This window comes from Elephas maximus, chromosome 10, assembly GCF_024166365.1.
Source record: "Elephas maximus indicus isolate mEleMax1 chromosome 10, mEleMax1 primary haplotype, whole genome shotgun sequence".
NCBI classification, from domain to species: domain Eukaryota; kingdom Metazoa; phylum Chordata; class Mammalia; order Proboscidea; family Elephantidae; genus Elephas; species Elephas maximus.
In genome coordinates, this window is record NC_064828.1 from 58326582 (window position 1) to 58470760 (window position 144179).

The following is a 144179-nucleotide window of genomic DNA, read 5'->3' on the forward strand; positions in this document are numbered from 1 at the left end:
TTGTCTCTCCTGAAATGATGGTATAATTCTTCATTTCCGATAATTTAAGAGTCATGCAATTTACTTTCCCCCTTTTACCTAAGCTTCTAGGATGCACAGGCAAAAACACAAATTTATTCAAAGTGACCATGTTCATCTTAACTATAGATTCCCTTACCATGATATTTGAATTTTTATGTTACTAAAGTATTTTACATCGTTGAAAGTCAGCTCAAAATATTTTTGAGAAAGGACACAAAAATCAATAATTCAGTATCTGTTCATAAGATGCCAATGGGATTTCTTAGGAAAAAAGACAGGAAAGAAAGGAAGGGCTAGAGAGAGGAAAGAAGAAAGGGAAGGAAAGAAGGGAGGAGGGAGAGAAGGAGGGAGGAAGAAAGGAAGGGAAGCAGTTTAATTTTCTTTTTTTCACAAACTTTAATCACTAAAACTTGATGAGGGAACTGTTAGGAATAATATCTGATGCTCATATTAGCTATGTTAGTTCCACCAATGAGTCTAACCAGTGAATTTATTATTTCTGCACCCATTACCAGAAAAGAGCCCTGGTAGAAACGCACACATCCTATTTAATGAAGAAAAACAGCTGACTTGCTCTTAACTGAAGGGAAAGCTATTATCATTTAGCCAGATGAATCAGCTGGTGTTACTTGCTACCTCCACCTCTGTCAGCAGCTAATGAAAATGTAATGCATGTTGAAGGCATCAGCAACAAATTTGTTTTTGAATTGCACATTGTACCACGCTCACTTTTAATAACATCTTCCTGTGAAATGACAGGCTAAAATAAGTATCCTGCAGAAAGATGTATATGAAGGATTAGGTCCCCAGTATAAAATTTCTCCTAAGCTTAAATTACTGCCAGTGTTGACGTAACAGTAGGGCAGGTAGTCACCCTGCTTAAAAAATAAGTAACCGAATGAGTCTAAAAAGAAATTTAAAGTATCTTGTATTTAAAATACTTGCATTCTTTTTTTCAGTTGTTGGAATGGCAATTAGAATGTATTTTCCCAAATGTTGTGTTTAAAATAAGAATAATGAGAAATCTCTCAGGTGATGGTTTTATAGCCAAGCGCTAAAACAAATATTCAATTCAAATGTGGTATTGCAATAAAACTGTTAGTGCTCAGTTAACCGGAAAATTCAATTAACCACAACATCTAATTTCTACAGCATCCTGCTTTTTTAGCTTTAATATCATATAGATTACATTATCTTCTTCTCTGTTAATTGCAGATAGCCATAATGGGCTTCTTTAAGTGTTTAGTAACTTTCTAAGGGTTTGATTACTCTGATTCATAGTAATGGCGATTCATGTGAAAATCAGGAGTTTTATATAATCATGGTTTTAAATTTTACAAACAAACTTATGAGGTTCTTATGCCCTCTGTCCATCTATGCTCTTCTATAAATCCTCATAGTAAATAAGATAACCCTGTCATATGTTGTCATATACTTCAATAAAACTTGTTACTAATCCTCATACTTCAACTTACTTATTCCATGTTGGCTACACTCCTTGCTTCTAAATTTCATAAGGGGAAGAACTGCATCTTCTAATTCATCCATCATATCTCTGAGCCTATTACAATACATGGTACAGAGTGGACCTTTAAGAAAGATTTATTGAATAAATCCGTTTAATGCATAGATTCATGAATGAATATTCACAAAAAGTGAATTTAAAACTTACAATAAAGATGTGTGTAATAGGAGTTGATTTCTGCTGGATGAACTCAGAAAATTAGAAAATACTTTCACTTGCCAGAGAAGACATCCAGCATCCAGATAAAACACCGCTTTGAAAATAAACCAAATCAAAGACATGCATAATGGAATACTGGAGTTTAAATAAATGAGATTTTTAATAATATAAGTTTTTTTTGTAGAAATTTACTTAAGTACTAACTATACTAATTACTAAATCCTAAAGGGACTATTTTGGGTTTTACAATATTCTCAGATATTACAAACATAAGACTACTGAAGTGGACAGCAGTGTTTTACCGTTTCAGGATTTTCTGTTCGCACTATTTCTAAATTCTTCACGTGTAGCTGTTTGAAAAACTTCAGAAGTATGTATTTGAATTGCAGATGTCTGAGATAAAAATCACTGAACAATTAAAATGAGATACATTTTCTGTTGTATACTCACCCTTGGTTCTCTCTCCATTGACCTAGTTTCTTCTTTTTGCCCTCCCTTTTAATGTGACTGTGAAACTTGTCTCCTGACTTAACATCCCCTTCTTCATTTATTCTTCATACTTTTGCAATCTAGTTCTGCCCCCATGACAGGGATATCTCTTTTATAAAGTTAAGCTATTGATTCCGTTTTTGTGAAACAGAAAAGACTACAATCCTTCATCATACTTGCTCTCCTAACATCATTTTCCACCAATAGCCTGGAGATAGATTCTTATTTTGAGGAGGCATATAGTCCTGGTGTTCTGCCTGCCTCTGGGGCCTCAAATTATCAGCCCATAATTGCATTCTTTATTCCTTTCTTTCCTAAAGTGTTGGCAACCATTAGGATTCTATCCCAGGGTTCTTTTCTCTCCTCATTGAACAGCCTCTTTGGGTTATCTTGCCTACTCCTAGGGCTTTGTCTTAGTCATCTGGTGCTGCTGTAACAGAAATACCACAAGTGGATGGCTTTAACAAAGACAAGTTTATTCTTTCACAGCCCAGTAGGCTAGAAGTCTGAATTCAGGGCACTGGCTCCAGAAGAAGGCTTTCTTTCTCTGTTGGCTCTGGAGGAAGATCCTTGTCATCAGTCTTCCCTTGGTCTGGGAGCATCTCAGCACAGGAACCTCAGGTCCAAAGGATGAGCTCTGCTCCCAGCACTGCTTTCTTGATGGTATGAGGTCCCCATGACTCTTTGCTTGGCTCTCTCTTTTATATCTCAAAGGAGATTGGTTTAAGACACTATCTAATCTTGTGGATCTCATCAGTATAACTGCCACTAATCCATCTCCTTACATCAGAGTGATAGAACTTTACATCACATAGGGAAATCACATCAGATGACAAAATGGTAGACAATCATACAATACTGGGAATCATGACCTAGCCAAGTTGATAAGATATTTTTTGGGGACACAATTCAATCCATGACAGGCTTCAAATATTACAGATATGAATATTTCTAGCCTAGATCTCTTATTATAACTTATACTCCATTCACTTATTTGATAGTTCCACTTGGATATTCATGTTGTTGTTGTTAGGTGCCGTGGAGTCTGTTCCAACTCATAGCAACCCTATGAGCAACAGAATGAAACGCTGCCCAGTCCTGTACCATCATGACAATCATTGTTATGTTTCAGCCCATTGTTGCTGCAGCCATTGTGTCATTCCATCTCATTGAGGGTCTTCCTAGTCAGCTTAAATTCACACGTCCCCCACCACAGTCATCCTCCACCTCCCCCAAACATGCTACTTCCTTGTGATCCCTATCCCGTTGTATCACACACCATATATTAAATTGTCTGAGTCCCAAACCTTCCTCCCCTTCGCCCCCCGCCCCATTATCCTGTAATCCAGGTTCTATAGGTTCTACCTCTGAAACACAGCTCCAATCTTTTTGGTACTTCTCCCTCTCACTACCACCGATTTTAATCCTATATCACATCTTTTAGTTGGATTATCCAACCTTTAGCTGGTATCCTTTCTTTAACTTTGTTCCTTTCATTGTAAACTCTACATTTTGGTGATCTTTTCCAAATATAGACTTCATCATGGTGTTTCCCTGCTTATACTGCTTCACTGATCTTCCATTGCGCTCAGGATAAAGTCCAAACACCCAGAAAAACCCAGTGCCGTCAAGTTGATTCTGACTCATAGCGACCCCATAGGACAGAGTAGAACTGCCCCATGGACACAAGTCCTACCATATTCTGGCTCTTACTAACTGCTAAATTCTTGACATTCCTTCCTTTCCATTCTAAACACCAAAGACTATATTAAAAAAACTATATTAAACTACCTAAAATCCTTATGTTCATATACTTGTTTCATTTTATTCATGTGCTGTTTTCTTTGCCTAGGATATTCACACACCCACCTGTCCTCTACCTGTTCCATAGTAGGGACTTACTAAATAAGTATTGAAAAACATTGGATAATATAATTCACATAAAATCTTTTTTCCACTGGGAAAATAAAGTTCAATAAAATAAGGCCTATTATTATTTCTTTAAAGAAAATTTGAAAAAGTCAAGAAATGGATGAATTCTAAGCAAAATATATAAGGTGAGACATATAAACTCAACTGAATGCATGGAGGCTTGGGTCCATGCCTTGAATGAATCAACATAAATTCTAGACCAATATGAAACTCAGTAATTCTACAAGATGTTGCAAAAATCATTCCTCTGGCATAAGATTAACTTTACTAACAGTCAGAATGTTCTTACCATTGTTCTGAAGGTATATAAAAAAAAGTTTGTCATTTGGGGTCACAATTTTTAGGAAGAAAGTTTGGAGCTATGAGGAAACATACATAGTGATGCTATGATTATAGCTACTGAAGTTTTCCTCCATGAGTGAAGGTGGGTTTAGGAGTTTTACAAAGCATTTGTTTGCATACATATGTGTAGTATGAATGTAACAGGGCATTTAGTTGGATCTGTGGCTAAGAAAGTTGAATGTTCATAGTAAGCCCTACCTTTCCCCAAATATATCCATGCAATTAAATTGGATCTTGAATTCCACTGATTGGTGGAATTGGGTGGTACCCCTTTTTCCATATTTCTGTTTACACCCATTAATTTTAAGAACTTTTTTTACTTTGACCCTGTTCAGTGCAAAAATGTAAAATGAAATCAAGTAACCTTTAACTCTCATCAGATTGCAGAAAGAAAACAAAAGGACCTGGAGAGGGAGATCACTAAGGAAGCATGATCTCGACAGGCAAACTGGACTCAAGAACTGGAGAGAAGTTCTGATTACCAGTACAGCAGTGGCTGTTTCTTTACCCACCTCAACGCAACCACTCTGGATTCATGTGTGCTTTGGAAATTTAATTGAGGAGGAAATTAAACAAAGCAGGCACAAGCCCACTTCTATACTGAGAAAAACTGTGTGTTTCCCTTTTAAATTGTCTCAAGGATGGAGGACATGGTAACCTTCACTCTGTGAAGCTTTTACAGAACTGTGAGTAGTGAGAGGCAATGGAAGTAGAATATCCGTGCATATCAAGATATGATAGTGATGCTAATGGCTAATTACTGAGGCTTCAGTCCTCCAGGTGTGTGTCTTTATCTTGCCCATCTGGAGATTACTGATGTCCTTAAAGGCCATCAATGCCAATTTCAGTGCAGTGGGTTTCTCTCATATATGGCTTTTCTGGCCTTAGGTTTATAATTCTGCCAAAAATAATTGGTTGGGCCACAGCCTTTCCTATGATTGGCCTATTTTATGTACCTTGCAGGGATTGGTCAATCTCTTATGCAAACAAGTTATGTAGAACCACCCAATAGGATTAAGGGAATTGATTGATTACTATGCAAATTAAGAGACTGTGGCTTATCAAGGGGATTGGTCGGTTATTGGTCCTGGGGGAAGGACCATGCCTTGAAATTTGACAGAGTTTCCTTATATAAGGGCCAATCCACAGAGGTTGAGGGGGACTTCACTACCATCAGGAAGAGCCTGGAGCTGAGCATGTCCTTTGGACCCAAGGTCCCTGTGCTGAGAACCTCCTAGACACAGGAGAGAAGGCCCATCAGTGGGCATGGCCAAGAGGAGGCCCATGGCTGAGAAAAGCACCACCCGCCTGCAGGCACAGAGGAGAAGAAGCTGAGAGCTGTCTTGATTGGAAGCTGCCCTGATTGATGAACCATATCCTGTCTCTTGAGTTGTATCCTGTTACTTTCAGTTGATCCTGATCCTGAGTTTATCAGCCTGTTAATTCCGTAATAAACTACATAATTTTGAGTATGGTCTGTGAGTTCTGTGTGGCTGTGATCGTTAAGGTTGTGTGTCGGTTTGGCTGGGACATGATTCTCAGTGGTTTGTCAGTTATGATGAAGTTTGACAGTGATATGATGATGTGATCACTTCCATAATGAGATTCGATATAATGTGATCACCTCCATGGTGGGATCTGCTGTGAGTAGCCAATCAGTTGAAATGGTGTTTTCTTGGGAGTGTGGCCTTCATTGAATATAAGCAGACTTCCTGGCAAGTCTCCTGGGCTTTTTCTTGCTCTGGACCCTGAAGCTGGCTCCTGTTCATCTGACCTCTGGTTCTTGGGACTTGAGCTAGCAGCTTACCTCCTGTCTTGCCTGCCAATCTTGGAATTTGTTGGTATTTGCGAGTTGTGTGCAAGAGCCCTGCTGTCTGACCTACTGATCTTGAGTTACCAGCCCCTGTGCCTATGCAAATGAGAAGCCTCCAGCCTGACCCACAATCTGGGGACATTCCAGCCTCTACAACTGCATGAGCCATTGCCTTGATATAAAATTTCTCTCTCTACATATTTATACGCTTTAGTAGTTTTGCTTCTCTAGAGAATACAGGCTAAGACAGTGGCCATGGTAACAAATTATTGTACCCCCCCCCAAAGAAGTAGAGAGCCATGAGAGGGACAGCTGGTGTCAGAAATGGTGAAAAAGCTGGAGAACCGTCACCTCACAGGAATCTGCCCTATGCTGATGTAGTTCTCTCTCCTCCTGCCAAATGTAGACAGGCTCTGATGCTACTAGATTACACCAGTTCATGTGTGTATGCAAATATGCATGGAAATTCTCTAAAATATTGAGGAGATGAATCAAGCAAAAAGACTGGATTACTATTAGGATAAGGGCATGTAGCATCTATATGCTTATTGATATATTTTAACTCATTTATACTTATAAGTTTGTTACATCTATGGTACAGCAGTTATATGATGTTGACAGAAATGGTATTAGCTAAACATGTTGCTACATAAGTATTTGCCACAAAGTTAAAGAAACACATGTTGTAGCTAGGTTCTGTCAAGTCCATTTCAACTCATAGCAAACCCATGCGACAAAGTAGAATTGGTCATACAGTTTTCTAGGTTGTAATCTTTATCGGAGAAGATCTCCTGGTCATTCTCCAGCGGAGCTGCTGGTTGGGTTTGAACCACTGACCTTTAGGTTAGCAGCAGAATGCTTAACTGAAGAAACTAGTAACCAAAACCAAAACCAAACCCAGTGCCGTCGAGTTGATTCCGACTCATAGCGACCCTATAGGACGGAGTAGAACTGCCCCATAGAGTTTCCAGGGAGTGCCTGGAGGATTCGAACTGCTGACCTTTGGTTAGCAGCCGTAGTGCTTAACCACTACGCCACCAGGGTTTCCAAAGAAACTAGTAGAAGATGAGAATTATAGAACACAACACATATTCCTTGCTCTTGAATAAAAACCTCTTCACAAACATTTGTGATCTACAAAAAAAATCTTCACTCATCTTACTGCTTTCGTTATACAGATTAAATATGTTAATGATTATTGCTATAGTAAATGATGCTGTGTAAAGTTCTCTGGAATTTATTTTGGTGGACTAATTTATTTTAATATTTTAATGTAAAACCTTTAGTGCTATATTTATGTAATCATTAAGAATATAAGTAGGTCACATATGTTTTTCAGTTATATTTTGCAGTATTTTTATGGAGAAAAATGGTGCTAGATCAAGACACACAAATTTAGGAATTAATACATATTTCAAGGAAGGAGCCTCCAGAAACCACAACTCTGAAAACCAAGGACCTATTTCTTGTTGTCCACTTTTCCTGAAAACTAATTTTTCCTCCCTGGATAATTTTTCTCTATGTTTTTGAACTATGAGGATAGATGGAAAAACCCACCAAGCCCTTTGTTTTCTAGGCTCCCGAAAGAAATAAACATGACACCGGATAAGACTCTGAAAATGTTTGCATTTCTCATAATACATAATTAGCCAACAGAAATTAGTCTTCAAGAAGCATGAGAAAGGTGATTTGTCCCAAGTGGTATATTAGGTTGTTATTTCCAATTCTTCATTCCCTTTTGGTAAAAAAAAATTACTCATGCACACCCTGTGTGATGTAACTTTGCCATTCTCTGAAGTCTTAATGGAATACCAAAACTGAAAACCAAACCCATCACTACTTAGTCAGTTCCAAACCATGGTAACACTATGGGTAGCAGAATAACACTGTGGTAAAAAATAAAACATACTGCATCAGGTGAATCTGCAGCAAAAGACCTGTTTAAAGTGTTAAAAAGCAAAAATGTCACTTTGAGGACTAAGGTGTTTCTGACCCAAGCCATGGTATTTTTTGTCACCTCATGTACACGCGAAAGCTGGATAATGAATAAGGAAGACCAAAGAGTTGTTGCCTTTGAATTATGATGATAGCAAATAATACTGAACTTACCATGGACTGCCAGAAGAATGAACAAATATGTCTTGGAAGAGGTACGGCCAGAATGCTCTTTAGAAATGAGGATGGTGAGACTTTGTTTTATGCACTTTGGAGATGTTATCAGGATAGACCAGTCTCTGGAGAAGGACATCATTCGTAGTAAATTAGAGGGTCAGTGAAAGAGGAGAAGACCCTCAATGAGATGGATTGACACCAGGACTGTAACAATGGGCTCAAGCACAGAAATGATTGTGAGGATGGCACAGGACTGGGCAGTATTTGAGACAGAACTGACTTGACAGCACCTAACATCTGCAGCAACACTTTGTTTATAAATTAATTATAAAGCAGTATTTTTACTGAAAGACTGAATAGTCAGTGTTGTACCAGCCAACCACCATGTCGACTAAAGAAGTCACTTTTGAAAGTTCAATTTACATCACAGTTCAATTGCTTGTAGGAAATCAATATTTTTTCAATTTTTAGTTATATTTTAATTGTTTTTCATATTACACAGTTTGATGTTTGAAACTAAATTTTAATTAAATTAATCTGGGACACTTCATTTTCAGTTTGATAGTAATAATTTAAAAAGTGTAATAACGTTAGGGTTATATCAGCTAGTTCTGTTGAAATCTCTCCTAAAAATAGACAAAATATTACAGAATCAAAGCAAACCAAAAGTCAAAAACAAAGTAGATGGATTAGGAATAGACGTTTTGGGCCGCTAACAGAACTTGGTGGCTGACAGTGACTGCTTTTGTACCTGCCTAATTTCATAGAAATGCTATACAAGTAAATGGCTTTTGAGGCGGGTCGTTTTTGAAATATTTGGAGACTTGTAGTTTAAGTTCATGCTCGAGACATAAGGAAATAGACTCTGCAGAAGAAACCTGTAGACATTTAACAAGCAAATAATACTGTGAATGGGCTCCCAGCTCCTAGGAGCAAAGGCACGATGTTAACCCAAACTACCATTATTAATAATTTGTATTAGCCACAGGGCCTGTCTCTAAGAATCTCTTGAACTATTTCGCAAAACTTTATAAATATCCTTTTTTCATAGGTAGTGGAAGCTGTATTCAAACCTATTAGTGTGTCATATTTAATTAATGGACAACTAGATTTGCACATCAGGAACCAGGACAAGAACTCTCTCCAGAGTGATGGTTTAATAGCAGTCATGACGCGCCTCAGAAGAAAGAGCAATTTGACATAATTTTCTAACAGCACCTCCAGACTTATTATACCTGCCTCACTTTTCTCATTCTGATTAGGGCAAATGTAGAACACTGTCAGGGTTAGATGATTTCCAGGGACTGGATACAGAACAATGTCCTTGGGACTGGAATTTACAGGGGTTATTTATCCCCGTTGCCTCCTTTGCTTCTCCCTCTGACAAACTCCCATCCTTGTTTTTTGTTGTCTATAAGTCTGAATTTCTGGTCACCCTTAGAAACTACACTCCTGGTTTGTATCTCAGTTATGTTTCCTTTGCTTTATAAAGATAATGTGGTTTGGAGAAAGTGTTATGAAGTAGGCGCCATAAACCAATGACCTAGTGCTGACTCTGATATAGAGGGAAGGGGACAAGATAGTATAACAGGATTAAAATTGTACCTACCCCATAGAATTATTGTGGGAATAAGTGAGTAAAAAACACTTAGAAGCTGTCTGGCATTCTGTAAACTCAAATCAAACCAGTTGCCATCGATTCGATTTGGACTCCTGATGATTCAGGTGAGTCAACATAGAACTATGCTCCATCTGTTTTTCAATGGCTGATATTTCAGAAATAGATCGCTAGGCCTTTTGCCAGGCCTTTTCTTCCCAGGTGCCTCGGGGTAGATTTGAACCACCAACCTTTTGGTTAGTAGTAAAGCACTTCACTTGATAAATAACCAGCTCTTATTAGGACTGATGTGGTCTTCTTAGCAAACCAGTTTACTTTGGAACACTATATACTGAGGACTGTACAGTTATTGTTCCAAGTATTTTTAAGGTTATCTTTGAAAGATACTTACTCATAGCTTGTCTTTAACAAACTTACTGTAATTCTCATCTTCTCTTTAATTATCTTGTTTTATAATACTCTTCATAGGGTTTCATAATGGGATTATGCTGCTTTCATAAAATGGGTTGATTGTTCCCACTTTTTTCTGGAAAAAATTGTGTAAGAAGGGCATTATCATTTTCATAACTGTTTAGAAGAATTCGCTTTGAGGCCATCTTGTCATGGGTTTATTTGTGGGAAGGTTTCTATTTCTGGATTCAATATCTGTAATCGTTTTAGTGCTTTTCATATTTTCTATTTCTTCTTGCCTCCATTTGGTTAGCTGCTTCTTTTTCTTTTACTACTTTCCATTTCACCTAAATTGTGAAATTTGTGGGCATAAAATAACCCATAATACCCTCTTAGTAGCTTTTTAAACTTTTTTTAAAATCCTAATATTGATTATTTATGCATTTTCATTCTGTATTCTAAATTACTTTTACAAGGCTTATCAATTTTTTATGTATTTTTAAAGAACCTTTTTTTAAAAAAACCAACATTATGCCTATTGTTTCTATTTTATGGTTGTTTCTAATTTATGGATTTCTGGTTTAATATTTTCTTTATTCTATTTATTATTTCAATTTGCTGTTAGTTTTCTGACTGGGATAGGTGCTTAGTACATTGAATTTCATTCTTTCTTCTTTCTATTGTACACATTTGTTGCTAAAATTTCCCTGTATCAATTTAACTGTATTGCATAATGCTTTGATATATATGGTTTTTGTGATTAATTTCAAAATATTTTCTACTTTCAATTCTACTTATTTCATTGAACCACGGATTCAACTGATTGTTTGGAGTTGGTTAATTTCAAAATGATTGGTGGTTTTTAAGATATCTTTTTGTTATTGATTTCTAGCTCAATTCCACTGTATAATTTAAATCCATGGATATTTATTGACACTTGCTATCTGACCCAAAATATGGTAAATATGCATAAATGCCATATATATCATTGAAAAAGAGTATAGTTTGCATTTGGAGTAAATATTCTATATATGTGAATGAAGTCAAATTTGTTAAGGAAGGTTCAAAAGAACCACAAATTTGTCTTGGAAGAAGTACAGCCAGAATGCTCCTTGGAAGCAAGGATGGCAAGATTTCATCTCATATACTTTGGACATGTCATCAGTAGGGATCAGTCCCTGGAGAAGGACATCATGCTTGGTAAAGTAGAGGGTCAACAAAAAAGAGGAAGACCCTCAACAAGACGGATTGACACAGTGGCTGCAACAATGGGCTCAAGCATGACAATGGTCATGAGGATGGCTCTGGACTGGGCAGGCAGTGTTTTGTTCTGTTGTGCATGGGGTCGCTATGAGTCGGACCCGACTCGACAGCACCTAACAACAACATTACTGATTTTTGATTGACTTGTTCTAATATTTACTGAGAGAGGCATATTAAACCCTCCTGCTATGATTGTGAATTTGTCTACTTCTCCTTGTAGATATACACATTTTTGGTTTATATAATTTGATGGTTTCTTATCGGAGGCATGACATTTTGGATTATTATATCGTCCTGGTAGACTGACTTCTATAGCATTATCAAATGGCCATTTTATCTTTAATAAGGCTTTTTGCATTACTCTCTGTTTTGTCTGATATTATAGTTATACCTACTTTCTCTGGATAGTGTTTTTTATAGTATATCTTTGTCTATTCTTTTAGATCTAACCTTTCTGACCCATCAATCGTTTTTTCTAAGAAGCATGCTTAGTCTATTTTTATTTAATTGTTAGTGTTGCATTTTGTTTTAAATTTATAATTTTACTATTAGTTTCCACTTTCCCACCTGTTTTATATTTTTAATATTTTATTTTGTCTTCTTATGGATTGCTTTTTTATTATTTAAATTTTGAAAACTTATTAGCTTAGAGCTTATTATGTACTCTTATCTATTCTTTTTATGATTGCTATAGATATTATAACATGTATTCTTGACTTATCAAAATCTAATATTAATGATTAAATTTAACTCCTTACAAGGAAATACAAGGACCTTGGTACGCTTTAAACTCTATTTACTCCCTCTACACTTATGAGAGTCATTCCAAAAAAAAAAAAAAACCTGTTGCCATCAAGTTGATTCTGAATAATAGCGACCCTGTAGGACAGAATAGAATTGCCCCATAGAGTTTCCAATCAGCCACTGGCGGATTCAAACTCCCGACCTTTTGGTTAGCAGCTGAACACTTAACTACTGTGTCACCAGGGCTCCATGGAAGTCGCTAATGTTGTAAAGTTTTAACTCTCTCTACATTTAAATTTCTTATGATATAATAATTATTGTTGTTTCATAAAGTTTTATAAAGTCAAAGCATTTACCCTACTGTTTTCTTTATTATCCTACATCTGGGATAATTTTTCTTCTGACTGAAAAACACCTTTTAGTATTTGCTTGGGTGCAAATCTGTGGTGAAAAGTTATTTTACGTTTCTTTAAATGAAAAGTATCTTGTTTCACCATCGTTCGCGAATATATTTTCTATGAGTATAGTATTTTAGCTTCAATTAGACTTCTTACCCAAAAAATACCATTCCACTGTATTCTGACTGAATTGTTTTTGTTGAGAACTCAGCTGTCAGTCTAATTGTTGCTCCTTTGAGAGTAAAATGTCTTCTTTTCTTCTGGATGTTTTTAAGATTTTCTGTTTAATCATTTTATTATAGCCCTACAAACATTTCAAAAGCATTGATAATCAACCTAGAACAAATTATTGACTAATAATACATTTATAATTGTGATATTATTGTGATATTATGGCTATATGTATTAAACCAGACAGTTTGTGGAAGCATAAGCCTTTAATATCTTTAACACTCAAGAATTATCTCTAAGACTCTTTTAGGATTTTAACAAATTACCTCATTCTCATTCTTTTTTCTGCAACTTACCTAAAGTCCAAGACATTTTGGGCCACCATGTAACTACAAAATTTTCTGCGTATTCAAAGTTCTGTTCACAAATACATTACACTGCTATAAAATACAGTCATATAATTGTATAAATAAGTGCTAAAATGTTTTAGCCTCTAAGGCTCTTTCTTCTGTTGTTGTTAGGTGCCATCCAGTTGTGTCCGACTTATAGAGACCCTATGAACAACAAAACAAAGCTCTTTCTTCTGAGTCAACTGAAATATTTACGGCACTCTTATAAATCAGATGTACAGAAAATATATTTTGAAAGAAAAGTATTAGTAATAAAAGTTATCTCTGATTTAGAAGAACAAAAAAAATAATGTAGTCTGATAGAAGGGGGAAGGTTGGTATACAGGCTTTAAAATCTTGGTCTCAAGGACTTAAAAGGATGTGAAAACACGTAAAAACAAATGTTTCCTTGAGAAAGATTACCTTCCTTATCTGTTGATTCCAAGCAAGAACACTGACCTTTAGACACTGGAAAGGTCCTGACTGGACATAGATCTGGGCAAGCCCAGTTTGACCACTTACATGCTTAGACGCAAAGTTCCACCTGTGAGATTTAATATAAACATTTTAGTTTGTGCAGAGATATGCAAGTATTTCGGATAATGTTTAAGGATGGTATGAAAAGTGACATCTCTTTATTTGCAGCATGAATAAAAGCACAGATGACCTGAAGACACTGCAGAAGATAGGATCACTGCTTAAGGCTATCTGGTAAACTGAGTGAAAAGATCAAATGTTTGTTGTCCTGGTTATCTAGTGCCACTATATCAGAAATACCATAAGTGGGTGGCTTTAACAAACAGAAATTTATTTTCTGTAATATTTAGGAGGCTAGATTTTCAAATTCAAGGCTAGGAGGCTAAAATTTTAAATTCAGGGTGCTGGCTGTAGGGGAACTTTGTCTGCTCTGGGGGAAGATCCTTGTCTCCTTCAGCTTCTCTCTATTCCTAGGTTGCTTGGTGAGTATGTGGCCTGTATCTTCCCTTCTGTTCGTGCTTGTTTAATCTGTTCTTTTATATCTTTCTTGAAAAAGATTGTCTTCAAATACACCCTACACTAATACTGTCTCATTAGCATGGAAAAAAAAAAAAAAAAACCTCATTCCCAAATGGGATTATATATATAACCACAGGTAGAACCCGTTGCCGTCTAGTCGATTCCAACTCATAGCAGCCCTATAGGACAGAGTAGAACTGTCCCATATGGTTTCCAAGGAGTGCCTGTTGGATTTGAACTGCCGACCTTTTGGTTAGCAGCCATAGCTCTTAACCACTACACCCCAGGGTTCCCACCACAGGTATAGGGGTTAGGATTTACAACAAACATTTTGGGGGACACAATTCAATTCATAACAGATGGAAAAAAGTAATCTCAATTTGTTTACCAGATTGTGTTTGGGAATAACAATAGGCTTTTAAGGATGTTTCCCTATGGTGACTCAAAACCAGTTAAACCCAAACATATATTGAGTAAACACTACTCTGTGAAATATCTGATCAATTGATAAGAATTTCAAATGAAAGCTATTTGTAGCCATTTGTTGTATGATGAACTACAGACTAATAGAGTATTTTAAGACACTGTATTAGAGAGCAAGTTTGAACACTGGGACTTGATACATGATTGTATAACAGCTGCTGTGAATATTAATAGTGCTGCTTAATGATTTTTGTTTTCCCATGGCACAGTCAGAAATTATTTTATATTAATTTTTAAAATGACTCTTCCTCGTTGCCTTTTAGCAGTTTTTGCACAGCATTAAGTCAGTTTACCCTGATGGGCTAAGGCTTTTATGAACGCCAATATACATTCACAGGGAAGACCTAATTAAACAGTGTAAATATTTTGGGGGTTGTGTTTTAACAATTAGAGCTGGGTTTCAGGAACCTAATAATGGGGAGATTGTTTACCTTTAAAATTGCAAGCCGCAGTGCCAAATTTTGGCTTCAGTATGAAACTATTTACTTTTCAAAAGGATTTTTACTGTGCTACTCTGTTTAGTCTCTAGTACTTTCAAAATGAATTAAACATTGGTGCTTTTGGCATTTTATAATCTTAGATCACAGAAAGCTGAAAATGAAAATGCTTCTGGGGAAAGTGACTTCGTTTCTGAGTCAATCAGCATTTTTCAAACTGATCTGTTTCAGATTTGATGGATCTAATTTTCCATGTATACAATTTGTTTTTAACATGCCCTTAGGGCTTTGTCGGCTACGTAAAGTTTAGATTATAATTTAGCTGGCTTTCTCTACTTCTTTACTGACTTCTTACATAATAAAATAATTCCTTCAGAAAATGACTAGCTACCTTAAAAAACATAATTTCGCGATTCTTTTCATAATATATGTAGAGTATAAAACCTCATTGATTATTTACTTTGGAGATATTATAAAGCATATTGTTGCTCACCATCAAAAGTGCAAAAATTAAGTTTCAAGGACCTTAACTAATAATGTGTCCAAATACAAATGGATAGAAACTAAAGGCTGATCATTATGTTTCAGTTTAATAAAGAGACCTGTCTTTTGTTGCAGAAAGTAAAATAATACTTGAAAATAGATTTGCCGTATGTGTTTTAAAATATAAACTTATTTTTAATGACATCTTATGTAATTATAGAGTCCCTGGGTGGTGCAAAACATTAATGCACCTAACTGCCAACTGAAAGTTTAGAGGCTTGAGTCGACCCAGAGGCACCTCAGAAGAAGGCCCTGGTGATCTATCTTCTTCTGAAAGATCAGCTATTGAAAACCCCAGAGGACACAGTGCTACTCTGACACACATGGGGTCACCATGAGTCAGAACTGATTTCAAGGTAACTGGTGTCGTGGTGATTAATTATAATAAGAAGTGTAATAGCGTCCATGTTGTAAACATCTGCTAGGTGCTAGAATCATCCCAGATTCATACGCAGACATTTTCCTATTTAGTTTCTGTAACTGCACTAGATGGTGGGCACTATCTACATTACACAAAAGAGCCAACAGTGTTAGGAGACAATTCTCCACGGCGTTTCTGCATTTGCAGTATCACCTCTTGTTCCAGGTTATATTGTAAAGGATGCTTGTATACCAAACGGTTTTGGAAGATAGAGATAGTGACTTTCACTGAAGTGGAGGGCAGATTATTACTATTTTTTCCTTATCAGTATAATATAGACAATACTTTCCTCCAAGGTAAAAGTTTGGCAGTTTCGCTGGCTACTTTCTTTAAAAGGTAGATGTTTCCCTAAGATCATAGCTCCTCAGCTGTCATGCAAACCCACTGTCTATCCAGCGCTTACCTGGACCTGCCTCCACATTACTGTCTCCCTTCCCCATGGAACTTGGGGGCCGAGGGAAACTGAAGCAAACATGAAGCTCATGTTGACTTCTGTGCCATGAGTAATAGAGTTCTTTGTCTCTAACACAAGAGTCTCATGTCTCTTGGCATAATTCCTGAAGCTGTAGCCCATGAACTTGACGGTTTGCAAGGAGGGTAAAAATCTTACACTCTCCATGGTTCTTGACAAAGCGAGGTTAACTATCTTTTCCAAGATAATGTATGCAGTGAGTGGCAAAGCATCCTGGTATTTGAGACCAGGTTGGTCTTCTAAAGTCAGTTTACATGATAGTTTGCCTATGTAATAGCATCAGGCCTCAACTTGGGCAATACATAATTCCACAAATTTTATTTGTTCGTTATAAATAGAATGTGTTTTGCTAGGCAGAAGTTTCTGATGTTTATATGATCAAATTTATCAGTCTTTTTTTCTTCATAGCTTCAGGATTTTGTGTCATCACTGGAAAGCCTTTGCCATACCTCTGTTATAAATCATTTACCTATGTTTTATCTCAGTATGTTCATGTTTCATATCTAAGCTATGAAAGCTTTTGGAATTTTTCCTACTATATGTTGTAGGATCTGAGTCAAACTTTATGTTTTTCCAAATACCTACTCAGCTTTCCTGAAAAGAAATTATAACGCTCACTTTTCCATCAGATGACAAAATGGTCGACAATAACACAATACCAGGAATCATGGACTAGCCACATTGACACATATTTCTGGGGTACACAATTCAATCCATAACAAGTGTTAAATTATGTAAATGCAGTACAACTTCTTTATCTTCTCTACTGTTCATATGGAAACCCTGGTGGCATAGTGGTTAAGTGCTACAGCTGCTAACCAGAAGGTCAGCACTATGAATCTGCCACGTGCGCTTTGGAAACTCTATGGGGCAGTTCTACTCTGTCCTGCAGGGTCGCTATGAGTAGGAATCGACTCGATGGCACTGGGTTTGGTTTTTGGTTGGTACTGTTCATATACCTTTTTTTTTTTTTTTTATGGTTTTGGCGGTTTTGAATAAAGCTGCTAACAACATTCCTGTCTATGTCTTTTGGTGCACACATGTACTTACATATACTGGGAATACATCTAAGAGGGTAATTACTGAATTACAGGCCATATGTATGTTAAACTTCATTAAATACTACCAGTTTTCCAAAATAGCTATGCCAATTTATACTCCCACCAGCTGTGTATGTGTTCCAGTTGCTCCATTTCACTGACATTTGCTATAATCTGTCTTTTTCTGTTTAGCCATTCCTCTTCCCTGATTATTAAAGATATTAGACACTATTTCATTTTTATAAATTGTTCATATAGCTATACCCTTTTGTGAAGTGTCTGAGAATGTTGCCCATTTTACAAATGTGTTGACAGTCATATGTAGAATTCCTTTATATTACTCTGGCTTCAAGCCCTTTATTGGAAATATCTATTGCAAATGTTTCTCCTACAATTGTAGCCCTGCTGGCGTAGTGGTTAAGAGCTCAGCTGCTGACCCAAAGGTTGGCAGTTTGAATCCACCAGCTGCTCATTGGAAACCCTATGGGACAGTTCTACTCTGTTCTATAGGATCACTATGAGTCAGAATCGACTTGATGGTGACAAGTTTGTTCGATTGTTTTTTTGGGGGGTACTCTGTGAATTGGCATTTGACTCTAATGGTATGTTGATAAAAAGTTTTAAATTTTAATATAGCTCAGTTTATCAATTATTTTTATATTTAGTGCTTTTGGTGTTGTGTTTAATAAATCTTTGCCTACTCCATGACTGTAAAGATGTTTCCTTGTAACAATTTTATTCTTTACTTTTCACAATTAGATCTATAACTCATCTGGAATGGATTTGTGTTATGGTAAGAGGTAAGAGTCAATATATTGATAGACATTTTTTCCATAGATATATAAGATTGGAGCCATGGTGACACAGTGGTTAAGTGCTCTAACTGAAAGGTCAGGCTGGCGGTACAAACCCACCAGCTGCTCTGTGGTAGAAAGATGTGCCAGTCTACTTCCCTAAAGATTACAGCTTAGGAAACCCTATGGGGAATTTCTACTCTGTTCTATAGGGTTGCTATGAGTTGGAATCTACTCCACAGCAATGGCTATATAAGATTGGCCCAAAAACATTAGTTGAAAAGATTATTCTTTTCTCATTGGGCTAAAGGGTTAACTTTATTATTCATTAAATGATCGTATGTGTATGGATCTGTTTCTGAAATCTCTATTTTGTTTTGTAAGTCAGTTTTTCTATCTCAGAGTAAATTTCACACTATATTGATAACTGTGTACTTTCTCCGCAGGAGAAAAGTGTGGCAGCCGGTTTCCATAAAGATTTACAGCCTTGGAAACTCTATGAGGCAGTTCTACTCTGTCCTATAGGGTCCCTATGAGTTGGAATTGACTCGATGACAATGGATTTTTTTTACGTAGGTAATTATATTACCTGTGGGGAAAAAATGTTTTGTCTTTTCCTTTCTAACCTCATGGCTTTATTTCTTTTTCTTGGCTTACTGCAACAGTGTAGGATTGAAGTGCTAATAATGAACATCCTTCTGTCATTTCTTATCTCAGGTACAGGCATTCAATATTTCACCACTGAGATCACTGTTTGATGTACATTTATCTTACAAACTCTTTATCAGTTCCCTTCTTTTAAATTTTTTGTCACAATAGGATTTCGATTTTTATCAAATAGTTTTTTTTTATGCTTCTTCAATTTTTGTGTTTTTGGGTGGTGAAAAATGTTAATGTGCTTGGCTGCTAATCAAAAGGTTGGAGGTTGGAATCCACCCAGGGACCCACCAGGAGAAAGGCTTGGCAATCTACTTCCCCAAAAATTAGCCGTTGAAAACCTTGCGGAGCACAGTTCTACTCTGACACACATGGAATTGCCTTGAGTCAAAATTGACTCAACAACAAATTGATTCATCAAACTGTGACACTTGACACCAAGTTGCAAACCTACCTCTGGTCATGAAGATATGAGAAATTTACTTTTTCTCTTTAGATAAATGCAATTAGCAATATTTACTATCTGCATTAACAGATTCATGAGATGGAAACCTAGGTCATTTAATTTCAGCCTTTATACTTCTCTAATTTTTTTTTAATATATTATATATTAATTTAGGTTATAAATTTCTTTCTAAACATAAATTTCCCTGAACCCACCTATTTTGATATATTATGATAATTATTTTCATGATATCCAGTAAAACCTTTGAAAGCTGTGACCTATGTAAGGCAGAGATATTTTCGACTAATAAGAGCAAAAGAAAAGTGGTAAGACTGCATCCTGTCAAAGGCAAAAAACTTTCAAGACTCAGAAAAACAAGGCAATCTCTTCGTGTTCCTGCTTTCACAGAGTTTACTATATCTTTAAACATCTTTCTTATTTTACCCTGACATTTTTACAGAACTTTTTTTTCTAGTCCAAAACTCATCTTTTAATTGGGAATTATTTTTCATTTACATAAATGTACATTGTTGTTGTTGCTAGGTGTTGTTTAGTCGGTTCCGACCCATAGGAAACCTACGAACGACAGAACAAAACACTGCCCAGCCCTGCCCCATCCTCGCAATCGTTGCCGCATTTGAGGTTGTTATTGCAGCCACTATGTCAACCCATCTTGTTGAGGGTGTCCCTTTATTCCTCTGACCCTCTACTTTACCAAGCATGATGTACATAAATGTACACCATGAATATAAATGTACAGTCGATCCTTACTTTTCATGGATTTTGAATTTGCAAATTCACCCACTCTCTAAAATTTATTTCTCATCCCCAAATCAACATATGTGGCACTTTCATGGTCATTTGTGGACATGCTGCAAGGACAAACACGAATTAGTAATAAGTAAGGGGGGAAAGTGGTTTAATTCTCCCGAACAAAAGGAAAGAGATTTTCCCTTCCCTTTTCTTAGAGCATTTACGTTACAAAACTTGTAAATACTTTTTCTACCTGTTTGAAATGTATATAAATCCTTGTAAAGGCTCAGTTAACCTCTTAGCAATTTTACCACCCCGGAATGTTTCCTCAAGGATTTGGAAGCCAACTCCTTGAAATGTAATCAGCCAAGGAGGATAGCTCCCCTATTTCTCAGTCTCCTGACAAGATAGGAAGGAAGCTTGAACTGGCACTTGACTCCAAGTTACAAACCTACCTCTGATCATAAAGATACAAGAAATTTATTTTTTCTCTTTAGATAAAAGCAATTAGCAAACACAGGTGAATTTAGGAGGAACAATGTACAACAAATGGTGCTGTCAAGTCCTCTCACTTGAGAAGTAGTTATCATTATATGAAATTGGTTAATTTGCTTGGCTATATAAAAGGATAAAATTCCTTTCTGTTTTTCAGTCTCTGTAGCAGATTGCTTTTGACGCACATCATATTCTGACTGAATGGCCACTTAACAGTAAAACTTTTCTTTCTCTGCTTTTGTGGAGAGTTTGTCTGGGGTGGCAAGAGATTTAGCTTTTAATTATGCTTCCCCAGCAATGTGCAGACTCGCAAAAAAATTGAGTCACTCAAACACACGTTACCAGCAAAGGTTGAGCAAGGGGATGGATGCTCTGCTTTCTTGTTTCAGCTCTCATACTGGCCTTTTCACTACACATTTGGTGCCACATTTTTGTACTTCCTGTTCGTGATTTTAGGTTTAAAATGGCCCACAAACAGTGCTGAAGTGCTGTCTAGTGTCTCTAAGTGCAGAATTGCTCTGATGTGCGTTATGGAAAAAAATACATGTGTTACATAAACTTCGTTTATACGTGAGTTAATGTATATATTATATATATATTAATGAACCAACAATATATATTGAATACCAAACCAAACCAAAGCCAGTGCCGTCGAGTCGATTCCGACTCATAGTGTCCCTATTTGGGGTATCTTTAAATAGAAACACACATAAAACAAGGTTATGCATTAATTGGTTGACAAAAATATTGTGACCACAGGCTTGTAGGAACCTAACCCTTTATTCCCCTAAGGAATTATTCAGTATTTGGTTATTTAGGCTTCATGGTAACTTTATTATGCATACTCAGTCCCAGTTGCTGAAGAGTCAATGCTGATTCCTGGCGACCCCATGTATGTCAGAGTAGAACTATGCTTCATAGTGTTTTCCATGGCTGATTTTTTGGAAGTAGATCTCCAGGCCTTTCTTCTGAGGTGCCCTGGCTGGACTCAAACCTCAAACCTTGATTAGCAGCTGAGTGTGTTAACCTTACTGTATAGAATATGACTACCATGAATGGTAAGAATCAGCTATAATTAGTGGCATATGAATATGTATCTTTTTTACTAATTTTTCTTACTTGATTCACCTTTTCTTTGTCCCTTTCCCGTCTTCCTTAGGATTAATCCAGTATTATTTATTTATTTTTGCATTTTACACACTGTCAGCTTGTGAGTATACATTTTTATTATGCTTTCAGTGGACTTCTTAGAATTACAACGTGTAACCCTACCCTGTTACATTTTATATAGTCCTTTTTATCACTTAGACTATAAAGACACTGTAACTCCATTTATCCCCCTCCTAACTTCTGTGAAATGTTGTCATGTATTTTCATTCAATATACATTTAAACTCCAAAATCTTTAAACTTTTTGTCCAAACAATTAATATTCTTTTCTCCTGACCAACATTTTACTAATTCTAGTGCTTTCGAATTTCTCTTTTTCTTCCGTCTGGAGTCATTTTCCTCCTGCCTGAAGAATTCTCTTTAGTGTCCTTTTACTGCAAATCTGCCCTCAATGAATATTCTTAATTTTTGTTTGAAAACACCTCTATGCTATTTATTGGTTTGTTAATATTTTATTTTTTTGCTGTCAGTTTTAGTAAATTACGTTTTCCAAGAAAATTACCCATTTCATCTAGATTTTCAAAATTGCTCCCATATACTTAAAATGAGTCACCTCTTATCATTTTATGAATTTCCTGTTTCCACTCATTAATTTGTACTTTTACTATATGTGCAGTTATATTCTGTAAACTTTTTTTTTAAGGAGCTATTTTTTTAGTTTTGACTATTGGTTACCCTGTTTGTTATTGCTCTTGGGACTGTTGTTTTCATGTACAGACTCAGAATTTTCTGCTTTTGTCTTTATTTATTTTTATTCCAATTTATTTCTTATCACACTTTTGTATCAGGTTATTTATTTATTTATTTTGTAACAAACTTAAAAGGCATCATAAAAAGTTATGGTTTATTATGTTTTTACCCAAATATTTACATTTTCAAATATCATTTGGTCAGTTGACATTTGTCCTCCAGTAATTTCCTTAAGAGAGGTCATAGGAATAATGTAACTCAAGTGGTTCTGTATTCAAAATAGTAACTTTTATAGTTAAGTAGTGTTTGACTACCTATGAAATCCTTGGTTCACGATTTCTTTCACTGGGAATCTTAAAGTTATTGCTCCATTCTCTTTGTTATTGAATATTTTCTATTGAGAAATCAGAAGCTTGCTCAGTTTTTCGTTTATATTATACTTGATCTTTTTATCAGGCTTCCAAAAGAATTATTTATTTTGAAGTCTAGTAACTTGACTAGGATGTATATTGGGATTAACTATCCTGAGGTTCCCCTCCCCCCCTTTATTTATTTATTTGGTTTGGTCATGAGCATTCTTAGATTCAAATCTTTCTTTATTTCAGGAAATTTTCTTCTAATTACATCTTTAACTTTTTTCTGTTCCATTATTTTGTGTTGCCTCTAGAAACCCCAGTTATGCATATGTCAAATTTCTTTACTTTATCATCTCTAATTTCTTTCTAATACTTTTAAAATCCATTTTATTTCTATTTTCTCTTGTGCTCTATTTTTATTTATATTCTTTAACACTTTGATAGTATTTCCCAGAATATGTTGTCTTATTTGTAATACTTACAGTTTTGTATTACTTCCTGTAATGGTTTTCTTTTATCTTCTAGTTCTTTCTTGGATTCTGCCTCCTTTTTTTTCCCTTACTGATTGCATACGTTCTCTGCGGTATTCTTTTACAGGGCCAATTTCTTTAATAAGTTTCTTTTTAATTTTTATGTAAGCATTTGCTAAAATTTTGTTTTCTTCTCCTAGTCAAAATTTTTTTGATAAGTCCCCTTTGTTAATAAATGTTCTGCTCTTTTCCTCCGTGATTCATCTGATATTTTGCATAAGTACTTTTCTCATTCATATGTCATTCATCCTTGAATTAATCTGTTAGAAGACAAAGATTCAAGGTTCCTGGGTTGAGTAGAGATGAGGCAGGATGAGGGAGGGGCAGGTAATATGCTTGGCTTAGATGATTTCTTCTCCAGTGCCGTAAAGATACATTTATACTGTAAATATGGCTTGTCTATTATTCTTTAAGTTGCCTGCTCTTTTACTTCTCTGAATGAAGCAAGCATCTGCAACTGGTCTTCACTGAGCCCTGATTCACAACACAAAGAGAGTCAGGTGAAGCCTTCACAGACTGTGGATTGCATTATAGAGAAGACCCCAAGCTTAGTGAACCCGAATCTTTTATAATGGGCAACAAGTCTACCTGATTTATGCCTCCTGAAGAAACATTATCTTTATTATACTGTTTATGAAGTTTGGCTGCTCTTTTCTCTGGAGGCATATTCTGTCTCTGTCTTCCAAAACTGTTTGATATACAAATGTCCTTGATAAGATTTTCTGGAACAAAGGTAGTCAGCACCTCTGCTCCCAAGATATACAGAAATGTGAGAGATCCATGAAGAATTGTCTCCCAACAGATACTTTTTTATAATTTTTGGATGAATGTATTCATTAATGAAGGAGTGAATGAGTAGAAAGAAACATTATTTCATAGTTGTCTTAGTTACTTAGAGCTGTTGTAACAACAACAAAAATACCATAAATGGGTGGCTTTAAAAAACAAATTTATTTTCTCACAGTTCAGAAGGCTGGAAGTCCAAATTCAGGGCGTGGCTGTACGGGAGGTGCTTCTTTGTCTATTTCAGGTTCTAGTAAGTGCCTGCACTCCTTGGAGCTCCTGGGCTTGTAGATGTATGTGGCATATGGCATATGGCATCCTAGGGCATCTTATCGCTGTATGTTTCTGTGTTTATTCTGCTCTTTTTATTGTTCAGAAGTGATTAGGTTTAAGACCCAACCTACTCTGCTATGACCTCATTAACATAACACAAGAAAAACCCTATTTCCGAGCAGGATCACATTCACAGGCACAGGTGCCAGGATTCGGTACATATTTTTGGTGGACACAATTCAGTCCCTAACAGTGATATTTGAAAATACTTCTATGATTCATCCAGGGCAGACTGGAGAAAAAAATTCAATTTTATGAAGTTTATTTCATTGGTTAAGAAATAATTTCTCCAAAAATTAAAATTTTCCTTCATCTCCTAATATCAATGCTCATAACGATGATATCTACCATTTATTGCATCCTTTGCTGTACAATTAATATCCTAAGAAGTAAGTTTCCTATCCTCTTCAGTAGATTTGTCTTGCCTCTTTCATGAGTTCTAAAACTTCTATCTATCACTTTGCTGTAATTTTTTATGCTCAGAGAAAGTCTCAGCATTTTCTATCCTTTTTAATTGCTTATTTACATAAGAAAGTGACTTAAATGTCTGTCTAAAATCAGTGTAACTGCTGATAATGAATATAGCTTTGAGGCACACACTAAAAGAGAAAATTTAATTTACATAGGACTCTGGCTAGAGAGCTCTTTTGGCAGTTAAAGTAACTTGAGGTTTTTATGAGAATTTTGTCACAATTCATATGGAAGAAGACTGCCAAAGTGTAAATTATCAGATCTAGAGTTTTGTGTTGCAAGTTAAGCTGCCAGAGAAGTATGATCTGCTAATTACATCTAATGACTCTGAAAACATAACGCCTCTTCCAAACAGAAAGAATTAGGAAGGGATCTTTTTTTTTTTTTTTTTGGCTACTCATGTCTTACTTGGTAACAAGCGCTGACTATTTTCCTGAAAGTTATTCTTTGTTTGCTTAACAAGCTGATACCTGCTGATAAGATGGCTTTTCTTCCAAGTGATCAATTATCTTAATTAACTTTAATTGTTCGTAGACAATTTTATACCAGTGAATACATTTAAGAAATAGAAGCATAAAGATTTAATAGAGATCACAATGCCTGAGGAGAAATAAAATTTTCCATTATTTTTATGATAACGTTGAATGTGACAACTAAACAAAGAGAACGAACTCATAATTTGCATGACTGGAGACTTGAACTTTGGGAAATGAGGGGAATAAAAGAAAAAAAAAGTAGCTTGTTCTGATATTTGTATTAGTGTGGTATTCTGAAACAGTATTCACTGAGATAAATGAATATTTTTCTTTAGATATGTTGTTTGGAGATTTTGTTTCCTTTAACTGTGGTGAAACCTAGTTTACACTAGAAATTGAAAGCTCATTAGAAGAGCTATCACAACACTATGCTGCATGTTATGTCCTTTGTTGTTGTCACTAGGTGCTGTAGAGTTGGTTCCCAGTTATAGAGTCGCTATGAGTCATAATCAACTCTATGGCAGTGGGTTTTGTTTTTTTAATAAACAGAGAACAAAACACTACCCATTTCTGTCCTATCCTCACAATTGTTGTTCCGCTTGAGCCTGTTGTTGCAGCCACTGTGTTAATCCATCTCATTAAGGTTCTTCCTCTTTTTCACTGACCCTTTACTGGAAATCCTGATGGCGTAGTGGTTAAGTGCTACAGCTGCTAACCGAAAGGTCAGTAGTTTGAATTCACCAGGCACTCTTTGGAAATTCTATGGGGCAATTCTACTTTGTCCTATAAGGTCGCTATGAGTTGGAATTGACTCAGTGGCATTGGGTTTGGTTTTTCTGTTTGTTTTACTTTGCAAAGCATGATGTCCTTCTCCAGGGACTGTTCCTTCCTGATAAAATGTCCAAAGTATGTGAGACAAAGTCTTGCCATCCTTACTTCTAAGCAGCATTCTTGGTGTACTTCTTCCAGATTTGTTCATTTTCCTGGCAGTCCATGGTATATTCAATATTTATGGCCAACATCCTAATTCAAATGCATCAATTCTTCTGTGGTCTTCTTTATTCAGTGTCCAGCTTTCAAACGCATACGAGGCGATTAAAAATACCGTGGCTTGAGTCAGGTGCGCCTTAGTCCTCAAAGTGACATCTTGGTTTTTCAAAACTTGAAAGAGGTCTTTTGAAGCATATTTTCCCAATGCAATACGTAGTTTGATTTCCTGGCTGCTACTTCCATGGGCATTGATTGTGGATCCAAGTAAAATGAAATCCTTGACAATTTCAATATTTTCTCCATTTATCATGATGTCGCTTATGGGTCCAGTTATGAGGATTTTCGTTTTCTTTATGTTGAGGTGCAATCCATACTGAAGGGTGTAGTCTTTACTCTTCATCAGTAAATGCTTCAAGTCCACTTCACATTCAGCAAGCAAGGTTGTGTTATCTGCATATTGAAGATTGTTAATGAGTCTTCCTCCACTCTTGATGCTGTGTTCCTCTGGTCTTCAGTAATTAGTGGCAATGTGTCAAATCTATTCTTGAGATGGTCTCTAAATACAGGTGAGATATACTCAAGATTGTAGTTAGCTTTTGTGGACTTGTTTTAATTTTCTGCAGCTTCAGTTTGAACTTGCATATGAGCAATTGATTGTCTGTGCTGTAGTAGGGCCCTGGCCTTGTCCTGCCTGATGATATTGAGTTTTTCCATCATCTCTGTCCACAGATGTAGTCGATCTGATTCCTGTGTATTTCATCTGGCAAGGTCCATGTGTATAGTTGCTATTTATGTTGTTGAAAAAAGGTGTTTCCAATGAATATGTCATTCGTCTTGCAAAATTCTATCAAGGGATCTCCTATGCCATTTCTAACACCAAGGCCATATTTTTCAACTACTGATCCTTCTTCTTTGTCTCTGATTTTCACATTCCAATCACCAGTAATTATCAATGCATCTCGATTGCGTATTTGATCAATTTCAAACTTCAGAAGTTGGTAAAAATCTTCAACTTCTTCACCTTTGGCATTAGTGATTGGTGAGTAAATTTGCCTAATAGTCGAATTAACTGGTCTTTATGGATATTATCCTATCACTGATAGTGTTGTACTTCAGGAGAGATTGTGAAACGTTCTTTTTGACAATGAAGGCAACTCCATTTCTCTTCAAGTTGTCATGTTCAGCATAGTAGACCATATGACTGTCAATTCAAAATGGCCTATATCAGTCCATTTCAGCTCACTAATACCCATGATATCTATATTCAAGCATTCATTTTTTTTTTGACAACTTTCAATTTTCCATGATTCATACTTCTTATGTTCCATGTTCTGATTATTAGTGAGTGTTTGCAGCTGTTCTTGTTTTGAGTTGTGCCACATCAGTAAATGAAGGTCCTAGAAGCTTTACTCCCTCCCTGTCATTAAGGTTGACTCTACCTTGAGTTCTTTAGGTTTTTTAGAGGTTTTTTTTTAGTCATCTCCTCAGATTATAGCATTTCTTTTCTATGTGTTTGAAATGTGCCATAGATCATGATTGATGATGTCACTGGAAAGTACCAGCATAGTTAAAAAAATTAATTTTTTGTTGTATTTTGTGTGAAAATTTTTGTCTCTTCATTTTTTTAAATTGATTTATTCTGTATTTGTGGTTTATATAACTAAAAGATTATGGTTGATAATAAGGGGCTCTTAAGGAGCCCTGGTGATGCAGTGGTTAAACACTGGGCTGCTAATAAAAAGGTCAGCAGTTTGAACCCACCAGCCAATCTGTGGGAGAAAGATGTGGCAATTGGCTTCCATGAAGATTACCAAAACCAAACCAAATTCATTGCCATTGAGTTGATTCTGACTCATAGTGGCCCTATAATAAGACCGGGGTAGAGCTGCTCCATAGGGTTTCTAAGGCTGTAAATCTTTACAGGAGCAGATTGCTGCATTTTTCTCCTGTGGAGTTGCTGGTAGTTTTGAACCCCAGCATTCTGGATAGCAGCTAAGTGCTTAAACACTGCACCACCAGGACTCCTTCCCTTAAAGGTTACAGCCTTGGATACCCTATCTGGCAGTTCTACTCTGTCCTATGTGATCGCTATGAATCGGAATCGATAGAAATGGGTTTGGTAAGGGGTTTTAAAAGAAAATAAATTAATATTTGATATTTATTAAGAGTCAGTATTTATTTACAATAATAATCATTGCAAAATAATTTATTTACAAGGTACTATATTAAGGTCCTCTGAAACATATAAACACAGATAAGTAAGCAATAAGTTTTAATGCAGTATTTATAAAGGATCTTGAAAGGTCTACAAACAAGAAATCTCTTTATGATCCATCCTAAATTATTTTCTTTAATTATCAAAAAGCGTATTTTCACCATATTGTGTCCCTGCATTGAACCTTAGATGTTTTATCTGCTTTCCTTCTTTGGCGGGATGACGCTTTTATTTAGTCATTTGGTTAAAATGGGAATCACTCTCTTAAGTCCCCACGTGCTTGTTCATAGCAACTAGCTTATGAGTGAGCATCTGAGGGCCACTCAGATCTCCTCATTATTATTATTATTATTTTCCATCAGGTGTTGGGAAAAAACTCCTTTCCTCTTATTAAAAAAGTTACGAGAGTGGCAGTTTAGAAGCCACTAGTGCGTATGTCCACATCAGGAAAGTCTGTCTACAGCAGAAGATATTGTCACCAAAAAACCAGGAGTGAGATTTTAAGAAAGACAAAATGTACTGACAATATATTTTAGTTTTAGTTTTCCTGAGGTCAGTACCATAATTAGCCCTTTAATTTGATTATATAAGTAAAAATATTTCTTTTTGTCTAATCTAGTTTGAGTTTCTGTAATCAAGTCTTGAACAAGAAAATCTCTCCCTTCCTTAATTCTTTATTCCTGTCCTTTCATTTAGCTCTTTCTCCTTTGAATACAGGTACGCTCAGATGTCCCTTGTCTTCCCTTAAATTCAAGAAACTTTCCTTAATTCTCTGTCATATTGGGACCCTAAGTCTTTTCTTCCTTGAATTAACAGACAGCTTCATAACTGGGTTATCTGGCTATACATTTTCATTGCTTCCTCACTCGTTATCCTTCTATATCTTTGTTATTTTTTCTATCTTTTTTTTTAAAGCTTCTTTCTCAAACTTCCTAGAGAACAAATTTAACGTACATTTTAAAAAGTATTTATTTAAAAGTACTGGGGACATAACAGTGAACAAGAAACAAAAATCTCTATTGTAATGTAATGGTTCTCACATTCTTGCATGGGGGACCAGTGGTAAATAAAAGAACAAATGAATTTTGTGAAAGAAAAAAAAAAACAAATTTTTTTAGCACAAAGTGGAGTTTTTACTTCAATAACAAAGCGTAATGCAATGAAGCCAGAACAGCCTTGCTCCCAGATTAAAAAGATAAGGTGGTATTTATAGTACAATTTATTGCGAGGCACTTGACAATTCTGAATGGATAGAGTTTAAATTTGACAGAAAAAAATAGCTTCTTTGGTTTGATATGAAAACAGTAACGTTATATCCTGGTTTATTGCAGGATATAAGGCTTTTAGTGTTGCTCTTTCATTCATGGCTCATCTCTTTAAATGTATGGATTTTAGAGATGTAATGCCCAGGCAGCAGTTTGTGACGCAAACTTGGGGTTCAGGTTTAGCAAAGATCCAGTTTTTGAGGTATAATATAAAATTGTTATTTTGAGATATTTGTACAATTATATGACACAAGGTCAGGAAATAATGACTTCTCTCAGGAAAACTCAGTCAGAGTCAGGGGAGAGACAATGCAGGAATGGGCTGGTTTCAGACTGTTGAGGATGAACTTCCTGAGGCAATGACATTTGCACGTTTACATGAATGGAGTAAGGTTAGTGTGAATGTCTGGGAAAAGCTGAAGGAACAACATGTGGAAAGGCCTTGAGGTGGGAATTCCTCTGTCCTGTTAAAGGAGTATCCAGAGTCTAGGACAGAGGGAATAAGCAACAGGGAGAGTGGTGGGAGCAGTAAAGACAGATTGTGCAGGGTCTTGGGAACTACTGTCAATCATTCTAAGCAGTGTGTTTAGAAGCCTCTCGAGAGCTTTGAGAGAGAGGTAACGTGATCTAAATTTTGTTTTTTAAAGATGACCAAGGCTGCTCTGTGAAGAATTGTTGGTAGACAGACAATTGCTTCCTTCCTGGGGCACCCATATTCTGGCTGATCAACACCAGAATATAAAGGCCCAGACCTGTCTTACTCCAGCATAGTCATTTCATCTTCATGATATTTGAAGCTCTTCAATGACTCACACAGGGCAGATGTAAGATAAAATTTCAAATCTATTAAGTTTTGGAACCATCAATATCATCAGCCAAAAAGTAATTTTTCCAAAAATGAAAATGTCTATCTCCTAACATCAATAGCACTGATAATTAATTACACAATGATGATCAATTAGACAAATTCTCTTATTTCACTCTGTTCTCTGCCCATCCAGCCTCCTGAGAGTAAGTGTGGAAGTGAGGGGGCCTTCATTATTTGTCATCTTTATCAACCCTCATTTATCATTTGATACTGGAACACCTGCCTACTTGAAATTTGTTTCCTCTTTTGGCCACTGTGGAGTCGTCGTGGTACAGTGGTTAAGAGCTCGGCAATTCGAATCTACCAGCCACTCATTGGAAACCCTGTGGGACAGTTCTCCTCTGTTCCATAAGGTTGTTATGAGTTTGAATTGACTCAAGGGCAGTGGGTTTTGGTTTGGCAATTATGACACTACACTCTTGATTTTCCCCTCTTCCCTAACTATATCTCCAGTCTCCTATCAATATGCAACTTCTTCCTCTAACCTGCTGAATATACGCATTCAGTGATGTCTCTCTCCTGACTTCTTATTCCTCAGTTTTCACCCTTCTTTTCAATGACCTCATGCATTTCTATGATCCTGTGTGTGAGTTTTGAACCCACATTGAACCCTATGTGCCACAGGTTGAACTCCTTGGGAGGAAGACTCTGAGGAAGACTCCGTGGGAGAGAGATTAGTATGCAGGAGATTTTTTTATAGAGTGTTTGTGGGACAAAACCTGTGGAAGGAAAGGTAGCAGAAGTTGATGCAGTTGTGATGTAGTGTCAAAGCATGTCACAGTTGAGCCTTGTAGGGAGTTCTAAGGATGGAATGGCCAAGATGAGCTGAGAAGTATGGGCATTTGTAACCCATGTTTGTCCAGTCATTGAGTGGGGGTACACCAGGAAGGGAGCAAGACCTTGGGAGATGTGAGAGCTTTCTACAGCTGAGCCCTTCTCCACGGAGGTTGTTAGTGGTACATCCAGCAGCTGGGGACATCGTTCTTTATTCCTCTAGGGAATCTGGGTGGCATATCACAGTGTTCATCACACTGTGTGTTAGTCTTTTTTTTTAAGATATTTTACTGGTAATGCAGACTCAACACATGCCATAAACTGACCGTGAAAAGAACCATTAGCTGTTTTGATGCCACTGCCATCCTTCCAATCTTGGAGGCTTTTTTCCCTCTTTATCACTTCCCAAATCCAGTCACTTTTCAAATCCTATTGCTTCTACACCCACAATGTCTATCAACTTTCTGCCCTTCTTTCCATCCTCCCATCACCATCTCCAACCTCACACTTAGATTATTTCAATACTTTTTTAAATGCTCACATTTCATAACTAAGCATAAGCTATGACAAGGACATAATAATTCTTTTTGTGAAAAGGCCATTAGTTAGTAGAGCAGAGAATTATGCAATAGATAGTACTTTGTATCTCTCCAAGTTTTCTTAAAGGTCATTTATGGCATTTCTATGAACAAAATAGAGAAATGAACCTGAGGCAAGCATAATTATAAGAATTTGTATTTGAATGCCTGTGTCTAAGGATGTCAAGCTGACATGCTTGAAGGCTGTTTCCTGTTCACTGACTTTCTCTAGGATTTGGATGGAAATATCAAAGGCATGCTTATGACATTTTCAGATGACACGAAACTGGGAGATTTAAAAAATACGCTGGGTGACAGAATCAGGCTCCATAAAGGTCTTGACAAATTGGAATAATGGCCCAAATCCAATAAGATAAAGTTTAATTGTAACACACGTTAGGTCCTGAACTTGGATCTTCGAATCAGCTAAAGCGTAGAGTAAGGGAGATTGGACTTTACAGCAGCACACGTGCGAGGGACTTAAGGCAGTAGACCTTGACTCTGGCTACACATGAGAATCACCTGGTGGAGTTTTAAACATTTCAGTGCACAAAATTCAGCCTCGAGAGATTTGTGTTTAATTGGCCTGCGGTAGGGTCCAAACGTGAGTAGTTCTCGAAAGCTTCCTAGGTGATTCATGCGTGCAACTAGTTTTCAGAGCCACTGATTTCAGTCATCTTTGAGCACAATATGAGGTAGCTGTGTGAGATCACTGCAACTCCCCACCATCCACCCTTCCCCCCCCACCCCAGGAAAAAGAAAGTTCGAGGTAATCTATATAGAAGGATTATTGAACATCATTTGTAGTAGAATAGGCTTTGGGGTGAGATATACATGGTCTAATCTCAGTACTTCTTTTTTTAAGATGTGTGACTTTAACCTCTCTCGATCTGTGTTTTCTCATCTTCTTAGGGGTGTTGAGTGCTGAATAAGATTTTTTGTGTAGAATGCTTGGCATAGTCAAGATTCAAAAAATGCTAGCAGGGTTCACTATGAGCTGTAGTAGTAGAATTATTAAATCTAGAATGTAGAGACTAGAGTTTCCTTTGCTCTGGACTATGCTAAGCATAAACCAAAAAAAAAAAAAAAAAAAGAGAGCGAGAAAGAAAGAAAATACCAAACCAGTTGTTTTTGAGTCAACTCCTACTCATAGTTACCCTATAGGATAGAGTAGAACTGCCTCGTAGGGTTTCCAAGGAGTGGCTGGTGGATTCAAACTGCCGACCTTTTGGTTAGCAGCCAAATTCTTAACCACGGCACCACCAGGGCTCCATGCAAAGCATAACAGTTTATTTTCTAAGCACCAGTTTTCAGGGAACTTGGGCAGACTGGTTTCCGTTCTGGTGACAGGTGAACCAATTAAAAATATTTAAGGAATAGTCAAAAACGCTGATGATGTTCTCCAGAGAAAAAAACATTGTTTTTAACAAAAACTGAAATCCTATCACAAGGATCAAAGATTATTCTGTAAAAATCAGAAGAGTACGATTAGAAGAGATGGAAGAGCTAGTAAGGGAAATTCCAATAGCCAGAGCCTCTTCCTCAAAAGGTAGTTATGACCTCATCAGAGATTAGACTCCACGTTGTGGATGGCACTTGGTGACCTTCAAGTTCAATGATCATCTCTGATTATACAATTATTTCACTCTTTGTTTTCTCTGTCACTCCAATGTATCCTTCACACTTCTGCGAAAAAAATCTTCACTAAGTGAAGCACTAATCATGGATCTCTTTAGGTCAAAATCTTTTAGTTATTTTCTCTACCCACTGAATTAATACTAATTTTTCTGTCTGGCATTTGAGATCTTCTAGTGCTTGCTACCAAGCTACTGCCTCTCCTCATTGTATCCTCTCTACACTCAAAAGACACACGTGTGTCTTCTCACGCATATCTGGGCTTTCATTACATTGTGCCTTTAGCTATGTTCTTCCCAACGCTAAACTAGAATACTGTCTCAGTTAAAAGCTCTAAGGTGTTCTGATCTGAATAAATCTTGCAGCCTACTTTTTTTTTTTCCCCCTGATGAAAATTTTTGGTATAGCAAGTCTAAATATGGACTTTAATACCTAGGTTAGGTTTCTCTTACATGGTAAATTACATATTGGTGTTCTAACCTTGTGATCACTAGTCAGCCGCCTCATACCCAATACAGTAGACAAGGGATGGAGATATGGGCACGTGCACCATCACTCCTCTTCTGCCTTTGGTAGATTTTTCCAATTAATCAGAGCATACTTTACTGCTTACCCCAGACTCAGCCTCACATTCCTCCTCAATGCAGTGCTTCAGGGTGGCCCTCTGAGAATGTATTATTGTTGTAACAAATATTGAATTTATTTTCCTATTTATACAGATGATCTTTAACATTCTTGAAGGATATTTAAGATCTTCATGAATCCAAAATTTCTGAAAGGCATCAAAGTATACATTTTCAGAATTTATATCATGGACATAATTCTACCCATCTAACAGTGTAATTGTTGAGAGGGATTGAATACTTCTTCCCTATTTCTAATGTTACCTCCCATGTGAAGGGAACCTTGTCAATGTAACAGTCCTAGCTTCTCTCTGCCCTTTTATTCAAAATGCCTCCCAAAAGATGAAATAACATAATTGGTGCATTGGGGAAATTATACTAGGCTTGTTCTGCCTAGCTTCTCTTGCAGTTTGGAATGGGATGCCTACAAGATTCATTCTTCTACACTATCCTTCCTGAGCAGACTCTTCTCATACAAGAAAGAGAAGTCCAATAGGTTAAGTGTTGTTATGTATCAGTAGCTAAATCTGCTTTTTCTGGAGTTAGGAGTCCATCGGCTTTCTACCTAACCTATGTTATTGAACCTAGATTTCATCAGAAATAAAAGGTGATATTATGAGCCATTTGTACTTTTCTCTTTGTCTTAAGTTTCACTTTATTTCAGAACTCAGGTGAAGAATAGGGTACTATTTAGGTATCAGGTCTCCCTCAGAGACCCCAGCGATTATGAAGTTATATCAGATGATGTGTAAAAAGAGAATAATGGGAAAGTATTAAGATATGAATGTTAGGTGGTGAATCTGTTTTTGTCCTATAAAGCAGTTTCTACTAAAATGCAGAGACCTTTTCCAGTTCCTGCTTCTCAAATATTAACATTTTACTAATTCTCTCATCTCAAAACTTTAAAGGTTTGTAGAACATAATCCCCACAGCCTATTATTTAACCAAAATAACAAAATGTTAAGGGAGTGTTTTTGTTTGTTTGTTTGTTTTTAAATAATTTTTATCGTGCTTTAAGTGAAAGTTTGCAGATCAAGTCAGTCTCTCACATATAAACTTATATACACCTTACTGCATACTGCCACTTACTCTCCCCCTAATGAGTCAGCCCACTCCCTCCTTCCAGTCTCTCCTTTCGTGACCTTTTTGCCAGTTTCTAAACCCCTCTACCCTCCCATCTACTCTCCAGACAGGAGATGCCAACATAGTCTCAAGTGTCCACCTGATGCAAGTAGCTCACTCCTCAACAGCATCTCTCTCCAACCCATTGTCCAGTCCAATACATGTCTGCTGAGTTGGCTTCAGAAGTGGTTCCTGTCCTGGGCCAACAGGAGTTTTGGGGACCATGACCCTCAGGATTCTTCTAGTCTTAGAGTATTAAGTCTGGTCTTTTTAGGAGAATTTGGGGTCTGCATTCCACTGTTCTCCTGCTCCCTCAGGTATTCTCTGTTGTGCTCCCTGTCAGGGCAGTCATCAGTTGTGGCTGGGCACCATCTAGTTCTTCTGGTCTCAGGATGATGTAGTCTCTAGTTCATGTGGCCCTTTCTGTCTCTTGGGCTCATAATTACCTTGTGACCTTGGTGTTCTTAATTCTCCTTTGATCCATGTGGGTCGAGACCAATTGATGCATCTTAGATGGCTGCTTGTTAGCCTTTAAGACCCCAGATGCCACACTTCAAAGTAGGATGCAGAATGTTTTTTTAATAGAATTTATTTTGCCAATTGACTTAGATGTCCCCTGAAGCCATAGTCCCCAAACCCCTGATCTTGAAAGGAGGAGTTTTTGATGCATCAACTGAATATAAGGTTCCAAGCACAGCCTTTTTTGGTTCTCATTTTTTCTTTGGAACATTCTCTTTTTTCTAGCCAAAATGTACAGTTGACTGGTTCCAACTACCCCAAACCTAGATTGCAGCCAAGAAAAGGACAAACAGTTGATGCTTTATTGCAATATGACAGGTCAATATATGACCCCAGTTATTTCAACCACATTATTTATTTGGGTCAGTTTTGTAGGTTGTATAAGGTTTGACATCTGCCACTCGCATTGGCTCCAAGCCTCTTATTCACTGTTTAATCAAATCCTGTAGCACACTTCTCCCTGCAATATCTGTCAAAAGATCACATATTGGTAACTTCAGCAACAGAGAAAATATAGACTTTTTGCTGCTACTATGACTTTGTTTGGCATTCAAAACAAGGGACATTCCAAGGAATTGAGGTTGTAAGTCTCGTTTAGAAAACAGGAAGATCCTGGGCAGTGTTTTTCTCTGGGTGATCAGTAGATTAAATGCATCACATCAGCTGAGGTAGCTGTCAAAGGGCAGACTCCTGAACCTTACCCAGGCATTGTAAAAATCAGAGCCTCTGGTCTTGGGAGTATGGGAGGTGATTCTGTCCCTTAATTTGTGCTTAGACGTCTTCTCAATATCTTCTGAACTAAGAACCAAGGAAGTCATCCTGGCTACGAAGTCTTAATTTTATCAGGGTGAGAAGTAAAATAGAAATGCCTTCCTTGACATTTAAAGGGCAAAATTTCAAGCTTATGTGTCTGAGTGAAAAAAAAAAATATATTGTAAGTATGGGCATGTGGGGGCGGGGGGTGAGGGGGCGGAGTGTATCTTTAAACGTCTTCTAAGCACATCACATCTAATTTGTCTAAAAGCTGTTTTTTTTTTTTTGCACCAAACATATGCTTGCTGTAGTTTATATCTTAGTGATTCACTTAAATACTGAGGTGCCCAAATGCAAAACCTGAGAGTGGCTCCAGTGTTCTTTATTCAATGGCAAGTCCAGCCATTTGAACTAAATATAGCTTACATTTTTTTCATTTCCCTCATTCAATTTTCTAATCCCTCTATTAGTCCTCCATTATTTTATGGTCTGGTTTACTGCCAGGATCTCTAAATTCCTTCCTTCTCAATCCACCTTTCACAATGATTGTTATCATAATGCACTTTAAATAATGCACATCCACTGGTGTCATTACTCTGATTGAAATCTTGCAATTTAAACTCATCAGCATAGCAGAAGTCTCTTCATGACCTCAGCCTTAACTGCCCTCTTCAGCTTTATCGTCAATTACTCGTCCAGACAGACATTGTGTTTCAGCCAGGGTTTTGAACTGTTTAGTTCCGGTTTGAAACCCCTGCCGAGAATTTGCATTTCCAGCCAAGATGTACTGAATCAGAACCTACATTTTAACAAGATCCCCAGGTGATTCTTATGTATAATAAATGTTAAAAAACCACTGCTCTACTAGTGGTTTTCAGAATTGTTCCCTAACCCGCAGCATTAGCTTTGCCTTGGAACTTGTTAAAAATGCAAATTTCAGCCACAATAACTGTCTTTGCTATCTAATGCTGCTATAACAGAAATACCATAAGTGCATGGCTCTAACAAACAGAAGTTTATTCTTTCACAGTTTAGGAGGCTATAAGTCTGAATTCAGGATGCCGGCTCCAGAGGAAGACTTTCTCAGCTCTGGAGGAAGGTCCTGGTCATCAATCTTCCCCTGGTCTAGGAGTTTCTCACCACAGGGACCCCAGATCCAAAGTACATGCTCTGCCCCTGGCACTACTTTCTTTGTAGTATGAGGTCCCCCTGTCTCTCTGCTCATTTCTCTCTCTTATATCTCCAAAGAGATTAACTCAAGGCACAACCTAATCTTGTAGGTTGAGTCCTGCCTCATTAACAAAACTGCCTCTAATCCTGCCTCTTTAACATCATATAGGTAGAATTTGTAACACATAGGAAAATCACATCAGATCACAAAATGGTGGGCAACCACATGATACTAACCAAGTTGACACATGTTTTTGGGGGACACAATGCAATCCATAACAATAACTATTGCATTTCTTTGAATACTTTCATTCATTTTGGACTGAAATGTTCATTTCTCTGACTTTTGTGTTTAAAATATCAGTCTGGCTGCCATGTTGACAATGGTCTGAAAGGGGCAAAGTAAAAGCAGAGAGACTAATTCAGAGTAGATCATAGTAATCCAGCTGAGAGATGATGGTGGCTTAGATCAGAGTGAATTCCTATTGCTAAGCAAAGCATCTGTGGTCAATAGATACATGTTGAATAAAGAAACAAATACATTCCTTACAAATACCCAATTTTTCAGGTCTAGACTAATATATGTCTGGTATATTATCTGGTCGCTTCAGAAAACTTTAATTGTGCATACAAAATAGATAATACATGTCTAAATCAGTCCATCAAAAGGATGGCATTAAGCACTAAAATATGAAGGATTAAACAGACGATAAACTGGAAAGATAAATGGAAGATAAGATCTCTGTTTTGAGGAGGTGTACAAACTTATTTTGAAGTTAAGATGTGACCACATAAAATGTATGCTAAGTAAGTCCATATTAATCTGGAAAATAGAATGATTATCTAATCTATGAATGTGTCCCTGAAAAATGTCTCTTGAATTTGGTGTACCGTGTCTCTCCGTTTTCTCAAAATATCCCTTCCAGGCCATTTAGCTTTATACCTAAGGAGTCAAAGGCACAGTAGAGGCACCTGTACATATTTGATGATTAAACAATTACATGCCACATGGACTTTGATTAAGTACACTCATACCCGTTATCTCATGTGGTGCTCATAAAAATCCTACAAAAAAGATCAAACAGACATTAATTTTATCCCTGATTTACAGAAGAGATGTTAGGACTCAGAGGAAAGTAATTTTCCAGAGTTTATGGTATTAGGAATGCATCCTGAAGTGGAACTTGAAGCACATTTCTGGACTTCAGAATGTGATTTCCTGCTTCTATTTCATAGCTCTAAATAGGCTTGTGCTGGACAGGCAGTGACAGTGTCCACCAAGTCCCTGCATGGCTGAGAATAAGAGCTGAGTATCAGACATAATCATGATCACAGAGTTTGTTTTCACATCATGATATTTGACTCTTCACCGGCCAACACCGCACATGCGAGCACACGCGCATGCGCGCGCGCGCGCGCGCGCGTGCGCACACACACACACACACACACACACACACACACACACTCTAAAGCCCTGTAAAGTAAGTGTGGTAGTGGCCAAAAGCAGATACATGGTCTAAATATACGGTCTTATTTTGTGCAATTTTGCTCTCTTTTTCAATGGTATTTATGTAGAACATCCATTGTCACACTGTAGTTGAGGGCAATTACATTTTGGGTTCTGCATCATTAAATATTATTGCCTACTGTTGGAGCCTTGCTTTAGATTCTGCACTCCCTACCTCAAACTATAAAAAATTCAGTGAAAATTCGTTTATGTTTGTTTGGGCATTATCAATCCTGGCTTCTCTTAATACATCAGTGTTTGTAAAGGCTAATCTGAATGCAGCACGTGAAATTTAATCATGAAATTCTACATTCCCTGTGAAGCTAAAATGTGAAAGGTGTGACCCAGTTTCTTTGTGGATCTGTTTATATACCAGCAAGTTGATTGGCTGTCTAGAATTAAAATGTAAATTTGTCTAGGTTTGGTTGAATTACACATCTCTTTAACTTGGGCTTGTCAGTATTTATTTTAGAAGGAAAGCCCAGGGAAAAGCCTTTCTTAAAAGTAAGTTATTATTGCAAATAAATTTTTTTCCCTTAACATCAGCTTGTTTTTCCTTATCAAAAGAAAATCAACAGGAGAATTAAAATTGCACTATGATGTGAAAAATATCAGACCTATACTTTATTTGCTCCAAAAGGCAAAATAATAGTCAGAATTATATATGCATATGCAGTGTTTATCTGACATTGACATTCGACTGTGTTTAAGACATTGCTATCTTATTTAAAATTACATTAAAATTAGAAATCTGATCTGGAAATTTGTGTTTATTTAGTAATCCATGGTGTTGTCACTTCCAAGCTCCCACTAACTGTCTATAATGGAAAAGAAAAGCAGGACAACTTTACCACACTGAAAACTTACAATGATTTTTTTTTTTTTTAATTTTTATTGTGCTCTAAGTGAAAGTTTACAAATCAAGTTGGACTCACACAAAAATTTATAAACACCTTGCTATATACTCCTAATTGTTCTCCCTGTAATGAGACAGCATACTCCTTCCCTCCACTCTATTTTCGTGTCCATTCAGCCAGCTTCTGACTCTCTGTACCTTCTCATCTCCCCTTCAGACAGGAGATGCCAACATAGTCTTATGTGTCTCCTTGAACCAAGAAGCTCATTCTTCACCAGTATCATCTTCTATCCCATAGTCAAGTCCAATCCCAGTCTGAAGAGTTAACTTTAGGAATAGTGCCTGTCTTGGGCTAACAGAAGGTCTGGGAAACATCACCTCCAGGGTCATTCTAGTCTCAGTCAGACCATTAAGTCTGGTCTTTTTACCAGAATTTGGGGTCTGCATCCCACTGCTCTCCTGCTCCCTCAGGGGTTCTCTGCTGTGTTCCCTGTCACGGCAGTCATCGGTTGTAGCCAGACACCATCTAGTTCTTCTGGTCTCAGGCTGATGTAGTCTCTGGTTTGTGTGGCCCTTTCTGTCTCTTGGGCTCATTATTACCCTGTATCTTTGGTGTTCTTCTTTCTCCCTTGCTCCAGGTGGAAAACTTACAATGATTTTAAAGAGCCCAGGTAAGTTAGTGCTTAACACTGTGCTTTGCACTCACAGGGCCTTTCCACACGCACTTTCCTCTCTTTGGACCTCTCCTCTATACTATTGACCCAGTTAATCTGTACTCTTTCTTCAAATTTCAGATCAAAAGAGACTTCCTCAGGATTATGTTTTCTGACGCTCACCTGCCATTGCATCTTCTATCTAGGTACTTTATGACATATTCACTCAAAGCACTTATCTTTTTGTGTAATGTCATATTTATTGGTGTGACATTTGGTGATGACTATTTGTATTATGGGGTCCTGGTGGCAAAGCAGTTAAGAGCTGAGCTGCTAATCAAAGATTTGAATACACCATCTGCTCTTTGGAAACCATATGGGACAGTTCTGCTCTGTCTTGTAAGGTCAATATGAGTTGGAATCGAACAATTTTTGGGGGGGATATTTTTACTATAAACTCAGTAAAATAAGCAACTGTATTTTTATCATTATTATATCCCCAGTACAAAAAGTAGCATCTGGTGTAAAATAGGTTCTCAATTAATGATTGACAAATGAATGACTGAATGAATGAATTTGCCAGAGTAAGCACTAAATAAATGGTGACTTTCAAAGTATTTTTATTCCTCCTTTATCTTAAAATAATCCTTATTTATGGTTTCCTAAATTTCACAAGGGCTTAGTTTTTATGTGATCCCTACATGCTTGTATATTCACCATACAAAGGCTATTCCCTAATGAATCTAGTAGAAACAATGAAAACCACATCTAGATGAACCTGAAGAAGCACAAATGTTTCTTAAATAAAGTTGGATAGACAAAATTACAAAAAAACAAATAACCGAACAAAGAAGATTCCTACAGGAACCCAGGCTTAGTTTCATAAAAGAACCCATTTTAATGAAAGTAAAGTGACTGTCTACCTTAAGCTACATCAAATACAAAACTAGGCGATCTTTCTTTCACTACGCTAGATTTACATTTTTATTTGGCCTGAGAGTTGCTTTCTTTTACCTTAATTTTATAGCCCTTCAGAGTCTAAAATTCAGAGTTTTATGTAGAAAAGTGCTGTCAAGGTTGGGCTTCATTATGAGAAGTTAAATTTGCCCAAACAAACCACTATTTTGGAACAGACAGAACCCTAGAAACAAGGTATTCTGGGAATTGTATGTTTTCATGCACTTCGTTCAAAATATCAGTGGAATAGGCAATGAAGGGAAACACTGGTGGTGTAGTGGTTATGAACTACGGCTGTTAACCAAAAGGTCAGCAATTCAGATCTGCCAGGCACTCCTTGGAAACTCTATGGGACAGTCCTACTCTATCCTACAGGGTTGCTATGATTTGGAATCGACTTGATGGCAATGGGTCTGGTTTTTTGGCTTGTTTAGGCAGTGCAGTAAGAGAAGTTGCTTCTCAGGTCACCAGAAGAGAACCAAATGAATACCAAAAAAGCATGAATTATTCTGAAAGCTGATCAGCAACAAGGCAAACTACATATCCTGCTTGAGGTTAAACTCAAAATTGAAGTCTCTTGAGAATGAGTTAAGAGGAGAAGAAGAACAACAAGAAGAAAAAGTAGGAGGAGAAAGAAGAGTAGGAGGATGCATACGTGTGTTACTATGTCCGTGTGTAGGTATGTATGCACACACACACAATGTATGGCTAAAATACAATACTGCTGAATTATAAAAAAAAAAAAAAAGAATATCATCTTTATGGCTAAAGAAGAACATAGTTTTCAAAATTTTTGATGCAGAAATTTGAAGGCTATCATCCACTGCCCCCACGTGTGTGTCAGTTTGTCATACTGTGGAGGCTTGTGTGTTGCTGTGATTCTGGAAGTTATGCCACCGGTATTCAAATACAAACTGGGTCACCCATGGTAAACAGATTTCAGCTGAGCTTCCAGACTAAGACAGACTAGGAAGAAGGGCCCAGCAGTCTACTTCTGAAAAGATTTAACCAGTGAAAGCCTCAAGACTAGCAGTGGAACATTGTTTGGTATAGTGCCATAGGATGATCCACTCAAGTTGGAAGGCACTCAAAAGATGACTTGGGAAGATCTGCCTCCTCAAAGTAGAGTCAACCTCAATGACATAGATGGAGTCAAGCTTTTGGAACTTTCATTTGCTGATGTGGCAAAACTCAAAATGAGAAGAAACACTTCCAAACATCCATTAATAATTGGAACATGGAATGTACAAACTATGAATCTACGAAAATTGAAAGTCATCAAAAATGAAATGGAACACATAAACGTTGATATCCTAGGCATTAGTGAGCTGAAATGGGCTGGTATTGGCCATTTTGAATTGGACAATCATATGGTCTACTATGGAAACCCTGCTGGCATAGTGGTTAAGTGCTACAGCTGCTAACCAAAGGGTCAGCAGTTCAAATCCACCAGGTGCTCCTTGGAAACTCTACGGGGAAGTTCTACTGTGTCCTATAGGGTCGCTATGAGTTGGAATCGACTCAATAGCACTGGGTTTGGTTTTGGTTTTTGGATGGCCTACTATGCCAGGAATGACAACTTGAAGAGGAATAGCATTGCATTCATCATCAGAATGAACATTTCAAAATCTATCCTGATGTACGATGCTGTCAGTGGTAAGATAATATCTATATGCCTACAAGGAAGACCAATTAATATGACTATTCAAATTTATGCACCAACCACTAAGGCCAAAGATGAAGAAACTGAAGATTTTTATCAACTTCTACAGTCTGAAATTGATCGAATGTGCAATCAGGACACATCGATAATTACTGGAGATTGGAATGCAAAAGTTGGAAACAAAAAAGAATGATCAGTAGTTGGAAAATATTGTCTTGATGATAGAAACAGTGTCAGAGATCACATGATAGCATTTTGCAAGACCAGTGACTTCTTCACTGCAAATACATTTTTTTATCGACTTAAACAGCAACTCTGCACGTGGACCTCACCAGATGGAATACACAGGAATCAAATCGACTAATTTGGGGAAAGAGACAATGGAAAAGCTCAATATCATCAGTCGGAATAAAGTCAGGGGACGACTGTGGAACAGACCTTTGATTGCTCATATGCAAGTTCAAGTTGAAATTGAAGAAACTTAGAACAAGTCAATGAGAGCCAGAGGACAGCCTTGAGTGTATCCCACCTGAATTTAGAGACCATCTCAAAAATAGATTTGACATGTTGAACACTAATGACAGAAAACCAGATGAGTTGTGGAATGGCATCAAGGACATCATACATAAAGAAAGCAAGAGGTTATTAGAAAGAAAAGAAAGGAAAGACCAAAATGGATGTCAGAAGAGACTCTGAAACTTTCTCTTGAATGTTGAGTAGCTAAAGTGAAAGGAAGAAATGATAAAGTAAAAGAACTGAAGAGAAGATTTCAAAGGATGGCTTGAGAAGACAAAGTATTGTGACCTGGAGTTAGAAAACCAAAAGGGAAGAACATGATCTGCATTTCTCAAACTGAAAGAACTGAAGAAAAAATTCAAGCATCGAGTTACAATATTGAAGGATTCTATGGGGAAAATATTAAACAACACAGGAAGCATCAAAAGAAGATGGAAAGAATACACAAAGTCACTATACCAAAAGAATTGGTCAATGTTCAACCATTTCAGGAGGTAGCATATGATCAGGAACTGATGGTACTGAAGAAAGAAGTCCAAGCTGTACTGAAGGCACTGGCGAATAATAAGGCACCAGGAATTGACAGAATACCAACTGAAATGTTTCAACAAACAGATGCAGTGCTGGAAGCACTTACTACTCATCAATGGCAAGAAATTTGAAAGACAGCTCCCTGGTCAACTGACTAGAAGAGGTCTATATTTATACCTACTCCCAAGAAAGGTGATCCAACTGAATGCAGAAATTATATTATTAATATGAAACACAAGTAAAATTTTGCTGACGATCATTCAAAATTGGCTGCAGCAGTATATCGGCAGGGAACTTCCAGAAATTCAAGCCAGATTGAGAAGAGGATGTAAAACCAGGGATATCATTGCTGATGTCTACGGATCCTAGCTGCATGCAGAGGATACCAGAAAGATGTTTACCTGTGTTTTATTATTGACTATACAAAGGCATTTGACTATGTGGATTGTAACAAATTATGGATAACATTGCGAAGAATGAAATTCCATAACAATTGTGCTCATGAAGAACCTGTACGTAGATCAAGAGGCAGTCGTTTGAACACAAGGGGATACAGTGTTGTTTAAAGCCAGGAAAGGTGTGTGTGAGGTTCGTATCCTTTCACCATACCTATTCAATCTGCATGCTGAGCAAGTAATCTGAAAAGTTGGACTATTTGGACATCAGGATTGGATGAGGACTCATTAACAGCCTGCGTTATGCAGGTGACACAACTTTGCTTGCTGAAAGTGAAGAGGACTTGAAGCACTTACTGATGCAGATCAAAGACAACAGCCTTCAGTATGCATTACACTTCAACACAAAGAAAACAAAAATCCTCACAACTTGACCAATAAGCAACATCATGATAAACTGGTAAAAGATTGAAGTTGTCAAGGATTTTTTTTTTTGATCTACAATCAACACCCATGGAAGCAGCAATCACAAAATCAAAAGATGCATTGCACTGGGCAAATCTGCTGCAAAAGACCTTTTTGAAGTGTTGAAAAGCAAATATGTCACCTTGAAGACTAAGATGGGCTGGACCCAAACCATGGTATTTTCAATCGCATCATATGCATGTGACAGCTGAATAATGAAGACCAAAGAATTGGTGCCTTGGAACTATGGTGTTAAAGAAGAATATTGAATATACCATAGACTGCCAAAAGAATGAACAAATTTGTCTTGGAAGAAGTACAACCAAAATGCTCCTTAGGAATAAGGATGGCGAGACTACATCTCACATACTGTATGTGTTGCAGAAGGGATCAGTCCGTGGAGAAGGACATCATGCTTGATAAAGTAGAGGGTCAATGAAAAAGAGGAAGACCCTTAGTGTGATGGATTGACACAGTGGCTCCAACAATGGTTTTAAGCATAACAATGATTGTGAGGATGGTACAGAACCAGGCAGTGTTTCATTCTGTTGTACGTAGGCTCACTATGAGTCAGAACTGATGGATGGCACCTAATAAACAACAATAACATCATCCACTGTGAGGATAAAGTCACAAGGAGAGAAAATACAGGAGTAAAAATACCACAAAATTAAAAGAAAGTGAGAAATGGATGATCTAAGGTTGGGGTAGTAACTAAATGTAGCGCAAAATGAAAATTCACATTGATGATGGTAAGGAAAGAATTATCACTATGAAAAAGCAGGGTTGCAGAGATCAGACTTGAGAGCCACTCTTAGATGCAGTGGAAAAGTTTAAAAGGGAAAACAATGACAAAGATCAATATGGAGGGAAAAGCTTCCTGACCTATTTTTAAAAATAACTGTGTACTTGAGAAGAACAATAAAATTCAACAGAGGAAATAATAATACCCAATATTGGAGGAAATGATCATAAGCTAAAACAAATATGGCCATTCAGATTGAAATGTTCACCTTCCTCTAGGCAAAAATTAATGAAAAGAGGGCCAAAAATTAGATATGTCTGACAAATACTTGGATTATAAAGGTAGAAAATACAGTCTATGGGAAGCATAGTGAAAACACATTGCGGAGGAAAATAGAATGGTCTAACACATTCTGTCTTCAAAACTACCAGAATATAATGAAGCATCTATATAGTTTTGTCATAATTATTTTACCCAGCTAATTTATCTTTCATGTGAATGCAGCAGACTTTGAAGAACACAGTAAATATGATAGCTATTTAAAAAATTAATTGAGGGTATATTCAAACTGAATAAGAGCTGAATCTTAATTAAATGTGGAAGAATGGGGACATTGAAGTAGAAGTTCTTTCTAAGTCTTCATTACATGGGGGGGGACTGAAAAGATGCTGTTTTTAATGCTGAGTGTGATACTCTGGACAATATTGGTTAATATTTTGAAAAAATTACTGATGCAGAAATTGTACACTATCCTTCTAAAACAGTAAACTTAATAAACACCATAAAAATAACAAAAATGAGCAAAAAGGAAATAAAGAAGATGAAGTTTGTGAGGTAGATGAAAATCTTGTCATTCATGACCTTATAGATGAGGGTAAAGAATTGGCGCACAGAGTAAGAGAGAAAATAATAATAAAGAAGACAATAATAATAACAAAATAAAAAACATTTAAGATACAAAGAACAGAAAATGAGTTGAGGAAAGACTAAAGATAAGAGTTATCAAACTATATACAAATTTTAAACATTTGTTAGTAGCTAAATACTCTTTGAGTTAAAATTATAAGTTTTATTCTCATAATACTTATGAGAGACCTGTCTAAAATAAATGATACACTAAGGTTAAAGTTTAAAAGGCAGGTAAAAACATATTAGATAATTATGAAAGTACTGGGATCAACAATCAATGCCCATGGAAGCAGAAACCAAGAAATCAAATAAGTGTATTGTATTGGACAAATCTGCTGCAAAAGACCCCTTTAAAATCTTAAAAGCAAAGATGTCACTTTAGTGACTAAGGTGTGCCTGACCCAAGCTGTGGTATTTTCAATTGCCTCATATGCATGCAAATGCTGGACAATGAAAAAGCAAGCCTGAAGAAGAAATAACACATCTGAATTGTGGTGTTGGTGAAGACTGTTGAATAGACTCTGGACTGCCAGAAGAACAAACAAATCAGTCTTGGAGGAAGTACAGCCAGAATGTTCAGTAGAAGGGAGAATGGGGGGACTTCATCTCATTTACTTTGGACATGTTATCAGGAGGAACCAATCACTGATCACTGGAGAAAGACATCATGCTTGGTAAAGTAGAAGTCAGTGAAAAAGAGCAAGACCCTTAATAAGATGGATTGACAGAGTGGCTGCAACAATGGGCCCAAACATAGCACCCATAGTGAGAATGGCACAGGACCGGCAGTGATTAGTTCTGTTTTACAGAAGTTTGCCATGAGTCAGAGCTGATCTAGTGGCAAATAACCACAACAATAATGAAGTGCAAAAATGCAATCAAATAAAAAAGAATTCAGGAATTTAATTATAAAAACAATATAATTCAAGGCAACAGAATTAAATATGACGAATAATTTATATTGGAAAAAATGTCACAAAAAAGAGAAAAGTCATGATCCTTTTTGTCCTGAATAATCATAACATCAAAAATATAAACCAAAATATCATAAGATTACTATACGGAAATAATATTCGTGGGAGATGTTAACATATATCTCCATTTATTTCTTAAAGCTGATAAAAAATGAGAATATAGTATTTGATTAATATATTTAATAAGATGGAAGAATTAGATTAATATAAAAATTTATAAGCGTATAATAGGGAGTACAGGGAATCTTCCAGTTTACCATTAACAAACTTAGTAAATACTAAGCTACTTATGTGAGTAGACAAAATGAGCAAGGAGGAGATGAGGGAGCTTATTTTAGACAGTAGGCAAGAATTGGGTAATTTGTGGCCTATAGGTTAGGATAAGAATTCTTGATTTAATTTTAAATGCAATAAAATACATAGAAAGGTTTTAAGCAGAGGTTTGAAACCACCTGATTTATTACTCTAGTTGCTGCATGATAATGAATTAAAAAAAAAAAGAGCAAGAGAATTCCCAGCGAGAGATGAGTATGGCTTTGACTTGTATGTTAGTGGCACTGCTCATAAATGGCCTGATTCTGAAAATATTTAAAGGTAGAGGCAAAAGAATTGGATGTGAAATCTAAAGGAAAGAGAGAAACAAAGGTGACTCTGAAGATTATGGCTACAGCAACTCGGTACAAGGTATTGCCATTTAAGGAAATACTGAATATCTAAGGATGAGCTCATCTAAGGATGAATAGGTTTTATTAAGGGGGAAAGGAAGCATGAAGAATAAAGCGTTCGATTTTGGATACAGCTTGAGGTGCTTCTTATTCCTCCAAGAAAACAAACAAAAAACAAACAAACCCTTTGCAGTCAAGTCAATTCCAACTCATACTGACCCTATAAGACAGAGTAGAACTGCCCCATAGGGTTTCCCAGGAGCACCTGGTAGATTCAAACTGCTGACCTTTTGGTTAGCAGCCATAGCTCTTAACCACTGTGCCACCAGAGTTTCTGAGGGGAGATGTTAAATAGGCAGTTGATATGTTAATGGAGCTCAGGGAAAAAGGTTCAGGCGTCGGAATTAATTTGGGGAATTGTCAGCATGTAGATGCTATTTAAAGACACAAGGATGAGTAAGATCAACAAGAGAGTGAATGTAGAAAAAGGAGAAAAGTGGATTGAAAAACAAGTCTTGGAGCACTCCAACATTAAGTTTGAGAAAAAGTTCAGCCATCCGTCAAAGAAGGCTTAGAGTCATTAGTAAGGCAAGGAGAAAATTAGTAGAATATTTGTTGTCACTCAAGCTAATTAAAAAAATAGTTACTAGAAGAAGAAACTGTGTAAATGCTGCCAAGAAGTAAAGTGAGACGAAGACTAAAAATTGTTGGATTTAGTAACGTGGATGTCATTAATTATATTGATGTAAGCAGATTTATTGAGGCTATGGGAATGATAGTATGATTGGGATAGGCGTATGAAAAATAGGGAGGAGACAAAATGGTGACATTGAGTTTAGACAACTCTTGAGAGTGTTGAGTAATGAGATGGAAGTTGAAGATGCTATCAAGCCAGGGGCAACATGTCTTAAATTGAGAAGTATCAGAACATGTTTGTATGCTTATATGAATGATCCAGAGAGGGGAAACAAACAAACAAACAAGAAACCCTGATCATGTAGAGGAGGAAGCAGCTATTTGCAAGAGCAGAATTTTTAGGTAGAAAAGATGAGATGGGATTTAGTGCACAAATAAGAAGATCTTAATGGAATGCAAGCTGTTTATTCATTGTAACGAAGGGAATGCAGAATAATGTGGGGGCACAAGAATGTAGGTTTGGTAGTGTGAACATGTGGATGGTTTATTCTCTTCTGATGGCTTATGTTTCCATGAAATAAGTAGTTAGGACAGGTATGCTGAAGGCAAGAACTAGAAACGGTTAGTTGGAATATTTAGAGCAGTATTATTGAAGTTGTCACCTTTCAGAGTAGGAAAGTAAATTAAATAGGGAAATGTTTTAGGATTCTAGTAAATCTGAAGGTCTCACTGGAGATTTAAGTTTATATTTAAAATGAGACTAAACAGCATGATTGCTTTTTCTTCTTTTTTTTTTTTTTACAACCACATTCAACTTCTTTGGTGCATACACAGTTCTTTATAGAACTGGTCGTTACCAAGGTTGGAGGTGTGATTTTCCCAGGTGTAGGAGGCTGAATAATGATCCTGAAAGATATCCATATCCTAATCCTGGAACCTGTGAATGTTACCTTATATGGTTAAACAGACTTTGCAGATAAGATAATGTCAAATAAAAGAGAGATTAGTATGAATTTTGTATGAGGAAATTGAAATAACATATGATGATGACAGGAGTAGTGGTCAGGGGCAGTTTCCAGGTAGCTGAGGTAATGGTGGCCACATAAATCCAGATCTCTTCAAAGAAACTATATAGATTTAAAAAATATATAGATTAGCAAGTAGATATTCTACACTTCAATATATCTAGAAGTCAGAGAACATTATAAACTTTAAATTATTCTTAAGTAGAAAAATAAATACCAATTTCCAGCAGTTATCTTTCAAGCACCTGCTACAAGCTTGTGTGGAGAGCAAGGGGGTCAGGAAAAACTGGGTAGAAAAAAAAAGGTGGGAAACAAAATGCCTAAGAATGAGCTAAACTCACCTCCAGAAAGGGAAAGTGCATCCTAAGTGTGAAATTACTGAAAAAATAGTCCTGATAAATCACAGCACTGACTATAGGGAAGCAACTAAAAGGGGCACAAAGCTCCTGTTTGTCTCTGAAAAACATCACTTCTGGTGGGAGAAGAAGCTAAAAAGAAGAGTTTCCCTTTGCAGACTGGGTGATGAATGGTAAAGGAAACAAGAGAGGGAAATTTAGTTTCTTGCAAGAGCAAAGAAAACAAAGAAATCAAAGGCAATGTAACTCCTCCCCACTCCACCTAAAATCCATCGATTAAAAAAAATGGCATTTTACTATTTTTTTTTAATTAGGAATATTGTAAATCACCAGAAACCATTAAATCTGATGACAAAATACATAGAAGTAAATAACCTGAATCTATGTTAAAAAAAAAAAAAATTTTTTTTTTTTTTTTTTATGTAGAGCCATTATGTAGAGCTCATGAAACGCCTACCTTCCCAAAACCTAACACAACACTCAAAACTGAATAAACTACCCTCAAACAAGTATTTTTAGCTACGAAGAACAGAATACCTTTAAGGAATTATAAAAAACTAAAAACACAAATGGGCAAGAAATGGAAAAAAAAATGAGTTTATTGCACATAAGAAATACATAAGAAAAAAATTATTCCAGAAAAAAATAATTAAATTACAAGCTTCCTAAGGAAGAGTAAATTAGTATAAAAATGAAATTAGGGACATTGAAGATAGAAAACAAGCAAGGAAATAAAAATCAGTATAATAAAAAATAAGAGTGAAAAAGGGCCAAAGAGAAAGTGAAATGAGAGACAAAGAAGATTGAACGTATGTAAAATTAGAAAGAAAACAAATGTAAAAATTGAACTGGTGTTTAAAATTACAATTCAAGAAAAAACTTGCAAGAAATGAAAGATGACAGGAACCTACAATTGAAAAGGACTTACTAAGTACCTAGAAAAGTGACCCAGGGCAATCAAATCTAATGCATACCCTGGTGACACTACCAGACGTTAAAGAAAAAAATGTCCCAGGACCTCCAGAACAAAGATCAAATAATTCCTAAGAGCAGAAAATTAGGGTGGTGTTATAATTTACAATAGTAACATCAAAGTAAAGGAAGAATGAAATAGCATTTTCAAGAAACTCAAGAAGAGAAAATAGGACCCAAGTATTTTATATCCAGTCAATATTTTCTTTGAGTCTTAAGGATATAGGAAAACAGTTTTAAAGATGGAAGAACCCAGGAAACACTGTATCCATAAGTCATTCTTTGAAATCTACTAGATAATGATCTTATCAGCTCCATCCAAAAAAGAAATGATGGAAGAAAGACCAGCAAATCACTGATGAATAGTATTTAATGTATTAAGTGCAGATCTAAGGTTAAACCAAAACTGGGAGGAGCTTGGAAGGATTATGTATAAATATTATATTTTCTGACAAAGTAGAAATAATGAAGTTTTTAAAAAAGGGAAAGTGAAATTAGAGGAAAAGAGAAAAGAAGCAGCTCACTGTTGTTTGGGCAATAGGTTAGAGATACAGGGCACCATTAAAACTGACACAACAGAGAGTAAAAGGGTAAATAAGGAAACAGGGCTATGAGAATAAACGAATGGAGAACAGAGAGACAAATTTTTAATTTAGCTCAAAAAGACAAATACATCACACAGAGAAGAAATAGCTAACATAATATACATCAGAATTAAAACAAAATAATATAATAAGGTAGAAACCAATTATATAAATCACATCAATAAATATGAATTGAATTACCTCATCTGTTAAAAAGAAGGAAATCCCCGTGGCGTAGTGGTTAAGAGCTATGGCTGCTAAATGAAGGTCAGCAGTTGGAATCCACCTCCTTGGAAACCCTATGGGTCAGTTCTACTCTGTGCTATAGGGTCACCACGAGTCAGAATTGACTCCACAGCAACGGATTTTTTTTTTATTAAAAAGAAAAAAATGGCTCATAAAGCACGTCCCAACTGTATAGTATATCTAAGATGCACAAACAAAATGATTCAGAAAGGCTAAACATAAAAGATGGGCAAAGGTACACTAGGCAAAAGGAAGCTATAAGAAAGGGATTGCAATCCTGATATCAAAGTAGAATTGAAACTAAAGAGCATTAAATGTAACATAAAAGCATACTTTCTGATGTTAAAAGCCATCAGTCACAATAAATGTCTAATAATTATAAATATCAATACATCAAATAACACATCAAGTTCCTTTAAAAAAAGATACTACAGGAGTTACAAAGCTGAATGGGTAGAAACACTAATAATAAAAGCATTTCATGCACTATTTTCAGTATAAAACAGCTATACGTATGTATACGCGTGTGTGTATGTGTGTGTGTATATATATATGTTGTTGTCAGGCACTGTTGAGTCAGTTCCGACTCATAGCTACCCTATGGGAAAAAGAATTTGCCCACAGGTTTTCCAAGAAGTGGCTAGTGGATTTGAACTCCCAACCTTTTGGTTAGCAGCCAAGCTCTTGACCACTGTGCCACTTGTTGTTGTTGTTCGGTGCCGTCGAGTCATCCCTATGCCACTAGGGAGGTATATACATATATATAGATAGATATAGATACACACACACACACACACACTTAAATTAATTTGACACGTCAAGTAGAAAGTATAACTGTAGAAATTCATAGCTTGTATAATCATAAGATCTTATAACTTGTATGATTTCTAATTTATGAAATCATGTAGAATTATATATATATATACATAAAATCAACTAGGGCTATAATGTGTGTTATATTAATTAAGGCTCTGATTTGTCTGGCCCTTGTAACAGTGTAGGAGATGTCTATCAATTATTAAAATAAGGTACCTGATCTACATGTTGGCTCTTGCCTCAAATAATTAAATTTGGTGAGAGACCTACTAATTAATTTTAGTTCTTAGATAGCATGAAACTCTTTCATGGGAAAAGTAAATATATCAACTGGCTTAAAAAAAAGAGTGAACAGTTTAGATTCACATTGCACTTCAAGATATTGACACACATTTTTAATATCTCCTCTGACTACTCCATCTGAACAACCTTGAATCATGGTGTGCGCTGAGCCAAAAGGACATTTCAAAGCCTTTTGCTCCATCAGTGCCCTTCTCTCTATCATGTCTGATGCTTACAAGAAATACTGTCAGGCATTCTGAGAACTATCTATCACTAGGCTGTCGGATGAATGCAGAATCAGATAATTTAAATAGTGGACATGCTGAACGAATGATAATCCATTTTGGGAATGGAAGAAATAAATACAAGGTCACTTCAGTTCTAATAACATCCATAGCAGCAAAGCCTAGATTTTCATATTAGATAAAATATTAGGTATTTATGATTGCCGTAAAATTTTCTGAATGCCAATTTTAAGGCAATATTACTACAATACCCAATGAGTTGGAATTACTACAACAGAAAGCTCAATAACATGCAATCTGGGCTAGGGATCGTTTTATTCATCTTCAGGGGATTTCTCATGGGCATTTTCAGAGCAGATTTCGGGCTTTATGAAAAGGTTATGTAGAAATATATAGAACTGGAATTGTATATTGACATCTGAATTGTTATTCTCTATACATAATCACATGTATAGAAATCTGATTATGTATAATCACTCGACGGCAGTGGTTTTTTTTTTTTTATACATAATCCTACTCATGACGTTTCTTTCAACAGTAAAAGAGATCACCAAACACCTGTTTGCCTTTTATTCCAGTTATATGTGTTTGTGTTACTCAGTACAATCCTCTTCTTTTCTCTCCTCTCTCTTCAGCTTTGGCTAGGTTTTTTTTTTTTTTCCTTATTCTTTTTTTCTCTCTCCTTGCAGTTGACTTTTCCTAATCTGACCCAACCTCTCTAACCTTATTTCTTCCTCATCCCATTTATTGAGCTGTGAATTTGTGCTATGCATTTGTCTTTTGGTGCTTGTGCTTACTCAATTCCTTTTGTCTAGGTGCCTTTACCACTACTATTTTTGAAATCATGAATTGTGATGATCTCTCAAATGCCATCTCCTTCAAGAGGCTATCCCCAACAACTGTGGCTGACAATTTTCTCTCCTCCTTTTGCCCCCCTAATATACTCATTTGCTACTTCTTTTATGGCTGCTTTGTTTTCTTCCTTATTATTTTATATATGTACATTTTCTGTCCCCAAATAGACAAATGGGACAATTTTATCAGAAATTGTATTAAGTAGGTGTCTAGTAAATATTTGCTAGTGTCATGATGCTCAATAACTCTGCCATAAATAAAATATTTCTATGGTAATTTATCTCATAGCATCATTTTAATAGAATCCAGGATATCATTGATCTATGACTTGAGGAAAAAAAACAGTTAAGTACTATTAAAGGCAAAATACAATGACCAAAAAAAAAAAAAAAACAAACAAACCTGTCTTCAAGATGATTCTGAAGTTTGAAACTAGAGTATCTCTAGAAAAAAGTTAACAAGGTATTGTCCACAAAATTAAAATACTTTTTATTTTCTTATTTGTCTCCTTTGAACACATTTATTCCTGGGGTACTAAGACCTCTAAATAGCAGAACCTAAAGTTAGAGGGTTTGGAGGTAACATTTTGTCAGTTGCACATTAGATGTAATAGTGAGAAGACAACTTCCACTTCAGCACATACTATTATAGGACAATATCCCAGTATTCCAGTCTGTCTTCCAGGTGCACTGAAATTAAATCTTTGATATGCTATTCAACCTTTCAGTATGGCTACTTATTTTGTAGGTGACTGGAAATGTGATAAGATCAGTGAATCTGACTGGTTATTAGCTCATTCCCTCATTTTTTCTCCCCCTTTTTTATGAAATATCTAAATTGTTGAGAGTATATGGCTGTGAATGAGCTTTAAGCAAGTCCAGTAACGTTCGTGCTGACAAGAATGTTAACAGGTAAGGGAATCCATATTCAGGTTGGGTGTATATTCCAGTGAGGAAACATTGCCAGTGTTTTCATGACTGTATACTTGAGATGGTGGTGGTTATAAAGGATGTATGTTATCAACTCTATGCATGTTCCCATACCAGTTATCTGGGCTTTTTGTTCATGAGCCCGTTGAAGCAACAATGGGGTGACTTATGAAAGGGGCTGGCTGACATCTACAGAATAGGCCATATTCTTCAATGGATTATTGAGCACCTCCTCTTTATAGATGGCCTTTGGTGAACACTCACATTGTCGTTGTTATTGTTAGGTCCCGTCTAGTCAGTTCTAATTCATAGCATCACTATGTACAACAGAACAAAACACTGCCCAGTCCTATAAAAAACCCTCAAAATTTTTGCTATGCTTGAGTCTACTGTTGCAGCCACTGTGTCAGTCCATCTAGTTGAGCATCTTCCTCTTTTTCACTGACCTTCTATTTTACAAAGCATGATGTCTTTCTCCAGGGAGTGGTTCCTTCTAATAACATCTTCAAAGTATGTGAGATGAAGTCTTGCAATCCTTGCTTCTAAGGAGCATTCTGGCCGTTCTTCATCCAAGACAGATTTGTTCATTCTTCTGGAAGTCCATGGTATATTCAATATTCTTTGCCAACACCACAATTCAAAATCGTCAATTCTTCTTCCATCTTCCTGATTCGTTGTCCAGCTTTCCCATACATATGAGGCAATTGAAAATACCATGGGCTTGGGTCAGGTGCGCCTTAGTCCTCAAGGTGTCGTCTTTGCATTCTAACACTTTAAAGAAGTCTTTTGCAGCAGATTTGCCCAATGTAAAACGTCATTTGATTTCCTGAATATTGCTTCCATGGGCATTGATTGTGGATCCAAGTAAAACGAAATCATTGACAACTTCAGTCTTTTCTCTGTTTATCGTGATGTTGCTTATCTATCCAGGATTTTTGTTTTCTTTATGTTGAGGTGTAGTCCATACTGAATCCTGGGCTGTAGTCTTTGATCTTCATCAGTGAGCGCTTTAAGTTCTCTTCACTTTAAGTTCCCTTCAGTAAGCAAGGTTGTGTCATCTGCATCTCACAGGTTGTTACTGAGTCTTCCTCCCATACTGATGCTTCATTCTTCTTCATATAGGCCAGCTTTCTGAATTATTTGCTCAGTATACAGACTGGACGTGTTATCAGGAGGGATCAGTCCCTGGAGAAGGACATCATGCTTGGTAAAGTAGAGGATTTTTGAGAAAGAGGAAGACTGTCAATGAGATGGATTGACACAGTGACTGCAACAATGGGCTCAAACATAATAATGATTACGAGAATGGTGCAGGACCAGAAAGTGTTTCTTTTTGTTGTACATACAGTTGCTATAAGGTGGAATTGATTTGATGGCACCAAATAACAACAACAAGCAGATTGAATAAGCATCCTGAAAGGATATGACCCTGATACACACCTTTTCTGACTTTAAAACACACAGTATCTCCTTGTTCTGTTGGAATGACTGCCTCTTGGTCTATGTATGGGTTCCTCATGAGCACAAGTGTTCTGGAATTCCCATTCTTTGCAATGTTATCCATAATTGGTTATGAGCCACACAGTTGAAAGCCTTTGTATAGTCAATAAGACACAGGTAAACATCTTTCTGGTATTCTCTACTTTCAGCCAAGATCCACCTGATATCTGCAATGATATCCCCAGTCCCACGTCCTCTTCTGAATGCAGCTTGAATTTCTGGCTGTTCCCTGTCAATGTACTACTGCAACTGCTTTCAAATGGTTTTTAGCAAAATTTTACTTTTGTGTGATATTAATGACATTGTTCAATAACTTCCTTATTCTGTTGGGTCACTGTTCTTTGGAATAGGCACAAACATGGGTCTCTTCCAGATGGTCGAGCTTTCATATATAATACACAAATATTCTCAAATACTGTCCATTCTAGGAGTGTAATCCAATTATCTCCCTCTAAACCAATCTTCTTACTATCTTGTTCCTCCATACCTAAACACCTTGCCAAACGATTAATAAGTCAAGATCCCCACAGATCAAACCATTCTTGGTACCATTCTGGCGCCACACACTGTAAAAACACAAAACCCAAACCCATTGCTGTTGAGTTGATTCCTACTTAAAATTGTTATTAAACCGTCCAAGTCCTCTACCTCAAACACACACACACACACACTCACAGCAACACATGATGCAATTGGTATTTATTAAAGTCATAGATGGGATATTACAGAATGATATAGATGAGTAAATAATTCTGAGTTTGCAATTAAAAAATAATTTTAGATCCCTTCAAGTCATTCATATATACTATTAAAATTCACCAGTTGGTAAATAATTGTGTGGGTAACTTTTTTTTTGTTTTTGCTTTATTTTAGTTATTCCAAGTTTGTGATTCTTCTTAGGGCTCTATTAAGAAACTGACTGGTTAAACACCTGCTGCTTAGGCAGCTCTGCTGTGCTAATGGTGGCTGGCCTGCCAAAGGGCCACATCTAGGGAAGCAGCAGTACCATTATTTGGCTACTTCTCCCACTTCCTGTTGTGTTACTGTCAGCAAATGATGTTTGTTTTCTTCTGACAGAAACAACAAGGGTTCAAACTGTTTATTTCTGCCCCAAGGCAGGACTTCTTTTTCTGCTGACTTGTTATTCAGTTCTGTGATTATTAGAATGTTCCTTATGACCAAAATTGTAATTTTCCCAACTGTTTAAAAAAAAAGTTTAAAAAATAGTATTATGCAAAAACTGATAAACATTCATGAACAATAGTTATAATGCATTTATCAAATAAATACATTTTTAAAACTCTGTGCTAGAAGTTATGGTAAAATTAATAATCTGGTAAGGGGGAACGGGGAAAAGTAAATAAATAATAGTCATATGAGGTAAAATAGATGTTCTACAAAAGAGATGCAACATATTGTGGTGCTTGAACTAGGGTTGTGATAATGGGAACTGAAAGATGTAGCTAGTTGCAGAAGTCTTTCTGAACAGCAGACTTGAAAGGAGATGAGTCAAATTTGGAAAAAAAAAATTGCACGCTGCTAAAAAACAGCTTAGTTTGAATAAACACTTTATTGAAAAAGATATGTAGATATCAAATTAGCACACAAAAGATTCTTAACATTGCATTTTTAGCCATTAGAGAAATGCAAATTAAAAGCACAATGAGATACCATACACACCTATTAGAAAGGCAAAAGCAAGCAAACTATCTACCAGCAAAGAGGCAGAGCAACTGGAACTCTCACACAATGCTGGTGGGAATGCAAAAATGGTACTGATATGGGAAATAGTTTGGCATCCTCTTATAAAGTTAATCATATGACCCGGCAATACTACTCTTAGGTATTTACCTAAGTGAAATGTTAACCTATATTCACACAAAAACCTGTGTGTGAATATTTATAGCAGCTTTATTTGTAGTCCCTCAAAACTGAAACAACTTAAAGTCCCTCAGCTGAGGAAATGGATAAACAAACTGTAGTATATTTATATAATGGATTTGTTGTTGTTAGGTGCCATTGAGTTGGCTTCGACTCATAGCAATCCTATGTTCAACAGAATGAAACACTGCCCAGTCCTGCACTATCCTCACAATCATTGCTATGTTTGAACCAGTTGTTGCGTCTACTGTGTCATGACCAAGAGTCCTGGTGGTGTAGTGGTTAAGCACTCGACTGCTAATCAAAAGGTTGGTGATTCCAACTCTTCAGACAGAGATTGGGCTGGACAATGGGATAGAAAATGATACTGGTGAAGAATGAAGTTCTTGGATCAAGTAGACACAGGAGACTATGTTGGCATCTCCTATCTGGAGGGGAGATGAGAGGGCAGAGGGGGTCAGAAGCTGGTGGAATGGACACGAAAAGAGAAAGTGGAGGGAGGGAGTGTGCTATCTCATTAAAAAAAAGGGGTGAGCAATTAGGAGTATATAGCAAGCTGTATATAAATTTTTGTGTAAGAGACTGACTTGATTTGTAAACTTTCACTTAAAGCACACACACACACAAAAAAGGCTGGTGGTTCCAACCCACCAGGTGCTTAGGAGAGAGATGTGGTAGTCAGCTTACTTAAAGATTTATAACCTAACCCTATGGGGCAGTTCTACTCTGTCCTATAGAGTCACTATGAATTGGAATTGACTTGGCAGGAAGGTCACTCAGTACTTCATTGTTGCAAGTGGGACTTCAACTCTAAATTCCTGTTGGTTATTTTTGTATTTCAGGAATCCTGAATAACCTAGTCAATTGTCTTACCCTCAGTGCCCTTCCTATAAGGTCTAAAATTCACTAAAAGATAAAAATACATTTATTAGGTAAATAGATCATCTCATTTATAATTTTCAAAGAATGGCTTGATAGAAAACAGACATTAAAGTGGTGCTTAACTGGTATGTTTGTGAAAATCATTGTACTGTACACTCTACAGTTATGAATTTTGCAATTTTGTATGTTGTACTTCAGTACAAAGTTTTAAAACATTAAAAAAAGTCAGAAATCAAGAAGGCTTGTTCAGGGTGGAAGATAAGACTGGTTTCAGAGATTTGAAGTATGAGGGCCTAAGCATACATGTTGGCCTATGTCCCGAAGGCAACAAGGAATATGGGGAATTTGAGGTCAGTGATAGACTCAGTGATGTTATTTTTGGAGTTTCATTTATAGATCAAGACAAACAAGTGGCTAAAATTATGGGGACAGAGCATATAAGGAGGAATTCTTAAAGCAGAAAACAGGTTAACCTGGGGTTCACAATATTTTGGGAATTTAAAGGCTGTGTTTGAGTTGTCTTGGAATTCTTTAAAATGGGCAAAATTTTGTGTGCATTTGAGTGTATGCATTTTTCTGGGATTCATCAACTTCTCAAGAAAACTGGCCCTCTTTATGAGGAAGAGCAGAGTGCTGAACACAGAGCCAGAATAATCTATAAATTTAAGAGATAGGATAAGAGAAAGGGACTAACAAAGGAAAAGGAGAGAGAGAAAGCAGTAATGAAGGGAGTAGGAAGAACAAAATATGTGATATCAAGGACTCTATATGGGAAAGGTCAAAATTCATGGGAAAATAAATAATTTCAACAAATAGTTGCAATGGTCAAGGAAGATGAGGACTAAGACAATATTTTTTATTTTATCTATTTGTTTTTATTGTACTTCAGATGAGGTTTTATAGAACAAACTAGTATCTCATTAAACAGTACAAACATTGTTTTATGACATTGGTTAACAAACCCCTGATATGTCAACACTTTCACTTCTGGACCTTGGGTTCCCTATGACCAACTTTTCTGTCCCCTTCTGCCTTCTAGTCCTCATCCCTGGGCTGTTGTGCCCCTTTAGTTTCATTTTGTTTTATGGGCCTGTCTGATCTTTGGCTGAAGTGTGAATCTCGGGAGTGACTTCATTACGGAGCTAAAAGGGTATCAGGGGGCCATACTCTCGGGGATTCTCCAGTCAGGCCACTAAGCCTGGTCTTTTTTTTGTGAGTTAGAATTTTGTTCTACGTTTTTCTCCAGCTCTGTCTGGGACCCTATTTTGTGATACCTGTCAGAGCAGTCTGTGGTGGTAGCCAGGAACCATTTTGTTGTACTGGACTTGGTCTGGGGGGCGGGGGGGGGCGCGTGGTAGATGTGGTCCATTAGTCCCTTGGACTAATCTTTCCCTTGTAAGACAAAATTTTTTTGGTATGGCAATTATCTATTCATTTTGGGCCACTAAGAGGACAGTGCTGTCAGTGATAGGATAATATCCACACGCCTACAAGGAAGATCAGTTAATACAACTATTATTCAAATTTACTGACCAACCACTAATGCCAAAGATGAAGAAATTGAAGATTTTTACCAACTTCTGCAGTGTGAAATTGATCAAACATGCAATCAAGTTGCATTGATAATTATTGATGATTGGAATGCAAAAGTTGTACACAAAGAAGTATCTGTAGTTGGAAAATATGGCCTGGGTGATAGAAACCACACCAGAGATCACATGATAGAAATTTGCAAGACCAATGACTTCTTCATTGCAAATAACCTTTTTTTCTGAAACAAATAACTATACACGCTGACCTTACTGAAGTAAAACAGAGAAATCAAATTGACTACATCTGTGGAAAGGAACAATGAAGGAGTTCAATGTCATCAGTCAGAACAAGGCCAGGGGCCAAATGTGAAACAGACCATCAATTGCTAATATGCAAGTTCAAGCTGAAGTAGAAGAAAAGTAAAACAAGTCCACAAGAGCCAAAGTATGACCTTGAGTATATCCCACCTGAATTAAAGACCATCTCAAGAACAGACTTGATACATTGAACAATAATGGCCAAAGACCAGACAAGTTGTGGGATGACATCAAGGACATCCTACATAAAGCAAAAGGTCATTAAAGATACAGGAAAGAAAGAAAAGACCAAATGGATATCAGAAGAGACTCTGAATCATGCTCTTGAAACTTGCTTTTTAGTAAAGTAGCTGAAGTGAATGGAAGATATGATGAAGTAAAAGAGCCGAACAGAGGATTTCAAAGGGGAGCTTGAGAAGACAAAGTAAAGTATTATAATCACATGTGCAAAGACCAAAGACCTGGAGCAAGAATACTAAAAGGGTAGAACACTCTTGGCTTTTCTCAAGCTGAAAGAACTGAACAAAAAAATTCAAGCCTCGAGTTGCAGTATTGAAGGATTCTATGGCCAAAGGACTGAATGATGCAGGAAACATCAAAAGAAGATGGGAGGAATATACAGAGTCACTGTACCAAAAATAATTTGTCAATATTCAACCATTTCAGGAGGTAGCATATGATCAAGAACCAATGATATTGAAGGAAGAAGTCTAAGCTGCACTGAAGGCACTGGTGAAAAACAAGGCTTCAGGAATTGACTGAGTATCAATTGAGATGTTTCAACAAACAGATGCAGCACTGGAGGTGCTCACTTGCCTATGACAAGAAATTTGGAAGACAGTTACTTGGCCAACTGACTGGAAGAGAGCCGTATTTGCGCCCATTTCAAAAAAGGTGATCTAACAGAATGTGGAAATTATGGAACAATATCATTAATATCACACAGACAAAATGAAGATAATTAAAAAATGATTGCAGCAGTACATTGAAAAGGAACAGTTAGAAATTCAAGGTATATTCAGAAGAGGACATGGAACAAGTGCTCTGATTGTTGCTGTCAGATGAGTTTTGGCTGAAAGCAGAGAATTCCAAAAAGACGTTTACCTGTGTTTTATTGACTATGAAAAGGCATTCAATTGTGTGAATCATAACATGGATAACATTGCAAAGAATGGGAATTCCAGAATACTTAATTGTGCTCATGAAGAACCTGTACAGAGACCAAGAGGCAGTTGTTTGAACAGAACAAGGGAATACCGCATGATTTAAAATCAGGAAAGGTGTGCATGAGGGTTGTATCCTTTCACCATATTTATTCAATTTGAATCCTGAGCAAATAATCTGAGAAGCTGGACTGTATGAAGAAGAATGAGGCCATCGGTATTGGTGGAAGACACATTAACAACTTGCAACATGCAAATGACACAACCTTGCTTGCTGAAAGCACTTACTGATGAAAATCAAAGACCAGAGCATTCAGTATGAATTGTACTTCAACATAAAGAGAAAAAAAATCCTCACAACTGGACCAATAAGCAATACCATGATAAACGGAGAAAGATTGAAGTTGTCAAGGATTTCATTTTATTTAGATTCACAATCAATGCTCATGGAAGCAGCAATCAAGAAATCAAATGATGTATTGCATTGGGTAAATCTGCTGCAAAAGACCTCTTTAAAGTGTTCAAATGCAAAGATGTCACTTTGAGGACTAAGGTGTGCCTGACCGAAGCCATAGTCATTTTCAATTGCCTCGTATGAAGCCATGGTTATTTTCAATTGCCTCGTATGCATGTGATAGCTGAACAATGAATAAAGAAGACAGAAATAGAATTGATGCCTTCGAATTATGCTGTTGACAAAGAATATTGAATATTCCATGGACTGCAAGAAGAGAAAACAAATCTGTCTTGAAAGTACAGCAAAAGTGCATCTTGGAAGCAAGGGTGGCAAGACTTCATCTCATGTAGTTTGGACATGTTATCAGGAGGGATCAGTCCCTGGAGAATGGTATCATGCTTGGTAAGGTAGAGGGTCAGCAAAGGAGAGGAAAACCCTTGACGAGATGGATTGACACAGTAACTGCAACAATGGGCTCTAACAGCAATGATTGTAAGGATGACTTAGGACCGGGCAGTGTTTCTTTCTGTTGTAAGTAGGGTCACTATGAGTTGGAACTGACTCGACAGCACCTAGCAACAACAAGATAACATATCATATAAAGTATGTCACCCATGAAGGAAAGTCTTTTTTGTTCAATATTCTCAGCACCTCTAATAGTGCCTAGAGTATCACAGATATTTAGTAAATATTTGTTGAATATATGTTTATCAGTTTTCCTGGGCTGTCATAACAAATTACTACAAACTGGGTGGCTTAAAACATGAAAGGTTTATTTTCTCTCTTTCGGAGGACAAACCAAAGAAAACCCAATCCCATTGCCATGGTGTTGATTACAACTCATAGCGACCCTATAGGACAGAGTAGAACTGCCCCATAGAGTTTCCAAGGAGTGCCTGGTGGATTTGAACTGCTGGCCTTTTGGTTAGAAGCCATCGCTCTTAACCACTACCCCACCAGGTTTCCTTTTGAAGGCCAAAAGTCCAAAATCAAGGTATTGGCAGAAGTGGCTCCTTCTGGATTTTCTGAGGGCGAATCCTTTACAGGTTTCTCTCCTAGTTTCTGGTGGTTGCCAACAACCCTTGCCATTCCTTGGCTTGTAGAGACAGCACTTCAATCTCTGCTTCTGTATCCACATAACCTTCTTCTCTCTGTCTCTGTGTGTCTCAAATCTCACTCTCTTTTCTGTTATAAGAACACCAGTCATTGGATGTAGGGCTCACCCTAAATATGGGATGATATCATCTTGAGATTCTTAAACAAATTGCATCTACAAAAACTCTATTTCTAAATAAGATCACATTCACAGGTACCAGGGGTTAGGACTTGGGCATATCTTTTTTGAGAATACAATTTGACCCACTGCAATATGAATGAATGAATCAGTTTTTTCACAATCTTGAAGCAAATCAGGAATGAAAGAATAGTAAGATGTACAACGGGCTGGCATCATGGGTGTCCAAAGGGCCCAGTGCCTAGATCAGCCACATGCTTAGTTTAATGTTCTGCTGTCTTAATTATTTTTTTAACAAGGAGCAGCATATTTTCATGTTGTGCTGAATATACAGTTTTCTTTACCTAGTTTTAAATGTCAACAAAATGAAAAGAATGGAAAGACAAGGGTTGATGAGTTTTTCAGTGGCAATTAAAACCAAAACCAAACCCAGTGCCATTGAGTCAATTCCAACTCATAGCGACGCTATAGGACAGAGTAGAACTGCCCCATAGAGTTTCCAAGGAGTGCCTGGCGGATTAGGGTTAGTGTATTTAGCAAATAAAAATACAGCTCTCCTGGTTAAATTTTAATTTCATAATATTACAGAGAACCTACTTATGCTTAAAAATTATTCATTGTTTATCTGAAAAATTATTTGTTGTTTATCTGATATTCAAATTTAACTGGTGTCAGGTATTTCATCTGGCAACCCTAGTGGAAAATGGCATACCATTGAAACGACAGCCAGGCAGATTAGGCAGATTAGTCAGTGCTAGAGAATATGGTTGAATTCAAGAAATGAGTGGCCAAAGTAAGAATGAGGTACAGTTTAGTAGTAGTGAAAAAGTGAGGGAGGTAGAGATCAGGTAGAGAAGGGGGGAAGTCACAGAGTTAAATCTAGTTGGTAAAACCAAACCAAACCAAACCCATTGCTGTTGAGTTGGGTCCGACTCATAGTGACCCTATAGGACAGAGTAGAACTGCCCCATAGAGTTTCTGAGAAGCACCTGGTGGATTTCAACTGTCAACTTTTTGGCTAGCAGCCGTAGCACTTTACCACTAAGCAAGGGTTTCCATCTAGTTGGTAGAGCTGTTTTATAAGGTGTAACTATGCCAGGACAGTGCTAGGATAGATGATGGATAGGTAGGTAGGTAGGAAAGAAGAAAGGAAGTTAGATAGATAGATGATTGATAGGTGGATGGATGGATGGATGGATGGATGGATGGATGGATGGATGGATGGATGGATGGATGGATGGATGGATGGATGGATGGATGGAGAGATAATCATAGATAGATAGATGATAAGATAGATAGATGATTGATAGATGAGAGATAGATGAGAGACAGAGAGAGAGACAGAGAGAGAGATAGAGATAGATAGATAGCCCTAGATTTAAGAAATTTAGGACTGATCAAAGCCAGATTGCTGAATGAGTCATTTATGTGGATATTTAGGTCATCTACAACTGCAAATGGTAGTGACTTGGATAGAAAGACTAAACAAATCTTATGTTAAAGTGATTTAGAGAGTTAAGAAAAATATGTTTGTCAATCAAAGGAGGTAAAGGTGAAAAGAGGGTAGTGGAGTCGTGTCTATACTCACCTAATTCATTTAATGAATTTCAGCTACTTACATAAAAACAGCATTGTCTACAATGTCTTACGTATTTGAATTTCCTAGAAAATTCAGTTCAATATAAAAAGCTCATAAAATCCAATAAGAACTTAATTTCTTTTACATCTTGTGAATATAGCCACATGGTATATAATATATTTTTAAAGACTAGGAGGCCTCAATAATGTGATTCTGTAGTAACTGTTTTCTCCTTAAGTTATGATTCTGTTTTTTTTTAATTTTTTTAAATTAATTTTTATTAAGCTTCAAGTGAACATTTACCATTCCAATCAGTCTGTCACATGTAAGTTTACATACATCTTACTCCCTTCTCCCACTTGCTCTCCCCCTATTGAGTCAGCCCTTTCAGTCTCTCGTTTTGTGCCAATTTTGCCGTCTTCCATCTTTCTCTATCTTCCCATCCCCCCTCCAGTCAAGAGTTGCCAACACACTCTCCAGTGTCCACCTGAGTTAATTAGCTCACTCTTCATCAGCATCTCTCTCCCCCCCGCTGACCAGTCCTTTTCGTGCCTGATGAGTTGTCTTCGGGGATGGTTCCTGTCCTGTGCCATCAGAAGGTCTGGGGAGCATTGTCTCCGGGTTTCCTCTAGTCGCAGTCATACCATTAAGTATGGTCTTTTTATGAGAATTTGGGGTCTGCATGCCATTGGTCTCCTGCTCCCTCAGGAGTTGTCTGTTGTGCTCCCTGACAGGGCAGACATCGATTGTGGCCGGGCACCAACCAGTTCCTCTGGTCTCAGGGTAATGTAGGTCTCTGGTTCATGTGGCCCTTTCTGTCACTTGGGTTCTTAGTTGTCGTGTGACCTTGGTGTTCTTCCTTTGCCTTTCCTCCAGGTGGGTTGAGACCAATTGATGTATCTTAGATGGCTGCTTGTTGGCATTTACGACCCCAGACGCCACATTTCAAAGTGGGATGCAGAATGTTTTCATAATAGAATTATTTTACCCATTGACTTAGAAGTCCCCTCAAACCATGTTCCCCAGACCCCAGTCCCTGCTCCGCTGACCTTTGAAGCATTCAGTTTATCCTGGAAACCTCTTTGCTTTTAGTCCAGTCCAATTAGACTGACCTTCCTTGTATTGAGTGTTGTCTTTCCCTTCACCCAAAGCAGTTCTTATCTACTGATTGATCAATAAAAACCCTCTCCCTCCCTCCCTCCCTCCCTCCTCCCTTTGTAACCACAAAAGTATGTGTTCTTCTCAGTTTTTTCTATTTCTCAAGATCTTATAATAGAGGTCTTACACAATATTTGTCCTTTTGCCTCTGACTCATTTCGCTCAGCATAATGCCTTCCAGATTCCTCCATGTTATGAAATGTTTCACAGATTCGTCACTGTTCTTTATTGATGCGTAGTATTCCATTGTGTGAATATACCACAATTTATTTACCCATTCATCCATTGATGTACACCTTGGTTGCTTCCAGCTTTTTGCTATTGTAAACAGAGCTGCAATAAACATGGGTGTGCATGTATCTGTTTGTGTGAAGGCTCTTGTATCTCTAGGGTATATTCCGAGGAGTGGGATTTCTGGGTTGTATGGTAGTTCTATTTCTAACTGTTTAAGATAACGCCAGATGGATTTCCAAAGTGGTTGTACCATTTTACAATCCCACCAGCAGTGTATGAGAGTTCCAATCTCTCCGCAGCCTCTCCAACATTTATTATTTTGTGTTTTTTGGATTAATGCCAGTCTAGTTGGTGTGAGATGGAATCTCATCACAGTTTTAATTTGCATTTCTCTACTGGCTAATGATCGGGAGCATTTTCTCATGTGTCTGTTGGCTGCCTGAATATCTTCTTTAGTGAAATGTGTGTTCATATCCTTTACCCACTTCTTGATTGGGTTGTTTGTCTTTTTGTGGTTGAGTTTTGACAGAATCATGTAGATTTTGGAGATCAGGCGCTGGTCTGAGATGTCATAGCTGAAAATTCTTTCCCAGTCTGTAGGTGGTCTTTTTATTCTTTTGGTGAAGTCTTTAGATGAGCATATGTGTTTGATTTTTAGGAGCTCCCAGTTCTCTGGTTTCTCTTCATCATTTTTGGTAATGTTTTGTATTCTGTTTATGCCCTGTATTAGGGCTCCTAGGGTTGTCCCTATTTTTTCTTCCATGATCTTTATTGTTTTAGTCTTTATGTTTAGGTCTTTGATCCACTTGGAGTTAGTTTTTGTGCATGGTGTGAGGTATGGGTCCTGTTTCGTTCTTTTGCAAATGGATATCCAGTAATGCCAGCACCATTTGTTAAAAAGACTATCATTTCCCCAATTGACTGACACTGGTCCTTTGTCAAATATCAGCTGCTCATATGTGGATGGATTTATATCTAGGTTCTCAATTCTGTTCCATTGGTCTATGTGCCTGTTGTTGTACCAGTACCAGGCTGTTTTGACTACTGTAGCTGTATAATAGGTTCTGAAATCAGGTAGAGTGAGGCCTCCCACTTTCTTCTTCTTTTTCAGTAATGTTTTGCTTATCCGGGGGTTCTTTCCCTTCCATATGAAATTAGTGATTTGTTTCTCTATCCCCTTAAAATATGACATTGGTATTTGGATTGGAAGTGCGTTATATGTATAGATGGCTTTTGGTAGAATAGACATTTTTACTATGTTAAGTCTTCCTATCCATGAGCAGGGTATGTTTTTCCACTTAAGTATGTCCTTTTGAATTTCTTATAGCAGAGTTTTATAGTTTTCTTTGTATAGGTCTTTTACATCCTTGATAAGATTTACTCCTAAGTATTTTATCTTCTTGGGGGCTACTGTGAATGGTATTGATTTGGTTATTTCCTCTTCGGTGTTCTTTTTGTTGATGTAGAGGAATCCAAGTGATTTTTGTATGTTTATTTTATAACCAGAGACTCTTCCAAACTCTTCTATTAGTTTCAGTATTTTTCTGGAGGATTCCTTAGGGTTTTCCATGTATACGATCATGTCATCTGCAAATGGTGATTGCTTTACTTCCTCCTTGCCAATCTGGATACCCTTTATTTCTTTGTCTAGCCTAATTGCCCTGGCTAGGACTTCTAGCACAATGTTGAATAAGAGCGGTGATAAAGGGCATCCTTGTCTGGTTCCCGTTCTCAAGGGAAATGCTTTCAAGTTCTCTCCATTTAGAGTGATGTTGGCTGTTGGCTTTGCATAGATGCCCTTTATTATGTTGAGGAATTTTCCTTCAATTCCTATTTTGGTAAGAGTTTTTATCATAAATGGGTGTTGAACTTTGTCAATTGCCTTTTCTGCATCTATTGATAAGATCATGTGGTTTTTATCTTTTGTTTTATTTATGTGATGGATTACTTTAATGGTTTTCCTGCTATTAAACCAGCCTTGCATACCTGGTATAAATCCCAGTTGATCAGGGTGAATTATTTTTTTGATGTGTTGTTGGATTCTATTGGCTAGAATTTTGTTGAGGATTTTTGCATCTATGTTCATGAGGGATATAGGTCTATAATTTACTTTTTTTGTAATGTCTTTACCTGGTTTTGGTATCAGGGAGATGGTAGCTTCATAGAATGAGTTGGGTAGTATTCCGTCTTTTTCTATGCTTTGAAATACCTTCAGTAGTAGTGGTGTTAAGTCTTCTCTGAAGGTTTGGTAGAACTCTGCAGTGAAGCCGTCTGGGCCAGAACTTTTTTTTTGTTGGAAGTTTTTTGATTACCATTTCAATATCTTTTTTTGTTATGGGTCTATTTAGTTGATCTACTTCTGAATGTGTTAGTTTAGGTAGGTAGTATTTTTCCAAGAATTTATCCATTTCTTCTAGGTTTTCAAATTTGTTAGAGTACAATTTTTTGTAGTAATCTGAAATGATTCTTTTAATTTCATTTGGCTCTGTTGTGATGTGGTCCTTCTCGTTTCTTATTCGGGTTATTTGTTTCCTTTCCTGTTTTTCTTTAGTCAGTCTAGCCAATGGTTTATCAATTTTGTTAATTTTTTCAAAGAACCAGCTTTTGGCTTTGTTAATTCTTTCAGTTGTTTTTCTGTTCTCTAATTCATTTAGTTCAGCTCTAATTTTTATTATTTGTTTTCTTCTGGTGCCTGATGGATTCTTTTGTTGCTCACTTTCTATTTGTTCAAGTTGTCGGGACAGTTCTCTGATTTTGGCTCTTTTTTCTTTTTGTATGTGTGCATTTATCGATATAAATTGGCCTCTTAGCACTGCTTTTGCTGTGTCCCAGAGGTTTTGATAGGAAGTATTTTCATTCTCGTTGCTTTCTATGAATTTCCTTATTCCCTCCTTAATGTCTTCTATAACCCAGTCTTTTTTCAGGAAGGTATTGTTCATTTTCCAAGTATTTGATTTCTTTTCCCTAGTTTTTCTGTTATTGATTTCTAGCTTCATTGCCTTGTGGTCTGAGAAGATGCTTTGTAATATTTCGATGTTTTGGATTCTGCAAAGATTTGTTTTATGACCTAATATGTGGTCTATTCTAGAGAATGTTCCATGTGCACTAGAAAAAAAAGTATATTTTGTAGCAATTGGGTGGAGAGTTCTGTATAAGTCAATGAGGTCAAGTTGGTTGATTGTTGTAAGTAGGTCTTCCGTGCCTCTGTTGAGCTTCTTACTGGATGTCCTGTCCTTCTCCGAAAGTGGTGTGTTGAAGTCTCCTACTATAAATGTGGAGGTGTCTATCTCACTTTTGAATTCTGTTAAAATTTGATTTATGTATCTTGCATCCCTGTCATTGGGTGCATAAATATTTAATATGGTTATGTCTTCCTAATCAATTGTCCCTTTTAGCATTATATAGTGTCCTTCTTTATCCTTTGTGGCGGATTTAAGTCTAAAGTCTATTTTGTCAGAAATTAATATTGCTACTCCTCTTCTTTTTTGCTTATTATTTGCTTGATATATTTTTTTCCATCCTTTGAGTTTTAGCTTGTTTGTGTTTCTAAGTCTAAGGTGTGTCTCTTGTAGGCAGCATATAGATGGATCGTGTTTCTTTATCCAGTCCGTGACTCTCTGTCTCTTTATTGGTGCATTTAGTCCATTTACATTCAGCGTAATTATAGATAAATAAGTTTTTAGTGCTGTCATTTTGATGCCTTTTCATGTGAGTTGTTGGCCATTTCATTTTTCCACATACTTTTTTGTGCTGAGACATTTTTCTTAGTAGATTGTGAGATCCTCATTTTCATAATGTTTAACTTTATGTTAGTTGAGTCGTTACGTTTTTCTTGGCTTTTTTCTTGTGTTATAGAATTGATATTCCTTTTTGTGGTTACCTTATTATTTACCCCTATTTTTCTAAGTAAAAACCTAACTTGTATCGTTCTATATCGCCTTGTATCCCTCTCCATCTGGCAGTTCAATGCCTCCTATATTTAGTCCGTCTTTTTGATTATTGTGATCGTTTATCAATTGGTTTCCATGATTCCCTGTTATGTGTATTATTTTGTTTATTTATTTATTTTTTAGAATTAATCTTAATTTGTTTGTTTTTGTGCTTTCCCTATTTGAGTTGCGTTGATATCAGGACATTCTGTTTTGTGACCTTGTATTGTGCTGGTACCTTATATTATTGGTCATCAGTCCAAACAATCTCCTTTAGCATTTCTTGCAGTCTTGGTTTAGTTTTTGCAAATTCTCTAAACTGGTGTTTATCTGTAAATATCTTAATTTCTCCTTCATATTTCAGAGAGAGTTTTGCTGGATATATGATCCTTGGCTGGCAGTTTTTCTCCTTCAGTGCTCTGTATATGTCGTCCCATTCCCTTCTTGCCTGCATGGTTTGTGCTGAGTAGTCTGAACTTATTCTTATTGATTCTCCCTTGAAGGAAACCTTTCTTTTCTCCCTAGCTGCTTTTAAAATTTTCTGTTTGTCTTTCGTTTTGGCAAGTTTGATGATAATATGTCTTGGTGTTTTTCTTTTTGGATCAATCTTAAATGGGGTTTGATGAGCATCTTGGATAGATATCCTTTTGTCTTTCATGATGTCAGGGAAGTTTTCTGTCAGGAGTTCTTCAACTATCTTCTCTTTGTTTTCTGTCCTCCCTCCCTGTTCAGGGACTCTAATCACCCGCAGGTTATCCTTCTTGATAGAGTCCCACATGATTCTTAGGGTTTCTTCATTTTTTTTAAATTCTTTTATCTGATTTTTTTTCAGCTATGTTGGTGTTGATTCCCTGGTCCTCCAGAAGTCCCAGTCTATATTCTAATTGCTCGAGTCTGCTCCTCTGACTTCCTATTGCGTTGTCTAATTCTGTAATTTTATTGTTAATCTTTTGGATTTCTATATGCTGTCTCTCTATGGATTCTTGCAACTTATTAATTTTTCCACTATGTTCTTGAATAATCTTTTTGAGTTCTTCAACAGTTTTATCAGTGTGTTCCTTGGCTTTTTCTGCAGTTAGTCTAATTTCATTTGTGATGTCTTTAAGCATTCTGTAAATTAGTTTTTTATATTCTGTATCTGATAATTCCAGGAGTGTATCTTCATTTGGGAAAGATTTTGATTCTTTTGTTTGGGGAGTTGGAGAAGCTGTCATGGTCTGTTTCTTTATGTGATTTGATATGGACTGCTGTCTCCGAGCCATCACTGGGAAACTAGTTTTTCCAGGTAAGCAGCTAGAAAAAATGCAGTTAGATCCCTATCTGAATTCTCCCTCTGGCTCAGGGTATTCGGATGTTAATGGAACCGCCTGGGGAGGGTGGGGGAGGGATCAGAGAGCTAGAATTGTAAAAAAAAAACACCTCAGAATATAGAGCTGATCTCCGCGTTCTCGCTCCGCCCGCGTCCGCCAAAATCCCGGCGGGACGGCTCCCTGGCTGGGATGCTGCTCTCCCCACTCCAAGACCAGTCACTTCCTCTCGGGGACTTCTCCCTCAGGCACGCTGCTCCGCTCACGTGAACTGGGTGGGCGTCGCCCTCACGAACAGCTGGGCCCGCTCCCGGGGGTCTATTCAGGGAACGCGCTCACGCCCCGCCCGCGATCGCCAAAATCCCAGTGGGACGTCTCCCCGGCTGGGACACTGCTCTCCCCGCTCCGAGATCAGTCACTTCCTCCCGGGGACTTCTCCCTCCGGTGCGCCGCATCGCTCGGGCGAACTAGGTGGGCGTCACCCGCACGAACGGCTGGGCCCGTCCCCGGCGTCACTTTAGGGAAATATAGCTGATACCCACTCTCACGCCACGCCCGCTCCCCGCCAAACTCCCAGCGGGATGGCTCCCCGGCTGGGACGCTGCTCTCCCCGCTCCAAGATCCGTCACTGCCTCCCGGGTGCTTCTCCCACCGGCTACGCCGCTACGCCGCCTGCGCCAACCGGCTAGGCTCTCTCCCGGGATGAGTTCGGGGGGTAGGGCTGGGCCCCTTGTCTGCGCTGTCTGCCCCCCTGGGCTCTGCCCCAGATCGGGCTCCGAATGTCACCTGCCTGGTACGCTGGCTCCTGGTTCTGAAAACGATCGCTATCTGCCCGTATTTGTTCGTTCTCTGTCTCTAAGTCTGTGTTTGTTGTTCAGAGTTCGTAGATTGTTAGGTATGTGATCGATTCACTTGTTTTTCCGAGTCTTTGTTGCAAGAGGGATCCGTGGTAGCATCCACCTAGTCTGCCATCTTGGCCCCGCCTCCTCTGATTCTGTTTTTGACAGTGACTTATTGAAGTGTTTTTTAAACCTGAGAGAGAGCTCATAAAATCGTTAGAAGGGCCTTACATTTGGAGTATCATATTAAAATTTTCATATCTACTTGAAGAAGATTATGTGAAGGAGTTTCTGTCAATATTTACAAAATATTTAAGAGCAGCATTATTTAAATGTCAATTGAAAAATGATATGCCTCATTATTTATTTATTTTTTAATTTTATACAATAATTTATATGAAAACATATAATACAAATGACCCCTTGTGCCCGTGTGTAATTATGTTGGCAATTCTAAAGAAGAATAAGTTGAATTTTTTTTCTGATTATCATTGAAAAGGAGATAGATTAGGGGAACTAATGTCTTTTTAAAGGATAATTATATAAGTTGTAATTTTATTTTTTATGATTATAATTTAAATTTTAAAAGTTCGTGGTAGAGGAATACTCCTTGGCAATAAAAATAAATGAATTACTGATGCATACTGCAACATGGATGAACCTCAAAGGCATCACACAAAGAAAAAGAAGCTGTTTACAAAAGAAAAATATTGAATGATTCCATTTATATGACGTGTCCAGAATAGGAAAAAATCTCTAGAAAATAGTATAAAGATTGGTGGTTGCCTGAGGCTAAAGGTGGGTGTGGGAAATGACTTCAAAGGTGTACAAGGGATCATTTAGGATGATTGGAAATGTTCTAAAACGGAATTGTGGTGATGATGTTTGGACAACTCTGTAAATTCACTAAAAATCATTTCATTGTATGCTTAAAATGAGTGAATTTTATGATACATAAATTATACCTCAATAAAGCTATTAAAAAACAACCTAGACAGTAGAGAATCCATATGGTATACATCATGCATAATATTGAAGTGAGTGAAATAAAGCAGAGATTTTATAATAGCGTTAGGCATTCCCTGCCTGGGATTGCATTTCTTCAGAGACATAGTAGCGTAGAGTACCTATGTAGAACACCTTCCTTTTGCCACTTTTCTAGTAGTTTAGACAATACTTTCCTGAAAGGAATTGACTTTATGCATAGGATCACATCAGAGTCTTTTAATTTTTGAAGGAGAGAAAGAAGGTAGGAAGGAAGGGAAGAAGGGAGAGTGGGGATGAGGAAAGAAGGAAGGATGAGCTGTTTGCTGTTTCCCCTGATCTGATGGTAAGAACACTAGAATTGAAATTTGCTTATGAAAAAAAAAATGAAAGGTAACCTTGATTGCTTAATGTAGTACATAGTCTACATAAAGCTATGTTGTTGTTGTGTGCCTTAGAGTAGATTCCTACTCATAAGGAGCCCATAGGACAGGGTAGAACTGCACCATAGGGTTTCCTAGACTATAATCTTTAAGGATGGAACCTGGGTGGCCCTTGTGTGCTAACCGAAAAGTAGGCAGTAGGAGTCTACCAGCTTGCTTCCGTAAAGATTTACAGCCTTGGAAACCCTATGGGGGCAGATCTACTCTGCCCTATAGGGTCACTATGAGTTGGGATTGACTCCAGGACAATAGGTTAATCTTTATGAGGGTATATCACTAGGTCTTTTCTCTTGCAGAGCCACTGGGTGGGTTCCAACCACTAATCTTTTAGTTAGCAGTCCAGCACTTAACCATTGCATCGCTAGGGCTCCTCACATCAAGCTATAGAGTCATCAAAAACTATTGGTACTTAAATTGAATGTGCCTAGCTGTGGAAAGGGAAAATGGGTTGAGTGGTGCAGAATAGAAAGTAAACTGAAAGATCTTAAGATTGTTGATGAAATTGTTATTGTTACTGCTTTATCTATAAACTTTACTTTTTATATGGTAATACTGCCAAGGAATTTTTATTATTAAAAATAAAGACTATAATAGTCCAACCAATAAATCAAAATAACTATGAAAAATATTTTAATTAATTTTGTAAATATTACTTTCATGTCACCAATTAAAAATCTTGCCATCCATCTTTTGAATGTATTTCACATATGTTTGGTAAAATATAAAATATACACCTTGCATTGGCTTTGTAAGGTTTCTGTCCTTGCTATCAGCAATTTGCATATAGGTTATATTTTTCTCTGGGAGTAGAATTAGATGAATTGCCCTTTAATGTGGTAGAAATTCATTATAGATTCTGCTTTAGTTGTCATTGGGTGGCTTTGCTTATTATATAAGCTTTTCATAGGGGTGAAAAATGACCGAAGTACCCAAGAATGAAGATGGGCCAATAATGAATGAGCTTGCTAAACTGGCCTGTTGTTTAAAGAGAGAAGTAATTTTCCTAGAGCCATTACCATTTTAAAAAAATCAATGGAAACAGAAAGATAAATGTGAAATGAAGAATACAATGAACACTGTGGGTTTTTTGATTACTGCCAGGTCACATTAATCTTCAAATTATGTTATTGCAGTAGATCAGTGTACCTTAAAAATTTTATGAATGGCAATTTTATTATTTTGTCCAAAATATATTCAAAAAAAGAGCAGAAAATACATTTTCTATTTTGGGCGAAATTATGGTGCTTAAGAATTGTTTGAAACAGAGTCAGACCCGGTCGTGATTCATCCTGTGTGATTTCCCCACCAACCTCTGAGGGTACTGCATTTCTTACTTAGCATGGAATTCCCTCCATGGGAATCCTTCCATGCAATAAGAACATTATCTCCAAAAAGGGTATTTGAAAAATGCATGTATTATTTTACTCTGAAAATCGTCTAATCTTTGCTGCTTAGTGTGTTTTCATGTGTTCCTTTAGCAAAATAACTGGTTGTTATCTTGGAAGCCACAGAGAGTCTAGCCTAGGGAAGAAGACAGATAGAGGATAAGAGGAAGATTCTAGGTAACAGACTTGGGAGAAAGGGTGCAGTGAGGTTGGTGGGATTCCTTCATACCAAGTGATACTGAAGACAGTTCTTGAGAGAGATGTGGGGTATAAAAATGAAAAGAATATTTGAGGGTTTGTGCTGGTTACTGCATATATTGTTGACAAATATATGAATGATGTTGAAGTGACTATACTAACCCTACAAAGCAATGTAAGTCAAAGTTCAAAAACAAACTAAAAACCATAGGGACATCCCATACTATTCACAGAAAAAATACAAAAGTTGGGATTTTACTTAACAAAAATTTTCAAGTATTTTTTCTATTTTTATTTTTAACAAATTTTTGTTTGTTTTAAAAGGAATTAAGTCTGTTCCCATTAAAGAAATATCACCTTCTGTGCAGATGACTGAGGCTCTGGTGGTGCAATCGTTAAAAGGTATGGCTGTTAACCAAAAAGTCGGCAGTTCAAATCCATCAGCTTCTCCTTGTATACCCTGTAGGGCAGTTCTACTCTGTCCTATAGGGTCTCTATGAGTCAGAATCCACTTGACATCAATGGGTTTAGGGTATACAGATGACTAATTATATGATCTTAAACGAGGAGTGCTATCTTACAAAGTAACTGAACCTGCACAAAGAATAACTTTTCATCAGTATGTATTTGTTTAAGAACACCATTCAAATAATCAGTTCATGATGATACTTAAAATATATTTTTCATTTAACTATTCATTGATAAAAAGCAATATTTACACTAAAAATCAGCTGTTCTCCAAGTGTCACGCCAAAGTTCTTCTACGGTTTATGCTATTAATCAATAGACTCTCTGTGGCTTCCAAGATAACAACCAGTTATTTTTCTAAAGGAACACATGAAAACACACTAAGCAGCAAAGATTAGATGATTTTCAAAGTAAAATAATACATGCGTTTTTCAAATACCCTTTTTGGAGATAATGTTCTTATTGCATGGAAGGATTCCCATGGAGGGAATTCCATGCTAAGTGAGAAATGCAGTACCCTGAGAGGTTGGTGGGGAAATCTTATCCTAAATTTTTTTCGGGGAAAAATTGTATATGTTTTATTTTAAGTAGCAGAACTCTGTGGTCTTAACAAGTGTTTGTTCTAATAATCACACCAATTTTCTTTTGTGGGAAAATATTGATTTTAGCTGGAGTTTTTCCTGCATTAAAATATGATTATTTCAACTTCACAATAAAAATATAAATCACACTTCAAAATTTGCAACAGAATTTTATCTTTCCCATATCATCCATGATTTCTTCTGTAATTGACAACATTAAAACAGCACTTTAGGTACTTGTCAAATAATTCAATCATGAATTAACTAAAATCTTGCAATTGTCAAGGGCTACTTTAAAATGACTAATATTTAGCAAAAGTTACTAAATCTTAATGGCTCTTTTCTGACTTTTATGCTTGTCTTAAAAAAAAGTTGTTCAACAAACAGTTACATAGTGCTTGTAATGCACATGACTTTATTCTAAATATAATTCTTATGATCATTTTACAAATGAAAAATGCAAGTGAAGAGAGGTTAAGAAACCTGTCCAAAATCACTCAGCTGTTAAGTGATAAAACTATTTTATGCCATTAAACACAACCTTATATTAAGTATGATCATCTCTAAATTTTATGTGTTAACTATATTTTACATATGTTGTGTTACGGCATTGGTGGTTCAATAGTAGAATCCTCATCTTCTATGCAGGAGACCTGCTTCAATCCCTGGCCAATGAAACTCATGCACGGCCAACACCCATCTGGCAGTGGAGGCTTGTGTGTTGCTATGATGCTGAAGAGGTTTCAGCATAGTTTCCAGATTAAGGTGAACTAGGAAGAAAGACCTGGTGATCTACTTCTGAAAAACCAGCCAATGAAAACCCTCGTGGATCACAAGGGTCCCATCCACGAGCAATCATGGAAAGAGCAGGACCAGACAGGATTTCTTCTGTTGTGGGTTACCGTGAGTCAGGAGCCAACTCAGTGGCAGTTAAACACAACAATGACGTATGGTAAATATAGATCATAGCTTTGAAAACTCCGTGGAGTAGTTCTACTTTCACATATGGGGTCTCCTTGAGTTGGAATCAACTCTATGACAACTAAAAACAACATATATATAATATATATATACACACACACGTGTCTGCAGTTTTTTCTACTATGGTAGCTTGCATCTTACTGTGATACTGGAAGCTTTGCACTAGTATTTTAAATACCAGCAGGGTCAACCTTGGTGGACAGGTTTCAGTGGAGCTTCCAGACTAAGACAGACTAGGAATAAGGACCTGGCCAACTACTTTTGAAAAAAAATGGCCAGCGAATACCTTATGAATTGCAGTAGAACATTGTCTGATGTAGGGCTAGAAGATGAGCCCCTCAGGTTGGAAAAAGGTACTCAAAATATGACTGGGGGAGCTGCCTCCTCAAAGTAGACCCGTTGCCCTTGAGTCGATTCCGGCTCATAGCAGCCCTATAGGACAGAGTAGAACTACCCCATAGAGTTTCCAAGGATCAGCTAGTGGATTTGAATTGCCAGCCTTTTGGCTTGCAGGCATAGCTCTTAACCACTGTGCCACCAGGGCACCATTCATTAAAAGTACAGTTGACCTTAATGACATGGATGGAGTCAAGCTTTCTGGACCTTCATTTGCTGATGTGGCACAACTCAAAACAAGAAAAAACAGCTGCAAACATCCACTAATAATCAGAACCTGGAATGTATGAGGTATAAATCTAGGAAAATTGGAAATCGTCAAAAATGAAATGGAGCACATACAGATTGATATCCCAGGCATCAGGGAACTGAAATGAACTGGTATTGGCTATTTTAAAGCAGACAATCATATGGCCCACTATGCCAGGAATGACAAATTGTAGAGGAATGGTATCGCATTCATCGTCAAAAATAACATTTCAAGAACTATCCAGAAACATAACACTGTCAGTGATAGGATAATATGCATAAGCACACAAGGAAGACCAGTTAATATGATTATTATTCAAATTAAGTACCAACCACTAAGGCCAAGGATGAAGAAATTGATGATTTTTACCAACTCCTGCAGTCTGAAATTGATCAAACAGGAAGTCAAGTGCATTGATATTTTCTGGTGATTGGAATGCAAAAGTTGGAAACAAAGAAAAAGGCTTGGTAGTTGAAAAATATGGCCTTGGTGATAGAAATGACACCGGAGGTCACATGATAGAATTTTGCAAGACCAAGGCAACTTCTTCATTGCAAATACTTTTTTTCAAAAATACAAATGGCGTGGACCTCACCAGATGTAATACACAGGAATCAAATCAACTACATCTGTGGAAAGAAATGATGGAAAAGCTCAAAATCATCAGTCAGAACAAGGCTGGAGGACAACTGTGGAACAGACCATCAATTGTCCATACATAAGTTCAAATTGAAACGGAAGAAAATTAGAACAAGTCCACTAGAGCCAAAGTACCACCTTGAGTATATCCCATCTGAATTTAAAGACCATCTCAGGAATAGATTTGATGTGTCAAACCCTAATGATTGAAGACCAGATGAGTTATGGGATGACATCAAGGACATCACACATGAAGAAAGCAAGAGGTCATTAAAAAGATGGGAAAGAAAGAAAGACCAAAATAGATGTCAGAAGAGACTCTGAAGCTTGCTCTTGAATGTAGAGTAGCTAACGTGGAAATAATGAAGTAAAAGAGCTGAAGAGAAGATTTCAAAGGACAACTCGAGGAGACAAAGTAAAGTATTATAATGACATGTACAAAGACCTGGAGATACAAAACCAAAAGGGAAGAACACGCTTGACATTTCTCAAGCTGAAAGAACTGAAGAAAAAATTCAAGCCTCAAGTTGCATTACTGAAAAATTATACAGGGAAAATATTAAATGACTCAGGAAGCATCAAAAGAAGATGGAAGGAATATACACAGTCACTGTATCCAAAAGAATTAGGGGACATTCAACCATTTCAGGTGGTAGCATATGATCAGAAACTGATGGTACAGAAGGAAGAGGCCCAAGCTGCACTGAAGGCAATGGTGAAAAACAAGGCTCCAGGAATTGGTGGTTTAATACCAAATGAGATGCTTCAGCAAATGTATGCAAGGCTGGAAGTGCTTACTTCTCTATGCCAAGAAATTTGGAGGACAGCTACCTTGCCAACCAACTGGAAGAGATCCATATTTGTACCCATTCCAAAGAAAGGTGACCCAACAGAATGAGGAAATTATCGAACAATATCATTAATATCACACACAAGTAAAATTTTGCTGAAGATTATTCAAAAGCAGTTGCAGCAGTACATCAACAGGGAACTGCCAGTAATTCAAGTCGAATTTAAAAGAGGACATGGAACAAGCAATGTTATTGCTGATGTCAGATGAAACATGGCTGAAAGCAAAAAATACCAGAAAGATGTTTACCTGTGTTTTACTGACTATGCAAAGGCATTTGACTCTGTGAATCATAAGAAATTATGGATAATGTTATGAAGAATGGGAATTCCAGGACACAGAATTGTGCTCATGAGGAAGCTGTACATAGACCAAGAGGCAGGCATTCAAACAGAACAAGGGGCTACTGTGTGCTTTAAAATCAGGAAAGGTGTGCATGGAGTTCTATCCTTTCACCATACTTAGTCAATCTGTATTCTGAGCAAATAATCTGAGAAGCTCGACTATATGAAGAATGAGGCATCAGGATTGGAGGAAGACTCATTAATAACCTGCAAAATCCAGATGACACAACCTTGCTTGCTGAAAGTAAAAAGGACTTGAAGCACTTACTGATGAAGATCAAAGACCACAGCCTCCAGTATGTATTACACCTCCACATAAAGAAAACAAATATCCTCACAACTGGACCAATAAACAACATCATGATAGTTGGAGAAAAGATTTAAGTCGTCAAGCATTTCGTTTTACTTGGAATCAACACCCACAGAAGCAGCTGTCAAGAAAGCAAAAGACACATTGCATTGGGCAAACCTGCTGCAAAAAACCTTTTTAAAGTGTTCAAATGCAAAGATATCACTTTGAGGACTAAGATGTGTGTCATGGATTCAATTGTGCCCCCCCAAAATATGTGTCAACTTGGTTAGGCCATGATTCCCAGTATTGTTTGGTTGTCCCCATTTCGTGATTGTAATTTTCTTGCGTTGTAAATCCTAATCTCTGCCTGTGGTTTATGAGGCAAGATTAGATTATGTTAAAGAGAATTAGCGTGGAATTGTAACATCCTTACTAAGGTCACATCCCTAACCCGATGTAAAGGGAGTTTCCCTGGGGTGTGGCCTGCACTGCCTTTTACCTTACAGGAGGTAAAAGGAAAGGGAAGCAAGCAGAGAGTTGGGGGACCTCATACCACCAAGAAAACAGCACTGGGAGCAGAGTGTGTCCTTTGGACCCAGGTTCCTGTGCAGAGAAGCTCCTAGTCCAGGGAAAGATTGATGACAAGGACCTTTCCCCAGAACCAACAGAGAGAGAAAGACTTCCTCTGTAGCTGAGGCCCTGAATTTGTACTTGTAGCCTACTAGGCTGTGAGAGAATAAATTTCTTTGTTAAAGCCATCCACTTGTGATATTTCTATTATAGCAACATTTTTTTTTTTTTTTTAGATGAGTAAGACAGTGTGCCTGACCCAAGCCATGGTACTTTCAATCACCTCATATGCATGTGAAAGCTGAACAATGAATAAGGAAGACCGAAGAATTGATGCCTTTGAATTATGGTGTTGGTAAAGAATATTGAATATACCATGGACTGCCAAAAGAATGAACAAATGTGTCTTGAAAGAAGTACAGCCAGAATGTTCCTTAGGAGCAAGGATGGTGAGGCTTCATCTCACATACTTTGGACATCTTATCAGGAGGGACCAGTAGCTGGAGTAGGACATCTTGCTTGGTAAAGTAGAGGGTCAGTGAAAAAGAGGAAGACACTCAGTGAGATGGATTCACACAGTGGCTGCAACAGTGGGCACAAGCATAACAACAATTGTGAGGATGGCACAGGACCAGGCAGTGTTTCATTCTATTGTTCACAGGGTCACTGAGTTGCAACCGACTCAATGGCACCTAACAACAATACGTGTGTGTGTGTGTGTGTGTATGCCTCATATCCTCAGAAGATAGCCTTATTGAAAAGTGCTTTATTTGTTTATTTTCCACTTTTGTAGATAGTTGATAGATAGAACTTGCATTTGGGCAATGTTTTCATGGCTTTTTAAAACCATAGTTTGGGTAATTATTCAATTTTATGAAATGACATTTATGAAATGGCCTACCCAATAAATATCTTGTTTAATTTTCTCCTCCAAAAAGATTTATCTCTATCTTTTTTAAGACACTGAATGCTAACTAATCCAAGAGCTTCTCAATTTTACTTTGGCTGACAGGACACTTAGAGATAAACATAATGTTTAGCTGCTGTAATTAACTGGTATGGTATCATATTATCCTTAATTTTTTAAAAAATGGGATTGCTGACCATTATTTTAAATAATTTATGCTGTGTTCCATTTTTTAAATGGGTTTAAATAATTTTTGGAACTAGCCAAAATTTGAATCCTAAACAGTTTTAAAAATTAATTGACATTTTAGTTTGGTTAGAATAATTTGTATCTCTGGTTATTTTAAAAAGTCACATGGGAATTTTATAAAATCTTTGAGTCAATTTACTCTCATTTTGTTCAGGACAATTACCTGGTTATCGTTTAGGGAGTATATGCAGCTAAGGAGGGTGAAACGCTTCTCATAAGCACTTGATCCCTAGGCACATCTGACAATCCCAGCCACAGGTGGAAGGGAAATTGGAGGGAAGAACAGTATCGCTTATCTCATTTTTTTCTGTATATTTTCAATTTTGTAAAATTTTGATAGAATTCTGTTAAATAATCCCTCAAGAAATATTAGGATGCTTACTCTGCAAGATGTTAGGATTATAGGTCTGAATGCAACATTGAGTACACAGTCTAGGATTTAAGCCTCAACTTCATTTATTTAAGTGCACTTTCAAAATAGCTGTTTTGCCTAAGCCAGCCTTTCTATAATTGATCTTAATGAAACACTGGTTTACAAATGTTAATAGGTGTAAAGAAAAAATATCTTTGCACAAGAAAATCGGGGAAATACTGCATTAAATAGAATTTAAAGGTTTACTTTTTTTTTCTTTTTAACTAAAGGATTTCTCATAGCCTACTACTTTTTTTTTTTGATACGTGGACACACACTGGATTTTCTCAAGAGTGACATGTCAGATAGTGTTTTCCACACTATTCTTTTGATAAATATCACCTTCTCTCTCTCTCTTTCTATCTCTCTCTCTGTGTATGTTCTATTGGAGAGATAGTTGACATTTCAATAATTAATAAAACTCAACAGCCATTTATGTGAAATGTTAAACTCTAGAGGAAAATGGATTAGTTTTTAAACTGTTCTTTTGAAGCACACTATGGTGTTGATTATACATTACAATTAACAGCAGGAAAGGACATTGGAAATGACCTGGCTTGAACTATTTAATGATAACCTTTGAACTCTTGCTGTTTTCTAGTATTTCTCTCTATGGCACTTTTTCAAGTGGATTTAGGGCTTAAAATTAATCTGGAGAGCTAAGATGTGAGCACATTGAAAGGTACTGTGGTAGCCCACAGGGTATATATCTTTTTGTTTCTGATACTGATCACTGCTAATGTGAAAGCTAGTCCTTTCTTTTAGAGATACATGTGAAAGGACTTCAATAATACCAACAATACTTCTCCATATTAGCACCTATTAGATAGGATAAAGCATTCTACTCAAAGAAGAAAGAAGTGTCAGTGGGGATGAAGAAATCACAATTTCCTAGAATCCACTATTGTAAAACAGAGGATAGAAAATACATCACACTGAAAATGTAAAACATTTTTTTCTAAGTTGATTATAACTAGAATTGAAAGGACATTGGAAATTACCCAGTCCAAACTATTTAATAATGATAACCTTTGAACCCTTGCTATTTTCTAGTATCTCTGTTCATCTCTGTCTCTGTTGTATAAATTAAGCACTGTATGTACGATATGCATATATACGGTGTTATGCAGTCCTTACAACAATACTATATGTACCATTATTATCATCTGTATTTTGCTGATGAGGAAACTGATGGACAGTTTGAGCAGTTTTGCGGTCTTTTCTCTCTACCAGGTGGATAATGGCTCTAGAGACTTTGAAGGTACAGGCATCTCAATGAAATTATAAGCAAAGGATTCGCAGGCACTGGAGGCTGAGAGGAAACCTGAGAGAAACCTCTCCTCCTCCCACTCCCAACAAAGAAAGAGATCTTGGCAAAGTGTGTTTGGTGAATTTCCCTCCTGAAGAGAATGTGGCAGGAGGCCAGTGCCACTGAAAAGCAGGCCGTCTGATTTGAGTGTGTGTATTGAAATGATGTGGTACCTGCTAGTCATTAGAAAAGCACATGGTTCTTGCTGATTCACCTGAGGAAAAATGACGAAGCCCAATATGATAGGGAATAAAACTATTGGATTTTTGAGAAAGAAACAAGGGAATTTGTGAGGACAGATGGTATTTCCCCATATCTTTTCAATTCTGTTTGAAAGGGAATGAAAGAAATGGGGGAGTGAACAACTATATAGATGTTGTTAAAGCAAATTTTCTAAATGGCGACTAATCAAATAAAAATAAAAAGCTGCTATTATGGAATGAAAATGAGACATTTTGAAAGAAGATTTGGTGGACTGATCAAGATGGCTTTAAATTAAATTTTAAGAAAAGAAAGATAAAAATTCTAGCCAAAGGTACAAAACTATATATCGGAAATACAGACGTGTTGGACTCCCTGTCCCTAAATCTCTGAAATCAACCCAGATCTGCCAACTTAGAGACTCGTGCAGGCTCACCCCACCACAGATTTTAGGATCAAGCCTTCTCCATTTAGATGGAATAGGCCAAGCCCTGGTGCAGTAACTTAAAAACCAAAACTCCAGAAAACCAAACCTGTTGCCGTCGACTCGATTCCTACTGACAGCAACCCTATAGGACAGCATAGAACTGCCTTATAGAGTTTCCAAGGAGCGCCTGGTGGATTCAAAATGCCGACCTTTGGGTTAGTGGCCGTAGCTCTTAACCACTACACCACCAGGGTTTCCAATTAGATGGAATAGACCAAGCCCTGGTCCAGGAACTTAGAATTTCTAAATTAACTCGACTTTGATAATATTTCTCTTTTTATTCTAATTCCAACAATGGACTCTTCCTTTATTCCTTACAATACCTTTAAAACCTTCTAGCCCGTTGTCAGTAATTAAATCTTTTCTTTGTTTCCTTGCACCATAACCTAGTTACTAAATCCTAGTTTCTGCTACCAATGATTAGCTTCTCTGTGGATGCCTTTGCCTAATACCTGCCTCCATGTTCTGCTAATACCTCAACTGTTCATCTAGATGGTCTACTATCATACATATTAGTTCAAATTCTTACCCTCAGCCCAATTTGGTCACTTAATCCTAATTTTAAATAATGGAAGCATTTTTGACATAATGTGAAACATTATGTATACAGATACATTTTGCTAGTTCCTAGGAGAACGTTTGGAGGCCTGGTTGTATAGTGGTTAAGGATTCGGTTGCTAATCAAAAGGTCGGCAGTTTGGATCCACCAGCAGCTCCTTGTAAACCCTGTGGGGCAGTTCTACTCTGTCCTATACAGTTGCTATGAGTCAGAATTGACTCGAAGGCAATAGGTTTTTTTTTTTTTAAGAGAACTTTAACAAGAAATAATATTTATAACCTCAAGTATTTGAAAACCAGTGCATAAAAGATGTAACCCATGTGAAATTGTTCTCTACAGGTTAGTTAGTAAGAACAAGTAAGCATTGCTTGCCTTGCTAACTGGATCATCCACCCCTGGGTGCATGATATTGAAAGCAATGAAAAGGTGTGTGTGTTTGTGTGTGTCTGTGTATATGTGTGTAATGGAATGATGTGATGACTGGGATTGGTGGGCATGTGGCCAGGGATGTGAAGTCTATCTTTGGAAACCAGTAGGAATGCACAGGAAGCTCCTTAATGATTTAATAACTAAAAAAGACATTTAGAAAACATGGGCGGAGTAGGAAGAAACTAAGGAAGAATTTAAAATGGTAGTAAAATCCTGGTAGGACAGTGTCTGGAAAGCCGGAGCTTAAAATGAGTTGAGGCTGGACTTGAAAAAAGTAGCATGGCAACAAAACTTTCATATTCAACTCTAGAAAAACCAAAAAAGGAAACAAAAAAGAGCTGATCAGCAGATGGAAATGATAGCAGATGTCCTGGAGAAGCAAGAGTTACTGAAATTCTCTATTTTCCAATAAGGAGAATGGTCTTCAAAGTGTACAGGGAAGAATAAACAAAATGTTAAAGAAACCCCCCCCAAAGAAAAAAATTAGGTGAGAAGCTAATAATAAATTTGCACACAGGTAGTACCCTAAAGGCATTTAGATAAAGGACCTTGGAACTGCTGTCAGTGATCTTGGTGACTTCACCGAGAAGGGGAAAGGGACTAGAAAACTGGGACTTGGGCAATTGCTACTTTCATTTACTAAAAGGGCAATTGCTTGAATCAATGTCAGAATATATTCTCAGAGTAACCATCTCACAGATTTGTGAGACCATAGAAAACAATGAGACATGGAGCAAAAGAACATGGACTGAAGCAATTAACGGTTGTGAAGGAAAAGCCACGCCAAATTAACATCATTTTAATTATCTTTTTTGGTAAAGTTGTTAAGTATTGAGTAGGAGAATGGCACAAACATGGTCATTCTTGAAGTGATTGGCACTTATGAGTAAGATGGTGAAATGTGGGCATTTGCAGTGTATTAAACAATAATAGAACAGGGAATGTCAGTCTCTCTAGGGAAAAGTGGAAAGAAATCTCTAGAGGAATTCCATATTATGTCTCCTGGACAGTAAATTTTCAAAATCAAAATTAAAAAAAAGATTGTTATAGAACGTGGATTTAAAATGGGAAGAGATTACTAAAACAAAAGGCATGAGAGGTATAATTCAAAATGACTGGAAAACTTAGTTGAAACCAACAAGATGGAATAAAGTCTCAATTAAAATCTGATATTTATTATTAAAATACATTTTGCATCTTTAGAATATAAAAGTGTTAATTTGATATCAGTTAATACATATGTTTTTAATGAATGAGTAGTTGATAATATGGTTGATAGTAGTTGATGCTGTTTTCTAGTGATCTTGGGCAGCTGAACTAAGTAGTAGTTATTGATCACAATTTAAAATTTTTCCTATTTTCTGTTATGTTCACCTGTGCTCTCATAGGACCCTGTGCATATCTCTAGCTTACTAATTACCATATTGAACTGATATGTTTGTGAGACTATCTTTTCCACTAGACTGTAAGCTTTTTGAGTGCCTCGACTGTGTTTGTGCTTCTAATTTGTGCATATAGTGCCATGATAGTGCTTTATGTTAGGTGCTTCATAAATGTTTTTGAAAGTGAACTGAACCATCAGACTATGGCTCTCCTTTAAGAGCTGTCAAAGAAAAGCTCGTCTATGCTCTTTATTGTTAAATTATACATGCAGTTGTGTTTTTAGTTTTAGGAGTCAAATTTGAATGGGAATTTTGACAAATGAGTCTCCAAAGAAGGGTAGCCAGGATGATGAGTTTTCAATCTCAGCTCATGTGAGGAATGGAGGAGGAATTCATCCTGCAAAGATGTGAATTTAATGCTGAACTTCATGGTGAAAAGGGCATAGACCATGTTCGTGTTCCTCCAAAGGCAATTATGGGGGAAGGCTCAGCTCAATATTAGAAAGAACTTCGTAAATTAAACACGTTGGGTCTGATTACAAAGTGTAGTCTCAAACCTTGCCAAATAATGGGCTACTCTACCTTATTGTTCTAATCTTTAAAAAGTCAAGCAATCAAGTATTGTAGTCAGTGTTTTACATTAGACAAATAACGTTTATTAAAATAAAAACTCCCAAAACTTTTTCACATAGAAAGTATTCTATAAGTTAGCATAAATAAGTACATTCTAAGAAGATTATTCAATAAAATTATGAAATAAGTTATGCTAAGCTTTTAAGCTACTGCAAAACACTGTAGGAATGATAATATAGTGATCTGGTATGTTGCTAGGACTTTCCTCCACTTCTCCTTGTCTTTAGGGCTCTTCTAGGTGATACTTCACTATCCACAGGAGCAAAGCAATTTGCTAAATAACAAAAATTTTGTCAAACTAGTTTATCTAATTTTCACACTACTTTCCAATCATTAAGATATGTTTCTAGTGTTCTAAATTAACTGGTTTTTGTAAATATTGATATGTAATTTAGTCCCAATGTTTTTAAATGAATAATATTAGTATTAATTTACTTGATGGATTAACTTGATTAATATTTATGTAGTCAATACTCAGGATTTTTAAAATTAACTGCACACTAGGCAGAAAAAAAAGTCTATTGAAAATTTCCCATTCCTAAGAAAGGATGATGTGTTGGGACTTTTTCAGGTGGATAAAATGCCAAATTTATTATATTTCTATTTAATTAATTGAGTGAGATATTCAGGCAATTCAGAGTAATAGGCCTTTGTTTTTGTAGGACAGTATGTGTTCAAGTTAATCCATAATGGACAAGATGTTCCAGAGTAAAATAAAACCAATCCTTTTTATAGTTAAAAAAAAAAAAAAAAAAAGGATAATGACCGAATAGAATCCATGTCTCCTTCCAAAACAATTAGCTATGGATCCATTAGTTCTAAGAGAGTATCTGAATACTAAGACAATATGACAGCCTCAGTGAATCTGGAAGTGAATAAAATGTTACATGAAAGGTTTCTGTATCTGTATTCAGTATACTGTTGTTGTTAGGTGCCATTGAGTCGGTTCCAACTCATAGTGACCCTATGCACAACAGAACGAAACAATGCCCGGTCCTGCGCCATCCTTACAATCGTTGTTATGCTTGAGCTCATTGTTGCAGCCACTGTGTCAATCCACCTCCTTGAGGATCTTCCTCTTTTCCGCTGACCCTGTACTCTGCCAAGCATCATGTCCTTCTCCAGGGACTGGTCCCTCCTGACAACATGTCCAAAGTATGTAAGAGGCAGTCTCAACATCCTTGCCTCTAAGGGGCATTCTGGCCGCACTTCTTCCAAGACAGGTTTATTCCTTCTTTTGGCAGTCCATGGTATACTCAATATTTTTCACCAACACCACAATTCAAAGGTGTCAATTTTCTTCGGTCTTCCTTATTCATTGTCCAGCTTTCACATGCATATGATGTGATTGAAAATACCATGGCTTGGGTCAGGCATACCTTAGTCTTCAGGATGACGTCTTTGCTCTTCAACACTTTAAAGAGGTCCTTTGCAGCAGATTTGCCCAATGCAATGCATCTTTTGATTTCTTGACTGGTGCTTCCATGGCTGTTGATTGTGGATCCAAGTAAAATGAAATCCTTGACAACTTCAATCTTTTTTCCATTTATCATGATGTTGCTCATTGGTCCAGTTGTGAGGATTTTTGTTTTCTTTATGTTGAGGTGCAATCCATACTGAAGGCTGTGGTCTTTGATCTTCATCAGTAAGTGCTTCAAGTCCTCTTCACTTTCAGCAAGCAAGGTTGTGTCATCTGCATAATGCAGGTTGTTAATGAGTCTTCCTCCAATCTTGATGCCCTGTTCTTCTTCATAAATCCAGTTTCTCATATTATTTATTCAGCATACAGGTTAAACAGATATGGTGAAAGAATACAGCCCTGACACACACCTTTCCTGACTTTAAACCAATCACTATCCCCTTGTTCTGTCCGAACAACTGCCTCTTGATCTATGTAAAGGTTCCTCATGAGCACAATTAAGTGTTCTGGAGTTCCCATTCTCTGCAGTGTTATCCATAGTTTGTTATGATCCACACAGTCGAATGCCTTTGCATAGTCAATAAAACACAGGTAAACATCCTTCTAAAAAAAAAAAAAAAAAAAAAGTTTTTTTTTTTTTTATACATCCTTCTGGTATTCTCTGCTTTCAGCCAGGATCCATCTGACATCAGCAGTGATATCCCTGGTTCCATGTCCTCTTCTGAAACGAGCCTGAATTTCTGGCAGTTCCCTGTCAATATACTGCTGCAGCCGTTTTTGAATGATCTTCAGCAAAATTTTGCTTGTGTGCGATATTAATGATAATGTTCTATAATTTCCATATTCGGTTGGACCACCTTTCTTGGGAAGAGGCATAAATATGGATCTCTTCCAGTCAGTTGGCCAGGAAGCTGTCTTCCATATTTCTTGGCACAGATGATCTAGCACCTCCAGTGCTGCATCTGTTTGTTGAAACATCTCAGTTGATATTCAGTCAATTCCCGGAGCCTGGTTTTTCGCCAATGCCTTCAGAGCAGCTTGGACTTCTTCCTTCAGTACCATCGGTCCCTGATCATATGCCACCTCTTGAAATGGTTGAATATCGACTAATCCTTTTTGGTATAATGACTCTGTGTATTCCTTCCATCTTCTTTTGATGCTTCCTGTGTCATTTAATATTTTCCCCATGGAATCCTTCACTATTGCAACTCAAGGCTTGAATGTTTTCTTCAGTTCTTTCAGCTTGAGAAACACCGAGCGTGTTCTTCCCTTTTGGTTTTCCATTTCCAGCTCTTTGCACATGTCATTATAATGCTTTACTTTGTCTTCTCGAGCCCCCTTTGAAATCTTCAGTTCTTTTACTTCATCAATTCTTCCTTTTGCTTTAGCTTATCGAAGCTTAAGAGCAAGTTTCAGAGTCTCCTCTGACATCCATCTTGGTCTTTTCTTTCTTTCCTGTCTTTTCAGTGACCTCTTGCTTTCTTCATGGATGATGTCCTTGATGTCATTCCAAAACTCGTTTTGTCTTCAGTCACTAGTGTTCAATGCATCAAATCTATTCTTCAGGTGGTCTCTAAATTCAGGTGGGATATACTCAAGGTCGTATTTTGGCTCTCGTGGATTTTCTTCAGTTTCAGTTTGAACTTGCATATGAGCAATTGATGGTCTGTTCCACAGTTGGCCCCTGTCCTTGTTCTGACTGATGATATTGTGCTTTTCCATCGTCTCTTTCCACAGATGTAGTCAATTTGATTTCTGTGTGTTCCATCTGGTTAGGTCCATGTGTATTGTAACCGTTTATGTTGGTGAAAGAAGGTATTTGCAATGAAGAAGTCATTGGTCTTGCAAAATTCTATCATTCGATGTCTGGTGTTGTTTCTATCACCAAGGCCGTATTTTCCAACTACTCATCATTTTTCTTTGTTTCCAACTTTCACATTCCAATTGCCAGTAATTATCAATGCATCTTGATTGCATGTTCGATCAGTTTCAGACTGCAGCAGCTGATAAAAATCTTTTTTTCTTCATCTTTGGCCCTAGTGGTTGGTGTGTAAAATTGAAAATAGTTGTATTAACTGGTCTTCCTTGTAGGTGTATGGATATTATCCTATCACTGACAGTGTAGTACTTCAGAATAGATCTTGAAATGTTCTTTTTGATGATGAACGCAACACCATTCCTCTTCGAGTTGTCATTCCCAGCATAGTAGACTATATGATTGTCCTATTGAAAATGACCAATACCAGTCCATTTCAGCTCACTAATGCCTAGGATATCAATATTTATGTGTTCCATTTCATTTTTGATGATTTCCAATTTTCCTAGATTAATACTTTGTATATTCCAGGTTCTGATTATTAATGGTTGTTTGTAGCTGTTTCTTCTCATTTTGAGTCATGCCACATTAGCAAATGAAGGTCCTGAAAGCTTTACTCCATCCATGTCATTAAGGTTGACTCTACTTTGAGGAGGCAGCTCTTTCCCGGTCATCTTTTGAGTGCCTTCCAACCTGGGGGGCTCATCTTCCAGCACTATATCAGACAATGTTCTGCTGCTAATCATAAGGTTTTCACTGGCTAATGCTTTTCAGAAGTAGACTGCCAGGTCCTTCTTCCTAGTCTGTCTTAGTCTGGAAGCTCAGGTGAATCCTGTCTTCCATGGGTGACCCTGCTGGTATCTGAATACCGGTGGCATTGCTTCCAGCATCACAGCAACACAAAAGCTCCCACAGTACGACAAACTGAGAGACACGTGGGGGTTCAGTATACTAGGAAATATTAAATTTCCTTTCATATCCAAGACATATCTTACTATTCCAGAGTTTTCATAAATATATTCTTCTTCTAGAAAGTTGTCTTTGGGCAGAATGTCCTTATTTAGGGTACCCTTTTTTTTTTTTTTTTTTTTTTTAGGTATTTTGTATTGATTATGTCAAGCCCTATTATTTCATTTTGTTCTCTAAGAATATACAGTTGGTCTTCCATACCCACGGGTTCTGCATTTGTGTGGATTCAACCAACTGTGGAGCGAAAATATTTGGGGAAAAAAAAAAAAAGGGAAGTTCCAAAAAGCAAAACTTGACTAACTCCACACAAACGAAGTGATGTGTTGTCATCCCCTGCTGTAGCCACTCACCATTTCACAGATCCTCAACTCTCTCCAGCATTCTTTGTTTGAGCATTGTTCGCCTCACTTCTCATTTATTTGTTACTTGTGTCATGTGTACCCTTTGTTTCTGTAAAAAAAATGGCTCCTAAAAAGGAATTAAGTCGTCAAAGCAATTCCTCAAAGGCTAAGAGGGAGTGTAAAGTGCTCTCTCAAAATGAAAGTAAAAATCTTAGATCTTTTGAAAAGTGGCATGTCACTTGCCAAAGTGGGCCATAAGTTCGGTAAGAACGAATGGCACATTTGTACAATAAAGCAAAAAGAAGCTGAAATTCTTAAAAGTGTTAGTGCTGCCCCTACAAAGGCAAAAATGGTCTCTCTGTTTCATGACAAAGAAAGTGCTTTCAAAGACTGAGAAAGTATTAAGCATTACAACTATTTATAGCAGCTACATTGTGTTAAGTATTATAAGTAATCTAGAGATGATTTAATGTATATGGGAGGGTGTGCATAGTTTATATGCAACTACTACACCATTTTATGTAAGGAACTTGAGCATCCTTGGATTTGGTATTGTGTTGGGTCCTGGAACCAATCCCCCAGGAATACTGAGAGGCGACTATAATTATCTCTGATGAGTTTCACTTCCCCAGAGAGAAGGCAAACATTGTTAAATCTCAAATAAGATCATCAAATTGATGTGATATATTATGATACTTGAGAAACTTGATTAGAAAAATAACCTTAAGTGTCCATGGTCTTATAAAATGTAACAAAGGGAAATAGATACACAGTCTGTCATATAGTCAGAAAACAGCTCTGGTGACATCATTAATCAGAAAAAAGAAAAACAGGAGACAACACAGAATTTCTCTTCTGACACATATAAGGTTGCCATGGGTTTGGAACTGACTTGACAGCAACTGGTTTGGAGTAGATTCTGTTCCATGAATAAGTTCTTAATTTAAGCTTCACAGATTACTTTGTGGAGCCCTAGTTAAAAAAAAAAAAAAAAAATTGGTTAGGAGCTTGGCTGCTAATCAAACGGTTGGCAGTTAAAATCCACCAGCCACTCCTTGGAAACCCTATGAGGCAGTTCTGCTCTGTCCTATAGGGTCACTGTGAGTTGGAACCTATTCCACAGCACCTAATAGCAACAACAACAGATTACTTTGTGGATTGGGGCAGACAAATATCAAATATGTTCCTATGTTTAACATAGAAATGAAGACTCACCAGTAAAACTAGAAAACAACATGGCATTGTACATCAAGTTTGGCCCTTGTTTCTCTGTAAATCACATTGATTGGTTAACTACATTGTTTTCCAAATAGAAAGAGATTTCTCTTCAGTTTTCATGAAACTTTCACAGATTTCACGATGATTAAGATAGGGCTCTTGTTGACATTAGGATGTTACATGTTGAACACTTCAGGTTTCTAAAAACATATCAAAAATAGTTGGTCTTATCCCTTGCAATGAAAAGGTGACTTTTATTCCACTTAATATATTTAATAGTTTCATGCTGATGTATAAGGAAGTTGTCTTCATCATCTAGTGCTGCTATAACAGAAGTACCACAGGTGAATGGCTTTAACAAAGAGAAATTTAGAAGTCCAAATTCAGGGCATCAGCTCCAGGGGAAGGCCTTCTTTCTCTGTCGGTTCTGGAGGAAGGTACTTGTGTTCAATCTTCCCCTGGACTAGGAGCTTCTCTGTGCAGGAACTCAGGTTCAAAGGACACACTCTGCTCCCAGCACTGCTTTCTTGGTGCTATGAGGTCCCCACTCTCTGCTTGCTTACCTTTCCTTTAATCTCTTGTAAGATAAAAGGTGGTGCAGACCACACCCCAAGGGAACTCCCTTCACATTGGATCAGGGATGTGACCTGAGCAAGGGTGTTATATCCCACTCTAATCCTCTTTGACCACAGGTAGGGATTCTGATTTATAACACATAGGAAAATCACAAAATGGAGGACAGCCACACAATACTGGGAATCATGTCCTAATCAAGTTGACATATATTTTTAGGGGACACAATTCAATCTGTGACAGTATAGTAGGCATCTTTAGGGAGTAAAGCTTCCATTCAGATTTTGGAAATACAGCCACACAAAGAAATGCTGATTACATGTCATATTTTCACTAGACCTTCTCATGACATGGAATTCATAAAACCCACTGCCGTCGAGTCGATTCTGACTCATTAATTTGTAATTTATTGAAAAGAACATTAGAGTAAGAGTTACGAGTCTTGGATCCTGCCACTATCTGTGAGACTGTGAACTTTGGGTCCAGTAATTCTATTTCTAGAAATTTATCTCAAGGAAAAAATTGGAGACATGCACAAATATATATGCACCAGGATGTTTATCCAGTGTATTTAAAATTGAGAGGAAAAAATATTCACACAATGGGGCATGGCTAAATAAACAGTGGTATGTATTTTTTTTTATATACATTAATGTCACATTCTGAAGTGCTGTAAAAATTATGATTATACCTTGTGCCTTAGGCAGGGTTCTCTAGAGAAGTAAAACCAATAAAGTGTATAAATATATATAGAAAGAGAGATTTATAACAAAGAAATAGCTCATGTGATTATAGAGACTGGAACATCCCAAGTCTGTGGATCAGGATAGAGGCTAGCAAACCCAAGACTGGCAGGTCTCAGAGAGCAGGGCTCTTGCTCACAGGCTGTGAAGATCGACGAATCCCAAAATTGATAGGCAAGTCCGCAAGGCTTCTCCTGATTCAAGTAGCTATAGGGGCTGGTGCACCCAAGATTGGCAAGTCAGAGAGCAGGGCTTCTGCTCTCAGGCTATGAAGTTCAACGAATCCCAAGAACAGCAGATAAGCTGATAGCTCAAGTCCCAAGAGCCATAGGTCGGATGAACAGGAGGCAGCCACAGGATCCAGAGCAAGCAAAAAAGCCAGAATGTCTGCTTATATTCGGATTCAGGCCACACCCCCAAGGAAACTCCCTTTCAACTGATTGGCTACTCACCGCAAAATCCATCATGGGAGTGATCACATATAAACACTGAGAATAATGGCTCAGTCAAGTTGATGCACAATCTTAACCAGCACAGTCCACCCCTTGTCAATTTGGCACATGTACACATCTCCTTAAACCATACGTAATCTCTGAATAAACACTGTTATAAAGTCATACTTGCACCTAAAATGATACAACTAACACATGTGCAACTGAAAATGCACTAGCCCCATTTACATCTTATATTTTATAAATGAAGAAAACAAAAATATCTGATGCACACAGTAAAGGGGAAATACTCATAACGATTGCAGTCGTCTTTTCTGCAACTGGTCATGTGGCTGTAACTGGTATTCAGAACTACTTTCTCCTACCACTCATTCCGTATTCCCAGACCTGAGGATCCACAAGAGTACCTTTTGAAATATTGCCATGCTTTGGTGCACTTGTTAAATATAGTCCAACAAATTAATTTTAATACTAACACCAATTTTCTAGTAATTAATATTTCTAATCCAAATTCTGCCTTTATGAATGTCAGAAGCACAAACTTCTGACAACTGCCTGAAGTTTGAGTACATGTAAGTGCTTTTGTTAAAGTTTGAAAATCCAGGTAAAAATTAATTCTAGCTAGAAATTGTAGTCACACAGGATGAGTTCAAGAAGTCCCTGGTGCATTTGAATAACTGACAAAGAGGATAAATATAATATTAATTTTATGAGATTTTTATGCTTGAGTAAACAAAAAATTTGTAATTATATTTACAGAGCTTGGCTGTGTTGAAAGATAAGGAGTAATTACATTCATGCCTGATGGGAAAAAGTCTGCACAAATTATGCAGGTTTTGTATGTTAACAAAACTGTAATGTTAGGAAATTCAGTCAAATGTTAATTAATTACAAGGAAAAGTGCTATCTATGAATGTATTACAGCAAGTCGATCTATATATTTTAGGAATTGAAAATATTTTCATTTTTTTCCTTATTGTGATTTCTTCCATCATACATAAAATATTACCCAATTAGGCTTTTACATCACGCAGATAATTATGATTTAAATATTTATGTTTCTCTCCTGGATAGATAAACTATAAAACCCTGAGATTTACTTCTTGGTCTTTACACAGACCATATTACCATTATTTGCATTATGCATTATGGGTTAAATATTTTGTCTTGCAGTTTCTAATGTTATTAGTGCCAGGAAAACCAGTATTTTCTGAATAGGTTGTATGAATGTATTTATTGATTATGATAACTTTCTATGATTACATTTATATATGTAACAAATTCAACATTTGGCCTAGTCAACTAGATAAAAAGACAAACAAATTTTCTGATAGTTTGATCATTTTTAAAGACTTAACCCATGTAGAACAGATTTAAATATTTATTTAAAAATAATTAAAAATTCAGAAAGTTTCATTAAGTTCTGCAAACATAAGCAATGGAAGACTGGTCTCTGTTCTTTTATTAGTGTGTGTGTGTTATCTAACGAAGACACATTGAACTATTGAATCAGGCTGATAATATCACTTACCGCTTTGATTTATTTTGAATGCAAACAGGACAGAGTCTTCTAAACGTGTGGCGTTGTGTTTGTCAGTAATGAATATTGTGTGAATGGTATTGATTCACTCAACAAACATCTGAGTGCCAATGTATAAGCAAGGGACTTTTTTAGGTGTAGACTGAAAAGCTTAACAAACTCACCTTGAGCTTCTTTGCCTTGGAATGCTGAAAATAAAACAAAATCAGGGTGAGGTCATTTTTAAAGAGCAGTGAAAATCTTGTGCAATTTAAATGTCTGGTTGACCTGATTTGTATAGATGGAGAGGTATCTTTAGCATTTGCTTTTTTTTTTTTTTTTAATTAATTTTTATTAAGCTTCAAGTGAACATTTACCATTCCAGTCTGTCACATGTAGGTTTACATACATCTTACTCCCTTCTCCCACTTGCTCTCCCCCTATTGAGTCAGCCCTTACAGTCTTTCGTTTCGTGCCAATTTTGCCATCTTCCCTCTCTCTCTATCTTCCCATCCCCCCTCCAGTCAAGAGTTGCCAACACACTCTCCAGTGTCCACCTGAGTTAATTAGCTCACTCTTCATCGGCATCTCTCTCCCCCCCGCTGACCAGTCCTTTTCGTGCCTGATGAGTTGTCTTCGGGGATGGTTCCTGTCCTGTGCCATCAGAAGTTCTGGGGAGCATTGTCTCTGGGATTCCTCTAGTCACAGTCATACCATTAGGAATGGTCTTTTTATGAGCATTTGGGATCTGTATCCCATTGGTCTCCTGCTCCCTCAGGAGTTGTCTGTTGTGCTCCCTGACAGGGCAGACATCGATTGTGGCCGGGCACCAACTAGTTCTTCTGGTCTCAGGATAATGTAGGTCTCTGGTTCATGTGGCCCTTTCTGTCTCCTGGGTTCTTAGTTGTCCTGTGACCTTGGTGTTCTTCCTTTGCCTTTGCTCCAGGTGGGTTGAGACCAACTGATGTATCTTAGATGGCCGCTTGTTGGCATTTAGGACCCCAGGCGCCACAATTCAAAGTGGGATGCAGAATGTTTTCATAATAGAATTATTTTACCCATTGACTTAGAAGTCCCCTCAAACCATGTTCCCCAGACCCCCGCCCCTGCTCCGCTGACCTTTGAAACTTTCATTTTATCCCGGAAACCTCTTTGCTTTTAGTCCAGTCCAATTAGGCTGACCTTCCTTGTATTGAGTGTTATCTTTCCCTTCACCCAAAGCAGTTCTTATCTACAGATTGATCAATAAAAAGCCCTCTCCCTCCTTCCCTCCCTCCCCCCTTTGTAACCACAAAGGTATGTATTCTTCTCCGTTTTTTCTATTTCTCAAGATCTTATAATAGTGGTTTTGTACAATATTTGTCCTTTTGCCTCTGACTCATTTCACTCAGCATAATGCCTTCCAGCTTCCTCCATCTTATGAAATGTTTCAGAGATTCGTCACTGTTCTTTATCAATGCGTAGTATTCCATTGTGTGAATATACCACAATTTATTTACCCATTCATCCGTTGATGTACACCTTGGTTGCTTCCAGCTTTTTGCTATTGTAAACAGAGCTGCAATAAACATGGGTGTGCATATATCTCTTTGTGTGAAGGCTCTTGTATCTCTAGGGTATATTCCGAGGAGTGGGATTTCTGGGTTGTATGGTAGTTCTATTTCTAACTGTTTAAGATAACGCCAGATGGATTTCCAAAGTGGTTGTACCATTTTACAATCCCACCAGCAGTGTATGAGAGTTCCAATCTCTCCGCAGCCTCTCCAACATTTTTTATTTTGTGTTTTTTGGATTAACGCCAGTCTAGTTGGTGTGAGATGGAATCTCATCGTAGTTTTAATTTGCATTTCTCTAATGGCTAATGATCGGGAACATTTTCTCATCTGTTGGCTGCCTGAATATCTTCTTTAGTGAAATGTGTGTTCATATCCTTTGCCCACTTCTTGATTGGGTTGTTTGTCTTTTTGTGGTTGAGTTTTGACAGAATCATGTAGATTTTAGAGATCAGGTGCTGGTCTGAGATGTCATAGCTGAATATTCTTTCCCAGTCTGTAGGTGGTCTTTTTACTCTTTTGATGAAGTCTTTAGATGAGCATATGTGTTTGATTTTTAGGAGCTCCCAGTTATCTGGTTTCTCTTCATCATTTTTGGTAATGTTTTGTATTCTGTTTATGCCCTGTATTAGGGCTCCTAGGGTTGATCCTATTTTTTCTTCCGTGATCTTTATCGTTTTAGCCTTTATGTTTAGGTCTTTGATCCACTTGGAGTTAGTTTTTGTGCATGGTGTGAGGTATGGGTCCTGTTTCATTCTTTTGCAAATGGATATCCAATTATGCCAGCACCATTTGTTAAAAAGGCTATCATTTCCCCAATTGACTGACACTGGTCCTTTGTCAAATATCAGCTGCTCATACGTGGATGGATCTATGTCTGGGTTCTCAATTCTGTTCCATTGGTCTATGTGCCTGTTGTTGTACCAGTACCAGGCTGTTTTGACTACTGTAGCTGTATAATAGGTTCTGAAATCAGGTAGAGTGAGGCCTCCCACTTTCTTCTTCTTTTTCAGTAATGTTTTGCTTATCCGGGGGTTCTTGCCCTTCCATATGAAATTAGTGATTTGTTTCTCTATCCCCTTAAAGTATGACATTGGTATTTGGATTGGAAGTGCGTTATATGTATAGATGGCTTTTGGTAGAATAGACATTTTTACTATGTTAAGTCTTCCTATTCATGAGCAGGGTATGTTCTTCCACTTAAGTATGTCCTTTTGAATTTCTTGTAGCAGAGTTTTATAGTTTTCTTTGTATAGGTCTTTTACATCCTTGGTAAGATTTATTCCTAAGTATTTTATCTTCTTGGGGGCTACTGTGAATGGTATTGATTTGGTGATTTCCTCTTCGGTATTCTTTTTGTTGATGTAGAGGAATCCAAGTGATTTTTGTATGTTTATTTTATATCCTGAGACACTTCCAAACTCTTCTATTAGTTTCAGTAGTTTTCTGGAGGATTCCTTAGGGTTTTCCATGTATAAGATCATGTCATCTGCAAATAGTGATAGCTTTACTTACTCCTTGCCAATCTGGATACCCTTTATTTCTTTGTCTAGCCTAATTGCCCTGGCTAGGACTTGAAGTACGATGTTGAATAAGAGCGGTGATAAAGGGCATCCTTGTCTGGTTCCCGTTCTCAAGGGAAATGCTTTCAGGTTCTCTCCATTTAGAGTGATATTGGCTGTTGGCTTTGCATAGATGCCCTTTATTATGTTGAGGAATTTTCCTTCTATTCCTATTTTGGTAAGAGTTTTTATCATAAATGGGTGTTGAACTTTGTCAAATGCCTTTTCTGCATCTATTGATAAGATCATGTGGTTTTTATCTTTTGTTTTATTTATGTGATGGATTACATTAATGGTTTTTCTGATATTAAACCAGCTTTGCATAAAAAAAAAAATTTCATACCTGGTATAAATCCCACTTGATCAGGGTGAATTATTTTTTTGATGTGTTGTTGGATTCTATTGGCTAGAATTTTGTTGAGGATTTTTGCATCTATGTGCATGAGGGATATAGGTCTAAAATTTTCTTTTTTTGTAATGTCTTTACCTGGTTTTGGTATCAGGGAGATGGCAGCTTCACAGAATGAGCTGGGTAGTATTCCGTCTTTTTCTATGCTTTGAAATACCTTCAGTAGTAGTGGTGTTAAGTCTTCTCTGAATGTTTGGTAGAACTCTGCAGTGAAGCCGTCTGGGCCAGGACTTTTTTTTTGTTGGAAGTTTTTTGATTACCGTTTCAATCTCTTTTTTTGTTATGGGTCTATTTAGTTGATCTACTTCTGAATGTGTTAGTTTAGGTAGGTAGTATTTTTCCAAGAATTTATCCATTTCTTCTAGGTTTTCAAATCTGTTAGAGTACAATTTTACATAGTAATCTGAAATGATTCTTTTAATTTCATTTGGCTCTGTTGTGATGTGGTCCTTCTCGTTTCTTATTCGGGTTATTTGTTTCCTTTCCTGTTTTTCTTTAGTCAGTCTAGCCAATGGTTTATCAATTTTGTTAATTTTTTCAAAGAACCAGCTTTTGGCTTTGTTAATTCTTTCAATTGTTTTTCTGTTCTCTAATTCATTTAGTTCAGCTCTAATTTTTATTATTTGTTTTCTTCTGGTGCCTGATGGGTTCTTTTGTTGCTCACTTTCTATTTGTTCAAGTTGTTGGGACAGTTCTCTGATTTTGGTTCTTTCTTCTTTTTGTATGTGTGCATTTATCGATATAAATTGCCTCTGAGCACTGCTTTTGCTGTGTCCCAGAAGTTTTGATAGGAAGTATTTTCATTCTCGTTGCTTTCTAAGAATTTCCTTATTCCCTCCTTGATGTCTTCTATAACCCAGTCTTTTTTCAAGAGCGTATTGTTCATTTTCCAAGTATTTGATTTCTTTTCGCTAGTTTTTCTGTTATTGATTTCTAGCTTCATTGCCTTGTGGTCTGAGAAGATGCTTTGTAATATTTCGATGTTTTGGATTCTGCAAAGATTTGTTTTATGACCTAATATGTGGTCTATTCTAGAGAATGTTCCATGTACACTAGAAAAAAAAGTATACTTTGCAACAGTTGGGTGGAGAGTTCTGTATAAGTCAATGAGGTCAAGTTGGTTGATTGTTTTAAGTAGGTCTTCTGTGTCTCTGTTGAGCTTCTTACTGGATGTCCTGTCCTCCTCCGAAAGTGGTGTGTTGAAATCTCCTACTATAAATGTGGAGGTGTCTATCTCACTTTTCAATTCTGTTAAAATTTGATTTATGTATCTTGCAGCCCTGTCATTGGGTGCGTAAATATTTAATATGGTTATGTCTTCCTGATCAATTGTCCCTTTTATCATTATATAGTGTCCTTCTTTATCTTTTGTGGCAGATTTAAGTCTAAAGTCTATTTTGTCAGAAATTAATATTGCTACTCCTTTTTTGCTTATTGTTTGCTTGATATATTTTTTTCCATCCTTTGAGTTTTTTTTTTTCAAAGTTTTAGTTTGTTTGTATCTCTAATCTAAGGTGTGTCTCTTGTAGGCAGCATATAGATGGATCGTGTTTCTTTATCCAGTCCGTGACTCTCTGTCTCTTTATTGGTGCATTTAGTCCATTTACATTCAGCGTAATTATAGATAAAAGTTTTTAGTGCTGTCATTTTGATGCCTTTTCATGTGTGTTTTTGGCCATTTCATTTTTCCACATGCTTTTTTGTGCAGAGACGTTTTTCTTAGTAGCTTGTGAGATCCTCATTTTCATAATGTTTAACTTTGTGTTTGTTGAGTCGTTACTTTTTTCTTGGCTTTTTTCTTGAGTTATGGAACTGATATTCCTTTCTGTGGTTACCTTATTATTTACCCCTATTTTTCTAATTAAAAACCTAACTTGTATCCTTCTATATCGCCTTGTATCCCTCTCCATCTGGCAGTTCAATGCCTCCTATATTTAGTCCCTCTTTTTGATTATTGTGATCGTTTATTTATTGATTTCCATGATTTCCTGTTATGTGTATTATTTTGTTTGTTTATTTATTTTTTAGAATTAATCTTAATGTGTTCGTTTTTGTGCTTTCCCTATTTGAGTTGCGTTGATATCAGGACGTTCTGTTTTGTGACCTTGTATTGTGCTGGTACTTGATATTATTGGTCATCAGGCCAAACAATCTCCTTTAGCACTTCTTGCAGTCTTGGTTTAGTTTTTGCAAATTGTCTAAACTTGTGTTTATCTGTAAATATCTTAATTTCTCCTTCATATTTCAGAGAGAGTTTTGCTGGATATATGATCCTTGGCTGGCAGTTTTTCTCCTTCAGTGCTCTGTATATGTCGTCCCATTCCCTTCTTGCCTGCATGGTTTGTGCTGAGTAGTCTGAACTTATTCTTATTGATTCTCCCTTGAAGGAAACCTTTCTTTTCTCCCTGGCTGCTTTTAAAATTTTCTGTTTGTCTTTGGTTTTGGCAAGTTTGATGATAATATGTCTTGGTGTTTTTCTTTTTGGATCAATCTTAAATGGGGTTCGATGAGCATCTTGGATAGATATCCTTTCATCTTTCATGATGTCAGGGAAGTTTTGTGTCAGGAGTTCTTCAACTATCTTCTCTGTGTTTTCTGTCTCCCCTCCCTGTTCTGGGACTTCAATCACTCGCAAGTTATCCTCCTTGATAGAGTCCCACATGATTCTTAGGGTTTCTTCATTTTTTTTAATTCTTTTATCTGATTTTTTTTCAGCTATGTTGGTGTTCATTCCCTTGTCCTCCAGTAGTCCCAGTCTACATTTTAATTGCTCGAGTCTGCTCCTCTGACTTTCTATTGCGTTGTCAAATTCTGTAATTTTGTTGTTAATCTTTTGGATTTCTACATGCTGTCTCTCTATGGATTCTTGCAACTTATTAATTTTTCCACTATGTTCTTGAATAATTTTTTTGAGTTCTTCAACAGTTTTATCAGTGTGTTCCTTGGCTTTTTCTGCATTTATCCTAATTTCATTTGTGATATCTTTAAGCATTCTGTAAATTAGTTTTTTATATTCTGTATCTGATAATTCCAGGATTGTATCTTCTTTTGGGAAGGATTTTGATTCTTTTGTTTGGGGGGTTGGAGAAGCTGTCATGGTCTGTTTCTTTATCTGGTTTGATATGGACTGCTGTCTCCGATCCATCACAGGGAAACTAGATTTTCCAGGTAATCAGCTGGTACGCTGGCTCCTAGTTCTGAAAACGGTCGCTGTCTGCCTGTATTTGTTCATTTTCCGTCTCTAAGTCTGTGCTTGTTGTTCAGAGTTCGTAGATTGTTATGTATGTGATCGATTCCCTTGTTTTTCTGAGTCTTTGTTGCAAGAGGGATCCGCGGCAGCGTCCACCTAGTCCCCCATCTTGGCCCCCGGCTCTAGCATTTGCTTTTACAATTCAAATATTCATTTGTTTCTGTTCTGATTAAGCTGAATAGAGGCACTTTATGATTAGACAGTTGAAATTTGTTCATTATTTTTATAACATCTTTCTGTGAATAAGCAAAGCAGTAGATTTGGTAGAGGTATTCAGTTTGGATTTTCTATTTTTTGGTTTATAAAGTGATGTTTTATATGACTTTAATATTACTGGATATAACTTAGGAGTTTAAACATAGTAAAATGTAACCATTATTGCAATGATGTTTAGTTTTGAAGTAAATGCCTAAAATGTATACCCAATTCCATTGACAAGTAGCATTTTTATATGTAGATATCAGCTTGTTTTGTATTCATTTTAGTCATTGAGTATATCGAATAAAAACTAGTAGCTAATGATCACACTGTGATGAAAGCAGCCATCCACTTGAAGCTAGTGGCTCCCTGGCTTGATTTAGAAACTGAAAGATGAATTATTCCGGTTCTCTAAATTTGAATGAAACAGAGAATAGGCCTGACTCATTTTTTTTTTTTTTTTTTTTTTTTGTGAGTGAATATTGTTGAGGTGGCTTATATATGTGATAAAGAACATCAAATATACCATGGACTGCCAAAAGAACGAATAAATGTGTCTTGGAGGAAGTGCGGCCAGAATGCTCCTTAGAGGCAAAGATGTTGAGGCTGCCTCTTACATGCTTTGGACATGTTGTCAGGAGGGATCAGTCCCTGGAGAAGGACATGATGCTTGGCAGAGTACAGGGTCAGCGGAAAAGAGGAAGACCCTCAAGGAGGTGGATTGACACAGTGGCTGCAACAATGAGCTCAAGCATAACAACGATTTTAAGGTTGGCTCAGGACCAGGCAGTGTTTCATTCTGTTGTGCATAGGGTAGCTATGAGTCGGAGCCCACTTGACGGCACCTAACAACAACAACAACAAAGAAAAATGGCTCAATAATATGCACTTTTTAAAATTAAAATTGACAAGCTTCCACACTTAATAAAGTTGAAGTGCTCGAATCAGGACACTCCACTGCCTTCTGGCTCTATGGTTGCTTCGTTTCCCAGCTGTACCAACAGCCAGCCTTGGATGTGACTCAGCCAGTATATTCTTTTCAGCCAATCTTCTTAAGTAACAAAAAGTTCCCAAGTATAACTGAGCTAAAAAATTCCTATCGTATGTGCTATAACACACTCCATTGGTTATTATATATATATTTGCTACAGAGTAGAACTGCCCCATAGAGCTTCCAAGGAGCGCCTGGCGGACTTGAACTGCCGAACCTTTGGTTAGCAGCTGTAGCACTTAACCACTACGCCACGAGGGTTTCCAAAACTTTTTTAGATATGATAAATAAAAGGGATAATCAATCTATTTTACGATTCTATACTTATTTTTTGATATTTAAAATACTTTTTAAAGTGATTAGAAAGTTCAAAACTGTAGTTGAAAGGGGCTAAGAGAAAAAATAATTACTAATTTACAGATTTAGTCACCTCTCACTTCACATTAAATTAATTGCCGTTTCTGATTAACTGATTAACTGATCTAGGAATTTGTGAGGCATGAGGTGTGAACATTTGGCATCTCCTTAGCTGGACACCAGCCTTCCAGTCAGTTTATAAAGGGGATCGTTATTCACCCTCACTATACGACCTGCAAAATGAATATTCTTGTACTGATTTGCATTTCACACAGAGCTACTTTAGTAGATTAAGATAAAGCAAGCTGATTCCCTTTCTGCAATAGTAATTCAGTAAGTTGGTTGCTAGTTAATTATAGCACAATATATTTATACAAAATTCTGAGGATACTCAGCAGCTGTCAAGGGTTCATATCATGTCTGATGTAGCAAATCCAGGGGCTCAGAGGACCTTTAGTCCAAATTAGATTTAGGCATATGATATTTCACAGCAATTTTAGGTTAGGCACTAAAGTCGATTGTACTTGAGTCTAGAATGTTTTGTATGATTCTGAGAGTTTATGTGTAGATTCACTGGACTAAAAGCTATTAACTTGATGTTTCTATCATATGAATATTTAAGATAGGTTTAAAAAAGTGTATTTTGTAATTCTATAAAAATGCAAACAACAGACAAAATTGAAAGTAAATATACTATAAAACTCCACCACCGAGAAATAAACATTAACATTTGATATCCATAATTCAAGACTTCTTCCTATGCATACCACAACGACTCACTGTCGAATCGATTTCAACTCATGATGACCACTTGTATGTCAGAGTAGAACTGTGCTCCAAAGTGTTTTCAATGGCTCAATTTTGAGAAGTAGATCACCAGATCTTTTTCACAAGGTGCCTCTTGGTGGACTTGAACCACCAAACTTTTGGCTAGCCAAACGTTAACCTTTTGCACCACCCAGGACTCTGTGTATATACACAGAGAGATACAAATAAGTAGTTAAATATTTAGAAAATATTGTTTTAGCAAATATAATTTTTTTTACTGACATTTAAAGGAAAAAAAGCAACAAAAATTAAGCTTAATAAATTGCTGCCTTTAGACATATTTTTCTCTCAATAAGATACTAATTTCTAAAATCTTTCTAAAGGTTAAAAAAAGAGACATTAACAAATCAAAGTCATTAAGTTTAATTTGGGACAGATATCTATTATTTTCTAGTATGACATGAAAGGAATTGAGTATATATTTACTTCCACTCGATTTATGCCCTAACCTTTCAATAATTTTCCATTATGTATTTACTCTCTTAACCTTGTCAGAGTTTTTAATATTTGCATGTTGTTTGTAATTGTGATTCATGTATTTGTTTGGTTTTATTTCAAACTATTTTTGTCATCAATTTATTTCACAATCGTATCTACAGTTCTGGGTCTTGAAGTTTTATTCATTTATCTCTTAGTTAACCATATTTTATTATCAAGATTTTTTTTTTCAAGGGGCTCATGTGTGTTCTAGTTGCAGAATTCTTGTGTATTTAAGAAAGCCCGCTTCTTCCTTTTATGCTTGAATGGCAACATGGGTGTGTATAGGTTTCTTGTATCTTACTTTCTTTCCCGTAGAGAAATCAGTCCACTGTTTTCTCGTATGGAATGTAAAAAAGGAGCCAATCTTTTTTGGTTGTTGTTGTTGTTGCCCATTTTTCCAGGATGTAACACATTTTTCTGCCCATATATCCGTAGAATTCTTGTTTTATCTTTTAATTATAGATCTTAAAATCTTGCAAGTGGCTATTCAAGGCACAACAATTAGTCTCTATTTGCCTGGATCAACAAGGAAGAGTTTCAGGAACAGGAGTAGGATATGGAATGTGTGGTTAATTGCCTCCACGGACAACTGCTTCCTTTGCCATGAGACCAGAAGAACTGGATGGTACCTAGCTACCATTACTGAACATTTTGATCAACGATTCTATAGATGAATCATGATCAAAAAAAGAGGTGAGAAGATACAGACCAGAATTTCAAATTCTCATGTGCTTCAGAATTTCTGAAGCCATGCAGCCTGGATGAACCCTTAAACTATTACCCTGAGATAATCTTTAAACCTTAAACCAAAAATATCATCTGAAGTCTTAAAACCAAACAACAGTCTAGATTAACTAGTAAAAAATGTCTGCCTTGAGCATTATGTTCTTTTAAGAGCTATCTATATGATATCAAATTGAAATAGCAACTTGAAATATTAGGTGGGAACCTTAAGGGTCAGTGAGCTTATGTTAATTGTGAGAAGCAACTCAGAAAAGGAGGGCAAGGATGAATGCAGGACCCTAAGAATGTAATCATTGTCACTGAATTGTACATGTAGAAATGGTTGAATTGGTGTATGCTTCTGTGTGTAATCTGAACAATAACAAAATTAGCCTTGATGTTGCTTGTGTTGTATCAAGTTTTCCTTGTACACCATTTATACCTTCAAGCTGCATCATCAAGTCTTTATTCTAGTAAATTTTTTCTTCTATTACATACTTGAATACTTTTTGTTTCTTTTACATACTTCTCTCTGAACACCACTTATAAGCATGTTGAATATTCTTTGCTTTCCACCACATTTGTTGTTTTCATTTTATTCAATTTTACCTCAATTTTCTTTCTACTATATTTTGTATTTATATATTATACCCTTGAGATTTGTTTATGTGTCACTGGCAGTATTTCAATGACATTTTTTCCTAATTATTTTTTATTGGTAGCTTCTAATTTCCAGAAAATTTTGTTGCTTTACTATGCCTTATATTTGCATTTCAATATTTATTTTCCTTTCTTCTTTATTTATCCTCTATTTGATCTTTTTAAAAATCTACTTGATTCTATTTTAAAAGGCAAACATTGTGGTGAATTTTTTGAAGAATATGGAGAAATATTTGAATTGAGTCCTCTATTTCTTTGAATAATTTTTCCTTTAATAGCTATTATAATCTCTCCTATTGCTGTTGTTTTTCCCACTCTTCATCCACATTTTTTTGCTCTGATATCTATGCCTAGGTCTTGTTTATTTTTGCTTATTATTGATCTTTAAATAATATTAGATCTGTTTGGAATATGGTTAAAATAGAATAGATATATAGAGGGAGGGGTGGTGTTGATTTTGGTAAATGGAGGCATGAGCAGTTCCAATTAGGGGTTATCTGGAACATCCTTCCATCAAATGTTATGAGTTTGAACCAAGGGCACATCATATTTTTGTTTTCTGTGTGTGTGTGTGTGTGAATCTTTAACTAATGCACCACTGAGAAAGTTAGAAAATTTGGCACTTTTTTGTTTTTACTTCCCTTTTGTAAATCCTTTTACCCATCGAATTTTATGAATTATACCACTATATTTACATTTTTAAGATCTATTAATTTTATGAAAGATCCCTAGTGGTGCAGTGGTTAAGCACTTGGCTGCTAAGGAAACGTGGGCAGTTCAAACCCAGTAGCCAATCCAGGGGAGAAAGGTGTGACAATTTGCTTCTGTAAAAATTTACATCCTTGGAATTCCTGTGGGGCAGTTCTACTGTTTCCTACAGTGTCGCTATAATTAGGAATTTGGCTCCATGGCAATACGTTTGATTTTTTTTTTTAAATCACTCTTATAGTCTGTCCAGATTGAAAAAAATTTTTCTTCATGTCTAAACATAAATTTAATTTTAAACAAAGATTATAATTTCATATTTTTTCTAGTTTGTAATACACAGTTTCTATAACATTATATGTCTATAGGTGATCCAAGCTCAAATATATTTTTTTCTATAATCACACCTTTATTCAATGTGGAGTTCTGGTGGTACAGTGGTTAAGAGTTATGGCTGCTAACCAAAAGTTGGCAGTTTGAATCCACTAGCCGCTCCTTGGAAACCCTGTGAGGTAGGTATACTCTGACCTATAGGTTCGTTAAAAAAAAAAAAAAAAAAAAACAGCCAAATCTGTTACTATCGAGTCGATTCCGACTCAGAGTGACCCTATAGGACAGAGTAGAACTGCCCCTTAGAGTTTCCAAAGATTGCCTGGTGGATTCGAACTGCCGACCCTTGGGTTAGGAGCTGTAGCACTTAACCACTATGCCACCAGGGTTTCAACAGGTTCATTAAGAGATGTAATGGACTCAATGGCAGCGGTTTTTTTTTGTTGTTGTTGTTGTTGTTATTGTTGTTTATTCAATGTAAATTTTCAGATAAGTCCATAGTATCGTGGAGACATCAAAGGCCAATGTTATCATAATGATAGTAATGAAGATTATATATATATATAAAGTTCCTTCTTAGGAGTAGAATTCTTTTAATCCATAGTTGGAATTAGCTCAATGGAATTTTTTAATACATTAGGGGAACATTCTTGAATACTCGTGAGTGAGAACAAGTTCAATATAGAAAACAATATATATAAAAATATAATTTTAATATAAGCTACTAATGGGAGTACAGAGGAACAAGTGATTATTTGAATTTAAGAAGACTTCAGGGAAAGATTGTTTTTTGGACAAGGCCTTAATAAACAGGTAGAATTTTAAGGTGTGAAAATAGGGGTGGAAGAAATGAGTAACAGAATATGGACAGGAGCATGGGACTAGGATGGGTGTCATGGTGAGAATTTCCATTTAAATATATGCAAAGCAGCATTATAAAATAAGATTGGAAAGCTGTATCTAGGTATAATGATATTTATTGATTCTTGAATGAATTACAGAATAAAGAGTTCACTTTTTATTGTAGGGGATAATAGGAAGCTTTAGAAATTTCTGAAAAGAGAATTAGCTTGATCAAAAGTATGTTTCAGGAAGTGGATCTGGGAGTGAAAGCAAAGGTAGATTGAAATTGGGGAGAATAAAAAAAAAAAATCTGATATTAGGATAGCAGGAAGGGAGGGTCTCCAATAATAGTTCAGGGTAGAATTAATGGTTCAGAAAGAATTAAAGTCAATGCGAATGGAAAGAACAAATATATAAATGTTTTGAGGTCCAGTTCCCTCACCAACTTTTGTGACCCAATATCTTTGGGAGGTAAGGAAAGGAAGGAATAAAAAGTAACCCTGATGTTTTGAACCTGGGTAGTAATATTATAAGAGAAGAATAAGGAAGTGGGTACCATGGTTAAGAGTAGGGGTTCTGTAGACAAGAGGCCTGACTTTAAATACTAGCTCTATCATTTACTTGGGCAAACTGCTTAGTCTCTTCTACTTTTGCTTTCTAATTGTATCAGGGTTGTTTTGAAGATTAAATAAGAAAATATTTGTTAAGTACTTAGCGAGGTAGCTGGCAATAAAGATTATATGTTGTTTATTATTATTGTACACAGATTAAGCTGCATTGGTAACAGGTTTAGTTTTGAATATGTTAAGTATGACATTTTAGAAGGATATCCAAGTAGAGATGTGGAGTAGGACATTTGATGTATGTCCCTGAGCTCCAAGAGTTTTATCTACAGATGTACATTTAAGAGTCATTAGCATAGAGGTTGTAGATGAAATCATCAAAATTAAAAATCATTAAAGTTATAAATCAATGCCATTTCATTGTTTGAACATGCTCTTCAGTCTACATTGATGTTAGACACAGATTCAACCAGTCAATAAAATATTGACCTTAGCTTTATCAGAAAGAAAAATTCAACTATCAATGTTACTATGGAGAAACTTGCACATTAGATAGTAGGCTAAAATATAAATAATAATTAAGAGTTAAAAGGACATGAAAAAAAATCAAGGTTTTCCCTAGAACGTGTCTCTACAATTTAAAAAAGTAATCAAAAGTTAAACGTTAGGAATCCAACTATCTTACAGACAATCGCCATCTCTTCATCTGCAGCTATCTGCTGCACTGAGTAACTGGAATGGTCGTGTTCTTGAGGACTAAAAGTTTCTCAGGAACTTCTCAAAAAGGAAAATAAAATTGCTTTATGAGAGTTATTTAGATACATATGCACATCCAGCTGAAAGGATGCATATGCATATCCTGAAAGATACAAAAATGCATAATGAAGTAAGGCAAGATTCTAACAAGATAAAATATAATACTGTGCCTAAAGAAAGAATATCAGTTAGAGAGAAGATTTTCCATTCACGGCTTTAAAAAAGTCATTCATCAAGATTTTGGCAGCGCCTAGTCAATCACTGTCTAGGGGAAAGGAGACCTAGTGAAAGGTTTTCAGTATTCTTGTCCCATTGGCAAGCTCATTCTCTGGTCTCAGCTGGATGCCATCATTCCCCGGTTTAATCTCCCTCTCCTTGTTCTGACCCCAAGTCTGACAGTCACCCACTGCCATTGAGTTAATTCCGACTCATAGCGACCCCATAGGGTTTCCGAGGCTGTAAATCCCTGTGGAAGCAGACTGCCAAATCTTTCTCCTGTGCAGCTGCTGGTGGTTTTGAACTGCTGACTTCTTGGTTAGCAGTAGATCGTTTTAACCCCATGTCTGACAAGCAACATCCATCTGAGTAGAAATTGATTCTTGTCTGGATCTGACCACATAGTTATGCCACTCCCCAGGAGAAGCATAGTTCTCATTGCAAATCAATTAAACAGCAGTGTGGTTTTATGCATTTGTCATTTGAGCTTTTGGGCACCCTCTTGAGAGATGAAACTCTTCTTAGTGTGCTTATAAAATCAAGTGCCTGAGTTTGTGGGGGCCTAGAATCCACTGTAAATGTGCAGAATGCTAACTTGTGAAATATGATAGAAATGATCAGCCTCCCTGGTGACAGCCAGAAATTGTTCCTGATTATGTGTGTCTATTACTCCCATTTTTAAACTGGTACATACCAGTTTTATTTATTATCACTGATAACAACAGCCTTTATACTACTCAAGTTATTGCTAGACTGACAGTAAACTCTCATTTCTCATTATTTAGTAATGATTAGAAACTAATAATAGAGACTGTAAGGAGTAGATCATGTTACCTATTGTTTCAAAAACTTTGCCAAATCCATCAGAAGTTAGATGACTCTTTTTTTTTTTTTTTAATTTAGTGGGAAGGGTGTCATTCATCTACATTTTAATTTCTTTAGAAGACTTTAATTTTAAGAATTCTAAATCAGTTATAATCTATCTGGGTTTCACAATAGTGTTTTGGAGAGCATTTACACTCGTAAATTATTGTAAGTCATTTTGCAAATTTTAAGTGTATTTTATGTGGAATTTAAGGAGAAGTGTGGCCTGAACAGAGGTCCCTGACCTCCCTCTTATTCCAAATACTTTCTTTGGCAAAGCTCAAAACTAAAAGGGCTTATTTCCAAAGTCTGTGAGGGAATCATTTTGCCAGGATGTCTAAGGAGGGTCAGCAGAGAGAACATCTTACTTATCTTACCTGAGCGTGACTCATCACTTGACTGAGTCCATCCAAGCAGGTGCATCTCTGCTTAAAAGTCACAGGCTGCCTCAAGCTGACCCATCCTGCTGAAGTAAAACCTCTTATCTCATATGATATGACTCGCTATGACAGGTCAACCAGCTCCTACATTTTGGATAGCCAGTGGGGGACAAATATTTCAATTTTCTGGAAGACTTTGACGTTTACTTTGCATTTAATAAAAAGTAAAGTGGTCTTTGAAGAATGTAGGCTCAAACACTCTAAACTATTTACTTTATGCCTGGTTTAACTAGCAACACAAAAAATTGTTGAAGTGTTTATTGTCAGAAAATGAAGACTGGGTTTCTGGTATTTTGGAACCCTTTTTCAAGTGTTCTCTGTTGTAATCATAGTGGTTCATTCCATATTTACTTACCAACTACTACACAGAAGATGCTCTCACTGAGATATGGTGGTATGTGAGTCAAATGAGAATCTGTCATGCATCATAAGTTTACTTTTAATGCAAACCTTTGTAGACAACATTCTGCCCATCTCTCCCTCATAGTGTATATAGATCCATTATGGTATCTTCTGCTTTTCATTTGATAATATAATGAAATGATAATTACCATTTTAAATAGTTGGCATAATTTCGCATTTTCTGAGCTATTTGCAGTATCATTCGGGAGAAAATAATAAACAAAATTGGCTGAAATGCTTTTAAATTTGCATTTCTCCTTGACATTCAAGAAGGTTAAAAGTATATCTGTACTATCTTGAAACATTTGAATTCTTTCTGTTCTCAGAAATGAAGTAGAATATTGTTGATAGCTTTCTTTTAAAAAGTCAATTTAATTACTAAACTTGAATACTAAAATTAAATGGAAACCCTATATTAAATCTTTAATAATCTCTTTATTCTTTGCTTTAGAACATGGAAAATCTCCCAAATAGATTTCTGTACTGCTTATAAAAATTCTGTCTATCCCTCATGGAACGTTTTAAAACCACTCTTTCTGAATAATCTTTCAAACTTTCTCTATTTGAGGGTCATTCATTTATTCACTCACCAGACTAAAAGAAAATGTTCTGTTAGGTAGAAGAACAAAAGGTGGATCCATAGAAACCAAGAGAAGATAGTGTTTCAAGAAGGGACAGGTGGTCAACTGTGCCAAATACTACTGAGAAACTGGCTAGCAGAAGGTCATTTTTAATGACCATGATGTGGCAAAATGAAAATTGTTGGTGACCTTGAAAAGAGAAAATTCAATGAAACAGAAACCCAATCAGAGTGAGTTGAGGAGAAAATGGTAGGAAATAGAATCAGTGAGAATAGACAATGCTTTGGGTCAGTTGGAGTTGCTGGAGTCAAGGGAGTTTTTGTTTTTTATTTTGTTTCTTTGCGTGCTTGTTTTAATAAAGAGGAGGCTGAAATGAGCTCCCGTCTTGTGTCTCATGTGTGACCCTTATTCATGTCATTCTGTGAGAAGAACAGACTATATGGGACCTCAACAGAATAAGTCTGTGTCCTACCCTGCCACTAACTCTGTCATATTGATCATCATGTATTCTCTTAATCTCAGGGTCTTCTATAGTCATCCTTTAATGAAATTTCATATTGACACGATTTGTAATTTTGAATACTAGATATGACAACCCACATTCTCTGCTAATGACTCTATTGAACTAAATCTCAAGGGAATTTTGAGACTCTTGCAGATGTAAGGCAGGAGGCCATGCTAGAATATAAAGTTTAGACAAAAATATTGTATATAAGACTGATGTAAATCGTTGTTTAAATGTTTTTACCTCATATGATTTTATAATTATTAAAATTATGTCTAACTGTTTAAATTCATTTTAATTATTATACATAGTCTGCTGATGTCACCAACTGATAAATTCTTTTTGAAGCACGTCTCTAGTTTAAAATTCAATAACTCTCAGAAGCTTTGGCTAGGTAGTTCAGTTCTGTTGTCATCCTCTCTAGTATATTCTCACTGGCAGTATTGCCCAGCTCTTTTGAGGTTTACCACACATTTTGGATATAAGCCTGCACCTAACTGGTATTTTATTTTTTAGGCATGGATGCTTTGCTTTGAACACAACTTTGATTGGTATGTACTCTCTAAGAAGTAAGCCTTTACTGTGTAAATCATTGTCTTTGTCAGTGTTTTTCTCCTTACATCCAACCATGACTTAGAATTATGTCTGAGTATGTACTCCCACTGTGTTCACATTACTTTGTGATAGAAACTCCTATGATTGGGTATGTTACACTTGTAATCAATAATCACTGCCTAAATTTATAATTAAATATGACTTTGATAATCTTCTGATCTTCCTAAATTTTCATAATCATTTAACAGTAGGTTTTTATCTTAGATTTACGTAGTTAAGTGATACTGATTCCATAAAATTTATGTACTGCTGGATTGATTTGTGAGTGGGAGACTGGGGGTTGGTAACTGTCAATCGACACAGTTTTAATGCAGACAGGTTATTATAGGTTAAATCAAATCAGTATTCTCAACTTAGAGCAAAATTTTTAAAAATCTGGACATTTATGAACAACCTGAGTTAATGTGATTTTGATTGGAGAAGGGAGGAGAACGAATGAGTTTTTAGTATTGTATATTTCAAGTATAATTGTTTAATTTTTCTAAGAAGTTGTATTTTCTCATTGTGGAAAAAATTAATTTAAGAAAGGTAGGTAGAAGATAAAATAATTTGCTACATGTCTGTTAACCAAATATAGTGGCGATCTACATTTTTGCTTAATTTCTTTCAAGGCTTTTTTTTTTTTTCAGTAGATAACAAAACCACAACAGCAACAAAATCCATTATTATTTGTTATATGGTAGACATATAACTTGATTCCAAAACCCACATTTTAATCATAGCACTATTTGAGTCCTATATTCACGTTATAGTTATATAATCTTATCCCTGTTAACGTTCATATTATTTTATTTAAATTTATATTGTCTATAAGATGGCACTGGGTTTATATATATATTATATATGCACATTTACATGCCTATAGTATATTTTAGGAGAGTTGGATTCATAATGCAACTGTAAGTATGTATCAGGCTTGTTTTTCTCTCAAGATTCTAAGTATTTACTAAGGAATTCAAAACTTTTTAATAAACATTTTAAAGGAGAGCTAGTATTTTACTAAGCAGTTAAGGCATTTTTAATTTATTCTGTTATAAATAGTGCTACAGCAAAGAGAGTCTTTCCAAAATTTGGATTTCATTTCTTAGGATAGGTTTCCTCAAGCAAATTTCTGAATCAAAGGATGTGAACATTTTTAAGTCTCCTAAATACAGATGCTAAATTATTCCTCCCAAAGAATGAACATTTTTTTTTCTGCCACAAACAGTGAGTGAAACTTTTTGTATTATACTATTTTTTTTTATTGTTAATACAGTGTCCCTGGGTGCTGCACGCTGCCACCTGAGAGGTTGGAGTTTCAAATCAACACAGAAGCACCTTAGAAGTCCTGGTGATCTACTTAAAAGTCAGTCATTGAAAACCCTGTGCAGCCTAGTTCTACTCTGTTACATATGGGGCCACTGTGAGTTGGAATCGACTTGAGAGTGGCTGGTTTTTTTTTTTTTTTCTGACAACACACAATACTATATGGTATTAATATTTTTTAGTGTATCCTCCTTTGGTAGACAAAAAAATGCCCCCAAAATACCCACATCCTAATTACTGAAGTCTAACCCTAATTTTAATCCAACCATGTTGTACCAAGCCAAAACCATTCACTGAACTGTCCACTCAAAATGCTTTGAGAGAACCACTATTTTTTTTTAATTATATTTTTAGTTTTATCACATGTTCCATTGATCTTGACCTTTTAATTTATGAATGGTTATCCAGCTATAATGAACATATTTCTATAGCCACCTCAAATGTTGTTTTAAAACAAGAAGTAAAAAAAAACTTGATTAAATAAACTAAACAAGCTATTTATAGCAAAACCTGAGAAAGCCAGAGCTTGTGTAAGGCGGAAACCTGTCAGAGAAGAAAAATTAAAATATTTTCCACTAATACAGAATGGTAGAAAAATGGTAAGACTGCACCCTGTCAAAGGCAGAAAACTTGTGAGACCTGGAAACACAAGGCAGTCCTGTCGAGTTCTGGCTCTCACAAGTTTCACTGTAGTATGATAAATGTTTCCAGGGTTTACTGCTGAAGCTTTTTCTTGTTTTGATTTTTTTTTTAATCTTTAGAGTTATATTTTATGTAATAAAATTAATAGGGCTTTTTTTCTGTGATCTCTTCCATTTTTTTTAAGCTTAGAGGGTTTTTGTTATTGTTAGGTGCCATCTAGTTGGTTCCTACTCATGGCGACCCTATGAACAACAGAATGAAACACTGCCTGGTCCTGCACCATCCTCACAATCGTTGTTATGCTTGAGATCATTGTTTTAGCCTCTGTGTCAATCCACCTCATTGAATGTCTTCCTCTTTTTTGCTGACCTTCTATTTTATCAAGCATGATGTCCTTCTCCATCATGCTACGTTATTAGGGAGAATAATAAAGTAAATGAAATCCTGAATGGTTAGCGTGCATAAATGAAAAGATGAGGAGATGGGGAATGGCCCTGAGATGTTCCCATTCTGTACTGCCTTTCTGACAACTTAAAGTGAGCATAGATTAGGAAAGTCTTGAGCTCTACTCTGTGTGAATATACAGTGCCTTTTGCAATAACTTAAAATTTTGGTAGTCACGAATGCTTTGGCTGCGTCATGGATTGAATTGTGTCCCCCCAAAATATAAGTCTAGTCCATGACTCCCAGTATTGTGTGGTTGTCATCTACTTTGTGATCTGATATAATTGTCCTGTGTGTTGTGAATCTTTATCTCTGCCTGTGGTTAATGAGACAAGATTAAAAATTAGCTTATGTTAAAGAGGACTAGAGTGGGATGCACAAACACCCTTACTCAGGTCACAGTCCTGATCCTATGTAAGGGGGCTTCCCTGGGGTGTCGCCTGCGTTATCTTTTATGTTATAAGAGATAAAAGGAGAGAGAAGTGAGTAGAGACAGAGGGAACTTCTACAATCAAGAAAGAAGAGCCAGGAGCAGAGTGCATCCTTCGGACTCTGGGACCCTGCACAGAGAAACTCTTAGACCCAGGGGAAGATTTATGATGAGGGCTTTCCCCTAGAGTCTACAGAGAGAGAAAGCCTTCCCCTGGAGCTGGTGCCCTGAACTCAGACTCCTAGCCTCCTAAACTATAAAAAAATAAGTTTTTATTTATTAAAGCCATCCACTTATGGTATTTCTGTTACAGCAGCACTAGATAACTAAGACAGGTTACATATAATGGAAACTCAACTAATATCAGCATAAACAAATAGACTTTTTTTCCACCTAAAATAAGTATAAAGGAAGGTGTTTGACATATTTGTGAAGTATCTTGGCCTTTCCCTCATGGCTGCAAGATGGTTGCCACATTCCCAAGTATGATTTTTACATTCCAGAAGGAAATAAGTAGAAAGAAGGAGTAGCTTCAGCTAACTTCTGCTTGAATTTCGACGGGTAGGACTCTGTTACACGGCTACCCTGAGCTAAAAGGCAAGTGCTTATCTTCTCTAGTCTCACAGTGGAAGTGAGTAAGGGAAAATTGGGATTGCACTGAGTGTTGGGGATGATCATTATTCAATATTTATATGTGAATACACACAATCTTTTAGGGAGCCATAACTTAATTTCATAATGTCTTTAGTCCAGCAGCCTTAGCTAACTATCTGCATTAACCCCTAAAGTCTTTACCTAAGTATTTTACTTGATAGGAGAGAATGGAGGTGCCCCAGATCCCAAACAAAGCCAAATGTTTTACAACTCAACAGAAAGTTAGATTACTGACTGTGTTAATTTCTATTACTGAGTACCAAATTACTACAATTCAGCAGCTTAGAAAAACACAATTCTATTATTTCACAGTTTCTTTATGGGGCAGGAGTCTGGGTATGGGGTAATGGATCCTCTACTCAGGGTCTCACCAGGCTGAAAGCAAGGTGTCAGTCAGGGATGCAATCTTATCTGAGACTTGAGATCCTCTTTCAAGCTCTCTGGTTGTCAGAAGAATTCAGCTTCTTGTGGTTGTAGGGCTATAGTCCTAGTTTTCTTGCTGGTTGTTGGCTGGAAATCACTCCCAGTTCTTAGAGTCCATCCTCAGGTCCTTGCCACATGGCCCCCTCCATAGGACATTTACAATATGGTTGTTTACTTCTTCAAGGTCAGAAGGAGCACATCTCTGTTACTTCAAAATTCTCTGACTTCTGGAATCCCTCCTTTTCCTCTAGTCTGTTTTAAAGGGCTCATCCAGTTAAGTCAGGCCCACTCAGGATAATCTCTCTTTTGAGTAACTTAAATTCAATTTATTAGGGATTTTAAATACCTCTGCGAAATCCCTTCACTTTTGTCATGTAACATAACCTAATCATGGGAGTGGCATTTCATCATATTCACAGGCCCCACGTTTCAGGGGAAGGGATTATGCAGGATATGTATACCAAAGGCCCAGAATCAGAATAGTGGGACCCATCTTAGAATTCTGACTACCATACTGAGGAAAGTTAATTGCTGTTTTGTTTTGTTTTAATTATTTTCTATAACTGATCATGAAGGATAGAGTTTAAAATACATATATATATATGTATATATATATATATATATACGTATATAGTTAGGTATTTTTATATACCTAGATAAAGGTAGGGAAACTCTGTTGCATAGTGGTTAAGTACTATAGAGGCTAACTAAAAGGTCGGCAGTTCAAATCCACCAGGCTCTCCTTGGAAACTCTATGGGGCAGTTCTACTATGTCCTTTAGGATTACTAGGAGTTGGAATCGGCTCCATGGCAACTGATTTTTGTTTTTAGATAAAGGTATATCAGAATCTAGAGAAGCTTCTCAGCTAATTTAAGTATTTTATTCAGACGTGGGATGCTTTTGGTGTATGACAGAATACTCTTTATCAAAGTCAGGCAAAATGACTCCATTGTCAATATTCTTAACCAGTAGACAACACTGCCCCCCAATAGCATATAAAACTTAGCATGGTCCCGCTCACATAGAGATTGCTCAGTAAGTGTTACCTAAGAGTATTCCGTTTACTGATGGATTAAATATGTTTTCTACTGTGCATCACTGCATGGTTTTGAATGTTGGATGACTACCATTTTGCTAATGGAATGGTTAAGTATAAGCTGTACTTTGTGGGTAAAAATGAGCTTTGCAGAGAACTACTAAATGGTTTGACTTTTTGTCCTTCAAAGAGTGTCAGGAGAAATCGAACTGATTGCAAATTGACTAGGACTGAAAAGATTTTATGCTGTAAAATGTCTTTATTCAGAGAATTCTTATTGTAGCAATCACATTTATTCTCAGGAATCTCCTTCGCTCTTATGAACTTTCATTATATAACACTCATTTCATCAGTAAAATTGAGGTCTGAGCACAAAACTGGGATATCATTTGGGGAAAAAATCTCACTGATTTGATGGTACCTGTTTCTTACAAGCATCTATGCAGAAAGAAAAAGAAACACCTTATTATTTACCCTGGAAAAGCTGTGACATTGGAGTTCATCCTGACCCTGCCCCAAATAACTCTGAAAAGTGAGACAAATCACTTAACACCTGGCCTTTTGAAAGAATTAAAGAAAAAACAAATTTCTCTTGGCTCCATGACATTTCCAATGTCTGGGTAATACCGTGTGCAATGTATTAAAAGAAAATTTTCTAAATGTAGTAAAATAGGTAAGGAATGTATAAATACTAAGTTTTTATTTGAATTAGTATGATAAATTTTAGATGCACTGAACAGTTGTGATAAAATTATGTTTCTATGCTTTAATTTGGCAAAATTTGAGTAAAAAAAAAAAAAACTGTACCGTATGACTATATGTGTTTTAAAAATACAATGTGTAAAAGTCAAGGCCTAGAAAAACATGGGAAGTGTATTTAATTTTTTTTATCAGTAAGTTTTAATGTTGTTATTTCCTTCGTATATCCATTGAAAGACCTATAACAGAGAGCCCTAAGTAATACAGATTGGGTATAGAATAAATACAGTTTTCTACATTTATAGGAGGCATCTATTCCTTGGGTACAACAAATCTTTGGCTTGCATTTTACTTAAATTATGAAACCAAACTGAAATGTTTTTTCAGATATTGATGTGAGTATTCCGTAACGTTCCAATGCTTTCTGCAACTAAGATTTCTAATTTTGTATTTTTATTTAATTTTCAATGATAATACCATTCAAAATTGGAGAAGGGGGAAAAAATCTGTTATTGTATGTATTTAACCTCAGACTCTATATAAAATAAATACCTTGTGTATTTTTTCTCTCATGGCTATACAAAGAACTTTTCTTACTATCACTGACATTTCAGTTAGAAATAAGATATTTAGAAGTTCAATTTAGCTTTTGTTTTGTCTCTTAATTTCTCTTATTAGAAATTATGAGGTGGGGTAGGATGCATGTGGAGAGCATAAGGGCTGGAGTGTTCTTAAACTTCACAAATTAAAACTTTCAAAGTTGCTTTCTTTGACCTCCCAGTGGTATACTTTTTTTTCAATTATAATTTCTTCTGACACTTTAATGTGCTTTGCCAAAACTTTTGTAAATCCCTGGTGGCATTTATCAGATGACTTGAGTTAGAAAACTCTTATTCTATTCCTATGTCAGCCTCTGACTCCTTAAATGACCTTGAGAAATTAATATTTCTCCTATCATCTGTAATGGTACAAAAAAAATTACTAACTCAGAGAGAGATTCTGAAGCTTGATTATAATTACGATTCATAATAAAGTCCACTGAGATAGTTCAAGAAAAAGCATTGTGCACAGACAAAATATTATTATAAAACCCTAGAGTCTTCATTTGTAGGTTATTATTTACAGACTTCAATAGAATTATATTTCAATTGTGCCTGTACAGTCTCTGATGTTTCACTCCAACTAAAAATCTTCTTTCCATAATAAATGTTTGCTGAGCCTTGGCTTCCTGGAAGAAGAAACTGTAACAACTCAGAAACTGTTAAATAATTTGAAATTACCCTCCCTTTGTGATCCAGTTGGAGTGAGTTTAAGTATGATGATATCTAATATACTTAGAATAAGACTACTTAAATTATCTCATTCAAATCCCATACTTTTTTAATTTTGATGGACAGTTAAAGAGACTGGTCCAATGTCATGCAGCTGTATTTTTTTTCTTTTTCTGTCTCTATACAGTTTGGGATACGGGGTATAGTCTAGTGTTTAAGCATCTGATGTCTAATCTTTATTAAGCAATAAAGTAATAAGCTGTGTAACTTTGAACAACATATATCTCATCTCAATGTCTCCACTTATAATACGGAGATAATAATAGAACTGACCGTTGCAACAGATAAATGAGATAATACATACAAAACACTTAGTGCTTGACACATAGAACATAGATAGCTGTCATGGAGTTGACTCTGACTCATAGTGACCTTATGTATAAAGAACGAAACATTGCCTAGTCCTTTGCTACCCTCACAATCACAGACACATTTGAATTCACCATTTCAGCTATTGTGTCAATCCATCCCGCTGAGGGTCTCCCTTATCCTCACTTGTCTTCTTCTTCACCAAACAGGATGTCCTCTTCTAGCCATTGATCCTTCCTGATGATGCCCAAGCAAGTTAGTAGGACAGTGTTCTGTTGTGGTTCATAAGCTTTTCATCGACTCATTTTTGGAAGCAGATTACCAGCCTTTCTTCTAGTCTTAGTTTGGAAGCTCCACTGAAATCTGTGCACTATAGACAACCCTGCCCAAACCCATTGCCATCAAGTTGATTCAGATGCATGGACAACCCTGCTGATATTTAAAACACTGGTGGCATAGTGTCCAGCATCGTAGCAACATGAAAGCCACCACAGTTTGACAAACTGACAAACAAGTGGTGGTGGCACATAATAACCCATTGTCGTTGAGTCAATTTTGACTCATAGCAACCATATAGGACAGAGTAGAACTGGCCCATAGGGTTTCCAAGGAGTGCCTGGTGGATTCGAGCTGCTGACTTTTTTGTTAGCAGCTGTGCTCTTAACTGCTATGCCACCAGGGTTTGCAGTAAAGCTGTCTGGGCCTGGGCTTTTTTTGTTGGGAGTTTTTCGATTACCTTTTCAATCTCTTCTTTTGTTATGGGTCTATTTAGTTGTTCTATCTCAGTTTTCAATGTTGATAGAGTTTGTTTTATGTATCTTGCAGCCCCGTCATTGGGTGTATAAATATTTAATATGGTTATATCTTCTTGGTATAAAAAAAAGAAAACCAAACCCAATGCCACTGAGTCAATTTTGACTCATAGCGACCCTATAGGACAGAGTAAAACTGCCCCATGCGGTTTCCAAGGAGTGTCTGGTGGATATGAACTGCCAACCTTTTGGTTAGCAGCTGTAGCTCTTAACCACTATGCTGCCAGGGTTTCCCTTCTTGGTATATTGTCCCTTTAATCATTATATAGTGTCCTTCCTGATGGATTTAACTTTAAAATCTATTTTGTCAGAAATTAATATTGCCACTCCTGCTCTTTTTTGGTTGTTGTTTGCTTGATATATTTTTTCCACCCTTTGGGTTTTAGTTTGTTTGTGTCTCTAAGTCTAAGGTATGTCTCTTGTAGGCAGCATATAGACAGATCTTGTATTTTAATCCATTCTGCCACTCTCTGTCTCTATATTGGTGCATTTAATCCATTTACATCCAGTGTAATTATGGATAGGTATGAATTTAGTGCTATCATTTTGATGTCTTCTTTTATGTGTTGTTGACAGTTTCTTTTTCCCACTTAATTTTATTTGCTGAGTAGATTATCTTTATATATTGTCCTGTGCTCATATTCACTGTTGTTGATTTTGTTTCTGCTGAGTCTATTTTTTTCTTGCATTTTATTTTGATGTATAGGATAGTTTGTCTCCTTTGTGGTTACCTTATTATTTACCCGCCTTTTTCTAAATTTAAACCAAACTTTTCTTTCTTTGTATCACCATATCTTCCTCTCCATATGGAAGACCTATGATTACATTTCTTAGTCCCTCTTTATTGTTTTAATGTTGTCTTCTTTTATATAATAACATTGTTGTTACCCTGTTTTGAGCTTTTTTTTAAAAAAATCTTCTTTTGTTTTTTTTTTTTAATTTCCTTGTCTGGGCTGATTTCCGATTGCTCTGCCCAGTATTCAAGTCTTGGGTTGATACCTGATATTACTGATTTTCTAACCGAAGAACTCCCCTTAGTATTTCTTGTAGTTTTTCTTTGATTTTTACAAATTCCATAAACTTCTGTGTATCTGGAAATGTCCTAATTTCACTGTCGTATTTAAGAGACTGCTTTGCTGGATATGTGATTCTTGGCTGGCAATTTTTTTTTCCTTCAATTTTTTAAATAAGTCATCCCATTGCCCTCTTGCCTGAATTGTTTCTGCCGAGTAGCCTGAGCTTATTCTTATTGGCTCTCCTTTGTAGGTGACTTTTCGTTTATCCCTAGCTGCTCTTAAAATTCTCTCTTTATCTTTGGTTTTGGCAAGTTTGATTATAATATGTCTTGGTGACTTTCTTTTAAGATCTACCTTATGTGGAGTTCTATGAGCATCTTGGATAAGTATCTCCTCATCTTTCATGATATCAGAGAAGTTTTCTGCCAACAAATCTTCAATAATTCTCCCTGTATTTTCTGTTATCCCTCTCTGTTCTGGTACTTCAATCACTTGTAGGTTATTTCTCTTGGTAGAGTTCCACATGATTCTTAAGGTTTATTTTTTGAATTCTTTTATCTGATTTTTCTTCAAATAGATTAGTGCCAAGTGATTTATCTTCAAGTTCAGAAATTCTGGCTTCTACTTGCTCAGTTCTGCTCCTCTGACTTTCTATTGAGTTGTCTACTTCTGTAATTTTATTGTTAATCTTCTGAATTTCTGATTGCTGCCTGTCTATGGATTTTTCCAGCGTATTCAATTTTTCATTATATTCCTGAATATCTTTCTAATTTCTTGAATTGCTTTATCTGTGTGTTCCTTGGCTTGTTCTGCATATTGCTTCATTTCCTTCCTGATGTCTTGAAGAGTTCTGTATGTTAATCTTTTGTATTCTGCTTCTGGTAGTTCCAGGAATGCACTTTCATCTAGAAGATCCCTGGATTCTTTGTTTTGAGAGACATTGAGGTGATCATGGTCTGTTTCTTTAAGTGACTTGATATTGACTGTTGTTTCCGAGCCATCTATAAGTTATTGTATTAGTTTATGTTTACTTACTATGTCGTAGCTTCTTGCTTTGTTCTGTTTTGATATGCCCAATGGGTTGCTTCAGTGAGCTAGCCTGATTTTTTCACCTTTGGAGCTCTGACATCCTGTCCCTAGATGGCTAGAGCTGTTATCAGGTATATCATTCTAGGAGTCCATTCACTCTTATTGTATGAATTCAGCCCAGGTGTCCATGTACCTGATCATCGAATGAGTGGTACAGGCTCTGTCACACAGTCTTAGAGGGGCAGGGGTGATTGGTGTAGGTACTGGTATCTGATTGCAGCAGGGGGTCATGCTCTGAACAAAGCAGGGGCCTGAGAACCTACCCCTGAGTGTCTCTGAGGAAAGCACGTCCCTGTTCCCTAGAGTGTGTAGATGGATGGGTTCTGCAGATGGGCCATGGGCACCCAATGTTTTTGGTTATAAGGACTGGGAGGTACCAGTTATCCTTGGACCCCTGTTGTGGGTGGCTGGGTGACCTGAGTGGAGCCACCAGTCCTTAGGTCCCTGATTTGGTTAGGCAAGGATCCTGTTTAATAGGCAAAGCAATGTCAAACATGAAACACTCACCTTTCCACTGCACAGCTGAAACGATTGGAGTCTGCCAACTAGGGCCTATTCTCCTGAAATAAGCCCAGACAGGTCCATGCAGATGGGAAAGGTGCTTAAAGTCCATGGACCGTTTATGCTTGGACAGAAGCTGCTTCTATCCTGAGCTCCCCCGGTTAGTGGAGCTGGCAAATTATCTTTTCCCCCAACTGCAAATTTTTTCCTTCCCCAAGGCTGGGAGGATGGCTCTAAGGATTCAACGATGCCTTTCTCAGGCCCAGGGAATTAAGCTGCTGAAGCCGGCTTGGGGGCGGGGGGGCGGGCATGGTAAAATATATGCAAGTACTTAGCTTTTGCTGAGAGCACCGTTCTTCTCTGGTTCCGAGGTGTGAGTAGGCTGTGCAGCTGGCTGCTTCTTCCTGAGGAAACTGCCTCCCAGTGCTAGCACAAGCCCGCTGCCACTGCTCTGGGAATGGTGCCTAAGGGTTCCCCACAATTCAGTTCTGGTAACTCCTCTCTGCTTCTGAACCTTCTCCTCCTCTCCCTCCCCTCTCTTCATTTTCTAAGCTTTCCTTTGATGCTCAGGGCTCCTAGCTTGTTATAAATGTACTCGTTTCACTTGTTTTTTGGGGGTCTTTGTTATAAAGAGGGCTCCCTGGAAGCATCTGTCTATTCCACCATCTTGGCTCTGCCTCTCCTGTCAATAGACTTTCGTCATTAAATTTAGAGTTAGCCTCAATGGAGTGAGAGTATTTTTGTTCCTGTTTTCATAGATGTTGATCCTACATTTTTCTGAGACTGTCTTCTAGGGCTAAATTTGACAGTTAAGCACAGAGGTAATATTCTAGCACTGCAACAGAAACACCATTCAGAGCAATGCCATTTTTTTCTTTCTTGCCTCCTATTTGCAATATGAACTTGAGGGGAGGCAGCATAATGTAATAGTGAAGATGCAAGCTTTGGGATTAGTTGGATATAAGTTTGGTGCCTGTTTCTGCCATTTCCTAGCAATGTGTCCTTCAGCAAGATCATTAAGCCACCTAATCCTCAGTTTCAGTGTGTATAAAATGCTGTTTAACAGTATCAATCCCATAGTGCTATTTTCATTTGATAATGTGTTTACAGTACTGTCTTAGTTATCTAGTGCTGCTATAACAGAAATTCCACAAGTGGATGGCTTTAACAAACAGATATTTATTTTCTCACAGTATAGGAGACTAGAAGACCAAACTCAGTGTGCCAGCTCACAGGGAAGGCTTCCTGTCTCTGTCGGCTCTGGAGGAAGGTCAGTATGGATCAGGACAGTCTCTTCTCATTCGTTTCCACAGGCAGGCGTCTCTCTGGGCCTCAGTCCCTCAGCTCCTCAGTCTGGCCCCTGCCCTGCTTGGGCAAGTGGTACAAATCTTTTTAGCTCTGCCGATAAGTGCCCGGAGACGCCCCACCACACCAGAAGCCTCCTTCCCAAAGGCACTCTTTCTTGCTCTGTGGGTCACCTCCTGCGCCGTCTCACGCCAGTCTCCTGGTTTTACGGCCACCATTTCTCTGCGTCACTGCTTGCCATCTTGTGCTGTCCCTGGTGTTACAGCTCTCTGTCTCTGTGTCTTCTGGTTCTGGGAGGTTCTCAGCACAGGGCCCCAGGTCCAAAGGACATGCTCTGCTCCACTATCTTTTTCTTGGTGGTATTGAGGTCTGTATCTCTGCTTGCTTCTCTTTCCGTTTATCTCATGTAAGATACAAGGTATGACTCAAGTAAGCGCGTGACTTGAATAAGGGTGGTAATGGTGGTAAGATGGTGACTGGGGTAAGGGTGGTAACTTGAGTCACATCCTCTAGTAAGGCTGTGACTCAAGATACATCCCATCCTAATCCTGTCTCATTAACGTAATGGAAAACTCACTCCCAAATGAGACCATAACCACAGCATACCAAAAAACAAAACAAAACCCATTTTCATCAGGTTGATTCCTACTTATAGCAACTCTAGAAGTTATGACACATCATAAGATGGAGGATAATTACCTCAGATCACAAAATGGAGGACAACTACACAATATTGGCAATCGTGACCTAGCCAAGTTGACACATGTTTTGGGGGGACAAAATTTAATCCTTAACAAGTACATAGCATATTGCCTGATACATTGGAAATACTTGGTTAAGGTAGATTATTATTATTTACAATAATACCTCATTCATCTGCTCATCATTAAGTACTGAATATGATCTGTGTTTTCCCTTCCACTATCCTAGTTCACTTAGTCCTGTGAACCATAGTTCTATTGTGGGAAGTTTCCTGTTTATTTTTGGGTTTTTTCACCTCCTCTTTAAGTAAAACCTGGTTTTCACTTAGACACACTGTGCTCTACCCTTTTTCCCCACTCCTATTTTTCACCAGAGGTGTTCTGCTAAGGAAGTTTATTTTTCTCCTACTTACAAGAAGAAAGATAAGGCTGTCCTTTGAAAGTATCATTTTGGACCTTAGAGCTGACATGGTTTCTACTTACCTGGATCACATGTCATTAAGCTACTCTTGCCATTGTGTATTTCCTCTCTTCAAGGCTCATTGTCATGTAACTAATAACTCTGTTAGTTAATATTTTTCCTCTTAGTTCTTAGTAGTGACAGTCTCCTACTTTACTGAAAAGATTGACCAGTCAAGAATAAACTCTCTCACTTATCAGGCTCTTCACTGTCACTTGTTTTCTTTCCTAGGCTCATTCTGCTATCCTTTCCTTCTTCCTCCATAAAGGAGAGCCCTAATTCTTTCTTAAGACTATTGTCCTAGCCATATCTTAGTTGTAATTATTTCCTTACTCTAAAAGAGTCTTAATATACTTCAAATTTTCCTTTCAAGCATTATTATCTGCTCCCATTTCGATAAGTACTTTTTTCTACCTTTAAATAGAAACAACAACAAACACAAATGACCCCCTCCCCAACACATACACATAAACACAACAGCTATACCATGAAACTACAAGAGCTTGGATGTAAAAACTTAACTATGTTCAGAAGATATATCTGTGTAATTATATATATGATTGATGGAACTCTAAGACCCGACTATGTCTAATCCATTTTAATTCCCCCAAACAACCTATTTTAGCAGGGCAATTGGTTTTCCTTTGTCTTCTGAGCATATTTGAGTTTTCACATCCAAATTCTTCTAGTTCACTCAACCTGGAATGTCCATCTCTTCCCTTTTTGGTATCTAATTTCCATGAATGCATCAAGTTCCAACTCACTTCTACTTCCACAAGGTTAGAGAGTTTTCCAAATTGTTTCTCCAAAAGCCTACAGTATATTTTTTGGGGGGGGGCGGGGAGTGAGGATGGCAGGAGAGTATCACTTAATTTAACACAAATTTGTACTAGGTTGGTGTGTGTTCCCTGGCTCACACGTCCTCATTTAGACTTCATCTAATTTTTATGCCTCCCAATACCTAGTTCAGTTCTTTATATATAGGAGGCAATAAGCGTTTAATAAACACTTGTTAATTTTTTTTTTAAATTAGATTGACTCTTAGATCAGCTTCTTTATTACCCAGTTTATTTTCATTGGATTTCTAATGGAAATTTTCATTTTCCTCCCCAGCCACTGTTTTCCCACAATGAAATTTGGGTATGTTAGATATTATTTCCAACTATAAACTAGCTAGCCAAAACTAGTTACTGTGGACTCGATTCTGACTCCTGGAGACCCCATGTATGAGAGTAGAGCTGTGTTCCACAAGGTTTTCAGTGGCTGCTTTTTCAGAAGTAGATCACCAGACTTTTCTTCCAAGGTGCATTTGGGTGGACTCAAAGCTCCAAACTTTCAGTTAGTAGTTGAGTGCACTAACCATTTGCACCATCTAGGGACTTCACTGCCAACTATACGAACAGTCCTACTTTGCAAAGATTAATTAGAATAATCCTATTCCTATTCCCTGGATGGTGTAAATGGTTGATGTGCTTGGCTGTTAACCTAAAAGCTGGAGGTTTGAGTGCACCCAGAGTTACCTTGGATGAAAGACCTAGTGATATACTTAACAAAAAAAAAAAAATAGCCTTTAAAAACCTTACGGAGCACAGTTCTACTCTCAGACACGTGGAGTCACAATGGGTTGAAATATACTAGACACAACTAGAAAATAATTTTTTTTTTTCATTGTCTCATTGATCGGCTCAGGAGTGGTGAATCAGTATATCAGGCTGAAACTAATTAATGCATGGAAATAACCTGGCCATAGGCATCAGCCAAGGGATAAGCATGTGACTAAAGTTGTTCCAGTAAGAGTGAACCAGGTCTTCTGTATATGATTTGGGTCAATGGTTCTCCAATATTAAAATCCTGAGAAGACTTGTTAAAACACAGATTGGTGGGCTCCACCCCAGAGTTGCTGGGTTGTGGATGGGGCCCAAGAATTTTCATTACTAACAAGTTTTTAGGTGATGCTGCTGCTGGTGGTGGTACTAGGACCACACTTTGAGAACCACTGGTTTATAGTCTTCCTACACAAAGTGTGATCCACACACCGGCAGCTTTAACCTCATCTGGGAGCTTATTGAGCCCTGGTGGTACAGTGGTTAAAGCTCCCGGATGCTGACCAAAAATGTTGGCTCTTGGAACCACCAGCTGCTCCACAGGAGAAAGATCTGGCAGTCTGCTGAACTAAAGGTTTAGAGCCTTGGAAACCCTATGGGGCACTTCTACTCTACCTGACAGGATCGCTATGAGTTGGAATCGATTTGACAGCAGTGGGCTTTAGTTTGATTTAGGAGCTTATTAAAATGCAGAATCTTGAATCTTGAAGATCTACTTCATCAGAATCTTCAGTTTAACAAGATCCCCAGGCAATTCACATGTACGTTATATCTGAAAAACACTCGTTTAGGGAGATACACTCATTTTCCCTTTAGATGTTTAGGAAGCAGTTAACTTTGGTTGTTAGTGACCATCTTGTGACTGTAAGTAGAGCAAGTCTTAAAATGAAAGTGATGATGTAGAAGACAGAGTGGAGATATGGTAAATGCTGAGCCTTTAGTGAAATTTTAAATATGGGTCTGTTCTTACCTGAAGCTTATCCTAAGTCTGCTTTTGTGTGTGTGTGTGTGTGTGTGTACATGTGTTCTTGGGGACCAAAAAAATCCATTTATTGCTTAAGGCATTTTGAATTGGATTTTCTCTTTCCTGCATTTTGACTATACAAGCCTCCAGCAGGAATAGTCTATAATGCTTTGGATTAGTAAGATATTACTGCTACGATGTTGGGTATTAAACTACTTCAAACCTCAGATGGAGAGTTTTGTGGTGATCCTAAAACATTTTCAAAGCCTTTAGTGGTTGATAGTGCTGACTAACACTATTTATTTAAAAACTTATGAATTTCTTTTCCAGTGAAATATATTGGCAGTACTAGTATTTAATAGCAATAATTAGAGTTTTTAAACAAAAAGTCAAAAGTGGAATAAGGGAAGGAAACACATGAAGATAAGCAATTGCCTCAGACAACTGAACAAGAGTTGAAGGAAACGGAGAAGGAGAGGATCAAAGAAAAAGAAATTGCCTGAGGTGGGTGTCCCAAATCTCAGACAATATGCACAACTGCACACTTCACCTGAGAGGAAGAAAATAATAACAATAATATTCATTACTGTTCTTTCAGGGATTGGACTGGACAATTGGATGGAGAGGGATGCTGGTGAGGAGTGAGGTTCTTGGATCAGGTGGACGCTTGAGACTATGTTGGCATCTCCTGCCTAGAGGGGAGATGAGAGGGTAGAGGGCGTTAGAAGCTGGTGAAATGGACATGAAAAGAGAGAGTGGAGGGAGGGAGCGGGCTGTCTCATTAGGGGGAGAACAATTGGGAGTATGTAGCAAGACGTATATAAGTTTTTGTGTGAGAGACTGACTTGATTTATAAACTTTCACTTAAAGCACAATAAAAATTAAAAAAAAATCATAACTGTTCTTTGAGTACTTATACATATCAGACATTGTGCTAAGTGTGCTTTATGCTCTCTCTTCTAATCCTCACTTATGATAGACAATATTGAAAATAACCTTATGTAGTGTGCGTGTCATCCCTGTTTTGTTTATTAGGAAATAGAAGAGAGGTAAAGTAACTTGGCTAAATTCACACAGCTAGTAGGGTAAACCAAAACCCGAACCCAGTGCCGTCGAGTGGATTCCGACTCATAGCAACCCTATAGGACAGAGTAGAACTGCCCCATAGAGTTTCCAACGAGCGCCTGGCAGATTTGAACTTCCGACCCTTTGGTAGCAGCCGTAGCACTTAACCACTACGCCACCAGGGTTTCCTAGTAGGGTCATAAATTGCACATAAGTCTTCTGGTGCTAAACCATTGTTGATTAACCAGTAAGTAATAATAAGAGGGGAAATAGAATGGATTTGTTGTTGTAGACAATGCTTGAGTTAGAAACCGGGTAGTTCATCTACAACATACAGCTTGGTTATTGTCCATAGAGTAAAAACAAAGCTGGGGAATTGGAAAAAGTATATATATACATTTTCCCTGGGACCTATTTATTAGATGGATGGGAAAGGCAGTGCAAACTAGTTCATTTTATGCACTCTTGAGTTTAAAGAATTATAAACATATTTTCCCATATTTTTCTGGTAGGTAAAGCACAGTAACTGGTACAGGTGTCTAATGACTGTTCTTCACATAAAAGCAATACCCGTCTTAGTTACCTACTGCTGCCATAATACAAATACTATAAGTGGGTGGCTTTAAAGCACAAAATTTTATTTTCTCACAGTTCAGGAGGCTAGAAGTCTGAATTCAGGGTGTGTCTCTAGGCGGAGGTACTTCCTTGTCTACTTGAGCTTCTTGTAGCTGCCAGAAGTCATTGTGGATGCATCTGTCTCCTATGTGTTTTACTCTTTTCCCTATATGTGTTTCTCTGTTCATTCTGTTTTTTTTCTTTTTTTATTACTCAGAATTGATTAGATTTAGAACCCACCCTACTGGGGTATGATCTAATGAACAAAAAAAAGAAAACCATATTTCCAAACAGGATTATATCCACAGGTATAGGGGTTAGGATTCCAACACATATTTTGGGGGGGTGCAATTCAATCCATAGCAATACTTTTTCTATCATGAATGTATGATAGCCACAGCAACTAAAATACTAAATAATAATGTTTAATTAATGTATTTACTTATACAACTTATCATCATTTTTCATATTAAAATATACAAAAATCAATTTGAACTTTAAGAGGAAATGAAAATAGTTATTGTCTAATTGCCACAAAAAAAAGCTATGGTAAAACTTAGAAATATTTTAATCATTTATGAAACTCTGTACCTGTTCAATTACTGCTGACATTATTGCAAAAGAAAATTAAATGTTACCATTGTTCAGCTGGTTTTGGAAGAAGAAATTAAGGCCATTTCTTAGAGAAGAACCATCACCATCTAGATACTTATTTTTTACGTGCTGATTATATTTCTCAGGGCAAAATCTTTCCTCACTAGATCTATAGTAACTTTTATACTATTTGCAAAAGAGATTTTGTGTGAATATTATATTGCTTTATAACAATACCAATTTTATATATTTCCATTCTAAGCGAGAAAACATAACTTTATGTAGAAAAGGAACATGCTCTGCACCATGAAAGAAATATTTCTCTGATCTCTAATTAGTATTATATTCTTCATGGTAACTTGGCACTAGATCTATTTCATACACATACAAGGTAGTCTAAAATCTAAATACATTCTCTATTAAAATTATTATCAAATGGATAAGATTTTCAGGGCATTTCAATACTATGCTAGCAAACATTGAAAAGAGTATATAAAAGTATAATTGCAGTTGGTTATAATTATTTATAATGTAAAGTATTTCCATTACCTTGAAAAAAAGGTAATATTACAAAACTTGCTGATATAGTATGCAACGATCAATGATAAACACAGAGCCTTTCAATCAATAAAAATAAATATATGATGATATTTTTCACTAATAGCCTTTACTACTTTTAACAGTTTTTCGAGTTTTTATTTTCAAATAACTTCAAAATTACAGATGATTTGAATAATGCAGACTTCATTTATATTCTTTGTAAAATTTCATTAATTCATCAGCTGCTAATATTCTGAGATATGATGTATGCAAACATAAAAACAAATTACTAGTATTATTATTATCTGAACTATTTGCATGTACGTTGCAGAATAAAATCTCTTTTCCCACAAATATTTCTGGATGTATTTTCCAAAAACGAGGATATCCTCTTATGTAAATGCAGTATAATTATTCAACTCAGGAAATGTAACATTTCATATAAATTGTTCTTTCATCAATTATCCTAATAATGTTCTTTACAGAAATATTATTTCCCCAGTCTAGGATGCAATCCAGAATAATGCATTGCATTTAATTTTCATTTATAGCTTTTAACTGTGTGCTGAGTGCTAGGTAGCCATATTCAGTATCTTATGGAAATATAGTGCTGAATATCTCTTTTCTCCTTTTATGTCTACTCTCCACATTTCTCCAATTTGTATGGTATTCCAGGAGATAATGGAGTAGGTAGGCGCCCTCTCCCTCTGGATTTTGTGATTTTCAGATACAGGAAGAGATAGGAGGGAGGGAGGAGTGTACGGTTGAGTATTTCTTCCTGCTGTACCTGCCCTGTAGGATCAGAATGAGAACCCTGACAAAGCTACAGCTCTTTCAAGCCTCCCCGGGTAGCATTCTCTGTCTCTAGTTCCTTCTCCCAGCCCTTCAAGCCTAAGGGTGGTAATTGCATTGGCAAAAGCATTAACATAAGAAACCATTGCCTAACCAACCCTCAGAGCATTGGTAAAGTGAGAAGAGCAGGTAGACTGATATAGAGGAACTTATTACAATTATGAGATCCAGAATGCATTTCTGAAAATCCTGAAATGAAATGAATTTCTAAGAATGTAATATGGCAGGATTGAGCCATCTTTATATCAAATAATGTCTGCTTTATCAGCATTTCTGACACAGGTCAGTCACTTTGGGATATATGCTGAACTCTTCTGCAGAGGCCTATGTGGTGTGTCTCCAGACATCCTGAAATCTCTTGCCTTAATGCAAGAATTATGGGTGAAACAATCAACTTGTTATTAGATGATTCTACTTGAGAATACAGGTTCCAGAGATGAAGCTGTATGGTCCTTTAAGCACAGGATAGCAATAGAAAGATGACCTTGATTAAAAGGAAGGTGAGGACAGTATAAACAAGGCCCCTACTTCATGTTTTAGTTCAGCAATAGGGGATTTACGACTTTCCACATTATTATAATTACATAGTGAAAATTTTTTATCCAAACAGGGTGGGGTTCATTTCTGAGGATGAGAACTGAGGAAATACTGGGAACTCAAGAAGCAGGTCCTTCATGTATTTGTAAATATATCCTTGGATTTTAGAAATGGTATTCTTAGAAGTTGTCAAGTCTAGGTTGTCATTGTTGTTAGGTGCTATTCGAGTTGGTTCCAGTGCTTACTGCCTGAGCTTGTGTCATCCTCAGAATCGTTGCTATGTTTGAGCCCATCGTTGCAGCCACTGTGTCAGTCCATCTCATTGAAAGTTGTCCTCTTTTTCGTTGACTTTACCAAGCATGAAGTTCTTCTCCAGGCACTGGTTCCTCCTAATTATATGTCCAAAGTATGCCATTCTTGCTTTTAAGGAGCATTCTGGCTGTATTTCTTCTAAGAGAGATTAGTTTATTCTTCTGGAAGTCCATGGTATATTCAATATTCTTCTCCAACACTTCAATTCAAATGCATTGATTCTTCTTTGGCCTTCCTTATTCATTGTCCGGCTTTTGCATGCATATGAGGTGATTGAAAATATCATGGCTTGGGTCAGGCACACCTTAGTCCTCAAAGTAATACCATTGGTTTAGCACTTTAAAGAGGTATTTTGCAGCAGAACCACTATATATAAGTCAAGGTAGGAAAAATAAAAATTCTAACTTATAGTAATATGTTCATAGTAACATAAATTTTTTAATTTCATATATAACAGTGCAGTGTTAGCAAAACACTTCATTAACCTTAAGATTTAAATTTGAGATTCCCAACAGATAACCTGATGTAGCCTGGGGGGATATGGATGAGCTCTAATTTGCTCATTCCAACTTTAAACCAAGCAATTCTAATATGGTGTATATATTTTATTTTGATCAAACATAGCATGACTTTAAAAAATAATTGAAAACTACAGGCTTAGTTGAACATATCTTTTGATTTAGTCAGACCCGGCAGCTATAGACATTACTTAAATTCTCTGAATTTTATTGGAAGCTGTATACCATTAGGGCAGTTACTTCTTTGAACTTTTCACTTTCAAGGGTATGCTGAAAATTAAATAAATACTGTCATGGATTGAATTATGTTTCCTCCAAAATATGTATATCAAGTTGGCTGGGCCATGATTCCTGGTATTGTGTGATTTTCCAGTATGTTGTAAATCCTCCCTCTATGATGTTAGTGAGGGAGGATGGGCAGCAGCTGTGTTAGTGAGGCAAGACTCAATCTACAAGCTTAGGTTGTGTCTTGAGGCAATGTCTTGAGATATAAAAGAGAGAAATGAGCAGACAGGGGACCTCATACCACTAAGAAAGCAATGCATGGACAGAGAGTGTTCTTTGGACCCAGGGTTCCTGCACCGAGAAGCTCCTAGTCTGGGGGAAGATTGATGAGAAGACCCTCAGAGAGAGAAAGCCTTCACCTGGAGCTGATGTCCTGAATTTGGGTTTTAGCCTACTTTACTGTGAAGAAATAAATTTCTCTTTGTTAAAGCCATCCAGTTTTGGTATTTCTGTTATAGAAGCACTAGAAAACCAAGACAGGTACTGTATGAAAAGCACTTACATATAGCTGGTACTCAAAATTTGTAGTTAAAAAAAAAAAGGCAAATTGCATATGTTCAAATTGGTTAAGAGCTCAGCTGCTAACCAAAAGGTCAACAGTTTGAATCCACCAGCTGCTCCTTGGAAACCCTATGGGGCAGTTCTACTCTCTCCTAAAGGGTCACTGTGAGTAGAAATCAACTCAACGGCAATGGGTTAGTGAAAGAAAAACCACTTCCTTTTATTCTTTTCAGAGTGCCTTTTAATTGGCCAGGAGCAAAAAGGTCAACATCATTTTGAAAAGAAAGCACCTTCTATAAAGACACTCTGTTTCATTGAATTGTATATTGCTTTACAGCATACGATTTAATTACATACCTCACAATAGAAAGCAATAAAGCTGTACAGCTAGCAAGAGGAGAGGCAAGGTTTCAAGACAGATTTTTATACTATGAAAGAACATTCTTATTGAAATAGTGAAGAAAAGTTAGTTTTGAACTAGAAGAAATTGCTTGAGAATGTTCCTGTAGGTAAAACATGACCTCATTCTTATGTTTAGCTCGACAATGACCACAGAAAAGTGATGTGCAAAAGAGCACTTTTATTGATGAGGGAACAATCCCGAGAGCATACTTTGTCCCTGTAGTGTTTCTTCTTTTGCCCTTCTCCAGCCCATCCAAAGCCTACCCAGTTTACAGGTGTAACCAATCTCCTACCTTCCAGGAAGTTTTTGGTAGCTTCTCCAAGCCAGAGAGGTGGTTCCCACCAATTGTTATCGTACCTAAGAGTGGTTTTGGTCTTTGAGATAATCTGTTCTTCATTACTATTTTATTAGGTCATATGTTTAAGCCTTTTCTCCCCAGATTGTTACTTTTTGTAAAAATTATATAGCTCTTACCTATCTCTGTTGTGTTAACCCACCATGATTAGTACAGTAATAAGCACACAAAGGTGCTAAGTAAGTATATGTGGAATTGATATTTTTAATGTAACTCTAAAAAAATGTAACTTTCATCAGGGCTACAGGGCTTCTTTATGTTACAAACTCCCCTCTTTTTATCTCTACTTGCCTGATCCTGCTGAGTTTAACTGCAGATAAATCTGATTGCTTTAGACTCTTAATGACTTTGCTTTAGACTCTTAATGACTTGCTGTGTCAAATTATTTTGAGGTAGGACTTTATCCATTTGTTATAGTGCTTGGAGTAGGAAAGGGGTTGGGGCAAGCAAGAGCTATCTTTGCAGTCTTAAAATTCTCACCTTCCCTCTGGAAAAGATTCTTCACCTGTGATTTTGTGTCTCTTCTCATCAGTGACACAGAAGATGGTCTCTTAGTTAGAACATTGCCTACTAGCCATTCTGTTCCTACCCTTTGCATTATTACCATCTCCTACTCACCTTGAAGCCCAAGTTGTGGTACCTCTCAGTCATGGTCCCCTTTCTTATATCTACCTGCACCCCTTCCCCAGATCCTTTGTATTCCCTTCCAAACCCACCCTCATCCTTTTATTTTTAAACACCACGATGATGAAATTAATTTTTCTACTTCATTGTGTTTTGAATCTGCCAATATATTCACACTTTAGAAAATTCATAACTGTTTCTATTTTTTTTCATAAGACTATCCTTTGACCTGAAGACCACAGTTACAATTTGGGTAGAAGAACTTCAAAGTTCTTCTCATTCTTTCAATAAATGACAAATTTTGGAAATCAGTCAACCGATTTCTCACTTTTATACAGACACACATATATTCAAATCTTTAGTACCATTATCTCAATTTACCTATAATTCATGAAACTGGGAGGGTTCTGAAATGTAATTTAATTTCAGTAATTAGCTAATCTTAAAAGAAAGCCATCAAGTTTATGCTGAAAATCCATTTTTTCCTTCCAAAGTACAGGACATCATGTTGCTGAGATCGTTCAAATGATGAACAGCAAGCAGAACTGCTCATACCTGACTAGCGCAGTTGTTTTTCACAGTTGTTTTAACAACTGTGTTGCATTAGGGGAAACCTTTACCTTTTTTTCTACCTGAAACATGTATATTGAGCTAGATTGGTGAAGTGCATATAAGTGGGCTTACCATTTCAAGGTTTGCAAGGTTTTAAACTTATTAGAATTGAGTAGGTGTTTCTTACTACTAAGGATACATAAAAAATGAATTTAATTTGATACTGTTGTACATAGACATACAACACTTGAATCCTGGAAAGGCACAAGGGTATTTATGAAAGACAAATTTTAAAAAAGGGAGATTTTTAAATTCACTATTCATTTGAATCATAGTACCTAATTATCTGTTTATATATTATATCTTACCCTCTTAATGCAAATGACATTTGCTATTACCTTAGATAACTTGGAATACTCACCCAGCTTGTCGATGTGTTTTAGGGAATATTCATATATAAATTAATATAAAAAATATATAAATATGGATAATATGAATATCATATTTATGAATATATAGTTAATTTTCAATATGTTAATTTTCTGCTATAAAGCCAGTCTTTCGCTTACAAATCCTTTTTATCTGTCTTGTCATTGAACTTTGTTTTGCAAAACTGGATTTATAGCTAAATGACTGAGAAAATGAAGGCGTTTAGAATAAGTGTGGGGAAAGACATGAACGGAAAACTAAAGATTGTCTTGATCTAGTCGAGAGATGAGTAAAATTTTTCACTTGTTAAAAGATTAATCCTTTTTGTCTTCCCATGAAATTCTTATAAAAATCCACGTAACTCACCTTGGATTTGGAGTAGGAAACACGAGGAAAAATAGAACATCTGAATAGCCCATAGTTTTAAAATAAATTGAAATAATAATAAAAAAAAAAACCAGAATTACTCCAGGCCCAGGTGGTTTCACTGGCAAATTACATTAAAGTATTAAAAAAGAAATAATACCAATCATAATATTTCAGAAAATAGAGCTGGAGGAGATATTTCCCAACTTACTTTATAAGGGCAATATAAATATAATAGGAATATTATTAAAAAATGATTAAATATCCTTCATGATAATAAATACAATTTAAAAAATTCTTAAGAAAATATTAGCAAATCTAATCCAGAAACATAAAAATGTAATGTATCATGCCAAGTGTGGTCCAGCCCAGGAATGCAAGGTTGGTTTTATACTTGAACACCAGTTAGTATAAGTCACAGCATTAGTGGAATAGAAAAAGTCATATGATTGTCTCAGTGAATTTGGAAAGAGAATTTGACAAAATTCAACACCCACTCAAAATAAATACTGTCACTAACTAGGAATACAAGAAAATTTTCTTAACCTCAAAAATAACATCTATGATTAATGTATTAAAAAAAAAAGTATAGCTAACATAATATATAGTAGTAAAATGATGAATTATTACATGGAATGTTCAGAAATAAAGCCAAGACATCTACTTTCACTGCTTCTATTTAACATTTTACTGGAAGAGCAATACAAGCCAGTGCAGTAAAGCAAGAAAGAGAAATATACACACAGCCCGTAAAGGCAAAAGTAAAAGGTCTAATTTACAGACAATATAATTTTGAATGTAGACAATTCTAAAGAATCAATAAAAATCTAGAGCTAAAAAGTAAGTTTAGCAAAGTTATCTGTCACAAAGTTAATAAACAAAAATCAGTTATGTTTCCATATCTTATCAAAAAATTCCAATAGTAAATTTAAAATTTATTGTTTAAAATAGCATCAGGAAGCAACAAACACTAGGAATAAATTTACCAAAAGATGTGCAAGATTCTACACTCAAAATTATATCATATTGCTAAGAGAAATGCAAGAATTTTCTAACTCTTGTATGCAGATTAGAAAACCCAATATTGTTAAAGTTTCTACTTGTCCAGCACTTCTTTTTGTAGAAGTCGGTAATGTATTCTTAATTTTATATGGAAATATGAAATAGCTGGAATAGAGCATTTGAATGATAAACAGTGGGCCTGCTCATGCCTGACTAGCACAGGTCCTGTGAAAGAAGAAAGAAGAGAACTTACTGTATCTAATTTCAAGATTTCAATCTAAAGGTAGAATAATATTGATACAAGGATAAAAAAATATATCAGTAGAACTGAATAAAGTTTCCAGAAATGCATCCATTCGTAGATATACACAGTTCTTACTTTGCGCTCTTTAAATATGCATAAATTTCAGTTACCATGGTTTAGTTAATAACACCAGTTCTCCAACAACATGGTGTGTTAACTGTAAGTAATTGTACAAAGTACAAACTTTGCTGCTAGTTCTTCAGTCCACAAATCACTATGTCTCATCACTTTTTTTCCAAGTCTGTCATTGATTAGTCGCTGTGTGTTTGTTATTCAGTTCATGCACAGACAGCAAAGCATGTCATTGTGTTGCCTCCTTGTCTCTGCGTGATAAACCAACATGACATTTTACAAAATGAATAACTGAAAGAGGGAGCTGGCTAACAAAGATAAAAGTGCAGGAAATAAATGAGTAGTAATAATGCTGGAAGTAAAACTCAAATCAAACAAAAGTGGACTTATAGAAGAAACGGCTGATGAGGAGAATGCCTCTACAACTGCTCATGGGACTCTAGACATGCAGTCAGAGAGACTTAATGAAAGCAAACTTATCAACATTAATAAGGAAAGCTGTGATGAAAAGGATGGACAAGTCCCACAGGAAGTGATGACAGCTAAACTCTTTTCATTACAGGAACCCTTGGAAGTATTTCACAACGTTGAAAGCACAAAGTTTAAAATGTTGGAAGGTGATCCAACCTTAGAAAGGCGAATAACAACTTGCCAAGACACAGAAAAAGTGATCGTTCTTTGTACTATATTAAGTTATAAGATGAGAAGTATCCCAGCACCATCCAGACTACTCTTGGTAAATTTTTCCAAAGAAATACTTTAATGCTCAATGTTTCCAATGCTTTAAATTACAATAAATACATCAATATTGTATTTTTTGTGTACTTATATATTTATAACATGAGTAAGAGTTTTTAACGTTTTGACAAAAATTTTTAAAGGTTGTGAAACAGTTTAAATTTTTACCATTAAGATTTTTTTCATGGCCTCAGCATATATAGTTATTTTTTTTATATATAACTTGTATTAAGCTTCAGGTGAACGTTTACAAATCCAATCAGTCTGTCACATATAAGTTTGCATACATCTCACTCCCTACTCCCACTTGCTCTCCCCCTCTTGAGTCAGCCCTTTCAGTCTCTCCTTTCTTGACAATTTTGCCAGCTTCTCTCTCTCTCTATCCTCCCATCCCCCATCCAGACAAGAGCTGCCAACACACTCTCAAGTGTCCACCTGATATAATTAGCTCACTCTTCATCAGCATCTCTCTCCCACCCGCTGACCAGTTCCTTTCATGTCTGATGAGTTGTCTTTGGGGATGGTTCCTGTCCTGTGCCAACAGAAGGTCTGGGGAGCATGGCCGCTGGGATTCCTCTAGTCTCAGTCAGACCATTAAGTTTGGTCTTTTTATGAGAATTTGGGGTCTGTATCCCACTGATCTCCTGCTCCCTCAGGGGTCCTCTGCTGTGCTCCCTGTCAGGGCAGTCATCGATTGTGGCCGGGCACCAACTAGTTCTTCTGGTCTCAGGATGATGTAGGTCTCTGGTTCATGTGGCCCTTTCTGTCTCTTGGGCTCTTAGTTGTCGTGTGGCCTTGGTGTTCTTCATTTTCCTTTGCTCCAGGTGGGTTGAGACCAATTGATGCATCTTAGATGGCCGCTTGTTAGCATTTAAGACCCCAGACGCCACATTTCAAAGTGGGATGCAGAATGATTTCATAATAGAATTATTTTGCCAATTGACTTAGAAGTCCCCACAAACCATGTTCCCCAGACCCCCGCGCTTGCTCCGCTGACCTTTGAAGCATTCATTTTATCCCGGAAACTTCTTTGCTTTTGGTCCAGTCCAATTGAGCTGACCTTCCATGTATTGAGTGTTGTCTTTCCCTTCACCTAAAGCAGTTCTTATGTACTGATTAATCAATAAAAAAACCCTCTCCCACCCTCCCTCCCTCCCCTCCTCGTAACCACAAAAGTATGCGTTCTTCTCAGGTTTACTATTTCTCAAGATTTTATAATAGTGGTCTTATACAATATTTGTCCTTTTGCCTCTGACTAATTTCGCTCAGCATAATGCCTTCCAGGTTCCTCCATGTTATGAAATGTTTCACAGATTCGTCACTGTTCTTTATCGATGCGTAGTATTCCATTGTGTGAATATACCACAATTTATTTACCCATTCATCCGTTGACGGACACCTTGGTTGCTTCCAACTTTTTGCTATTGTAAACAGAGCTGCGATAAACATGGGTGTGCATATATCTGTTTGTATGAAGGCTCTTGTATCTCTAGGGTATATTCCTAGGAGTGGGATTTCTGGGTTGTATGGTAGTTCTATTTCTAACTCTTTAAGATAACGCCAGATAGATTTCCAAAGTGGTTGTACCATTTTACATTCCAACCAGCAGTGTATGAGAGTTCCAATCTCTCTGCAGCCTCTCCAACATTTATTATTTTGTGTTTTTTGGATTAATGCCAGCCTTGTTGGAGTGAGATGGAATCTCATCGTAGTTTTAATTTGCATTTCTCTAATGGCTAATGATCGAGAGCATTTTCTCATGTATCTGTTGGCTGCCTGAATATCTTCTTTAGTGAAGTGTGTGTTCATATCCTTTGCCCACTTCTTGATTGGGTTGTTTGTCTTTTTGTGGTTGAGTTTTGACAGAATCATGTAGATTTTAGAGATCAGGCGCTGGTCGGAGATGTCATAGCTGAAAATTCTTTCCCAATCTGTAGGTGG